Source organism: Colius striatus, chromosome 2, assembly GCF_028858725.1.
Source record: "Colius striatus isolate bColStr4 chromosome 2, bColStr4.1.hap1, whole genome shotgun sequence".
NCBI classification, from domain to species: domain Eukaryota; kingdom Metazoa; phylum Chordata; class Aves; order Coliiformes; family Coliidae; genus Colius; species Colius striatus.
In genome coordinates this window covers 119,669,362-119,813,540 of record NC_084760.1, presented here as the reverse complement: position 1 = coordinate 119,813,540, position 144,179 = coordinate 119,669,362, and the positions used below count along the sequence as shown (strand labels likewise).

At 40.0% G+C, this 144,179-nt stretch overlaps 2 protein-coding genes across 4 annotated transcripts; one reads left to right on the top strand and one right to left on the bottom strand.

The window, feature by feature from the left end:
• Positions 1–53,509: 53,509 nt before the first annotated feature.
• On the top strand, positions 53,510–97,997 carry VRK2 (VRK serine/threonine kinase 2). Of its 3 annotated transcripts, XR_009818146.1 has the most exons (15): positions 53,510–53,608; positions 53,878–54,018; positions 62,551–62,606; positions 63,070–63,139; positions 63,970–64,057; positions 64,196–64,304; positions 65,635–65,727; positions 75,578–75,710; positions 85,549–85,669; positions 88,170–88,228; positions 90,024–90,205; positions 94,064–94,237; positions 94,561–94,740; positions 95,378–95,509; positions 97,381–97,462. XR_009818146.1 is itself a non-coding variant. In XM_061989296.1 (14 exons), exons 2-14 carry the CDS (start codon positions 53,883–53,885, stop codon positions 97,621–97,623), a joined length of 1,644 nt encoding a protein of 547 aa, XP_061845280.1. In that variant the 5' UTR covers positions 53,510–53,608; positions 53,878–53,882; the 3' UTR covers positions 97,624–97,997. The 3 variants fall into 3 exon arrangements, 2 of the variants coding, with proteins under 2 accessions (XP_061845280.1, XP_061845282.1); XM_061989296.1 differs by lacking the exon at positions 95,378–95,509 and having other exon boundaries at positions 97,381–97,997; XM_061989298.1 differs by lacking the exons at positions 85,549–85,669; positions 88,170–88,228; positions 95,378–95,509 and having other exon boundaries at positions 97,381–97,997.
• Positions 97,064–124,411, bottom strand: FANCL (FA complementation group L). Its single transcript, XM_061989299.1, has 14 exons — positions 124,307–124,411; positions 121,642–121,700; positions 120,624–120,684; positions 119,647–119,703; positions 117,922–118,019; positions 112,883–112,979; positions 108,134–108,202; positions 101,223–101,373; positions 100,805–100,888; positions 100,169–100,214; positions 99,997–100,078; positions 99,074–99,190; positions 98,149–98,220; positions 97,064–97,716 (listed from the first exon to the last, which is right to left on the bottom strand). The coding sequence occupies exons 1-14, from the start codon at positions 124,397–124,399 to the stop codon at positions 97,681–97,683; spliced, it is 1,122 nt and encodes a 373-aa protein (XP_061845283.1). The 5' UTR covers positions 124,400–124,411; the 3' UTR covers positions 97,064–97,680.
• Positions 124,412–144,179: the final 19,768 nt, after the last annotated feature.

Sequence of the window (144,179 nt, the reverse complement as noted above, 5' to 3'; positions counted from 1 at the left end):
GCTATCTGCTACAGTTTGAGTATTAAAAGTAAATTGATATTGGGCCCTATTAATGTAAATTGTTTGGGCTTCATTTCATCCTGCAGCTCTGAGTTCCACAAGTTAAATGCATAGACCTGTGCTGTACTTTTTCACTCACTCTAATGAATCACTCTTTGGCCTGTTGTTGTTCTATTTTGAGTTCTCTCTTTTTCTTTTGTTACAGACAAATGTAATGAGAAGCAGCAGCCTGGCCTGATCTATGCCCTTCATTATTTTATATGCTTCTGCCACATTTCCCCCTGGTCTTCTTTCCAAACTAAATAATAATCCTGCCCTTTTTAATGTAGCTTTATATGAAAGGCTCTCAGATGGCTCTGCTCACTTTCTTTGCCCTTCTCTGGACCATTTCTATTTCTGTTATGTCTTTGAGATAAGGTGACCAAAAGTGAACATGATTTTCAAAGTAAGGACATGCCATTGATTTATACAGCAGCATTAAAATATTTTCTTCTTTATGATTTATCCTCTTTGACCACCCTCACGTTGTATTCTATTTCTTTCTGACCAGCAACTAGCACTGTCCTACAGAGCAGCCACCTTACTTGAGCTGACTTCACTGACTCTTACTTTAGCGCTAATTCGAAACCTAAAAGCATGCCTGAGAACCTGAATTTCCTTCTATAGCATTTCATTATATCAGCCAAGTACACAGTCTGATTAGCCCTGGAACTCCTCAAAATGTTAGAGAACACCGATTAGCCACAAGTACTTAGTAAGGTCAGCACATCACGTTGGCTCCTGCAGAAAGTAGAAAGCAGTGGGGTGTTGTAGGGGAGGAGAGGAAGGGAGAGGATGCAAGGAAGGTCAATCTGTTCCTGTGCCTGTTGTCCTCTTCTTTAACAGGTGTTAAAACTCAAATCATGGTCCACCCTGAAGTTAAAATTCTTATGAGGTTTTTCTGCAACGCCCTGTTGACTAAAGACTGAATATACCGAAAGACTAAATGTACTGAATCCACTAATACTCTTTCCTGCCCCACTTTGTTAGCCCTCACTGACTATTAGCATAAATAGGGGTTCCTTCTGATCCTGAAGGAACCATTACTCTCTCTGTCACTGAAACTGTGCTTACTTACACCTGTGACACGCATCCATGTGCCATGTTTCACACTTCTTCTCTGGTTGCAGTCAGGCTGAACTCATCTAGACATTTAAGCCCAACGTTTAGCTTTAAGTCGATGTTAACATGCAAATTTAAGACTTTCTCCTAGGTTTAAGGCTGTGATTTAGGGAAACACCTAAGTGTGCACATGTACTTAAAACACAAGTGGTAAGCATGACTTCACACACTTACCCACCTTACAGGGCTCCATGAAGAATGTTTCCAATGAAGACAATGGATTTACAGTGGGGTACAAAAGGGGAGGATTAAAATCCTGGTTTTAACGACAGTTTTCAAACCAGTCCTCAAGCATTAGCAGGGAGATCAGCAGTGCTTCATGTTCATATCATCAAAAATATCAAGACACCACTGTCTTGGTTTTTGTTCCTTGTTTTTCCTGGCAAGTGGAAACTGCAGGGGGAACTAACATAGAGGTTAACTTCTCTGTATTTTTTCCCTCTCTTTTAAAAATCTGTTGATAAATGCATCAGTGAAAGACACTGAATCAGAGCCCAGAAACTGTGAAATTTCAGGATATGTGAAGCATGCACAGAAAGAACATATGCTTCCCCAATGTCCTCAAATCTGCTTCAGTCCTAATCTTGGAAGGACCTTCTCTAAAGGTGAGAGAGTACACGAAACCTCAGTCCCTCTGTCAAACGCAGAAGCACAAGTGCCCACAGCCCACAGCAGCAGGGGTTTCACTCCTACAAAAACTGGAAACTGAACCAAGACCACCGTCACGTTTCACAAAAGCCACTGGAAAGCTATTGGTCTTTTTTTTGGTCTTTTACACCAAACAACTAAGGATAGTCAAATTCATCTGAGTGAAAGAAAAACTAAACCAAGGATTTATCCAAGACCTTATCAGATATAAACCAGACCTTTGTGAAGCTTTGGAATTGGTCATGGACTTTTCTTATAATTTTTCTGGTTTGTATATTCTTGAGCTTCCTGGCTTTGGATAAAAGCACCTGAAATGTCAAGATACCAACTGCTCTTGCAGTATTTTCAATCTGTTTTATAGATACAAAAGGCTCAGATATTTAAAGTGCAGTTAAGTTTGCCCAATGCATAAAAACAGTAACTGACTTGAGGAAAAAAAAAAAGAAGAAAGCTGTTAAAAAAAGTTGTCGTTTTTGCCCTTCCACTGTGGCAGTGCCAGAGGGACAGCCACAGCCAAAGCTCAATTAACATAGAATGAACAACTGAGGGGAAAATTTAGCATCTTCAACAGTAGCTGGTAAACCACACTGTAAGATAAGATAGTAAATAAGCATTTAACTTGGGGGCACGATGCTGATAGCAGTGACTAGAGATTTTTTTTTCATTTTTTCTTTTGAAATTAATGTTAACAAATAAGCATCACACTCCCTTGACCTGTCAAAAAGAATAAAGAGGAAGAAATAAGGGTTCTGAATTGTAGAAGGGAAAGAAGAAAGAAAACCAACCAGTGCTCCAACAAGTGAAAAGATCATTTGAATGAAACGGGTATCCACTTCAGATTTTACCAGAGTCCAGAGATCCTGACCAAGAGTGGATGTTTCATTCCAAGTGTCTTTATTAAGCAAAGATTGACATATATGCCCAGCATGAAGGAGCTTTGTGATTGGTAACAAATGTCTGCCAAGGCTATGATGACAACAAAGCAGTAGACATACACAGCTTTCAGTAAATGCAATTTGAACACAGGGCTTTAGAGATGAATGGCTAGCAAGCTGACTTGCTTGCCACGTTCACCTCACTCACCTAACTTACAACAATTCCTTGGGGGAAAATATGTAGCACAATGTCTATGGTGAAAGAATTCTATGTATAAAACTTCCATGTACTGTATGGGCACTGTCTTATTCCCAGGCACCAAATTAGTCTGTCAGGCATTACGGACCGAACTACTTACTGTTTATTTTATTTAGGCAAAATCTGTTGAAATAGCCAGCATAAAATGATTGCTACAGAGCCATCTGGGTGTACAGTAATCACATGCAAAAGATGAGATTCTTGCTTTCCATTTTGGTGGCTAAAGCCTTAGGTGAGAAGTTATATAATGCAGAAACATAAAACGCTGGGAATGCAAACATCAGGGAAGAGAACGTCTGGAAGAAATTATTTACACTGTGGGTTTTTTTAACTCACTTGCACAACCTTGGCTTATACTAAAGAGGAGACAGATGAACAGCACTGTCCTGACAACTCCTAGTGAAGTGTGCAACTAGTACCAGGCCCAAGAAAGCTAAGCAACAAAAGACTGAGTCTATACTATTTACCCTGATAGCACGTCATCCCGGTGCACTGCTGTCAAGTAGTAAACCAGGTTTACATGCTAGCAGGGAAATCCAAAGCTCTCACAGGTCCCCTTGCTGGAATGACCACAGGAGCTGGCCTCTGTATCTTGGGGAAGCGGGCATTGACCCATAGCTGACAGACACACAACACATCTTTCCGTTGTATTTCGTGTTTGGTAGATGCTTAAATGCCTCTTGAACGAGAAGCTGCCTGTAAGGTGTCTCAACAAGAATCACCCCAAATTAGTATTAGGAAAAAAAACCACAAACAAAAGCAAAAAGCCAACTCTGCAGCAATTATTGCAGCCTAACCCAATTAGCCATCTTGTTTCTTTGTGTAGCTGGTGATGGCTCCTCATCCAAAGGACGACCCATCCCTGTCACTGTTTTTCAAACGTTGCTTTGCAACGTGTCCAGCCCCCAAGATCACCACAGAACCAGTGTGACTTGATATCCTGCAGGTAAACTCTGGATTTTCTGCTGATTTATTAAAAAAAATAAATCTTATATTTTATTGCTCAAATGTACTCTAGAGCGTGGTCACATGAGCAGTATAATGACAATCTGTCTCTCTGCTAACATTTCTCTACTTTGGTTATTTGTTTGATAAAGTGAGGAGCTTCCCTTTTGTTGCCCTTCATCAGAGCTTAATGTCTTTACTTTGGGATCAATATACTTTATGAATAATTTTATTTCCTTCTATTTTTATGGTCTTTTCTCCTCATTATCATACTGAGTTTATTAGCTGGTGCTGTCAGTATCTTTACCCTGTCATATGTTCCTGAGGTACAGTAAATATCACTTGTGTTGTAATTAATATGCACACCCTCTGCAGTAATTAAAGCACAGACCCCTTCAACCAGCTGAGCTTCCTACACTAATTCCACCTTATCTTCATAATGAACTTATTGTAATCTGAAACTACCACTGAATATTGTTCAGTGAGGATAGAAGAATGAAATCTAACGAGATGCAATAATATTTGTGAACATGTTAATATGAAAAAAATGAATTTAATTAGCCTTAAATCTAATTAAATTTCCTGTACAATCAAAATCCCCCCATTTATCCCACAAAAACACTGATGGTGCAACAGTAGTGCCCCTTCGGAGATTTACACAAAGATGGAGGCTGGATACCTCATCCTCTACCCATGGAATTCTCACAGTCAGCTATCTGGAGGGTTCCCTGCCCATGGATAATTATAGAAAGGACTTAGATTCTCTGTTCAGGAATGTGATCTGGGAGTAAGACGGGAAGTTGAGGATGGAGAGATAATTCAAGCCCCCTGAAAAGGAACCCTGCAATGAAAAACTTTGGCAAACCTGTCCAACTAGGGAGATGAAAGGAATACAGAATATATGTGCAAGATATTATAATGCAGAACGATTAGGGGGAGATTGGATACAAGAAATTCAGTTCTTATTTTCTGAAAACATTTCCATATGGAAGACTAGCGCCTAAGGTGCAGACTCACACAATGGGAAGGAAACTGGCAGGCTACACAGACTGAAAATTGGCTGAAGGGCAAGAAACAAACAGTGGAAGTAAATGGGATTATTTCAAGGTGGAAAGAGGTTACCAGTAGGGTACAGCCCAGCTTTCTAATTATTCACAGTAATGACTTGGATGATAGTATGGAAAGGATCATTTCCAAGATTCTAGTAACTGGGAAGCACAGCAGTAATAAATACCGATGTAATCTAATAGCCATTTCATTAATAGTTAATTTGAGAACCAGAGAAGTCACATAGGAAAGTGTTTGTGTGTATCATGAAGCAGGATTGAGACATACAACGGCACAAAAATTGAATGACCTTCCCTCGTAAATGGTCATTCTAGAAGAGGCTTAAGCAATAGCCATTGAACAGCTCCTTGTGCTTTATTGATTGATGTCAATCTGTCCAGTTCCAGGGCGTTAACTTCACTTTAAAATGTGCCCTTTTCTGTCATTCTTTTCCTGTAACCCCCTAAACATGCCTCATTTCCTACACCAAAAAATTACGCGGTCAGATATTGATTTGTGACTCTCTGGCTGACATCTGAATAGCAAGAAAATGAATTGACTTAAAGATATATGTGGATAAATAAGGAAGCAAAAAAACCCCACGCACTTAAGTTTTTGTTAAGCCAAACTGACACCACTTAGTGAGCAGGAGAGCAGTATGTTTGTTCTATTCCATCAAACCACGCAGAATTGTCCTAAAATGAGAAAATTGTTCCCAAATGGCCCCAAAAAAGAGGAAGAGACATATTCCCTAAACCACTGTGGAAAAACCCTCGGTCCTGAAAACAAATGTCATCTTTATTGTTTTTCTGACTCATGAAAGAAGTCATACATAGATAATTTCACTCACCTTCCAGACTGCATAGGCATATACAGCCAATCAAAGGAGGAAAGAAAATCCAACCCTAGAGTGCTTCATCTGTTCAGAATTCACCAGGTAACATGAACAACTCAAACGCACCACTGCATCACAGAAAAAGTACCTTGTTTGCGGACACTGGGATCAGGAAAAAAGCAATCTATGCCCAAGGACAGAAATTTCACACGAGTCTCCCTGCCCTGTAAATTGAGGCTTACAAACAGGTCCTTAAAGCCCCCATCATTGCCTTCTTTCTGCACTTCACTTCTGAGAGAAGCAGCAAAGACTGACTCTGCATGTTTGCTGAAGTTGCCAGACCAAGAAGTAAGCAAATCTGAGCGTTTTTAATTTTCTCTCCAACTGTACTTGGGAACTGGTGACCTAACTTTAACCTTTCACTAATATGAAACATTTCAGCTATTACCACGCAAAGCTTTCAGAATTTTAAACTTGGCAGTTCAAAAGGGTGCCAAGATTTTAAGCTACAGTGTACCGCATCGTGCCAGGGAAGGAGCAAGAGAAGAGCAGGATATAGAAGAGGCAAGAAAAAAAGAATGTGTGAAAATAGGAATGATAAGAGAGGAGAAATAAAGATATAAGGGCAGAAAATAAGAGGAGCCTTTTCCTATATCCCTTTCATGAACCCTGCAGCCCTTATCTTACTTCTGCTTTCTACCTTTTTACATGCTTTCTTCTTTTTTTTCCTCTGGCTGCTTCATTATTTCTAGGCATGATCACAGTACCCTTCAGTTGAGAAGAGTAGACTCTTATCCTCTCAAACTGTGTACCTGAGGACACCTTCTAGGAGTCTGTGTCCGAAAGACTTAAATGGAGGCAGGTCTGTGCTTTCCAGTCTGCAGCTGAAGTGCTGATACATCCTGCTCTCCATGCTGCAGACGGGCCACTGCTCTGACTCAGTAAGGTATTCCTCAAGAACTTACCAGGAATTACACAGCTCTGTCCCTGCAGCAGGCTGAAGTGAGAGTGCAGTTACCACAGGTAAGGATTTCTAGAAACAAGGGATTTGAGTGTCAGGGAGCAATAAGAGACCGTTCCTTCTTAGAGGAGATGAGCCAGGTGCTGAGAGTGACAGCAAAGCAAGCAGGACAGTGACCTCACCATGAAAGGGCACAGTCTCACAGTACCCAAAAAAGGGTCCAGCATCAGCCTGGAGCTCAAACTTCCAGACAAGCTTATGGTGAAAAGGGTGGAGGAATTCAGAAGTCAAGTCAGCAGATCAGGGGTCCAGATCAGGATCAGCAAGGTACCCAGCCCACCACAAGCTCACCTGCAACGTAGCTCAAGCAAAGAGCCAGGCAAATGTCTGAGTTTAAAAGAAGCTCCTGAACAAAGTAGAGGAAGCCTCCAACACCACTATTCCCACAGCTCTTTTCACAGCAGTCTTGTCCAAGGTTACACAGCTGTGCCATAGCAGAGATAGTGCTGAGCACAGGCAGTTAAATTTTGACTAGGTTCCTGACACCAGGAGGGAAAATGTTAGCTTAATCAAAAGGATTGATACAGATCTCACTTTAATGTCATCCTTAAATAGTCTAATACAATTTTTTGTCTTCAAGTACCTTCTGTAATCCAGTCACAGACCAGTTCTGGCAGTGAAAAACAGCAAAACGTCCAGCCGTGTGGTCCTTCCGCCCTCCAATTCCTTCTCCTTCCTTCTCCAATTCAGAAAGTGCTATTTTTTGTGTAAGTTCTCTTTCAAATTGCAATCGGCTTTTTTGAGCAGACAATACTACGCTTATGTACATATATTTGATCATGGAAGTGCATAACTCTTACTAGCTTTCAAGCAATTCTTTATCATGAACTTCTGTTGAGTAAGCAACATTTGCAGACCGTATCTCAAAGCATCGGAGCGGATAAAAAAGCAAATTATGAGAAAAGATCTCTCTCAAAGTTCCTGTGATATTTTAAACAGCTAGGAAAGGAGGGAGCAGGGCTGGCCTCTTTTGTGACATGCAGCTTTTAGACAGTTCAAGAGAGGTATCTAGGCCAATGCTCCCTCCCTGGACTGGCAGAGAGGCTGGGCAGACATCAGCTAATGAGTATCTCCTGTCACAGCAGACAGTCCACTGGGAAAAGCCATCATTGTGAGCCACCCCAGATCCACTCCAGACATCTCCTTTCCTCAGTAATCTGGGTTGTGCAATGTGGGTCCAGGAGCTATCAGCCACACAGAGCTTCCACTGTTCAGCTTACAGAGTGGCATTGGTTGGCCACTCCCAGAAAAAAAGTCCCAGTTCAGTTGTAGGATTCAATAAAATCTCTGCAGACCTGCTAAGGGACCTAGATTTTAAAGGCTCTCTGTTTTCTTTGCAAAAACAGCTTTTCCCTGGTGATTAACTGCAGATACAATCACCTGTTTTGGCACAGCTGGTCACAGAGATCAGCGCTGAATGTCTTGAACTTAGACCAAAAACCTTAGCAGGACCACCTAATTACCTGCTAGGACAGATTCTCCAGTGTTTTAATTCAGAGCAACTCTAAAAATGTACTAAATTCTGCCAGTTGATTCTAATTCATCACTAATCAGTTATAGTCCTTTGAGTTAAAACAGTCAAATTCCGCTCCTATTAGCAAAAAAAACCCAAGTTCAAAAGGAAAACGGTCAGCATTTAACACTTGGCCCACTCGTCTGTTACACTAGTTCTTCTGCAGCCAGACAAGGGAAATACCATGGTATACCCTCTACCTCTCTGAGTCCAGATCTCCCTCCCCCTTCACTGGCAGACTGCTTCTACAACTGCTGCCTTACTCCTCCTTTAACCAAGAATCATCACCATCTTTCCTCATGTGCCTTGTCTCCCTCTTGCCAAGATAAGCCACTTTTTTCCTCCACTCACAGCCTGGCACTTCAGCTCCCTCACAGCCACACCAGCCCCACTCGAGGTTAAGTTTGCATCAAGCAGAACCCAAGTTATTAAACCTGGAGACCAACACCACCGAGAGCCATAACTACACCGCCCAAGACACTCCTAGTTCCAGCAACATAGCCCCACTACCAGCCTGGCTGGCCATGCCCATGCCCAGGGCCAGCAGAAGCCCAGCAGTGCATGCTGTGCCCCAACTCACACATGTTCTGTGCATACAATTCCCTACACGGGAGGAAGGACCTGAGACACTAGTTCATCTGAGGCTGGGCTAAAAGGCCAGACAGACTTTACTGAGAGCTAGAATGAATTGTTCAGAAGTCCAGAGGTGGATCAGGTAACAACAGGAGGTCTTTGTGGGGAACTGTCTGGTTTAGCTAATGAGCAGCAGAAAAGCCCACAAATCTACTCCAAAATCTGTCCTAGGGTTATTCCAGGTAAGACAAGTTTGTCTTTTCTAACACTAAAATTTTTCATTGTTTTGCACCTTGTTTAGGCATCAGAAACAGGAGAAAAAAATGTGGAAAATGCCAGGTTTTCCTTCACATTTCAACTTCTCCTTCGTGCAAGTGTGAATGACTACATAAGGCAGACAGGAGCGGATAAGCAAAATGCCAAAGTCCATAATGCAGCCTTTTGCAAACCAGAAGGTAGTCTCCTTAACATCCTATGTGTGGTCTTGCTCTATTTTGGGAAATCTGGCAGGGATCTCCATTATACTAAGGCTAAGGAAGTTGTTGTTACAGCTCCTTTGGCCAAACGCTGCATTCTGTCACTAAGCAAGTCTCTCGAAATCAGTGGGAGTTTGCTTCTTTAGAGGCCTGCAGAACTTGTTCCTAGGCAGATATTTAAAAGAAAATTAATGTAATTAAATACAGCTAACTAGCATAAGCCTTCTGAGCAAGAGATGGGGCAACCAGCCCTGTTCACAATAGGCAAATGCTCTTTCTGCTCCTTCTGCTCATCCTGTGGGTTTGGAGGCTTCCCACACAGTGGGTCCACAAAGTGAACCCACTGAGAAATGGGAATAAATGGAGATAGAAAACAAACTGAAGTCAGAAAAAAGTTGACTGTTGGCTCCCAAACTCAAATCTCAGATTACACAAAAGGACAGCTATGCCAATAGTCAGGAAAACACCATACTTTTGGTTTTAGTTCAGAGAATATATTGAACTGCAGATAACTGAATGCTCAAACAAAAGGGAAGGAAGTGCTTCTGCTTACACAACTGCTACCACATTTGCTATTTCATTAGAAGAGATGGTTTTTTCCCACTTACCTAAAGTAACTTTAGCTCATTAAGGTAGTACCATTTACATTCTACTTTATAAAGTCCCTAAAGGACCTGTTTACACAGTTACAGGTTACCAGGCTCTCGCTGTAGCTTAAGTCTGAGAGGGGTCACAGCCCAGAAGACAACACGTTGTAAAGGCATCCTGGCTACAATCTTTCCTCCTGCCACTAGTCTATGCTGTTGTATTAAGTTCAGAACAGGTCTGAGGAAGCTCAGTGCAAACGTTGGGATGATCACTTTTGTCTCACAGTCTTCTGAATTCAACTGCAGAACGGTATGCTCTATTGTTCTGTTCCATAAAGTATATTTAGCTAGCTTAATTAACCTATATTTCAGACAAGTCGTGCAGGCATTCACCTAACTCTGTATATGCCTCTGTGATGAAACTTTAATGAAAGGGAGTCTAAAGTAAATTCTTCTGTGCTACAGTTCTGAAATAGACCAAAAAACAGAAGAATCAAAACATAACACTGGTGTCAGACGAGTTATTATTATTATCATTACGAATTTTCTCTGCAAAAGGGAAAAGGATATGGATTGGAATGAACAGAGTGTTGAGAGAAAAAAGTCTTACAGATCATGCTTATTGAAAACTTCAGCTTCTGAAGACAGGTACAGAATTGTAAAACAGTTCAATGTGAAATCTGGATGGAGCAGCAGAGCACAAGAGCTTGTGCACAGTTGTCAGAAGAAAGTTTATATATCATTGTAATGTGCGGGGAAAAAAAACCCCATAATTCTTCATATTTGTATTTTCTCCTAAACAAATACACAGTAGTGCTATTCCTAAATAAAGGGGGAAAAAGAAAAAGAAAAAAGAAATCAATGCCAGGCAGACTAGCATTTATAAGCAGCCTTACAATAGCAAACCAGTATGTGTCCATGAAGGCAAAAAAAAAGGGATTAGATAAGAAAACAGATTTCACTTTCAAGCCTCTAGTGGATTCTTAAAAACAATGGAAGGAAAAAATGATTTTATCCACTGTTGGGAGAAAGATGCTTTGCCCAGTGTCCTTTAAACTTTCAATTACAGCAACTTGACAGTCACAAAAAATATATGCCTCTCTATTTGAAGTTAAAAGACATTTTACAAAGTTATTTATTACTAGATTGAGATGAAGGTTGGTCTGATGAAACACTGGCATTATGATGATTTTAGTATATATTAATGAACTTTTAAAATGCAAATCATTGACCCACTAGGTGGTCTCATGGTCTCATAAATGGCAATCTTTTGCTTTCCAGCATCCAAATACCTAGTTAGGAGCTTTACAGAATGCACATTATAGGTGATACAGACCATAACAAGTACTTTGGCAAGGGAAAAAAAGCCATTCCAGCCTATTGTGTCAATTAAAATGAAGGGATTTTTATGTTATGAACCATATGTTCAACGAACATTACATGTAAAATTACATACAGTCATTCTGACTGTGAAGAATGCAACAATCTTGCTGCATTAGTGTACGGCTTCTGGTGAAATCTGATACCGGCGTTTTCTCCATTTAGCTTGTGTCAAATAATAATTTGGATTGCAGCCATTCCTTTCTCTGTGCTGTGATCCCACCAAAAGTCAAGAGCAAGAACATTAGGGCAATTAGATGGGAAAGCAAAGCACCCGTGAGATCTTTCAGAAGAGATGGTGGTGACAGTGTCACCACTCCCTTTTAGCCCGTGAAAAAACAGTTACACTGGCGCTTCAGACGTGGTTTAATGGCAGGAAAGGACTCACACACCCTGTTGGTACATCCATCCCAATCTTCTTTTTCTCCCCTCCTAAATTTTGCAGCCTAAACAGAAGAATAACCAAGGCCTACAGGGCCTAGAGTAACTCGACTGATACCTTAGCACAGAATGCTTTGAAGCAGTGCTGCATTAACAGCATGTACCACCTTTCACATAACTTGAAAACAGAACCAAAACATAGACAGAATCAAATCCTGAGCAAGGGTTTGCATGGAGTGCAGTGGTGTACAAGCTAAAATACACAATGTCCCAGCTGTTGGTGACAAACACACCCTGGTGTTGCTGCTCCTCTGATGGCAAGGCTCCGTGACCTTGGGAGATGCCACCCCATCACTGACTTTGTAACTAAGTGAGGGTGCTCGGAGCTACACTGTGGTGTAGCTGCTACTGTTGAGGCAAGCCACAGTTGTAAGGAAACATTTGAACACAACAAATATTAAACTGCAGAAAATGTTTATCAGTTTGTAAAATTATTAATTCTCATTTTTACTGATCTGTCTATTCACCAAACTAAGCCAATACATCAAAACTAATGTCTTCCCTCTCTAATTATTATTAATAAAGACTGCTTGTTTCTCCCTAACAAGAATTCATTTTCTCTTTTCAGATTAATAACAGCCTGAAGTAACTCAGGCACCACAGGGCCTGATTCCAGGTTCTTTTTCAGTGAAGTTCCAGGGCTTTCACGTAGCAAAATTTACAACTGTGTATATAAGAGCAGGATTTATCCCTCCACCTGCAGGCTCCCTTCTGAATGTTTTTCTGGTCTAAACTCCAAATCAAACTCTCCCACAATACTGAGCAAACGAAACCCATCAGTAGCACCATCTTAGCTTATGCTTCTGAAACCAGTGGAACTACACACGCTGATTTTCACCATGGGAGTATCTGGTTTGGCCAAAATCACTTGAAAAACCATTCCACACACTTCAGCAGATAAAGAAACACACAGAAAAGGCAGGAAAAAAATGTTGGCAAAAACAAAACAAGGCCACCTTGGTCACCTAGCTCCAGTTCTTTACTTGTCAGGATGCTCGTCCCAGAGGCTTGTTTGTATGTCCTGGATCACCCTTCCCTTGCCATAGGGCTGGCCAGGAAATGCCACAGCCCCGGCTGGAGGCTTTCACAGCATCCCTTTCTCACACAGGAGACACCTCTGAGAGCACAGGAAGTAGAAGTCACAAACTTTAAGGAAAAGGAAGCTGTCATCTGCACCTCCTCCTGAAACCACAGGTGTTACAGGCAGAGAAGACCAAAGACTCCCTGGCTACGCTTTTCCTTTACTCCTACCAACAACAACTAGGGCACAGGATACTGTGTGAGTCTGGCACTATTCTAGTCTCCCACCAGTCTTTTTGCAACTTTTTGCCCCAGTTTCAAGCAGTTGCTTGGCTTCTATCCACGCATTTCAGTGGAGGAGAGCCTAGGATGAACTGCAAAGGCATACTTGTTTGTGGGTTTTTTCCTTTTCCAAAGCCCTGGCTGTTGTTTTATAAATGCCCTTCTGACATGTATTTGTGCTTGAGGAGGTTAAGGAACTTTTGTCTCTCAGAAATTATGTCCTCAGTTTATCCACAACCTCTGTATTGCAAAAGCAATTGCAATCAAATACCCTCACGTTACCCAGCATTTAGCACAGCCCTGACCTGATGGTACCATCCCCTCTGGGGAGGAGAGATAATTTAGGCTCCCTGATAGCTTTCTTCTGTCTGACTCTATAGCACTGGATGCTGCTTAATTATATGTGCGTTGTGTTTTGAGCCTTTTTCCAAATTAAACCTCCCTTTGTCATTTTTAGCATAGCTTTTGTGCTCCTGCTTTAGTTTCCTAAAGCTGCATCTGTGCAGCATCTTCACCCAAGCATCATAAAAAATGCTAAATGACTTATGTAGGTCTTCTCACTTAAGGTCATTTCAATTATGGCAACATCAACAGATGTATATGTTCATTAATAAAAGTGTGATATGTGTTTGTGTCCCTCTGAAAGTTCAGTCAGAAAATTATAGATTATACTGAGACACTGCAGGAATTGCTACTCTGTAAGTCAAATGCTCTATTATTAAAAATGTCATCCCATATGAATTTCATAAATAGCAAAAGCCAAGAACAGAGTAACCATTTTAAAAACTCTAGAGGGGATTCCATAACAACATTTAAATGCATTACTACTCAAACAATTTGATTGGATTATAAAATATTTAAAACTGCAGCTGTACTTGTGGTGTTTAATGTTGACTATTTTGATTTCTGGAACATCTTACCTAAGAAGTACAAGTTTACAAAACTAGTTCTATAATTAGTATACAAATATGTAAGAACATCTATAAGCCATGGAAATGTACAGTTTCTAAGGTACTGGCTTATTCTACATAGACAAACAAAAGAAAACTGAAAAATAACACTAAGCACTAGAGTTCATTTAAGAGTTGACTTTAGAATAAGGCAGGACCTTGTTTTGCCAAAGGTATCCTAATGGCTAAAAGTAATTGTCACCAGAGATGCAGGACAGTGTGTGCCTAATAGCTATTTCTGGCCAGATTCTCAGGTGGTGTAAACTGGCACTGTTCCACTGTAGTTAATGGTTACACTGACAAGTTTTGGCTTTATTTTCATTCTGTGTCCTCTAAATTTTTTGTCAGGATCTCTCTTACATACAAATGAGGTATGTTTGGGTTCATAATTGAATCTTCAGCGACTTTTTAAGCAGAAAGGACAATTTAAAAACCTATTTTTCAGAAGAATAGCTATGTATTAATCCAGAAATATATACTGATGCCCATATGTTACAGGTATCCTTTCATATGCTAACTGTACCTCTTCTGCCAAACTATCTGTCATATCTACTGCTCTACCTGGATAAGTGTCAAGACATAATTCAGCCAACAAGCTCATGTTGTTGGTCACTGCATTTCTATGAAAAGCAAAACCATTTCAGAAACACAGTGACTGTGTTTCTGTGATCAGAAAAATTGTAACAGCCCATATTTTGGCAGAGACTTCATGGATTAGACTGGGGATGAAAGTTCTACAGCTTTAATTATGGGATCTGTTCTGCAGGTGTTATAAGCATAACCACATCCTTTGTGCATGTGCAGAAAATGGTGTGGGTTACCTTATTTCTGCCACAACTGTCCCAGGCATGCTCTAAATTCAAAGTTGCCACTGGGACCTTGATGTTAGTGCCTGCTCGTCTCCTGCAGGCAGTCTGATCAGCTAACGAACTCAGGCAAGGAACGACTCTCTGTCCTTGCAGCAGGGAACAATGGACAAGGTCTTCTCTACTTGACATTGCTCCTGCAAAGGCAGACAGAATAGCCACAAGTGGAAGCACACCCACAATGAATTTAAGCCCGTGCTACAGGGGATTTCAAAGTTGTGGGTGCATCTGAAGGTTTAACCTAGAGGGCCATCCCAAAACGTGCTTCTACCAGTACACAGTTTAAATAGCAGCCTCTTTTTGGTCATGAGAGCACAGCTACATTTCGCTTCAAGAGACACAAAGACAACCTTTCTCCCTTTCCGTTCCTTTATATGACTCATATCTCAAGACATTTTGGTTTAGGCTATTTGATCTCCACATAAGCAAATTCAAAATGCCGTTCTAAAACTTCTCTAATTCTGCCCACTGTTTAGGCTTGGCATAAAAGCATCATTCACATGTCTCAGTGAGCCAAATGCCCTTGCAGACCTTGTTTTCCTGAGGGAGAGCCACCTGTATTTATTTCTATTAAACAGAAATTAACTTGGACCTCCATATGCAACCTCATCTGGCATAGTTAATTCCAGACTCCAGAGCTATCATTAAAACAAAAGGCGCATCTTCTACATTGAAATCAGTAGGAATTAGACTTCAGCGACGCAGACGAGGCTATAACAAAGATAATCAAACGACATAAGGATAACCCACTAATTGTTGAAATGAGGCGGAACATCTCCAGAGCTTGTCTCAACAGCTAGCCCTGGGCTGAGTCGTGTTTGGGGTTCAGAAAGTTTTTATCATTTTAAAGTATGTCAAGCCTGTGCACTTCAGGGCACCCCAGGAAGCAGAGGGATGATTTTGCCTGCCCTGAGGTAGGCAGTTCTAGTCAAGGAAACAAAGATCACCTAGTTCCAGTTGAGCATATGAATGCTCCTGGTTCCAGCTGAGGGCACATATATCCACCAGGCCTTCAAAACCAGGCCAGTGCCTACTAACTCGTACACATTCTTCTTCCTCAGATAGCCTTGGAAAAAACACCACGTCTTTAAAAGGAACACAAACCTGAAGTTTCTGTAATTTCCTGGGTTTCTATATGACAGAGAGGCCAAAGGCTGCTGAAGCAAATTAGGATCATGCTCTCAGTGTATCTTTAGAATTATTTTGTTCTCAGCCTGAAAGCAGAATTTGACATTCAGTAACCTTTGTAAGTCCAAAGAAATGCTATTGACTTCACTGCAACTACTATAAATTTATACTCAATATAAGCGAGAGTGGAGCTGTGCCACAATTTGATCGTTACTCTATGAATTCATATGATATAGAACAAGTCCAGCAATTATTTGTGGTGTTTTTATTTTAAATGCTTAGCTTCTTGGCACATGGTAATTTTCATGAGTGGTTGCTGCCCTTGATCATTTCAAATAGTGTTTGAAGCACTTGGATCTTGAAAATTTCACCGACTTCTAGGAATAGCACCTTTCCTATGACTGATTCTGGAGTTGGAGCTGTGCTGTACCATTTGAGAGAGAAGTCCAGAAAAAGGTGTACTGGAAATTTGTGCATGAAACCATGTACATGGTGGAGAGGTGAAAACATCACAAAATTAAAGCAAATGTAATGCCAATAGAGCTGTTAACTTTTGGCTGCCTTTATTACTGTCATTCTACCTATGTGTGGTCTCCTTGAAAAATAACTAGGTATGTGGAAAATACATGATCAAACATTTATTTTCAGGTGTAGCACGAAGGAGCCTGCAATTTCTTTCCCCCTTACTACAGCTTGTTAGAATGATCATGCTGGCAAGAAGTTTGCCAGCACATGGCTATAGGGCGAGCAGCCTGGACCTTAGACAAGTCATTGCCCTCCTGCATTCATATAGTACCATGGATATAATGGACATACATTCCATGTCATTATGTACTTAGAAGTGTACTATAGTTTTGGAGACGATCCTATAGGTCCAAATAGTCCCAAGACTACTCGAGAGGCAAAGTGCCTCTGCAAGGGACCAAATGTGGATAGATATCCAGCTTCATTCCTTGTCATTAAAGCGGTGTTTAGGATTTAAGTTTCATAGCAGAGGGTCCTATTTTACCTTAGTGGAGTTACTCATGATTTATACCAGATTAGAATTAGTCCTCACAACTGGAGAAATCTATTCAACCAGGATGGTGATGGAGGCATTGATCCTAAACAAATAAAATGACCTTCTCCTTCAATTACTTTGGGCTTCACTAATTAGAATAATTTTGCTAATGAAAGCTGCAGAAATATTCACACAGTTCTCACGCAGTCAGTCTGACCTTCTGCTGATGTTTCTGATGATGGCAAATACTTTACTCACCAGAAAATGTACAGGCTGTAGAGTCTCTTCTACAACGTAAGAAACCAGAGAACCTGAAAACAATAGTTCATTATATACCTCAGCCTCAGTGGCAGGCACGGGGTTCTGTGCATACATGCATGGTGACTTAAAGGTGCTAACACATCTTCTGATCTCACAGCTTCATTATTTCTTACTGACCTTCTGACCCAATCCACTGGTAGAATTTACAAATGACACCTGCAGATCCTCTGCAAATAGAGGTTATTTTTGTTGAAACAGCGTTCCTGGCAGTGAAAATTCAGGCAGAATTTCTTTTTAAATCAGAGTATTGAATCAAGACTATAAAGTTGGGCCAAAACATCTATTCAGAGATAAATTAATATAAGCATCTGTAAAGTATGGCTTAATGCCAGAAAAAAATGATGCCAGTCACATTCTTATTAGGCTGTACATTGGTAAAATGTAGGAGTTTTCACACGTTGTTAAGAGTTATGACTGTGAAGGTTTTTATCAGCACGAGCACAGATTACACTGATGTTCTAAATGAAAGGAAACTTATCGTTTGTGTGGACTTGGATGCACAGTTGCCCTGCTAGTCTGCAAGAGAAGCATACTGATCATTCCTATGTTCTCATATTGTTCAACCTAACAGCTATTTTCTACAGGTATTTCATTCCAAGTCCTAAAAAAAATATCCACCGAGGGCAAGTCCTCTGTTGTCCAGATCATCGTACTATCCGTGCCAAGCTGGACTTCCCGAGGGCCAGCCTTGGCCATAAAAACCGAAGCAAGGAAGGCATTGGGTAGTTCAGCCTTCAATATCCCAAAAAAGTCCCAGGATTTGTTAAAGAACACATACAATTTTTCCTTTTTATTTCACTAAAGTGAAGGAGAACAAACAACATTTCTGTGTGACTGGGCAGGCCACGGGACTGGCATACTTAGTATCTAGTAATCTGTTCCTGACAAAGGTAATTGCTGCAGGAAGACAAGCAGTCAAACACCTACCACAATGAGCAAGTGTAGTTGCACCCTAGCTCACTCACATTAGGTAATGTCTGGCATATGGTTTGAAGCAGGATAGTTTATTTCCCCACCAAAAATAAATTTCCTCCTGTCTTGAGATATTTGCCATTAGAAATCTGGATGGTCTTATTATATTTATATAAATGTCACTCTACTTAGACTTCAGTGATGTCTTCTGGCAATTAATTATTTATTCTCAGAGTGCACTGTATACTCATTTTTAATGTACAACCTTTCAGTTTCATTCCAAGTTCCTTTTGCTCATACTATAAACACTGCATGGCTGAAAGTCAGACGGGAGGAATCCCAGAAACCCAGATCCTAATAGATGCAATGTTAACTAGATATCCCTGAACAAGCATGCGGTTCCATACCGTGGTGTGTGTATTTTATCCTTATTTACTATTTGTACAGCTGCAGCTTGCAGAGAACCAGGCAATTGTCAATCAGGGCTACGTTACTCTAGGTACCCTGCAAACAGACTGTCACCTCCCTAAAGACCTTATGTATAGTAAAAGACAACCTGAAGTACAGAAGGTTTGCAGAGTGCCCACATCTACAGTCATTTACAGCTCCCAGCTTCAACGGCTTTATACTCCTATTGCTGTGTCAATTTATATTTTGAGTCTTACAGCTTTTGCTGCAGATGCTGAACTAGTTTGATCCAGAGATGCAACAGGGCAGCAGTAATTTGGCTAATTTCCCTGTAAACTGGTGTACAAGGAGTGGTGTACAAGGCAGCCTGAAGGCAGAGGAACGCGGGATGATGTACCAACAGAGCTCCTTTGGTCTTTCCTCTTCACCGAATGCAAAAAGGCTGAAATTGCCATGGCAAATTAGCTATAGTGTCTATTGCAGCACGGAGGGCTGCATCCCCCTTGTTCCATAGGCAAGGCTCTTCAACCACTCCCAGTCGAGTACTGAGGAGAAGGAATTGCATTGTGCTTGCAATATCTTTCCACATTTCATATAGCAAAACACATGAGTTGCCACCTACATTGAAACAGCTCTGCATAACTTTGCAGTTTACTGGCTTTCTGGCATTTACAAAGGATTGTGCAAGGCTACATCCTCCCTCAGCAAAGCCTTAATCTGTTTTCAGTCAGTTACTTTTTCTTCTGGCAGCAGATATAAGGCCACACAGCCAAATAATGAACTTGTCTTTCATTTGGATATAGTTTATTAATGACAAAAACGCTAATCCATTAATCAATTTAAAACAAGTTGGTAAATGAAAAAAATTCTCAGTCTCCTTTAGTAACAGGATCGCATGCATCTTAAAAGGGGGCCATTATCTCCATGGGTTTCTCAGCTGAAGTTAAAAATCTAAAAATGATTTTCATTCATTTCTCATTAATATGCAAAATTATTCAAATTAGATAGTAATTAACCATCTACTCAGTAGAAAACCTTTTCATGATAATTTATGATAAACTCAGTAGCAGCTTTGATTGAGATTGATTTTTGGTGTTGAGAAGCTATCATGAATACAAAAAAGCACCTGAAAAAATATTTTTAAACACCTAACTCACTGCTCAGCTAATTATATGGTAACCATGTTCACAGATTATTTCAAAGGCAGGCCTATAGGCAAGATACTAATGCTGAATGAAACAGGCAAAACATCCTTTTGAGTTTGTCCTACATTTCATCTTAAAGCTCAGCTTTCTTCACATCTCCCAGCCTAATTCATTTAGAATGTTAAATGTTTAGCGCTGTTTAATTCAGCAAAGGGATACATTGGAACTAGGGCTTTGCCTGATAAGGCTTACAGGATTGCTTTCAAGATAAAACTGTTTTGAAAAAATCAAAATACATTCAAGACAAACTGTTGTTTTACAACGCAGTGTTCCTGGGAATATCACCATGATTTGTAAACAGACTCCAGATCTATTTTTGCAGATGGCAACGAGAGCTCGGCAGGTTACAGGGTTAATATTGTGGGCACATTGCACTATGGAGAATAAGGTTTTGTTCTTAGTAGAAAAGATGAGCTTCAGGATGGGGGGGATGTCGTAGCTCTAAACACTGGGGATTGCTGTTCAAAAATGTTACTCTCTTGAGGTGGGAAAACCAGAGGGAAAGAAGCATTGACCTTGTGCTGCCGAAGTAGCATTAAGGGGAGAAAAAACCATATTCAATGCCTATTGCTACTAGTGGGAATTGCTGTGAGCACCCATGGCAAAGAGGCAGGACTATGGAGGAAAGAAAAAAACTGATATTCTTAAAGGCTTTTCCTCTGAACTTGATCACAGAACTAATGCAACCAACTGCTGACGACCTCTTAAAGTATATACTGCACATTCTGGGGATTTTGTGTTATTTAAATAACCTCCAACAGCAACAGGAGAAATAGGAACCTTGAAGCCAAACCTCTTGAACTATGTCATTATGGAGGAAGGAAGGGAAGAGAAGGGGAAGGGATAAGGTTTCATTTACAAGCTCTGTGACTATCCCTAAGGTTTAGGTCCAGCTGAGTTCCAGAGCTGAAAGGCCTGTTCTCCAGGGTGAAATCAAAGCTATACACATGCTGCACCTCACCACAGGTAAATCTTTTTCAGTCCTTAAACTAAGGCTCGGAATTGAGTAAATATGTGTTCAACTAAAACATTATAACAGCAAAAAGATGGAGTACGATAGCTTAGAACAAATCTCCATTCCTACAAGCACAACAGCATCACTGTTCACATACATCAGATCTTGGCTGAGTTTTATTTACTGCCCCACTGCAACCAACAAAATCCTTTTCCTCATCAGCGTGGTATATAAATGTCCTGGTCAGTAAATAATCCCCAGCTGTACTTCTTGGCCCTGTGTTATTTTTTACATTGAAATGTATTTGCCATCTATTGATCTAGTACCTACACAAGCCAAAGCCCAGTGAATCCAATCGCATAGTTCCTCATTATTTCCCCTGCCTCCAATTGCTTCCAGATGGTACCACATTACAATGGCTCTATTCATTCCTCCCTAGAAGACCCAGGGGGTGGCAATGGACAACCTTCCCCAAGAGCCCTCCTTTCTGCAGGCGTAGAAGGGTCCACATTCATCCTGACCACATTCGTCCACAGTCATGACATGAGAATGTTTTCAGAGAGTAAAAAAGGAAAACCTCTGTCAAGCAGTTACTGATGACACCCAAGTTAGCATTTCTTCTTCCAGAGACATGGTGAGAGTCATCTCAGATGTGGTACAATACCTGAAGGATACTGAAACAGAAATTCCTGCCCAGCTGCCATGTCATACATGGGCCTCAAAGGGAAAAGACCTTTTGGGGAAGAAATCGCCTCTCGGCTGACACATTTAATTATTGGATCAGAGAGGGAAGTCACACAGGTAAAGACGATAAAGAAGAATCTCAGAGGGCTTGATACAATTAACAGGTTTTTCCTGAGACAGCGGAGACAAAAAGGAACAAGAAATTTGTCTGAACTTCCACATTCATTGCTTTTCAGTGATCTATTTTTTTCTACTTTTTGAGACTCAAACAAATTGAAGGTAGCCATGTCTTTGACAAAAGCAGAAATAATAGCAATCCTCAAAGTACTTACGAGCCTTCTCTTTTATTACTTCCATTGGTATATCTCAGGGAGTTCATAAGTATGAACTTCTCAAGCAGTGAAGTACTAGTCTACTTATTTTACCTATGGGGAAATTGCAGCAAAGGACAGGTTTGGTTATGTGTCCAACAGGTCACATAGCAAGTTTTTCTCAGAAGTAGAAACAGCTACTTAATATTAACCTGGAGCCCTGAGCATTAGTCACTAAATTTTCTTTGTGGTTTGGGGAGAATAGATGTCAAAGAGAAGTTTGGCTGAGAGAGACTAGAACTACACAAGCTCTGATAAGCGTGTGCTGTTCAGGCAACTGATAGGTTATGGTGAACCGCAAGAGCAAATACCATCCCACTTTAATGTAGCACACTTTTAAATCTGACAGACAAAAGCTTAACAATATCCAATAGCTGGCAGTCAACTCCTGAAGAAGTCCAACTGGAAATCAAGTGGCATCTCTCTGACCACTTCGAACCACTTGAATGAGAACAAAGCAGCTGGAAAGCTACCTAAGCCAGCAAGTTAAAGCCATCATAGCCCTTTTGTTGCAAAAAGAATCCAGCTCAGAGGTTTTGCCTCCTCAGGAGTGCTGGAGCAACCCTTTTCAACAAAACGCTACATAGATTCTGGTGCTAAGTTTGCAGCTTCAAAGAGGACTCAATATGAGGTGGGATAACGTATAGCCCAGCTGCAAAATTGGACAGCAGGGAGACCACAGTAGCTACACTGGGCAAAGATTTCCCTGGCGTCAGCCTATTTACTCATCTTCAGGGGGGTGGAAACTGTAGCTTTGCCCTTGTGTTTTCTCAGTTTAATTTCTTTCTGCTGCCTGTGGAAATGTGAAACAGTTAACAACATTGTTTCAATACTGTATAATTCCGAGGGAGGAAAAATCAGGGACCTAAGGAACCTGGCTTTTTTTTCCCCTCCCTTATTATAAAGTCATTTTTCAAATCACCTTTCTGACACATTTGTCCATATTGATTAGCTGCTTTTAGAATGACATTGTCTGACCTGTCTAAATCCATCAATTGCTCTCCTGATGAAGCTTAATTCCCAGGCTCTTTTAGCTTCTAATGGTATGGTATGAATATTATTCATAAAGCCTTTTTGCCAAGAAGATCAATAATCACGTACATCTTAAGTTTGCATTCTGGGTGTTGTTCAAGTAGCCCTTTAACTGGCCACAGACTCTTCTATTTTCCTTTTATCACTGTAGACTGTAAATGTTTCATTAGTAGCATTTAGAGAGTACATACTTGATACTATATCCCCAGGAGTTTCAAGTGAGTTATTAGGAACTTGTTCAGCATTAGGATTAATGCATATTCCCAGTAGTTTTCATTGCATTTCCATTCTGTGTGCCACAAACTCTACTGTTAAATACGTTTTGTCCACTTAGAAACTGTTTGGTAGGGAAGGCATGCCTTAATTGTTCCCAAGACATTGGGTAATGCTCTACTGATGGGCCTAAGGTTGAACTAATAGGCAAGTAAGATGCAGTTTAGCTTCAGCAGGTTTTAAAGTACTAATGAGGCAAAATATACTGAAGTTAAGAACTTGTCAAGACAGGCAGTTCGTGTGAGAAGTTGGAAACAATAAGGTTTTAATTTTTCCTTAAAAAATGCAAACAGCATGAGAGGACGTATGCAAGTTACATATTTTCTGGATTAACAGACAGGTATTTGCCTTCAAACATGACCTGCATTTTACTACAAGTACATTATTAAAAGATTTTACAGCAAAGATTTTTCAAACCTAGATCCCTGAGTTGAGCAAAGGACAAAATGCAGCTGCCTGAGCACTAGTAGGTCAACATGCTCATAAAGGATAAGACTTTTCAGTTTGCAAATGGGTAAGAGTGGATATCCTGTATTCCAACCTGCTGTTTATGCCACTGCTTGTCTATATGTAGCAGCCTTTCCAGGCTGGGAAGGTTTAGAGCCTTAGAAGTACAAATACTGACTAGTCACCATTTTAACTTTACAATATTTTCCTAGAAGATTCTAGGTATTTTAGTGACTACAGGATTGATTAGAACCTCATTGGATTTTAACTACTGCATGCCAGGCTGTTGTCTCCAGTGACATCAAATATTTCATTTTCATTTTATGACATAAAACTCTAAGTGTCCTGCTGCTGAGATGTATCAATCAAATCAGAGTTTCAAATGAAGTAGTATCTTGATGCTGGTATGAGAGTGAAAAATCGTGCTTCAGTTCACAGTCAATCAGTACCGAATGTCTTCACAGTGAATAACAGACTTCTGCATATACAGAGCCATTCCTTCAGGGCTCATGAAGTGGAACACAGCACTTATGACAATGCTCAAGGATTATTTTTTAGAACATAAAGTGTTGCTCACATAGAAAAGGAAAAGTCACTCATTTTTAGAAGGATCTTTTTAAGGCAGGCATTTCAAACAATTAAAGCCTTAGTGTTTAGTGGGTAGTGATATTTCACAGGTGTCTGAACAATGGTTATAATCTGCCCAAATCCATTTTTTCGTGACCACCACTGGAGAGGTGCAACAGTGAGCACAGACACTGCAGGCTAGGCAATAGGATTTTATTTTTTTTATTAATGTGACCACCTCTGCAGCCATGGAGCACGTGATTATTGTGGGTAAGTGGAATTAAATCTTCTCTGCACTTGAAAAGCTCAAACTGTTTTAATGAAGGATGAACAGAAACATTCAATTAATAAGCATCTTGGCTTATATTACGCTTACATCTTAAGTGGGCTTTTGCTTACACAGCTAACTTAGCTCACCACACATGGTTAGCAGATGGACTTCTAGTTGCATGCTTTGCAAATTTAATGTAAGCCCGTAGCAAGTGGACAGTACATGCCCTAAGTGCCAGTTGTGGTGGTTCAGTGGAACTGTGGAGCACAGGTACCTTTCTTTCACAAGAGCTATTTAGCACCAAGTTGAATTTCCTCAGTCCAGCACTCTTTTGAAACATTCAAATGTAATATGATGCTGTAATTATAGAAAAACAGAAGTTTGGGTTTGGTTGTTTTTTCTGCCTTTCTCATAGTAAAAGAGTAAAAAGATGATTGAACTACAAACATGTTAGGAAAAGAAAGTGTGACCTAAGGTAGAAGTCCAATCTAGAGAACAAAAAAGAAAGAAAAAAAAGAGCCCAAAGACAGAGCTCTGAACCTCCAGGCATGCTGATTTCCAATGACTTGGCATGAGAATGAGCACATACCAAAAGACCTCAATCAGTCAACCAACCAAAATTTGACTTTTTGCACTTCTTGGTACTAGGATTGTTCAATTCTGTGCTGTAGCTCAAGTAAATGCTCAATTCAACAGGAATGCAGAACTTTGCAACTCTCCCAATACAAGAGAAAAGGACTCTGCCCCAATGGTCAGGGTTCCTGAATAAGAACAGTCAGCCTTACTCACTGTACCAGAGCACAATGGGGCACAGTAGCCTTTTGCACCTGGAAGCCACAGAAAATACTTCTGCACATGCTTTTAATGCTTCTCCTGGCATGCTGCCACACTTCTCCCCCCCTGCATACAGCTAGGCTATGTAAGAGTGGGTACATTTTCATGAACCAGATACCTGAGACTGCTCTGCATAAAGGCATCAGGGGATGACACCCAGTGAGTGAAAATCTGCAAGATTTGGGTGGTATGAATTGTTTTTTATTTTTCTTTAACATGTTTCCCTCCTCTAAGGCAGACTTGAAACCTGAAGAGGCACAAATGAACTTCCAGGACTAGACGCTGAATGTTACTCTTCAGATTTCACTCGGTCTCTTCAATCTACCAACAACACATCAAACATTTCCCTCCCACACACAGATATATCTTGTTACTTTGCTTTTGCTGACCCTTCACAAGATGACCTCCTTTGCAGCTTCTCATACCCGTAAGTCAGTTTGAAAGTGCTGCTGTACTGAGCTTAACCCTGACCCAAAGGACAAAAATCACTAGGCTGCAAGGAATACTGCAGCATTTGTGGTGGTTAACACTTACTCCTTACTGCTAACCTTGTGTTTTCAGCTCAGTCACATCATGGAGTTTTTCTGGACTCAATACAAAGTAGCAGGGAAAAAAGGGAGAAATCTAAAGAAAGAAATTATTCTGAAGGCTTGCTGCAATAATAATTTATGTTTCCTTAGCAAATTACTAAGTAAGGCTTCATCTAATATTATTATAGAGATTTTCACAGTAATATCCTTCTTCTTCTAAGCAAGGTATATAATATTGACAACGTTGCCAAGTAATTACACCAGCAAAGCAAATGTACAGCATTGTGTCCTTACAATTCCATCTTCTGGCTGCCCAGCATGCAGCTCAGCAAGCAAGGATACAGGCCACTGACAGTAGAAGAAATGGTTTTATTTATTAATTGCAAAGCTCCAGGTATCAGAAATGCCACTCAGACTTGCTATGCTTCCCATATAAATAATTGATCATTTTATAGCTCAGCGCAGTTACTACAAGAGTATGTAATGCACAAAAGATCAGGCATTTGTTGATAGTTAGTGCAGTATGTAGGTAAGCCAGAGGAAGCCAGACAAAAAAGTTGTCCACATGGTTCCTTCCTTCACTCACCATTGGACAAGACCATAGGCTGAATGTATTCACAGGAACTGCCAGTCAAACAAAAACCACCAATAGAGTATATCACCTCACCCTTAGCAGGATTATCTTGTGCTATCATTGCCAGTGAATTTCTTGCAAATCTCTGAACCTGGAAGTTTCTGAAAGTCAATGAGCACACCTTCAAATGTCAAGCACTTGTCTCACCATCCTGAGATTTAATCAACTACATTTATAAACCTTAGTCCTCCAACTTCTCTGCAATGTCACTAGGTCATTCCAACTCACAAATCTCCAACACAGTCTGTGCTTTTCATCTTCACGGAGGCATCTAGGAATCAGAGAACCTGGCAGAAGCACAACTAGAAAAGACACTGCAATAATCCTTCTCGCTATGGATGGCTCTGCTACCATGACCATGTCTGACATGGCCTTACCCTGATTCATTTTAGTGTGGGAATATTGTTCCTCCTTGAATACCTATGAAGTATGGATGCATGCACCCAGAGAAAACAAAAAAGAGTGACTACATGCTGACCTCCACATGCTAAAGAGAATTTCAGAGGCTACAAGCATCATCAGTGAACTAGCAGTCTTCCCTGACAACAGCAAATTTTACTGTAGCAGCTCCTGCAGTAGATTTCTCTCCTAATGTCTCTCATGTCCTATTGTATCATAATATATCCATTCCAACAGGTAAGACAAGTTCCCAAAGCCAGCACAAGGAGCTGACAAAAGCACTTAAGCCAAACTTACATTTTCTCCTAGACTGATATCTGTGATTTAGTGACACTAATAATAAAAACCAATTCTGGAAGTGAATAAATAAAAGCCATTTCCTGCATACGCTCACGCTTCAGGGAAAGGCTTGGAAACACCAACTTTCACAAAACCCTCACCAGTACAAGAGCATGAAAGACTTTAAGGCGTAAGAATTGACTCATTTTTTTCATCTGTGAATCTAAGCGCTCCCAATTTTCTAATATAAATTACATGGTTAAAAAAACATTAGGATTTTTTTTACCATTTACTCTGGTAAAAATAAAAATTAAGAGTTACCTGCCCAGTGGATCCTACATGTGAGAATTGCCAACTCGATAGCATGGAAATCTGCATCCCCTAAAAGACACATCTGTAAAGGAAACAGCAAGTTCTGTCTCCCCACTGCTGCACGGCAGTGTTTCAAGCCTCCTTTGGAAGGACAACTGAAAAGAATTAGATTATAAATCCTTTCTAATGTCCATTCCATCCTTGGTCTATCAGCTATCACTGCTAAGCAGACTGCCAATTAGTGTCAGTTGTAATGGTGGTTTCTGTACTACGAACATTCTTCAACTGGGAATTGGACTAAAAGACCATTGTCTCATTTCACATCAGAAACCAAAACAGTCATCATGCAGTAATAACTTTTGGTCACTGCTAACCCAGACCTCATCAAACCAGTGACCTTGAAATGAAGAGGTCTGCATCCCACTCCCTTTCCTTCCATTTCTCAAGCAGAACAACAATGCCAAGAACTCTTAGGATTGGAAGGAATCCAAACGTAATGGATGTATCATTGAACTCTGAGCCCTAAACTGGAAGCCAACGAGATCTATATCACTCTTTTAGGATGTGATTAAAAAACCCCAACCCTAACATCATCACCCACCCCCACCCCAAAAAAAAAAATCCCAGAGCAAATCACACAAAAAAAACACCCCAAAAAACCCAACAAACAGCCAAGGATTCTGTTTTCAGCAACAGGCTATAAGCTGTGCAAAAACTACACAACTCATAATCACTGACCGCAGGACATGTCTCACCACCAACTGATAACCATCCAACATTTTCTATTGCAAACACCTTTGCTGTAGTCCCATTTATATGCAGAACACTGCATGTTTTGGACTCAGTCCACTGTAACTGACCACTTAAATTATTGGATCCTTATTTATTTGAACTACCAGTTCAGATTAATTGAAGAGGGTTGTTACTGAGCCAATGCTGCTCTGTTACCCCTGTACAACTTGAGCCAAGTAGTAAGGTTGTTTGGAATAATGGAGATTAGGTTTTGGTTCACTGTCTTTTGTTTCTACTTTAAAAATATATAAATACTGCATTAACTGGACTATAATATACATGGTGATCTCTAATTTCTCTAACTGCTTTTATGGAGTAGTGGTTATTTTTTTGTATAACAGTTGCTGTCTTTCCACTTTCAGAGCAAGACCTAGAATTTAAAGTGAGATGTGTATAACTATAGATACACACATATGTATATATGTGCTATAAAAATTACAGCACAAATATCTACATATGCTGTCAGTTTTAAACACATTAATCTAAGACTGAATATATTCCATGTTAGCATTCTACTTTTAGGTGCATGATATTTACAATTACTAAGGCTGGTTTTTGCATTGCACATGAGACTTCTTTCTGTTAAAAAATAATAACTAAATCTGTTTTCTCCTGCCGAAGCAGTCCTTTATGAGACACATAAGGAAATGCAGAGTGGATTGGCATGAACAGAGCAATAATCATAAAATTAGAAACAAAAGAATCAGACAGAACAAAGATTTTTTTTTTTTTTTAAAGATTCTAAATCACACACAAAACATTTGTTCTGCTCCAGCTCTTTGTGAACTAATTGGCTCTCCTGGAGGGACAGGTAATTGTACTTGACTACACAAGCTGTCCTGAAGCTCCCTTGGAAAGCTCCAGTAAGCTTCCAGTGTTAGCAGCCATCAAGGATTTCACAGGTCAGGCATCGGATCGATACAGCTAAAAGCAGCAGGGACCATAATGTCGACAGCAGGTTTCAGAAAACGCTGCAAGTGCCAGTTTGTTCCCTTTCATGCAGAAGCTCAAGACAGCTTAATTAACCCTTGGAAAATACAATTTATCCAGAGGCTCTGTGGGTCTGTACTAGGCCTTATTGGTGAACTGATAGCAGAGATACTGTACCTGGCAGCTCTGAATTCCCATTTCCCCCTTTAATGCTGTTTCAGTTCGGATGCAAACAAAACATGATTTTCGGTGGATGTGTGCGCCTTGTCCTGAAGAGCATGCTACAGGAGGCCATGGAGGCAGCTGTTTTGTTAGAGCTCGCCTGTGATTTCAGCAGGAGCCTGGCCCAGCAGGTGCATTGATCACTCACGTCTTGGGTTGTATGTGTGTGTGTATGTGTGTGAGAGAGAAAAAGCGAGAGGGGGAAAGAGTCATCTCCCACAGGTCTAACTGCTTCTTTGCCCTCTTGTAAAGATGTTCCCTTGTTAGTTGTCTATTTTTACTGTCTTTTAATACCGCATGGCCATGAAAAGTACAGACAAGGTAATTTTCCACATCCCAAAACACCTACATCTTAGAAGACAAAGAACTTGCCAGGGGTGACAGAGCAGTAAGAAGTTAGCTCGTCTGATGTGATATTCAAATTTGTGTCTCCAATGTCAAACCAACAGGCTGAAGGGTTTTTCCTACCACAGCTCTTTTCAAGCTAAGGAAATCTTCTTAGAAGTCATTCATGGAAAAAAATACCCAAGTTACTGAGGCTTTATGTTAACACATAAATCTGACTGGGAATTCAGTTAAATCATTTAAAATATTAACAACTCACACTTCCATTATTTATGTTTTTAATTTTGTATCACTTCAATTAACTCATGTAAATGTATCTCACTCAGTTTGTAGCCAGTTCCTTTAGTGAAAACATGCCACTTTTGTTCTAGAGCTGTGAACTTTCACTGGGGTAAGCAAGGTAGATACCACTTTCTTTTGTTACTGTTTCTGACGAGAAATAACTATGTGAACGACTGGGATGAAGTAGATCAAAATCAAATAAAGATTTTTTTAACACATATATGTGTATCATCATCTACACTCATATACACACAAAAACTTGTGGCAGTAACTATGCGACTTTGAACCACACTTAGACCTTCAATAAGCATCAAAGGCATAGGAATTCATGATGAAATAGAAAAATGTTGAACAATAAGCAACCAAGATAGTTAAAAAAAGCAAACCAGGCCAGCCTAAGTTCATGATTCTTGTATCAACACACTCACCAGAACAGTGCACAAAAAGCACTTGACAGAATTATTTAATACATCTGTGTCACAGCCCCCCTTATCGAAGCAACTAGATATTAATTTTTCAGGATGCCTTGTAGAAGACAGTCTGCCAGAGGTAGTGAAAGATGCAGCTTGAAGGTCTGCAAGCAAAGGCTAATGATAGATAGTTGACACATTTCAACCTGGTATATTGCTACCTACTGAGGAGCCAGAAGGTTCTCAGGTAGGCCTGTATCCATTCAACATTTGTTTTAATGACAGGGAAGAAAAAATAAAACAGCACTTGAATGACAAATGCAGAAGTGAGAAAGGGCTGGACCGTGCCCAATACAGGGGTGCAAATACAGAAGAGACATTGCAGATGAAGAACTTGGACTTATTCACATAAAGGCTAGTTTCACCTGAGCTAAACTAACTTAAATACAAGTACTCTCCACGAGCAGAAAGTTTTGAAGATGAATTGGCAACAAAAAAAAGACATAAGTAGGTGACAGAAAAGAAGTTTTATGGCCACTTGTGTCAACTGTAAGTCTGTCTGAGAAAACATCCTACCGTTTTTAAGTCTTTACTTAACAGTTTGGACTACACCCAGAACATGCTTGAAAAGACTACAGAATCTAGCTGGTTATTTTTGAGATCAAGGAGGATAAAAGCAGCATTGCTAAACAGTATGAAGCTGGACTGAAGAATGCACGAGATATTAGATGGTACTAAGTAAAAGATTTAGATTATTGCTAAAATATCAGTTAAAGAAGTGAACATTTCTTACTCCAGAGCACTCAGCTGTGTCCATGGAAAGATGATGAGGTACACAGGTACAAAAAAAGAAGCTGAATGATTTATCTTTGGCACTGATTCTCTTGTATCTGTTACTCTTATTACTATATCTTCTATCTGCACTTTTAGTTTTGTTTTTATTGTTTCAGCATTTGGAGTTTTTCGCCCAATATTCATCACTGTAAGGATCTGATCTTTACTGCAACCACCTGGTGCTACCACAACACACAATCACAAAATTTGTAGTTAATGCCACAATATGCTATTGTGCTCAACAAATTCAGTATTGAAAGATACCATGTTCCAGAGCTGTTGAGAGGCATGCCATTGTCCATGCTGGTTAGACTCACTGCTTACATTGACTTTAGGGAAAAAAATCCAAACAAAATTAGAAAAAAAAACAACCCAAACCAAAAACCAAATAAACAAACAAAAAAGATAAAATATGCTGCTAGTATTTGCTTCACAAAATACAAGTGTTTTCTGAGGACATGCAATGAAATGCATTTTAGCATTTTATGACAGCTCCACAATAGAGCAAGTAAAGATCCTTAAGCAAAGCTCTTGCTCTGACATACTCTCAGCAGTGTTATTCATTAGAATCTGTAAGAGTGAAATCTACATCTGTCGCAGTTCAATTTTAATAATATCAACAAAGAGCTTTTACTCTTCCACAATACAGTTTAAAAACTAAATCTTCCTATTAATTATCAGTGAGTGCAGGCTCTCCAAGGTTGAGTACCTATTTCTGTTTAAAGGTCGACACTAAGTGCTCTAAAATCCACATACTTGCTCAAATTGCCTTGAAATTTGGTGTGCCTCACGGGGATCCAATGTAAGGTTAGTCTCATAAGCTTAGGGTCACATTTGCCTGTGCTTTTCAAGATATAGCTTGAAAAAAAAATCAGCTTTTCCTAAGCAATAAAAATCTGATTAATTGTATTTTCTATTCTTGCATCTCTTTAGTGGATCAAACCACAGCTTTCCACAATGCTCCAGATGTTCATAACATACAAAATTTGGCACCCCGAATAGCTAAGTGTTGAAATTCCTGTTCCAAAGAGACTATAGAACATAACAGGATTCTGAAGTCAATAAGAGCTCCTACCTTACTGACCAACTTTAAAACGAGATGGGTGGTACAAGAGGATGTATAATATTCATTTACTCTATACTTAGTGACAGTTTGCACTTGATCCTCTAAAGGAATTCTGAAAACCACTTGAGTAGCTACTATTAGTAATGCCAAAATCTTTGACAAAGACATATTTTAATATTTGGGGTAAATACAGTTGAAATGTTTATGAAAAATAAACTTACACATATGATTTCTAGCTTTGGGGAACAAGGGAACTAACAAACAGTGAGAACACGGAAGGAAGAGCATTTTAAGGACAATGAGGAGCCAGACAGGAAGGCAACAAGAGTCTGCAAAGAACTTGAGGAGATCAAGGAAGAATTGGGATGTGCAATCCTCAGCTTCTTTTTATCTTCTCTTATGTGTGTTTCAGAGGCTCTTCTGCATTTGTGTCAGGACCTTGTGAAATCCTCTTTGGACTGGTGTCCAAATGTGTGTCCTGTCCACATGCAAGAAACAGAATTTGAAATCTGTGAAAACCAGGCCATTCAAAATAAGCTACCTGCCACTTCACTGTAGGAGCTGGTTAACAGAATGGGTCAGCTCTCACAGATGACTTGGACAAAAGGCACAGGGAACAAAGTTACAGAGGTGGGCTAATAAGATACAATCAAAGTACAAAGAAAGAATCTTATGACTTCATTTCTAAAGGGATATTGGTTTAATGAGACAGGAGAAAGTGCTTGTAAATGATAACTTGGGAGGCTCTATGCTTCTAGGAAAATTACAGAAGACAGACTCACTAATGTTATACCATGGATTTAAAATTCATGTAGCCACCATTTAATTAAAAAAAAAAAGCACAAATGTTGGGCAATGTGTCATATTTGTGATTTCTCTGTTAGTAGGCAGGAATTTCTGATTACATAAAGCATCTGCTTCCTGATGATACTGTGAGGAAAATATGGCATGAGTTGATGACCATACGCTTCATTATTTCCCTGCAACAATTTTTTGAGGGGACTGTCTCAGCTCAGGGCATGTGGTGTCAGACTTATCAGGAGAGAGTAAAGTTGAGCTTTAATGATATTTAAGCTTAAAGTCTTAAACTCATGTGTGTCCTACATATGTAAAGATAAAGGCATCATTCATACTCTATGCAATCTGATTTGTTGGCTTTTACTGAGACCTTTCGGATCAACAGAGTCACATACAGCTCAGTACCACTGCTCCCCACCCTGTCCACTTTAGCCTGTCTATGAATTTTTGGGGGGCTAGTACTATCACAAATGTACAAAAGCAGTTTGTACAATCTTCTATGTGGAACAAGACTTCCATGTATGTGCTACTGTTGTGTATTAACCAGTGAAATATTCTGAGTAGCAATTCTTTCCATAATACATTTGGTTTAAAACATCCCAACACTGTTATTGTAGTCAAGCTCAATTATCTTAGAAGTTCCAGATAAAACAAGTACTTGAAAACACACCAATAGAAAATTACCAAGAGGAAATTTGGCTAGCACCAAAAATGGGTCATATGAGGTTGTGCTTGTACAAAATTCAGCCTAAGAAACTCTTGATAGTGGTATCATTTATTTTAAGTATGACTTTATCTGTCACTGTTTTAGAGAATAGATTTTGAAAATCAATATATAACCTTTTGGGTTTGAACTAATTAGATTTTTAATATTTCATTCATATATTTCCCATGATATATCACATAAAAATCATACCAAATACAAGCTTATCAAGCCATAAATTCATTCCTTTTTAAGTTTTGTCTTTAAGCTCAGTGACTTTTCTAACCTTTCATCACTGTCATCCACATAAAGCCAAATGACTTAGAAAAGCCAAAAGGCATGTAGATAAATCTTGTAACAACTGCTCCATGAAAGAAGGATAAAATTGCATCAACAAGAGGTAGGAAGAGCCTTTTGCAAGACTTCAGTACAGGAAACTTTTTGTAAGGAAGCCACGGCAGAACTGCTTGCCCATCTGTTGCTGAAACACATAGACCTCCTGGCATCATATCAAACAATGTCAGATTCACAAAGGTGCAGGATTAAGGTTTCCTGGAGGTGCTCAGCCAGGACATGGAACCTTTTCAGCCAAGATCTAAGCTTTGAGAAGTAAAAGAGTAAAGGCAGTTTCAGCATATCAAAGTTGCTTAAAAAACCCCAATCTATTGCTTCCCTTCAGAATGTGTCCAGTGTGTTACAAAACATGTGCTGTCCCCTCCTGATCACATTACAGGGAAGGTGAGCTGCTGTTTTTTTAAAGAAGCCTCACTTTAGCTTACATATGCCTGCTACAGCATTCAGGCATTTGAGTCTGCAGGTACTTCAAATTCATAATACACAAGAAAAATTCTTATAGAAGTCAGGGAAACAGCACTACAGAAGTTTTTCTTGCAAACATGAGTATAAATCATGCCCCTGTAACAGCAGACAGCTAGAACTGCAAATGTCCAGTGCATATTTCCGAGAGCGTGCTGCTCCAGGTCAGAATGGCAGTTCCAGGCTGGTGCAAAGGGATTGAGAAGTGCAAGCAGGTGGCACAAAGACAGTCAATACAAACCCAGGTAAGGGACAGAGCCCAGGTGAGAAGCATGCTGCCCATCCTAAAGAAAATCTTAGCTTCTCGTAATTATGTGCACTTAAGAGTTGAATTGACTAGGTGAACTAAGAGCTGTATTTCACCAAGCCCAAAGTGATCATGGCATAAATAGGTTAAGCAAGATGGCCCAACAACTTGGGGAAAAACTGGAATGTTAGGTGTCATCAGAAAAGATCACCACAGCCATCACTCTACTCCAGAATGGAGAGATATACAGGACTGGTACAGAATTAGGACAGAATGAGATCAGGAAAGTCATCCTACTGCTCTTGTTGCTGCCAGAAAGAGAAGAAAACCTTGCTACTTTTGAAAGGAAAAATTGCCTTTTGCAGCACTTGAAGACACGTGGCCTAAACACTCCAGCAGCACTAATTTTCTTTTCAGATCTAGCCATGATATATCAATGCCCTGCCAGATTCCCAAGAAGTGTAATAGTAATTTTACAGATAGTAAAGAAATTTCCCTATGAGAAATAATGTAATAGAGAGGGATGGACTCAGGGACTTCAAAAATACATACTATCTAAAAGCACAGGGTCAGTATGGTGAGACAGAAGATCTTTCCAATTATCCTAGCAACACTGTTCATTAAAGCAAGACCGAACTGGTGGGGATGCAGAGCATCACACAGGTGATACTCCACGCATTTCTGTCAACATTGATGTGATATATAAATTTTATTTAATTATTAAAACTACTGAAGACTATTTTATCACTTATTTTAAGAGAAAGAAGTTCTTAACACGCACCACTTCTGTGCAACTGGGGGTCTCAGGGAAGTCTGTCAGAAGGGCAAAGGAAGGAAGAGTAATGATAATGTGATAATCGATAGTCAACCCCTAACAAGACGGCTAGAGAAGTCATGGATACTGTATGCTTACTGTATGGACACAACAGCTCACAAAGCCAGAAGTCTTTGCTAACCACAGAAATCTGTTGCTCTAGGTAACTACCTACAGGTGAAGTAAGTCCCAGTTTTCTCATTAGAGGTTTTGTTGAACCTCCATTCTCTGAGATTTTTAAGGGCCATCGCTCTGAAAGCAATCCTGGGAAACAACCACATATAGAGAAGTATTCTGCCTTGCCAGAAAGAGGGTGAGAACTGTATGATTAGAAAGGGACAGGCTTCAGTTTCTTTGTCAGCGTGACGACCGTGTGCACTACAGTACAGAGTAAAGCTTCTGAAAACTGTGGGAGAAAATGGTTAGTGTAAGCTATTAACTCCATAATTTTTTACATGTGCTGGGCAAGTACCCTGTGAAATAGCAGGACTCTCTCTGCAGTTACAGGGACTATAGAGCAACCCTCAACAAATGTTTAGACAGGAATCTGTTTTAAATCCTGAAAGCCTGGAATCACTTTATTTAGTCAGCAGTGGGGCAAAAGATGATTTAGAAATAGCTTCCTGGTGTGTCTGGAAATACATCTGTATTTCATCATACAATAGAACCAATATGGCATAGTTCAAATGCAGGAATTAGTTATCTAGATGATGTGTTCATTATAGGTACAAATTAGGAAGCTCCTTTGGGAAGATCAGCCTTTTCTGAAGGTCACTGTCAGGTCAGATTTGTTCCAAAGCAGCTCCTTTTCATAGAACCTGGAACTTAAACACTTCTCTTACGTGCTCAGCATTTCTTCAGCGGAGTTTTTATTTGTGTTTTGCTTTTTAATTTAGGAGAAGTCTCAGACTTAGGCATACTCATTGCTGTCTTTACACAGCTTAAAATGTTCACACTACAGTGTCACACCTGGTGAGAGCTGACACTTGCCACTGCTGTCACTCCCTCTCTGCTGCTGATGAGAGGCTCCTAAGCCTTAGCTGCATGCACCGAGCCCTGTTTCCCCTGCAGCTCTACTCCAGCAACAGGAGACCACATTTTGCATTTCTGAGCAGAAAAGCAGCGTAGCCATCCCTTATCCTTTCCATCCCAGTTGGCTCTCACATCACAATAAAGCAGCATAACAACAGTACAGATAAACTAATGTTCAGCACGAGAAAGTGAGGAGAAGGAAAAGAAAATAGACTACTTAAGCTTGTAATACAGTTTGTGGTTACATGATACAAAAAGATTAAAAGGAACTGTGGTAAGTATCTAGTAAATATAAGACATTTCATTTCAAATCTTGAAAACCTCCTGCAAGTAGAAGGTGTGCAGAAACCAGCTACCTTCCTTCTATTTAATAAGTATGTATTCATATCACTAGACCAAATAGAACTTTATGTCACACAAACCTTGACCAAACAAAATTTTTCTAGATATTCTGCTCTACATTACAATTTATTTGGTGAATTTGTTCAGGATTATGGAAGAAATGACAAATCATTAATGATATACAATTGGCCAAGAAGGCCAATGGCATCCTGGGATGCATCAAAAAGAGTGTGGCCAGAAGGTCAAGGAAGGTTCTTCTCCCCCTCTCCTCTGCCCTGGTGAGGCCTCATCTGGAGTCCTGTGTCCAGTTCTGGGCTCCTCAGCTCAAGAGGGACAGGGAAGTGCTGGAGAGAGGCCAGTGCAGGGCCACCAAGATAATCAGGGGACCGGCTGAGGGAACCGGGGCTGTTTAGTCTGGAGAAGAGACTGAGGGGAGATCTTATTAACATTTACAAATATCTAAATGGTGGGTGTCAGGAGGTTGGGACATCCCTTTTTTTTTTTATAATTGCTAGCAACAGGACAAGGGGTGATGGGATGAAGCTGGAACACAAAAACTTCCACTTAAATATAAGGAAAAACTCTTTCCCTGTTCCAGGCACAGGCTGTCCAGAGGGGGTGTGGAGGCTCCTTCCTTGGAGGGCTTCAAGCCCTGCCTGGACATGTTCCTATGTGACCTGATCTAGGTGAAACTGCTTCTACAGGGGGGCTGGACTAGATGATCTATAAAGGTCCCTTCCAACCCCTACCATTCTATGACTCTATGATATTCCATCAATGACAATTTTAACAAGCAGTAAAATACAGAGGAGAAAGCAAAATACTTGAAAGAATTTTCACTTGATTAAAATATAAACCCCACATTGACACTGAACTGTATCCAAATGTGAAATACTATTTCTGTAGTGGGTTTGAATGTTACCTATCTGTCATGAGATACACCTCTATGAATTAAAATAGACAAATATAACAGACAAGTGTGTTTTGAAGACATTTGTTGTAATCTGGAAATCATCTGGTGCTACAGACAGCCCTATATGCTACTTCAACACTAAGCAAATGCACTTTAATATGGGCTTGCTGGTTTCTTGCTTTCCTTGGAAGTCAATGGTTTAATTAAAAGAAAAAACACACCAACCACCACAAAACAAACAGCAAAACTCCACACAGATACAGACGTTTAGGAGAAAAAAAAATAATCTAAATTGTTATGAATGTTTGTTATGCACCTTGGCCAGGAAATGTCGACACAGATGCAAATTCATTAAAATCTGAGAGTGAGCTTTTTGGTACCTCACACTTCTGCCAAACATCCATTCACTATGTCATCAAACTAATTATCTGTTGTACCTCTTGAAGCACAGACCTGAGATTTGTTTAGAATCCATTTAAACCCTAGGAACAACTTCAATACAGTGATCAAATCAGCAAAAGCATGTGCTTATGCTCTACTTTGAAGTGCTTCCCCTTTCAAAGCAGTAAAAGTTCTTTAACAGTTTATTTTTTCCCCCTTCCTTTTATCATGGCCCATAGTTTCAAGCTTGGTGCAGACAAAAGACTTGCACTTGTAAGGGAGTAGTTTGATATAGAAACTACAAAGGTTCTGCTTTCTTGCAAAACTGCAAAATCCTCAAATGATCTTGTATGTGAGTGTCTATGCCACTTGGGACAGTCCATCACATACCAGCTTGCTTGTAGCACATTATAGGATATGAATGGTTTGGGTTTAGTCTTTTTTTAAAGAAAAAACAGACCTTGCATCCCTTAGCAGTAACTACTAAGACAGAAGAACAACATGCTCAACTCGGACTTTTCAACACATTTGTTTCATCTGCTTCTGTTTCTTGACTCATTCAAATGCCAGCATGAGAAATCACACCAACGCAGCCTTCTATGCATTTATGGGTTTTAATGTGCATTTTGAACACGCTTCTTGATATTTTCATTATACAACCAATTAATGAAAAACCACTCTGAGCTATAAAGAGGAAATAATGTAAGGTCTGACAGATGTTTTGCATGTGTGCTGTATTTATTCACTGTGAAGATGGAAAGAGAAACTGCAAATAATATTTTGTTTATACTCTGCACCTTACAAACGTATCTTGGGGAACCTTCAGGAACATGAATGGAAAAAATCATTGCAGACATTGAAAACAAAGTTCCTCAAAGTTACAGATGTCTCCAACACTCCTGCCCAAGAACAGTAAATAAAACGCTAGGTTTTATTTATCTTTTTACAGTCTCTCTAAACCTGGAATGTAAAATACCTGTTACCCTTTCCCCATTTACTACACTTGGATGTCCTTTGCCTTCTGTTCTCTGGATTTCACTGCATGAATCAGAAGCTGAATGACTATCTCTAGAACCATGCTGCAGAGGCTGAGCCTATCTTTATCAGAGTGTTATTGTTTGCAATTATCTCATACAACCCTTTTGCCCCCAACTACAGAATTCAATAGGGAGATTTTTTTTTTATGCTTTCCCTGTTTAGAAATGACATCTTTGTCTAATCCATAAACCTCTTTCCTCCTTCAAATATTTTGTTAAAAGCTACATTATGCCAGTATTTCTTCTTTATCCATCAGGAAAAAAAATGTCTTCTTTTTACAATAACAAAAACTTTAAAAATCAAGTTACCCCTGAACTTAACCAAACGGCCTTGTACAAAACACCTCAGACTAGCTGATGAAAAGAGTATCATTCTCTTAACACTTAGACACTTCCTTAAGTTCTGCCTTTTTAAATTGAAAATTATGATGTCTTTTTCATCAGCCTTCCTCACATGGCTGCATTACAGCAACAGTGTCACCTAGGGCAGCGCAGCTCTGAGAAGGATAGAGCTCAACTGAAGAAGTTAATTCCTCCGAGGGCTGCAGTGTAGTCCCTTGTGAAGCTCATCAGGAATCACAAGCATAGCTGCATTAAGGCTCTCTGCACTAAGCAGTAGGTTGCTCATGACAGAAACAGCTCACTAGAGAAGATGAGCAAAAACATGGGAGCAGCAAGGTTTTCACAGGGCAAGGTAACTTTTCTGCCATGGACTGACACCAAGTTTATGCTCAGAGTTACTAAGGGCCTCCAGAGAGGCCATTCTCAAAATAGAAAAAAGGAGATCTAGGCAATTACCAAGCACACATACTTATTTAATCAGGAAGCCTGCATAAGAACACTGATGAAATTAAAGCCTTGCATTAGACAAACAAAAAAGCAACACAGTATGAGCAAATCATTGGGAAGGCATTGGGAATTACGTTGTTCTTCCTTTTGCTAAAAAAAAAAAAAAAGCCCATAATAGCACAGAAGAACTTGGGACAAGAAATATGTCCCAAGACCTAGAAATGAACGTCGCTCCCTTGTGCATTTAGCTATTAAAAAGAAGATTTAAAAGTCACAGTGAAATTCCACTTTAGAGTCAAGGAACAAGGCACATGAGAGCTAGAGAATGACAAGATCATTGATAGCTTTAGGGAAACTTTGAGAACTGAGAAACAGAGTGGAAATATTGTTAAAATTAAGCAATTCCAAATCACCTGCTTGTAGGAACAAGTACCTTCTGCATGGCAGTAAAACAGACTGAACTGATTTCTATTTGGATTACAAAGTTATGTTAAACTACTGAGTACAACTGCTATGACACCAGGAACAATGTATATATCCAATTAACAGTATGCTATGGCCGAAATGTTCAGGTCACTGAGTGACAGCATCTATTTTCAAGTTAGGAGCAACTATACAGAGACGGGGAACAAAGTTTCCTTTTACTGAAACAGGAGCAGCAACCAGGCTTGCAATTACCAGCGGTTACACCCTTGCACAGTGCAGTGCAGGCATCTGAAAGGTTTGAACTTCCAGAGATGTGAAGGCTGACAGCTACTGTGGTCATCTGTCCAAATAATCACTGGCTATCAAACTTCACCCTACAGTTTCCTCATCCAACCTAGTTAATGGGGCAAAATCAGTGGTTTGTCATAATGTGGTAGGATGGAAGAGCTGATAGAGATTTACTCTGAAAGATTGCTTTTAAAGCTTGTAAGCAAGAAATTAATCTCCAAACACCTGTAAATCCTTCCTCTGTTCCATACTTTATATTTTGCAAGGCAAATCATAATGGTTTCTAGATATTTTAAGTAACTCCATCAGAAAGATGAAGTATTGGATTTCCTTCCTCTCTCACAGTCGCGTGACTTGACCCTTAATGTCATCCCGTATCTGCTGGCTGGGAGCTTTTGGCTCTGTGTCATCCGGTCTCCTTAAAATTATCTGGCTATTTTTCATGGAGAAAAAAAGTCTAGTTTTCAGTATTCTTTGTAGCCATACCTCTGAGAACATCTATAGTTGGCAACTGGCCATCTTTCCCTCCTGAAAGAGGAAAGAGAGCCTGTGGCAAGGTATGCATTATATAGTTGATACAGTGTTAAGCCATTGCACACACAGTATGCTTTGAAGTCTGTGGTTCTCCAATTTGTGAAGAAAGCTTAGCAGCATTACAGAGGTTTTGAGGCCTGGATTGGTGTTCAGCAGAATAGAGAAGAGAGAGAAGCAAAGAGAAAGACGTCTCTGGAGATTGTCTAGGATTTCTTGAGTATGTAAACAAAGCTAGTACATACCTTCAATGGTTATGCTAAAGAGCTGTTTCAATATTTATGTGAAAAGTAGTAGCATACAAAGACGAGCACTCTTGGAAGGAATGTTTTTTTCTTTTCCTAAAGACATGCCTCTGGATTCCTGCAAGTGATAGTTATATCCTTAAGGGATTTCATCAAATACCTTCCCATGACCATCTGCTTTCCATAAGGCCTTGATCTGATGAACCACTCAACTATGGTAGGTCACTGCAGTGATATAATGACAATGTCAGGGACAGACACAAGGCAGTAAGGCAGCTTTATCTCAAGCAAGCAGAAAAACTGAAGCCATCTCAGCTGAATTCCTAGTTATTTCAGTTACAGTGCTTTATTTTGGAGTTGCTTTTGTCCCCTTGGTGTAATTTTCCAAGTGGGGCTTGACACAGTTTGCAAACACTATACCCAGCATGAGAAAGTCTGTGCATCATTGTTGGTGCTGCTGGAAAGTTCCCTGTGTAACTAAAGAATCCAAAGATGGTCTGGTAAAGAGATTAATGCAGTACATTACACCATAATGCACAAAGAGAAATCAGATGTTTCGTACAAAAGATTTCTAATAACCAAAGTCCTTTTACCATCATGTGCAACTTGCACTCTCCTGTCTGAAGATGGTGGTATAATAGTAATACTTGAGACTTGGTCCTGTTCTTGCTTCACCTTTTCTTCTTACTATGGATGCATCTCCACCAGGGGTTCAGTTCAAACCAACCTTATGCTTTCAAAGCAAAGCTCCTAATTGTCTCCCTTTGTCATGCCTTGGTTTGTGTTACAGAACAGTTATGGAGTTATGAGAACTGACACCTTTTGAAGTGACTGAAGCTATGTGAATGTGAATTTTGAGTGAATGTGAACATATCTAGAAAGATATTTCCTGGTGAGTTGTAGAATATGGATGCTGTTAAGCTGATTTGCCTTTTTCAGCTCTGCACATCAAGCATTACTAAAAACTTACTCTGTGATATACCTAAAAGAGTGAGTAAATACGATCCCTATATCGATGATGGGAAGAGAATCTGAATGTAATGGCCTAGCCAGATAACAACGCAGCATTGGCAGAGCAACTGATAGAAAGCCGGCAGTGTCCCAACTTCCCGCTCTCTTCCCTTCTTAAGCGATGAGATGGAATTGAAATATCAGTAAACGAGAACCATGGCAAGCTACCCCTCAGCAGGCCAAAAGTCCTTTTAATGTCCCAGTGTGGAAGGAACAGTTTATGGCTTTCATACAACCTTTGATGCCCTATTTGCAACTTAGAGAGATGACTGCTGTAATTTGTCCTAATGCCCATCCCCTGGTTTGCTCATGAATTCACAGTTTCACTGCTGTGTCTACATAATACCTTAAATATTGGCAATACAGTCTCTGTTCAGCAGTTAAAGCAAGTATGGAGTGTACTGTAGTAAAACAAACAGCTGTACCCTACACAGAATAGTTCAAACCTCCAAATGAAATACCAAAATGAATCTCTACAGTGCATCCAGCTTTATTGCACAGAGAGATGAGTCCATGAAGACTATATACACAGAAGCATTATTTTTTGATGGAAGTATAGTACTTAGCTTTTAGAAAAGCAGCACTGACTGGTTTTCCTGTGCTCCACTTGTAAGTATCATGTACCCAGCTGTCCCTTTTACACAGCTTTATGTATCGTTCTATGTATTATTTATACTTGGAAAAGGCAGAAACACACACAGGAGTCAGAACCCATTTACATATCAGTTATGTAGTAAGTCATTGATGCTATTGTGTCAAAAATACTTTTGCTTTTTTTTTCAGCAGTCTTATGATTCTTGGAAAATGAAAATAAACTAAAAAATGAAAAATGAAGTTTCAGTTAAGAGATAGTTGTGATATTTCCCCCCAAAACATATCATAGTTCTATATTGAATTAATGGTCTTTTACTTCTGAAGTGACCACTTTTAAAACAGCTGCACATAGTTGTCTTTACTATTTCCAAAGCACTGTCAAGTGTACAGGTATGGAATTAGTGTACTTACATTAAAGAAAATTAAGGCAGAATGCCCATCTGAATTTTATATCACTTTAATAGACAATCATCCTTCATATTTTTCCTCTCAAATGTAAGGAAGCTTGAAAGACTTAAACCAGGTTTAATTTAGTAAGAGAAAATAAGAAGACTGCAACACAGAAAATGACTAAATTATACTCAGTTTAGGGGTTCCACTTTTCTCTTTTGCCTCAGGCTTTTGGGACATTAAGGCCATGTTATAAATCCTGGTCAGTGCTTTTTTCTAAAGAGCAGAAACGAGAGTTTATTAGCATCACAGTGGTTGCCTCAATAATGACAAAACAGTTGCTCATTACTGCTCATTAGATTCATATTAGATTCATTTGCAATAGCAATACATCTTCTATTCATACTCGATTGCAAAACAACAGATATGATTTGACACCTGCTGTAGTACAGAATTCATTAGAAAGTAATAATACAAATAGGAATTCAATGGATGGACTAAGTCTTCTGTCTCTGATGGGTCGAAAATTTGTCATTTAATGTAGAATTTATATAGGATAAATGCCACAGCAGGCAATCAGCGTCTTCAAATCGTATGTGCTCCAATAAAATATCACACAGAAGCAGATATGCAAAGAGTAGACAGACATACAAACAAGGAAATTAGCATTATCATATACAGTGTATTATGTACACAGTAATACACATGAACTGTTTCTGCTTATATCTTTAATACATGAATGTAGTTACTAGTTTTTAAAATCACAGAAAAAAAGCAAAAAAGATACATTTTCACCAAAATAATAAATCAACAAGTAAACAGGTATCATTTTCCCTTGAATTTTTCTGGAACAAACTGAACCCAAGACGTTACTGAAATATTACTTAAATGCCATTGTCTTAACTTACTCAAATAGTGTGCAACCCTGTCTGTATCATTACACTTTAGAAGTGCCAAACTAATAATGGTATTTAAATGGGTTTAAATTTCTAATTTTCTGGAAAATCCCTTGGGAAAAAACCCAAAATTACTTCAAATAACACCAGTTCTTGCTTTATCGTGCAAGGGACGAAAGCAAACCAAATAGGTCTTCATGCCATGAAGTACAGAAGACAGATTGATTCAAAAATTTAGCCATGCATATACTAAAATAATTTACATTATATTACCCCAGGCTTCACTATTACCTCTCATTATAATTTTGATGGTATTTCTCAAAGTACAAAACAAATATCCCCTTTCTGTCCTCTGCTCATATCCTAATTCATCTATCTAATTCATCTAAGTTAGTTAATTCACTACTGTTTATGCAAAGGAGCTTCTATGGGTTTCTACCCCTCAACACACCTAACATTTGAAAAACTGTATCATTTTGTTTCCTCTACTCTGGGGAAGAAATTTCTTCACAACTTCTTTTCAAATCCATTTTTTACAAGAATTGCTTTCCAGTAGGAGAGGTCCTCTTTCAACTCAATTCTTAGTCATAACCTAGTTCTCTTCCCATAGCCAAAGTAAATATCATCACAGTCCTCTGCACGCACCATTTGAGTTAACATTCATGACTTAACACTGAAGAAATATTCAGGACAGTAAAGAGAAATTCTCAATGAAAGACTACCACGTATGTATTCTGAATGTCATAATAAAGGTACTTGATCTGATACAACCTAGAATGAGGCCTTTCTTCAGACTTCTTAAATCACATTGCCATGCCACGGTCACTCTCCAGTTCCCTCTTTTTCCTTCAAACCAGCGGTCTCAAAAAATGTAGCCTCAGGTTTTGTATTATGAAATTCTGTTTTGTTTCTGTTACACCAATAGTCCAGTGCCTCACAACTTGATATTTATCAACAGATTGTGTAAAGACATTTTTACCTTGTTGCTCATGAAATTATTAATACTGAATTAATATTGAATTTAATAGGATATTTAGGAAACTAGGAGCCCTTTTTATGCAATGGGTAATGGAGCACTATCAGGTAAGGACAGCAGTTTGCTTCTCTGGAAACACCACATATCACTATCACATTAGATATATTATACAAAGTATTTACCACTTCACCACTATTTCTAATTAAAACACAAACAAAGCAACCCTCAAAACCAAGAAAACAAAGCACAATGACAGATTGAAAGCAGCCTGTATATTCACTAAAATAAACAGCTTCCCGATTTCTACTAGGAAAGAGGGCACCAGCACTTTGCTCATTTCCTTCTGCATGGGATCTGAGAAATAACAATGCAAATATATTAATATTGCATGGTCAGAGCTCTTTTCTATTAATATGGCATTAATATACTGACCTTTGCACTCCATTTAAAGATCATGAAGATCAATATTTATTCCAAGGTCAGGAAAGAAAAAAAAAAAATCAATCTTGCAGTAAAATGAGTCATTTTTAATATATCCGAGTATCATAATTAAGTTTATACATAAAAAGTAGCATTGAAATGTGAATAATGAATGCTGTGACAAATGAGATTCCCTTCTCTAACAACTTTATGTAGATAATCTAAGAAATGGAAAGCCTTAAGTGACTATATGCACCTTCTTCCTGTATGCTTAGCCAAATTTCTCTTTGTTTCTCTAATGCTTTTTGCATACACTGCTGTATAGGAAAAAAAAAACCAGCTACTGCTTCCTGTAGACCAAGATCAACTGATGTGATACTGCTAAAATTCCTGTAAATTCTTCATCTCCATTGCAAGATATCCTTTCAAAAAGGCTTGGTGTCTAAATAATAACCAGCACAGGAGCTTAGCAACCTTTCTCCTGCTTTTTGGACCAGCGCATCTTTACTTTTATGCCTAGGAAAAAACATACAAGACAACCAGTGGAGGCAAACTACTTGCTTTCTTTGCAAGGCTCTATTAATTTTAACTTCATGCAAAATTTCTGTTTCAGATGTGTTTAAGTTTGATGGGGAGAAGCCTAAATTTTAAAAAAAAGCTTGAAACAATGACAGAAAGAAGAATAGACAAAAAGAGCTGCCTCTGTTGGAAACCACTTCTGACGCATCACTTGTCCCAAAAGGTAGGGCTAATGTTTAACGTCAGGTAATGGCCACAACAATTACTTATACACAGTAACTCTCACCTGAGAATCTCAGTGCCTTAAAAGAAGCCACCCAGGCTTGTTTTAAAATGGAGAAAATGAAACATATATTAAATGACCTCAACAGTCATTAAAATGATGCCAGAGTATGAAGAGTTTTGGTGGAAGGAATCCTGACCCTGACTGGACAGACAGATTCTGCAGCTCCTTTTTTCAGGCTTTTGGAGCTTTTGTTGTCAGAAGGTTTGACGCCATTGCATTAATCCAGTATCATGTAAAACTGATACTACACATTTCAGTGGTAGCAGTATCAAAGTGATGTTTTAAAGGAGACAGGGTAGACAAGTTATACAGGCTAAAGCAGCCCCTCTAGAAGTATGGAAGTCATTCATTCACCCAGGCTACCTGGCATTAAAGCAAATCTCACCTATTGCTATTGTAATCTCCTGTACTTTATTAGAGCTTTTCAAATAATTTGTTTGCAGTGTTACACTTAAGATGAAAGTTACAAGACCTCATTTTTTTTCCTATTTTCTTAAGAGGACTAATTTTCTTGCCTGCCTTTTAAAAGTCTCATCTGTTTTCTTCTGCTCTGTTTAATTGTAAAAGCATTTAATACTTTGAACTTATTGTGAGATACAAAATACAAGAACTGTCTACATGGAAGACCTTAGTCAGGAAGTAAATTATGTCTTCATGCCATCCATATTGAATGTCCATTACTCCTGGATATAGCACATTAACTGACTCATTAGCTATTTCAAACCATATGGACTTAGGTTTGGGTGGGTTGCTCTGATGATATCCTGAGGTGAGCTTCCTAATTATTGTAATTATGCGATCTCAATCATGGGGCCAGTCACACAAAATAGAGTCAAGAGTCTTTAAAATGGGTGTCAACACACCTAAGACAATGACTGAGTTGAGCAACATGCCCCCTGGATGTTGGAGATCCCTTGATAGTACAAAAAGTAATTACTCTAAAAGTTTTAAGACACTGGCAGCCAGCACAGTGACATCTGAACTAGCACAGCAAGCACATGGGACTCCACAGATGCAGGAACATGAATAGATTTCTCAGCAGAAACTGGAAAGCAGTGTGAAACTTGATGCCTTGTTGTCAGTGGTCTTAATACAGAGATGTTACATCTCTAGGGTAAATTTAGCCATGATATTTTAAGCAACAAGGAGATCTGGAGTGGAGGGAGAGAATTAAATGTGGAAATCCTAAAATGTCAGCATTAAATACCACAAAAGTATCGCAATGCAATGGTGAGAGAAGCTACAAGTTAATCATCTACTGTAACAAATGTAAAGGGCTTTGTTCATGTGCCACTGCAAGTTTTCATATAATTCACTAAAATCTTTCATACTCAAGCTTAGTTTTGAGCAAGAAGAAGCAAAAAGGATTTCAATAAATGGAGAACAGACCAAATGTTTAACATATCATGCTTTAGAACAAAAAGCAAAACAAAGTACAGCCTTAGGACAGAGATAAAAATACACAGCATAGGTTTTTGTCACCCTCTAGAACTTATGATAAAAAGATTAGGAATAAGGTAGTGCTTCTTAGCCACAAATCAAGATAAAACTTCCAAAGTTTGTACCTTACAAGATGACTTCCAACTTTTGAAGTGTCCCTTGGGCATATAGAGATCTAGAAAGCTAGATGTTAAGTAGCATCAGCCACCTGTATATGTAGCTAGATAGCACAACTATACATTCAAAAGTTACTTGGATATGTAACCTTCACCTACTGTGCAAAATGAGCTATGCTCATATCTTCAGCCTAGAAATAAACCATTGTATTCATCTAGCAGAAGAGCCAGCCCAGGGTGTTAGCAATGACCACAGGACAACCTAAAATGGAGAGCGTCACCATTTTCTTTTCCGATAATACAATAATGACCAACTTTGCAGAAAAGCCCAGGTTTCCTCATGTTTTATATGTCAGTAAGCACACACCAAGCCAAACAAATTAATCACACCATGAAGATATAAGGAGCACTAAAAAGCAAACACCCAAATAGAGTATCTTCCACCACTTCAATTCTGAGTAATGAAAAAGTACCTACCTGAGCTCCATGAGGGACAGATTCTTCATGGGAAGGACTTGAGGCCATCAGCTAATTGCAATCATGCACCACAAGTAAGCAAAATAACAGTAATTTGGTAGCACTTTCAGTTTTATGCTGACAGAACTTACATATTTTTACTCTTACTAGCGTACCCACCCTTTTCCTATAAGGATTCTTGGCAGTAATGGTGGCTATATCACCTTGAAGAGAAATTGCTTCCATCATAATTAGGCTTTCTTGAAAACAAACCACCAAACAAGAAACAAAACACTCACCTTCATATATATGTAACTCTTTTGGCCATTCATCCCCCTTACATCACATCCTCAAACTGCTAATTTGAAGCAAATGTGAAGAAGCAATGGAGGCTTTCACATGAATAAATAAAGGTCATGTTTCTTGGGAGAGTTACTAACTGGTGTTGATAAGGAGTTTCTCTCAAAAAAAACCTCCAATCAAAACAACCCAAATAAACCCACAGTTGTTTTCTGTTAGCTTGTAGGATATATATCATCAAACTTTCGATAGTACACGATGATTTTTAACGGCACAAGTTGTGAAAGAGCTGTGTGATATTAAAGATAGCTAAGATTTCAGATAATCTTGCATTTGTATGGAATGGAAGCTGTAAACTTGCAATTTCTTTTCTTTTAACAGTATAAGGAAACTTTAATTTAAAAACTGAAGACCTTAAAACTCAATACCTGGGCAGGTATCTGTTGTACAAGTCAAATGGGTGTTATGTAGCCTGACTTAAGTTTTCTAAAACCAGTAACAGTTTGCATGTATTATTTTATTCATTAACAATAAAATAAAGCCTTGTGTATCTATTTTCACTTTTAGCTTTGCTATTAGCCTATAATGGCAATTTTAAAACAGCCTTTTCTGATTATTTCATTATTTCTCAGAAATCAATGAGCTTGTTCTTGTTTTGTGATCTTATCCTTGCTCATGAATAAAAAGCACTAAATAAGCTCAAACCAACCTATATTTCTGAACTGTAAAGTTTGTTACACTGAACTCAAATCTTTCAATCAATGTATTCCACTGACTTACTGATGTTGGAGTATTCTTAATGGTTTTGTGGAAACCTAAGGGAAATTAATTCTGTTTTTTGTGGACTTAAAAATAGGAACATCTAATCTTTAGGATTATGTATCTTTATAGTCATCGATATTTAATCAGATTTTTTTCTTTCCAAACAATTTCTACAAATGTAAAGTCTTTTAGGGTATTAAGTTTTGTGCTCATCATACAAAAAAAAAAAATCCCCCTTAAACTGTATAACCATGTGCAGGAGGCTGCTAACAATCTAATGCTTCCACAGTTATCTGCTAAATATCTAGAAGACAAATGGAAACTTCATCTGATTTGTTTCACTTTCTTATCCTAATTTACTTTTGTGTGCAGGAAAAAATAGCTCAGAAGAAGTAAGCTTTCTAAGACATGCAGTTTACAGTTTAATCATGAGAATATTTCTGTGCAAAAGTTGAGCAAAGAAAGCTTTTTCCTTAAAGAGAAACTGGTTCTCTGATTTCCAGGCATCTTGAAGACAAATCTATCATTATTTGAAGACAATTTAAATTTGTTTAAATTCTTTTTCTTTAATACAAAGATCATTTTTTTGTTTAAAATAACTCCAGCACCTCCCTCCTAGTCTATTTTGACCAGCTGTTGCAAGGGGTGAAACACTTTGAAATGCTTCATGGCAATCTTTGTTTGTTTCATGGCTGGGCTTTGTACTCTCAGTTCTTTAGCTGCTCATTACAGTAATGGTAAAACCACAAAGCCTGCAAAACTGATGAAGCAAAACGAGTTGTCATGTTAAGGCCCTCTCTACTGATGGCCATATATACTTTGCAGTCATAATCTGTGTTACTGCTTCTAAGTTCACTTGCAAATTATGTGGTTGCTGAAGATGTTCTGGATTTTTATTACTCTTGAACCCTTTTTTGTTTTGAAGTGGAAGGACTTTAGTGATGGTGATGCCCAGCGACCTATACCTAGATGTAGTGTGCTGGCTGGATCCTGTTAATGACACAAAATTCACACAAAATGGTGGCTTGTGATCTGAAGTAAGCCCTGTGAACTAGATGAGTAAAAAACCCCTCTTTATGTCGTTTATTACCAGCTCACAAGCTGATGGTGGTGATGGGGCTGATCCACTTTCAGGTCAGTTGCATCTACATTCACCTGAAACAATGGCCGACTGGCCTGTGAGGTGGCCGTTGCCTCTTCTCCGTGCTCTGTGGAGCTGCTGATGGCTTCCAACGCTCCAGGCTGTGCAAATGTCTATCACTTCACCCGGGGTGACTGTAGGAGGTGTTACATGCTAGTTTTGGGTTAAGTATCTATGTTTCTGTGTGTAGAAATGATTCTTGACTGACACCAAAGTCCTGAGGTAAAAATTAAGTGGCTTGCCTGAGATGTGGCACCGTGACAGCTCTGTGATTTTATTACACCTCTTAAAGTCCTTCCTGCACCCCAAACCCGCGTTTTTTACCTCAGGCAAGCCACAGTCTGACCAGTTAATTCTATATGCACCAAAGCACTTCAAAAAAAAAAAAGAAAGAAAAAGAAAACTCCTCACTTGCAAAGTGCAGTCTGAAAGCGGGGACAGCCGAAGCGACGAGGGCTGAGGTGGGCTCTGGCGCTCCAGCTAAACTTCTCCGCTTCTCCCTGAGGGGAAATGCCGGCGCCTCAGGGGGAGCGCTGCGCGAGCAGCCGGCGGGCTGGCGGGAGGCGGGAAACGGCGCGCGACGCTTTCCCTCAGCCCCACCGCGGGCCGCGCCCCGCCTCACCCGGCTGACCCGAGCAGGCCGGCCGCAGGGGAGCCCCGCCTGGCCGAACGGAGAGGGGCAGCTGACGGGAATCCCATCTCGCTGAGGGCCGAAGACGACTGAGGGGAGCAGGTTGGTTGGAGGGGGCCCCATCTGTCTGAGAGGCGGGGAGCGGGTAGGCTTGAGGGGAACCTCGCCTGAGTTGATGAGAGCGGGCCGGCTTCAGGGGAGTTCCTCCTGGCTGAGGGGCGGGAACCGACTGAGGGGAACAGGTAGGCTTGAGGAGAGTCCAGCCTGGCTGAGAGGAGCGGGGCGGCTGAGGGGAAACCTTGTCTGGCTTCAGGAGAGTCTCACTTGGCTGAGGGGAGCGCGTAGGCTTGAGGGGAACTTCGCCTGGCTTGATGGGAGCGGGACGGCTTAAGGGGAGTTCCTCTTGGCTGAGGGAAGCCTCTCCTGGCTCAGGGGCGGGAATGACTCAGGGGAACAGGTAGGGCTGAGGGGAGTCCCACCTGGCTGAGGGAGTCCTGTCTGTCAGAGAGAGATCCAGTCAGGCTGAGGAGAGCAGGCCGGCTGATGGGAGTCCATCCTGGCTGAGGGGAGCAAGGCGGCTTGAGGAAAGTCCCTTCTGGTTAAGGGGGGCGGGGTTCGTCTGAGGGGAACCTCGGCTGGGTTGATGAGAGCGGGCCGGCTTCAGGGGAGTTCCTCCTGGCTGAGGGGCGGGAACCGACTGAGGGGAACAGGTAGGCTTGAGGAGAGTCCCACCTATCTGAGGGGCGTCCCACTTGGCTGAGGAGGGCGGCTGAGGGGAAACCTTGTCTGGCTTCAGGAGAGTCTCGCTTGGCTGAGGGGAGCGAGTAGACTTGAGAGAAACTTCGCCTGGCTTGATGGGAGCGGGACGGCTTAAGGGGAGTTCCTCTTGGCTGAGGGAAGCCTCTCCTGGCTGAGGGGCGGGAATGACTCAGGGGAACAGGTAGGGCTGAGGGGAGTCCCACCTGGATGAGGGAATCCTGTCTGTCAGACAGAGATCTCGTCAGGCTGAGGAGAGCAGGCCGGCTGATGGGAGTCCATCCTGGCAGAGGGGAGCAAGGCGGCTTGAGGAGAGTCCCTTCTGGTTAAGGGGGGCGGGGTTCGGCTGAGAGGAACCTCGCCTGGGTTGATGAGAGCGGGCCGGCTTCAAGGGAGGCCCGCCTGGCTGAGGGGAGTGGGGTGGCTTCAGCGGAGTTTCTCCTCGTTGAGGGGCAGCAACGAATGAGGGGAGCAGCTAGGCTTGAGGGGCGTCCCACCTATCTGACAGGCGTCCCCCCTGGCTGAGGGGAGCAGCTAGGCTTGAGGGGAACTCGCCCGGCTTGGTGAGAGAGGGGCGGCTTGAGGAGTGTCCCGCCTGGCTGAGGGAGCGGCGCGACTGAGGGAGTCTCATCTGTCTGAAAGACATCCCACCTGGCTGAGGGGAGCAGGTAGGCTTGTGGAGAGTCCTGCTTGGCTGAGGGGAGCGGGGCACCTGAGGGAGTCCCATCTGGCTTAGAGACGGGGGTCGGCTGGGGGGAGTGGATAGTCTTGAGAGGAACCTCGCCTGCCTTTGATGGGAGCGGGGCGGCTTGAGGGGACTCCCGCCTGGCTGAGGGGAGCGGGACAAGTGAGAGAGTCCCACTTGTCTGAGGGACATCTCGCCGGACTGAGAGGAGTGGCTGAGGGGAGCAGGGAGGCTTGAGGGGATGCCCGCCTGGCTCAAGGAAGCGGAGCGGCTGCGGGGAATCCCGCCTGTCTGAGGACGGGAGGGCCGGCGGCTGAGGAGTGTCCCGCCCCGCCGACGGCAAGACAGGGCGGGCAGATCCCGCGTCCCGGCCGGGGTTGGTACAGCCCTTCCCCATTCCCCGCCCCGGCATTTCCGCGGGAAGACGGCGACCCGCCTTCTGTTGCTGCGCACGGGAGCTCGCCGGCTGGACCCGGCCCGCGGGAAGTTCCCATCTGAGAAGTTTTTAGCCGGCGCCGGACAGAGGCCGCGGGGTCCCTACGGAGGTGCGTGTGAGAGGAGGGGGCGGTGAGGCCGAGCGCGGGCCGCTTATTACCCGCCTCCAGTTGGCTGTTTGGAGGGGCGGCCGCAGGGAGTGAGCCGTCCCGGCCTTCCGCTCAGCTGAGAGGCGCTTTCGCCCCCGCCCTTAGGGGGATTGCCGGCGGAGGCCGCGGAGAGCGGAGCCTCTGCTGGCTGCCTGTTGGGCAAAAGTCATCGAGAAATATTGTTACCTATGTCAAAAGTCAACTTTTTCTTTCGTTTTTCCCCTTTCAAGGTGCAATGCCGCCCAAGGATCGCGGCAGAGGCAAGCTGCCAATTCCTCTCCCAAGAGACATGATCCTGAAAGACACTGAAGGAAAAGTCTGGAGGCTAGGCAGTCAGATCGGCCAGGGAGGATTTGGCTTGATCTACTTAGGTAAAATACTGGTGGTGGCTAGAAATGTCTTTGTAACTTTATGATATAAGACACAGTGTTAAAAAAAAGTTACTGTTGTTTGTGTGCTGGTGGTTATCTGTGTTGGCAGTGGGGGTTTGTGATGGTTACAGGGCCTTGTGTGTCCTGTTCCAAAGTGTTGCTGATGATGCAGTTTCTTCTCTATGGGCTGTTCAGCTCCATTTGCTGGTTCCTTGTTCTTTATTTGATCACTTATTTGATAGCATATTATGACCTTCTTTGAAACATCAGTGTTTGAAACATTTGAGAGATGCTGTGCACAGATCATACAGGAGATGTTACCATAAAAGACTAGATCTTAGCATGAGCTAAGAAGTATAGTGAAAATATTGCCGTTCAAGGATAAAGGCAGAAACTTGAAGAAGCACTTGAAAGAGTTTAAGAGAGAAGGAACTTGAGGGAACCGGTGATGTGGTGCAGAAAGCAACCTTTACACATGTAAGACAAAAAAGTGTTGTGCTCCTGGATCACTTGGAATATAGCTGTCATTTGTTGTTGCAGTGGATGTACAGCATGTGGCAGTTTCATGCAGATTTGATTAGTTCTGTGCCTGTTCACATGGACCACTGGGGTGATTTCATATATTGTGATGTTTGCAGTTTGGCTCCTGCTGAACTGAGGTGGAAAGCAGTCAGTGGGTTAGTTGAGGAGGAGGAGGAGGATATAGTCTGGGACCCTTGGTATTACTAGCTGGTCTTTTTTTGTAAGTGACAGCATGGCTGAAGAAATACAGTTGCCACTCTTACGGAGTTTGTGTTTGTTTAATCCCTTTTTTCAGAAAGGATACCAAATGTTACAGGTAGCACCGAACTGAAGGCTTAGTTCCCCTTGTAGCTCATTCTACAATTAAAAGAGGAAATGGGCAAGATCTGTCCATGAGTAGTGATGCTGACTGAAGCAGCTTTCTTGTTTTGTTGACCTTTCTGTCTCTATACGTGGTTTATATTACGTGAAGTATACCATTCAGTAGCTTTTTTTGGAACTTGATCCTACAAAAGAGCTCAGCTTTGAGAGTCAAGGGAAGTTAACTAAAAAAACTTTTGAGAGTAAGATATGGATGTTTAGTGCTGAGAGACACTTTCCTTCTCTGTGCTTTATCTGACTAGTTTTTAGTGCGTGTACAGCAGGATGTGACGAGACCACTAAACTTTCAGTGCAAAGCTAACCTAGAAAGAGCTGGTGGGCAAGACAGGAGAGTGGAGACAGATTCGACTGCCTGCCAGATATGAACAGGCCTTTTATAAAAGTAAAGGTTAACTTTGCTGGCAATATATTTTAATAAGTATTTTTACAGTAACGGTGTAAAGATTTTGATGTGCGTTGTTATAGCTTAATTTCCCATTAAAGGTACTCCATACTCCATTAATCTATAACAATGTTCTTGAGAAATTTTACAGTATCACTGCAAAATGTATTTACAAGGGGTGCTTTCTGTGGAAGGTTCTGTTCACTAAATCAAAGCTGCTGAAAGCAATTCACTGACCCTGAGCCCTAGGGTGCAAATAGTATCTTCAGGTGCAGGGCTTTTAAACTTGTCCCTATCTATGTGTTCTGAATGGCCCCACAAATGTTTTCTGTGGCTTTTTGATCACTCCTCTTTCCTGTCTGTGCTATCTCATCTGTTTATTTGTTGACTTATTCCTTCCCTTGGATTCCCTTTCTTTTTTTATCTCAACCAGAGCCGAACCCAGCAGCAGAAGGCTTAGAAATGCTGATTCCTTTGCATGCTCCTGAGGAGGAGAGCTTCCTCTGTTCTCCCAGAAGCAATAGAAGCCATCTAGAGATGTTATCCCAAGCATTGTTTTTATCATAGCAAGAGCAATATGGCTCGGCTCCTAAGCGTCCAAGTAACTATGCTGTGGTAGTTTTGTTTTTCTTACTGGTGCTGATTTACTGTTAGTCACTTCAGCCAAAACAGTAATCCCTTTGTTAAGGAGGAGCAGAATGGACAGCAAACAAGGGAAAATGTGACATATTGGTGGTCTCTTGACTGGCTTGTAGCCCTGTGGAGAACAGTGGCAGTACATTGGAAAATTAAGAGTAGAGGAGGGTGCTACTGAGAGTCTTACATTCTCTCATTTATCTTCCTGATCACAGTCAGTAATTAACACTAGTCTTTATATAAATCATTCTCTAGTCCTGCTGCAAGCACTCTATTAATGCACAATTTGGACTGAAAATTTAAATGCAGAAAGGTCACACAATGTTTTGTTAAGATTCCGCTGTCGCAGTGAAATGTGCTGTGCCCAGCATTATCTACTTGCAGTCTTCTTTCACATGGAAACTGATGGTTCTGGAAAAAAGTCTTTTTAAATATTTATAGACATGCATATTTGTTAGATGGTGTCTTTTTCAATAGAATTTAGTACATGGTAAATGTGCTTTAATTATATTATGTATGTATATTGTAGTGGAACTTTGTAAATGATAGGTGAAAACCAAGTTTTGCATCCATTTTTCATAGCTGGCTTTGCAGCAGATGTTTATATATCTTGCTGTTTGACTCCTGTTTTGCGTGTGTTGTTCTTATATAGGAAGCTTGGGAAAGTATGTATTGATAAGGTCATACTTTAGTTCTGCCCCACTTGGAGATCTGTTACCAATACAGCCAGTATACTGTCCTTTTCTGCCTGTCTCCCATTTTCCAAGAAGAGGCTTGAGAAATAAAGAGTTATTAAATGAGTGTCTATTGTTTTTTTAATATTAGCAGCACAGGGAGTTCTGCTGCCGGTGGAGTTAGGAGAGAGGTATGATTTTGGCCTTTTTTGCATATAAACTTAGACCATAGTACGCTCTGCCGTTGAAATTCTGAGGCCTAGTGTTCTGAGGCTGAGGTGTGGGAGAAAGAGTAATTTCCATGAATAATTTGTATAGCAATGAGCTGGGGTGCACATGTGTCAAGGAAGAAGCAGCCTTCATGGAGCACATTCTATCATTCTCATACTGTTCATTCTTTGGTTTGCATTAGGAAGCTGTCTTAAACAACTGGTTCTAGAGAAACAAAGTACTTCAGCAGCTGCTTAAATTAGCTTCACTGAAAATATTTACCTATAGTGTGGGAAATGAATTAAAAATGCAGTACAAGTGATACCAAAAGATAGACATTCAGCATGATTTTTATAAACCAAACGGAAAGAGGAATTTTAATAACAAACTCCTGTAATTAAAAGCACTAGCAGGTAACTGGTTAGGAATGGATTTTTTCTTAACTTTCAGATGTTAAAATGCATTTCAGCATAGATCTCATTGTACCTGCAGGTGTGAATATTAATGTGAAAATACATTCACTGTCAGATAAACACCACTTCAGGAAAGACTCTTTTTATCTAGTCACTAATATTAGGCTGTATAAATATAGGAAGCAGATTACATGATTTTTCACTCTGTCTGTGGGCAAACTAAACCATAAATTTAGCCTCATTTAACTACTTGGTGGTTACTTACAAGGATCAGCCTGCACCATCTGTTCAAGCGGAAATACTCCTTACTTAAACTAATTCTTGCTAGTGACTGCTTCCTCCTGAGTTTCCCCTCTATCTTATTTTTTTTGACCTACTCTAGACTAGAAGTCTTAACTTCGAAAACATAAGTGATTTTTTTGCACGGTAGTCTAAAGCCTGTTACAAACTCTGCAGAGATAATTACTATTATACTTTAATGTTCTGCCACATAATGTATTGGCCTTTTGGTTTATTTCTATATGTATGGACCTGTGATCTGGGAGCTGTTGCCATGCTCTTTCTTAGTCCACCTTGCAGGAGTTCTGGTTAGAAACTGAGACCCTGGTGTGCTAAGCAGAACTAGAAAGTCAAGAGAGTGGGTTTGAATTTTTTTCAGTAGGGGATGTATTTTTGAGCAGCCTCGTATGGTAAAAGGAAGAGCTTTGAACGAAAGATAAGTCACCTGTTGCCTTACAGAGGGCACTCCCTTCAGCATCTTTGGCACCTGTACCCTACTGAAACTGGCATGGTATCTCCTGAGTGGGCATCATGTCAGACTAGCAGATGGGCTGGCACAGAATCTTGCCAGAAAACAGTTTGTGCATCAAGTTTTAAATATTAGAGGCCTGGACTCCCATCTGAGAGTGCTGTAAGTGTAGACCACGCATAGCTTTTCTGCCTGGGGTTAAAGGATGTCATACCTATTCCAGCTTAGAGTAATTAACTTTGAAAGTCTTCAGAATTTCAAAATGAAACAGTGACTTCTGTTGCTGTGTAAATGTGAAACTTTAGTGAATCAAGATTAAGGTTTCATAGAAAGATGAGTAAGAAATGCCAGTAAATTTCCTAGCGGTACTGAACATTCTTGGAGGCGTTTGCAATTATCTGCAAAACAGTTTAGCATCTGAGCACAGTTTTTTCTTGAAAACGGTTTAGTTAGGCCTTGTGGAAGGTGGTTTCAAAAGCAAGGTAATATGTGTATGTAATTTATGTAATAAAACTGCCTTCTTAAAGCTATTTAGAGGAAGAATCCAGAAAAAAACCTATTCATTAACACTGCTCAGAGAAGAGGCAGTCTGGGAGTTGATGATGATGCATCTTTCAAGTAACAGTATGAGCAGAGAAGCAGGTCTTCCCTAGGCTACTTTAAAAATGGAGACTGACAACACCCTTCAAGCACTAAATGTTTCAGTTCCTGGGAAATGTTGGGTATTGTGAAGGTGGTGGGCAAAAGCAAGGTGCTTTGTTCACCTTTAAGTATTTACCTTAGTACCCTCCATATCTAGGAAGTATTTGAAGTTGTGTGTTAAGTTAGCAGATGCTACTTTCGATTTGTTTACACTTTGTTTATAGTAACTGTATACAACTGCAGCTTGGATCATTTTTTACTGTTAGATACTCTGAGCAATACTCCCCCCGCTTTTGTTAGCCATTGAATTTAACAGCTCTTGGCTTGACTTACACAGGACCAGAATTTTTCCAGCTTTTTAAGTAGCCCATAACTTTGAAGTGTGATATTTTTGAGATTAGTTTTTATTTCTGAAAAAAACTAAACTGACAATATTCTCTTCAGGATTAATTAACCAATGAAGCAAAGCAAAAAAACCAAAAAACAAAACCCAAGAACTACTGGAAATAATTTTAATTCATATTTCCCAAACAAATACATCCTCAAAATAACCAGCAGTGACAGAGACACCAGCTGTGGACAGGAGCAGGAATGTTTTTTCAAACTGCCAAATCTATGCTGTTTTCTTTTCCACTGTGTAAACTTTGTCAACAAAACTGGTTCTGAGCATGCCATTGAAAATATTTCACCATATTCTGAATGTGACTGCCACAAATTAACTGCTAAAACTACAACAAGCACGTTTGAACTGGCAAACAGAATTGGCACATTTCTTTGTCAGACTGCATGCAATTGTGCTATGTAGTTGTAGGAAATAGCAGTTCATCCAGAAAAACACTTTTGTTACCATGTCTTATTAACATTTAGAAAGCTACATTAATTAAGGTTGTGGCACTCAGCAACAAAACAGATGAAATTCACGATTAAAGTGGATGATAAGACCGTAACTGCTGTGCCTGGGTGAAACTAGGGAATTCTGGACATGGGTTAATTTGAGGTAAGTTATTTGCTGTGTTGTGCAGGCACAACAGTTGGAAATTATGGCATAGAATGTGAATCTTACTGCACTGCATTATTTCAGAGTGCATTTTAAATCTGTGTACTTTTCACTGGCATGGTATCTGTAGTTGTGGGATGAAGGGGAAGAGTGAAGAATAGAGCTGTGCCCTTTGCCCTTTGCAAGTATTTTGTGAGGTTCATCTTGGCTTGGGATAGAAACAGCCACAATCCACTACATAGCTTCATCTGTCACCAGTATTCTCAGTTAAAAATGATACAGATAAATGATGTTGATTGTGTGCATACATCAACATTCCTCCCTCAAATGTAAGGACATTGTGTGTCTCTGGTTGATAAAAGCCACATAAGCTGTAAACTGGGAACTCTCACGCTTGTTGTGCTATCTTAAGATATCTTTTGCAAACATGATCTAGCCATATAGTGCTCCTGGTACTCTTATGTGTGTAGTTATATGCCATCAGAGACCTCCTGCCTATCAGCATTGCTCTCCTGCAGGGTCTCTGCTTACTGTCCTGCAGTCTAGCATTTAACTGATTGTAATATTATAAATAGCCATGTGCTACCACACAGAACGAGGCTAGCACATGGCTAATTACAAGTATACAGTAATTAACTATGAGCTAAACTCGCAGGAGAGTATGTGGTGGTGGTCTATGAGGTATGTAATCAGACTGTTTGTTAAACCTTGGGAGCCTTTCCAGTCTGTTAAGTAACTATACATAGTAATGAGACAATTTTTTAAAAAACCACACATTTCTGTTTATTTATGGACAAAAAATAGTCTGTCATTTCTGAGCTGTGCATAGGTTGTCGCCTGATATATGAATGTTTAACTCAAATGATGTACCAAAAAGTACATGTGCAACTTCTGCATATCAGTATGTATGAGATTATCTAAGCATTATATGTGTTAGAAATGTAGAGTGTTAATGTTGTGCCTTGTTTCATGGATGTGCGGTAAAGATATCGATTCTCCTTTTGTAGATTTGAATGTCACGTTATTTTACTCATTTTGTGGAGCATCTGTTCCTGTATCTTGTTGAGCTTTCTCTAACTTTTCTCCCTTTTAGTATCGTAACGATTGCCAGTTAGTTCGGGGTTTATTTTTCTTCAGGATGTTCTTTCAGTGTGACTCCAAAAGGCATCCACACCAGCCTAGTCTAAGAACCATGGGGGTTAAGTCCTTTTTACTGGGCTACCTCCCGTTAATTGCTCTTCTTCATTACCCTGACAGCTGTTATTGTCTGTTCCAGATTACCATGAATGAGGCCTCTCTTTGTAAAATGTCAAGATGTCTACAGGGAAGTTAGATCAGACTCTTTCAAATACGTTTAAATTTGATACTCCTCTATACCTATCAAGCCTTTGTGAAGTAACTTAAAATACATTTTCTTATGCACAGGTTCTTTCTGATCTGTGTCAGTAAAGGAACACATCTAATGCTGTTTGGGAAATGTGATGTTGTCGAATACAATGAAAACACATGGGATGTGTTCCTTTTAACCGAGGTCTCCAGCTATTAACATGTAGTCTACGTGTAGCAAAGACTTAAGTGCCAGTCCCTTAGTTCCCAATTCAGAATAATAGCGTGGTAAGGACAAGGTTTACCAACATTTTCTTCCTGGTTGTATGATACAATTTAAAACTATTCTGAAAGTGATGGCTGCTCATTTGAGTCTATGGATAGTTCACACCTTCCAGAGCTACTGTTTTATGTTACTTTTGTCTTAATGTGTTATTAGTGCAGAAGCATTCACTTGGGGAAGTGTCAAGCAGAAGGCAGTGGGGACCCTGCGGGTGTTTGGGGGTTGTATGCTGCAAATTCAACCCAGATGCTGACAAAAATTGAAGAAAGATGGCAGCTAAAGGAGTCTGTTCATTGTAAAAATATTTTTAATGCCTCGACCATCAAAAAATGTAAGCTTGGATCATTTGATCAGATCCAAGTTTACTTGATTTTTATTATGCGGATAAAAGTAGTCTATTTTTGTGTGTGCTGGTAGTTGAAGTGTTTCACACCTGGACTGTTGTTGGTATTTGATCATTATAAGAAGTCTGAAAGGGGCACTTATTTCCTAGGAACTGTATTCTTTTTAGTTTTTTTCAGTGATGATTCTAAAAGATGATTTAGTCTCATTAAATTTTAATCCCAGTGTAGCTCCATGCAGCTTCAGTAGTATCAGAGAGAACTGATAGTTCTCTCAGGGTCAGAAGAAAATAGGATTGCATTGTCTGTGCACAGAGGTTCTGTCTCTCGGGCTGTAATTGGCACATGTGGTCAATTATTGTTTTGAAATCTCTACTTGCAGTAAGAGGCACAATCCCTCATCTCCCCTTTAGGCAGGTAGTGGCTGTGCTATCCCTAACTTAGGCCAGTGTCTAAATAATGTCAGAATAGAAATCAAGGTGCTAGGACCAAATTAATTTGTAAAAAGGGAGAGCAGACAATCTCATCTAGAGGCGTAATGTAGGTCATAACTTTAAAGTGGTGGCTTTGTCACAACAGTGGATTGACAGCAACCAAATGCAGAGGTTATCCAATTGACTGGAATGGTTTAAATAGAGTCTGTTAGAATGGAATACCTAGAATAAATGAATAATGGAACTGTGGTGCAAACATGCAATGGGGACATCCTGCTTACTCCTTAATTAGCATCCAGGGAGAGAGTTCTGAAAATGTTAGTTAAAATTGCTTCCATACTTGATTAAAACTTGTGTGTGTGTGTTTTGGTTTTGCTTTTCTTTGAGCCTAGCAAAACTCTGACCCTTAAAAGCAAGAATTCAGAAAAAATGTTGGCTATCTTTATCACGTATTTTTTTGTCACCATATGCAATGTTAGAATAGTCTTTGCAATTATATTTTGTTGCATACAATTTAACCCTCATCTCTTTCATATTTTACAGCTTCTCCTCAAACTCATGTTCCGGTAGAAGATGATGCAGGGCATGTAATTAAAGTGGTAATGTATAGATCTTGTTTCTAAATCATTAACTTGTATGCAGTTCTTTCTCTTAATTATCCATCCTTGTTTTTAGCATTGAATCTTTATTTCCTGCTTGTGGCTTTTGGTTTTTTCCTTGCTTTTTTGCTTTCTCTGCTTGGGGATTTATTTGGCATTTCCATGACATACGGTATTTCCTTAACTTGATTCTTTCCTTGCTTATTGCCCTCAACAGTTAAGTAAGGGAAGTCAGATTATGAATTTAAACACACTTGATCTACAATATTTCTGAAAATAGTCTTAATCAATTCCTGAAAGAATTTGTTGCCAAAAACTTTTCTTTTTAGCTACTTATTAAAATCACATTTCAGATGGCATAATGTATGGGAGGTGGGCAAAAAAGGGGAGTTATATTTCTCATATGCTTTTTTTTTTTAGAAGCTGTTGTCTTTCATGACAATAACTTTATTTGTTTCTCTAGGAATATCTTGAAAATGGCCCCTTATTTTCGGAACTGAAATTTTACCAGAGGGCGGCAAAGCAAGAGCATAGTAAGTCATGTATCAGTCCTGATTCAGGGAGATTTACGGACAAATTTGGGTTGAACCACTTCTGATAAGAACTTACTTTAAAGCTTGATATCCAACACATTTCATACACACTGTACTAATCCTGATTGGTGCTATAGCAATTAGAGATTGCTGTAGGTTTCTTTACTTGGATGTTATCCTTGTCCTTTCTGATCAGAAGGCAGAAGAGAAGCATGCAAAATTTATTATGTGCAGACTTCAGAGTGCACAACAATGAATGGACTCCAGAGAGAGGCCAGCTCAGAACAGAGATATTACGTGAACTAATTGGTGACCGTATTCCTGCTAGTAACTGTTTCCATGTGCAGAGCTAAGAGTGTGTATAATCATCACAGGATTTAGTAGTAATCAAGACACATGATTCTGCAAACACTTAAGCATGGATGTGATTTATTTATGGGAACTGTCCTAAAGACTTTAAATGACTTAGATTACTGATAGACATAAGCACTTTTGATAGCCTGAAGCATTCTGTATTGAATAAAGTAGAGGGTCTAAAGGAATTACTTCTTCAGCTATTGATAATTGCTTATCTGCCTTCTAAGGAAATGAAGTACCACATTGCTAGAACAAAAAAATGCTTCTTGTATTGCAGAATGTAGAGAACTTTAAGGTTATGGTCTGAATCGTTTGCTACACAAACTGCCCAATAAGTCTTTTTTTTCTTTCATTGTTTCATTCAAAGTCTCGTGTTGATCCCTAAAACAGAAACAACTGGGAAAAAAAACCAACCAAACCCAAATTGTCTGGCTACCTTTAACTAAATTATACCTTTTTTTTAATTATTACAGTAAGAAAATGGATGGCTCTGAAAAAAATAAGATGTTTAGGAATTCCAGCGTTTTGGGGATCGGGCTTGGCTGAGTACAAGGGAAAAAGGTAATAAGATGAATTGTAATTAAGCCTCAAGTTGACTGAAGATCCATTTTCAACAAAATGGATCTAAAAGTTTTTAATCTGACACCAACTTGCAGCCTTGTCTTAAAGGATTCCTGCCTTTTGTATATTTACTGGTAGCTATAGATTCATGGTCATGGAGAGACTCGGGGAAGACCTTCAAAGAATCTTTGAAGATTGTGGAAGGAGATTTAAGAAGGACACGGTTCTGCAACTTGGAGCACGAATGGTATGTGTGGAGAGAGAGGAAATTGCCGTCTCTCGAATGTGATGTATTCAACTAGAAAAGTATCTTTCTAATACAGCTCCTTTAGGTAGTTTTGAGCTTAGAATTAAACATGTCTAAATGCTATGTGTTTTCTCATTTTTCGTCTTTTATTTTTTAAATAAAATGAGTATTGTTTAGAAAATCAAGATCCCCTGCAGGCTGGATAAATAATAACTTAATAACTAATAACTTAAAACTTAGACCATACCCTTCAAAATGCGTATCTAGGCTGGGATGTGAAGCCTGTTCTCATGTGCTGTAACGTGTATTGATTTCTCTTTTTTCCCGCTGTCTGAAGGGTATTGTATTAGACATCCATATTTGTCAAAGTTCACAATGGCATGCTTGAATGCAGATTTGTCATTGTGTTTGCTGAACACACTGCTTGTACACACCAGGGTTAAGTTAGTCTGCAAATACCAGTTTTGTTTTCAAATGTGTGTAGACTGGCACGTGCTAACACGCTCCTTCGTAATACCATTTGTGTTGGGATGGATGGCTCTTACTGAGCAGAGGTGCACAGCACGTGGGGTAGAAGCAATGTTCAAAAGTTGCAGGAAGAGGAACACTGAGTATAAAAGAAGCTTTTGCAGAAACACTGGAATGTGCTTCCCAGAGGCTGTGAAATGTCCAGTCTTGGGGACTTGTAAAAGTTGACTATTCAATCTCATGTACAGCCTGATCTGAGTTACATTAGTCCTGCCTGAAGCAGGAGGTTTAGACTGGACACCTCCAAAGTTTCCTTTCAACCTAAATAATAATTTTTTTTTAAAGAGAAGGGCCTTTGTAGTCACATAATTGAGAAATTTCTAAGACTTGTATTCTCCAAAAGCCAGGACTAGATTGTTCTTTATATGAATTGCCAAGTGCAAAGGTGTTTTATAGTAATAATTAAAGCTATTGTACCTCAGTAAGGAGCTGAAGGAGGATGATACAGGGGGATGGCAGCAATGCAGGACATGTAATAACTGGCAGGATCAAATATATTATAAACCTTCAGGGCTGATTGAATGTGTTCTTTCTAAGAGCTTGGTATTCTCAACCTTTTCTCCATTGTTTATCCTGCACTAGTTTCATTGTTGCTTTGTGACCTTAGAAGATGATACTTGTAAGTAGTTGGAGATACCTTGTGGCAAAGTAGGGCTTGTTTATTATTTGCCATCAGCTGTGTGCCTAGTGGGAACAGACCTTGTGGACAGAGTGGGTAGTCCTTCTGTTCTAACTCAAAACACAAACGTCAGCTCAGTTGATGATAATGATGTTCTCTTTTCTGTTTTAAATTCTTTCTTAGTTGGATACTTTGGAATATATACATGAAAATGAATATGTGCATGGTGACATTAAAGCATCAAATCTACTTTTGGGCTACACCAATCCATGTGAGGTGAGCATGTTTCTCCACGCTGCGCTGTTAATGTGTTTATAACTGTTTAACAGTTTTAACTTATGGATGTTCTGTATTAACGATTCACATAGTAAAAGGAATTTAGGCGTGAAGTTCAAGCTTTCTAATGTTGTCATGGATTGTGTTTCCATGCTGCTAATTCTTATGTCCTGCTCATTGTATTGGATATAACAGGTAAGCAGGATTAAGGTTACTGCTCTCTAACACTATAAAGCCTAAAACTAGCCTTGAAAATGAAGTGTTTTGGTGAAGTGTTTTAAAACAACCCTTTTGATCCTGTCTTATTCCACATGCTCTTATGATGTCTTTTTTCTTCAGTTAATACAATCTAAGTATCCTTTTTTTCCTTGTGAAAAAATATTATTTAGGAAAAAGGGACAACTCTGCCTTCACTTAAATATAATTAGCTGTATGCCATACTACTCTTTTTTTTTTTTTTCAGTGTTTGTTTTTCTGCCGCAGTGATGAAGAAACAGATCTTGCAAAACAGCTCACTGCCTTTGGAGGCTGATCCATTGAACTATATCTGCTTTTTTTTACGAGTTTCAAGTGAAATTGTTGAGTCAAATTTAACTTCTCAGCTTTCTAAAACATATAGTTTGAAAACTATTGTGGCTGTTTAAAACAACCGTGTTTTGAGACAGTGGTAGCAGCTAGTACATAATCTCAGTTTATGGTGTTTACCAGCTTGCTGAATCCAAACGATGAGGCTATTTAGAGGCAAAACGATCAGCTACCCAAGCACATTAACATAACTCTAATGATTTTTTTTTGTCTTGGCTATTGTGTGTTTTTATGACAGCAAGATATGCTGCTGACTTTCACACTGAAATAATTTTGGAAGTGTCCATTTACAGTAATCATAAAATTTTAAGACATGTAACTGACTTCAATCAGCTGCTTTTGAATTAGCCAAATTGTGGGGTGATTCTCTTATTTGTTTTTCCTGTTGACTGCATGAAGACTGTGCTACATTATTTCATTTTCTTGGGTAGTAAATTAATGAACAGATTAAAAACAAAGTAATTATGAGTTACTGGAGAGAGTTTTAGGTGGAAATGTAACTTACTATATTTATCAAAGAAAAGAAATCGATAGATATTCCAGTTTAGGCATTTCCTAGCCTCAACACATACAGAGTGGATGTTACTGCAGACAAAACTGACACTAGAGGCAATGTAGGTCCACTGTTGAATGAGGCAGGTGCCCTGGTGACAGAGGATACAGAGAAGGTAGAGTTAACTGAATGTCTTCTTTTCCTCTGTCTATACTGCTGGAGACGGTCCTCAGGAGTCCCAGACTCCAGAGGAAGTCTCATTAAAGGAGGAGTTTTGTTTAGCTGATGAGGACTGGGTTAAGGATTGGTTGAGTAATCTGGATGCACCTCAATCCATGGGCCCTGAAGGGTGCTGAGGTAGTTGGCAGAAGTGCTTGCTAAACCACTCTCCATCATCTTCAGTAAGTTGTGGAGAACAGGTGAGGTGCCTGAGGACTGGAGGAGAGCAAATGTCACTCCTGTTTTCAAAAAGGGTGAGAAGGAGGACCTGGGTAACTACAGACTGGTCAGTCTCAGCTCCATCCCTGGAAAGGGGATGGAACACCTCACAGCAAAACTGTCCAATGATAGGACAAGGGGCAATGGGTACAAGCTGGAACATAAGAGGTTCTGAAGAAACGTAAGGATAAACTTCTTCACTATGAGGATGATGAAGCACTGGAAGGGGCTGTCCAGAGGAGTTGCTGAGTCTCCTTCTCTGGAGACATTCAACGCCCACCTGGATGACTTCCTTTGTGACCTGCTCTAGGTGGTCCTGCTGTGGCAGGGGGTTGCACTGGATGATTTTTTGAGGTCCCTTCCAACTGTTAAAATTCTGTGACTCTGTGATACTGCTGAGAGATTTTTTTGTAGGATTTTGTTTCAGTAAAATTTCTTTTCCACTGAAATGATTCTGTGAGAGATCTTAGAAGTTCATATTGTAATTCAGAATTGTTAACAGGAGAGAACTTTTAGTATTTACTTGCATTTGTAAGATATGAATTAAACCTTCCTTTCTGTATGTTTAAGAAAACTTAGATCTAATAGATCTAGATATTACTCAGATGAAGTTCCCAGCCATGGGACCCAGAAATTCAAGAAGAGTATGGGCAGCAGGTCAAAGGAGGTTCTTATCCTCCTCTACTCTGCCCTGGTGAGGCCTCATCTGGAGTCCTGTGTCCAGTTATAGGCTCCTCAGCTCAAGAGGGACAAGGAACTGCTGGAGAGAGGCCAGTGCAGGGACACCAAGATGATCAGGGGACTAGAACATCTTTCATAGGAGGAAAGGCTGCGGGAACCAGGGCTGTTTAGTCTGGAGGAGACTGAGGGGAGATTTTATTAGCATTTATCAATATCTAAAGGGTGGGTATTGGGAGGTTGGGATATCCCTTTTTTCTATAGTAGCCAGCAACAGGACAAGGGGTGATGGGATGAAGCTGGAACACAAAAATTTCCACTTAAACGTAAGAAAAAGCTCTTTCCCTGTTTCAGTGAGGGAGCCCTGGCACAGGCTGCCCAGAGGGGGTATGGAGGCTCCTTCCTTGGAGGGCTTCAAGCCCCACCTGGACACGTTCCTGTGTGACCTGATCTAGGTGACCCTGCTTCTGCTGGGGGGTTGGACTGGGTCATCTCTAAAGGTCCCTCCCAACCCCTACTACCGTTCTATGATTCTATGAAATTTTGCAAGTGGCCACAGCTCTGCGGATTTCACCAAAACCATAGCCCTACCATACCAGTCTACAGTCATGTAGACAGATCATTATTTCTAGGTGTATTGTAAAGTTAAAGTGTACTATATTTTGCTCATACATCAGGGCAGATGGCTGAATAGGACTGTTTCTGGTCAAATAAAAAATGATTTTCCAGACACAGTTTGCACAATGTCTCGAAACACATCTGCTCTGTGGCTTGTGGGGCATGAAAAGAAGAAACAAGAATGAAGGAATACGCTCACCAACACCGCAGCTAAAACTTGAAAACTGGCAGATCTACATATGCTACTAATTGAACATCCTTCACCCAGAGTTCTTGACTCTGATGTGCCATCTGATGCCATTCCTCAATAAATGTTCTTTACCTGCGTTAGGAGCGGTACTAGGCAATATTGTCACAGATTCAGGTATTCAGAACTGTACATGTGTACTTGCACAGATGATTTCACATTTGTCATGTCCTGACTATTTTCTTGTGCCATTAATTTGCATGTAGTTTTGCCATGAAAGTTGCTTCTTCCTGTTCCAGACATGACCAGTTCCAATTTAAGACTTCATGATGTTATGACAGCCTTTTCTACAAATCAAGCTGTCTTTATAACAGGCTGGTGAGCTGAATGTATTATGTGTTTACCAGAAGAGTATTTTGGGAAGCTCTGTGGAGCATTACCACTGACTAAATATGACAACAATATGGAATATCCTGTCCTGTATCCTCTAAACTGTTGTCAGAGATGCTATATTTTTATTTGGCAAGCTTGGACTAGCCTTAGACACTTCAGATAAAACCTCAGACATTGTTACTGCGACCAAATGCCTTGTGCAGTGTTTTATGTAACCTTCTCTCTGCTGGAACAGTGAAGAACTGGATTGCCTTGGTTTGGTTTGGTTTTTTGTGGTTTTTTAAACAATGGGACTAGTAGGCAAAGTGATCAACCTCATCTAAATAGAGAGTGAGGGCTCTAGCCAGTGGCTAACTGAAACTCAGGAACTAGCTGAGAGAGACCTGTAGCTCCTGTGAGAGCTGGTATAATAAAGCTGTCTGACCTAACAACTTCTGCAGGCAGTTTTTGTCTCAAATTTTATTGTAGTGGGTTCTTGCTCTTTAGGGTCCAGGATTTTAAGAGAAAATAAACGGGAAGTGTGGTTTAATTCTAGAAGTTTGTTTTTAAAAGAAATCCATAACGAATTTCTTAAAAATAAAGCGTGCATATATTCAAAATGTGTTTCCATATTCTGTTTTGGTGAAGAGATATAAATCTGTTCAAAAACCCACGTGTACCTTTATACTCAACTTCACATCTTCTTGTCATTTAGTGGCTGTTGATGTGCACTCTCCTGTGCCAATTTATCACTGACTTCCTGCTGTTCTAAAAAAGATCATTTTTCTCTAAGTTAGACTTTCTGCTGCCACTCTCTCTTTTGTAAATTAACCTGGTAAATTTACACCACAGCCAATAAATATCATAGTCTCCTTTTTGAAAGAACATATGAAATCCGTATTGCTATCCCATACCTTCTGTGGGAAAGCAGAGATACAAATAAAGCAAAGGTCCTGCCACTCTGTGACCTCCAAATGATGTTTAGAAATGGTTAGAAGATCAGAATCAACTGACCTCAAAGAGCAGCTTGCTGCAGATCTGTTCAATAGAAAGGAGCGAAGCCATTCAGTGAGTTACAGGTCAAAAGATCAATTCTCTAGTCAATATGTTTCTGAACATGGACCCAGCACAGTGACTGACAGCATAGGAGTGATGTACTGAGGGAAGTACACAGCTCATGAATCTCTGAGAGGCCTGAAAGAAAACTTGAAGTGATCAGACCTATAAATTACAGAGCAAGTGAAGCAGTGTCTCAGTATTGTGGTGAGTTAAAGGTAATTCGGTGCATACTAGTAACCGTTTGTATGATGAAGCAGAATAAACATTATTGGTATAGCCTCTATAAGAGAAAGTCAAATCCATGAAGCTCATTTAAATTGTGATACTGTTAAAAAGCAGAAGCAGTCACCAAACAAGAGCTTAAAATCAGAGGTTTTAATAAATAAACAAGGTTTGGAAAAGTGTCTTCTCAATTCCCTTGTAGTATTTTTCTTCCCCCATGGAATATATGGGCAGGTGTGCTGTGGTGCTGCAGGCTCAGGTCTGCACAAGAGTTAACCTATTTGAATTTCTAAGCTGTAAGTTTCAATTTTATTTGTATCTTAGTGCTGATTTTGATTTTAAGCATTTCTTCAACAAGATAGTTACAGAATAAAACTTTCAGACCTGTTTATTATAAGCAGTCCTAAACTACAGGGGAAAAAGAATACAAAACCCTTCCAAGATGTTAACTTTTCGAGCAGCTTTCAGTGAAGCAGCACTGAGGATACAGAGGTCCCATAGTATTCATAAGGGGAAAACATGCAGGAAAACAATTCCATCTTAAAGGTGTTTTTCACTGTGAGAGGAATCAGTGTGATTCCTGCTCTTCAGTCCAGTATGTGAGATGTGCTCAAGAATGAATTTTCTCAGATGAATTGAGAAAAATGAGTCTTTTGTGTTCTCCTTGTGTTTTCTGGAATGATGCAGGATGCAGAGATACCATACAGAAGCAGTTAAGTTTTGACTCATGGATGCTGTCTGTGCCCTGTTCTGAGATGTAGCTTCACAGTCAGATAGACTTAATTTTCTTTCATCAATCCTGCTGCCACATGTGGATAGAACTGTTTACACTGGTTTAATTTCTTTTCGTAGTAATGGCCCAAATTGCAGTTGGACTCGATGATCTTAAAGGTCTTTTCCAACTGTAATGATTCTATGAAATGTCTTGGAGTTCAATTGATTCCAGCATTGGGACTTGCCACTGACAAGCCACAGAGGATTTTTTCCCCTCTTTCTTTTGTTTTTTTGCTTTCTTTTTTCATGGGCTTCTGTTTTGTGGAAGATGTTATTTCTGTCCCAAACTATGTACATCAGACTTCTTGTCCTGGGGTGGACTTGTCTGCCTTTAGGATTTTTTGAAGCGTAGATTCCAACTGAAGTTGACAGCACTATGTCCATCAGCAACCAATCTGCCTCTTATTAGGGGATATCTACTTAATTATTTACAGTGCATTACATAAGCCTACTAATGGAATTATTGGAAAGCAAATGTACAAAGAAAATCACTGTATTGTTATCCTTTCAGCAATAAATCTGCTAAGTATACCTCGAGATAAAGAGAATACCATGAGAATCCGAAGTGCCAGGCTTATGACTTTCCAGATCAATGTAATAATATATCATAATGTATACAGATTGTAAGAATTTTGTATGTTTAGCAGATATTTAGCACTTCAGATATAAAGTACTGTGAGGAGGCACACACAGAAAGGACAAGAGGACAGCCAAATGTATGGCTGGCTGCTTGTGCACAGAAATAACTCTTTGTGCCTGCATGGCTGTTTGCTTGAATGAGATGGGTGTGTTCATGTTTGCATGAAATTAAGTGCAAAGACTTGAGAAATCTGGCTTCTAATCTATAACAAAATCTATTAATAACAGACCATGCTAAGCATTGCTGAGTCTAGTGCAGACTGGGATGCAGACTTGACCAAAACCAAGGGTTAAGATAAGCAAGTGTGTGGGAAGGAGTGTACAATGTAACGTAGCTAAACCCAACTGTTAGGGGGTTTATGTCACTGTTGCACCTCTACCATCCCTGTTCCCATTTCTTGTTTGAAGTATCTTGTTTATCTCACTCTGCAGATGTTTTGTTCTTATTTGTTTTGTTATTCCTAAAAAAAAAGCAGGCAGATAAAAAATATTCTTTGCATCAAAAGACATACTAACGTTAACTTAATAGTTCTCAGTATCCTTTAATATTTCTCTTCCTTTCCTCTTCCCTTAAAAAACTCGCAACAATGTACACATTTGTTAACTACTCTTACCTACCACATTCTGAGCAAATTTGGAAGGGCACACTGTTATATTATCCAAGAGTGACAACTAGCTATAAAGAACTATATATCTTTTTAATGATGAAAGGGTTATAATGAGAATTGATGAAATGAAATTAATGGTAATTTAAAATAATGCAGTCATTCTGATAATGGTTGTGGCAAGGTTTTGTACAAGCTGAAGGGGATTGATTCTTGTTGGTGGCCAAGAGGCTTTGCCTTGAGAAGGTACATGTTGGTGGAAGCAGTCCGATGTGAAAGTTACGGAAGTGATAAATGTCTCAGCTGGAAGTAAGCTTAACAACAGCACTCACGGCCAACTTCTGGAGTAAGCTGTGATGCAATCATAGATGTGGTTGCAATTGCATGTGGGTGGCTTTAAGAAGTGATTGCTTCTTGGTTTCCAGGTCTTACCACTATCAGTCAAGGCAGGATTCCCTAAATAAAGTTATCGCTTTTAGAAGGGGTTTTCAATATAAATTTACAACTACTCTGCTGATACTATTACTGAAGGTATTTTTAAGTAAATTCATTGCATAAAAATGGGATCAGTGTACATAGCTACTGTGATTTATCTGTAAGATAATTGGTAACTTTTTTACGTAGTTCAAGTTTGACTAGCAAATATTTGTGGCTACTTTCTAGATGCCTTGTTGTTAAGATAGTTTGAAAGACCACCAAGGCTGGCCTGCCATATGGGAGTGTCTGTCACATAAGCTAGTGTTCCCAGCTCAGACAGAACCGCAGAGCTGGCAGAGATGCTTTGCCTGTGCTGTTTTTTTTCTAACAGTTAAAGTCACATTTTAATACAAGGCATATCTTGATTTTTTAGAGATTGAAATCTTCTCTATATTTCATCATATTGTACCTATACATGCCAGAAATCTGTAATCAAACAAAATCCAAAATGTACCACTTAGCCTGGGAGGAATACACCTTCCAGCCTACTGTCTCCTTTCCAGCCCACAAAGATGCAGAAGGCTCAGAAAACTTGATATGAGGTTATTAAAATTTGTTCTCGTGGGGCTTGTGGTGTCAATTAGGACAGGTATTGGAGCATCAGGAACAGGCTGGAGAATGGATGCAGGAGAAAAAGCAAATCAGTCGACCCGACAAAGTTCGTGCCTTGTCCCAGATTTTCTAAATGTGCCTACGGTCTTTAATCTTGTATCGCAGTCTGGATGGTCTGTCAGGTGAAAAACATCATTGGTAGTCTTAAAAGCCATCACCCTGCAGGAAGTGAGTGCCGCATCCCAGCTTACACGCTCCAAATAAGCACAGGTCCTGCAGCAGAAAACAGTAAAACCAGGAGACCAGCCATCCCAGGATTTGAAGCTGCCTGGAGCACAAACAGGAAGCATTAGTTCAACAGAACGTGCTACAAAATAATGTGTTAAGTTTTCCTGAGGGTTTTTGTTTGTTTTCCTCTACCAGGAGTGACGTAATTAAATTAAAAGTGGGTGCTAGAAGAGTTTACTTCAGGCTTTTATAGGATAAACTATTTTTTCAGCTACAGAGGAGATACAACTAAGGTTCAAATAAGTAAAAGGTTTTTTTTCTTTATCCTGTAATATGAATTAGTAGAAATGATCTCTATATGCCTTTAGATGACTTAGCTTTTGCCCCAGAAATCAAATCAGTTCCTTTGGCAACACAATATCAGTCTGTAGCATTTCTTTACTATTTACATGAATGTACCATACTTGGATATTTATTAAAAAAAGCAATTATCTAATGTGAGAACTGGTCAGTGCAAGGGGCAAAGGCCAAGGGGGAGTGTGAAAATGGCAGAGCAAGAAAATAATCTATGAGATATTTGTGAAGTGGACAGACTGTGATTAAATTCCAGCTGCTTTCAACAAGTTATTGCTTGTCAGCTGCGCTATGGTAACTGACCATGTGCATGTATTAAGCTCACTCCTGTTGAAGGGTAGAACATGTTAATCTGAGCTTCGTAGAGTGGACTTGTGCTCTTAATCTGAATTATGACAGTGGCAGAATTGCCATGGATGCAGTACTGTGTGCTCTGTGCCCATACAGAAACACAGACATAGGAGCCAGATGGCATGTTCAGGTTTGTCTTGAAAGTCAGCAGAAGAAATGAAAGTAAAATTCAGCACTCCTGAGCTTTTCTGTTCTCAGTTTAAAATACGCTAAAAATGAGCAAGACTAAGTTTAAACTCAATACTTTCACAGTTAAGGCCTGAGAATATGCAAGTGCATCTCCCAGATAGGTCATTCAGAACTGTGGGGCTGCCTTCCTCTTGAGCTCAGCTGGAGTAAAGCATCTTGGAAAAAAACCATCACCTCTGCTAGGATAGAAATGTAAATGGGGCAGGATGCGTGAGCCTGGCACAACACACACAGTGAGGGCCACATTTGTTTCTCTTATGCTGATTTAGCTCCATGGGTTTGCTTCAGAGTAACTTAGAATGAAGTCTGGCTCCGTGCCTTTAAAAAAGGTATTATAAATTCAGGAGCGATTTACTGAGATTGCTTTCAGGGTTGGGGCAGGGGTGTGGGTCTAGCTTAGTTTGCCTTGTTTTATCTTACACATTAAATAGTTGTTGCCAATACAAAGTTACCAAGAGTGACATTCAAAAAGGTGAGGGTAATGCAACCACATGGTTAGGCTAATGGCCAGCAGCCCGGCGGCCACAGGCCCGCTGAGCATTGGAGCCCTGTGCCCAGTCTGGCTGGGGGAACCTGCTGCCTCTCACTTCCTCTGGCTTTTAAGTTGCATTACTCTTACAAAACTGTACAGTGTCAGCTGATGGAAAATTGGAACGGGGTGTGTATGTGCCTGTTTAAGTAAGGAGGGGAAGGGGTCCCATAAGCAATGTAAGGATACATTAAAGACATACTGCAGTTTATGATGTCTAGATGCCCACCTGGAGAGGAGCAAGCTTAGGAACAAAATAAAAAGACTGAAATTCAGCTCGACTCTGAAATAAGATAAGAGCATAGTAGTGGAAGGATTTAAATGGGGAGGGCAGCTGTTATAGCCCCCAGTTGTACATATTTTATCCTGAGGCACCATTTGGTTTAATAAAATTTAGATCTAAGGCTGTCCTTAACCTATCAGTTTCTTAAGACTTAATTATAAAGGTTATACTTTCAAAGGACAAAAGCATTATTCATTTGTCTGTTCATGTCTTCCAGGTTTATCTTGCAGATTATGGACTTTCCTACAGATATTGTCCCAATGGGAACCACAAACAGTATCAGGAAAATCCTAGGAAGGGCCATAATGGGACAATAGAGTTTACCAGCATAGATGCCCACAAGGGAGTAGGTAGGTTTCTCTTTTTTTTTATTTCAGAGGAGTGATTACAGAATAAGTAATCAGGCTGTGTGAGCTGATGTATACCATACAAGTAGTCTTGGGGATTGCTCAGAGTTGATCAGGCCCTTGTGTAGTGACCTCTTCTTGTACCTGGGAACGCTTCTCCAGGGCTGGTGGGGAAGGGGGGCAGCACGATTAAAACCGAAAGGCTGCTGCACGTATGGAACTGGAAGGTGGACCGAGACGCCCTAAGAAGAGCTTGCCATTAAACTTAATTGGTTCGTGTTGGGAGCACTGGTTTGCATTTGCTGTGCTCTGTAGAGGCAGAGGCAATATTTGCTAATGTCGCATCGTCAAGGAAAAATGTTTCAAGTCTGCACCGTCCTTTAGGGAGAGCTGTGTCTGAGTGTCACCATCTGTGTTATGAGAGGATATTTCAAGATGACATTCCTTCTGCAAGGAGAAAAACCCTTTTTGAAGCCATAAAGTGTTAACTTTTTGAAATCTTTTTCCAGTAGCCTTTCATATATCTTACTTATTTAAACTCACTTTGATGGTATTGGAAACACATTTGCAGGTAAATTACATACATAGTCCTTTTATTGGATATTGATTGTACTGCCTTGCATTCCAAGGCAGACTTAATTCAACAATTCCCTAATTAGTTAAAGTCATAACCTATGTCTTGTATTCATTTACCATTAATTAAACCTTAGCTGTTTATTACACTGCAGTCCAAATCCAATAGCAGACCCATAGAGGCATGGAAAAGGGAATGGGAGGTCAATATCGAAAATATATGGTGCAAAATCCCACTGATGGCTGCATTGTTCACAATCAATATGGTCAATGCAACACAACTTTCTTAGTTGCTATGTCAGCAAGACAAAAAGTCAATTCTAATGTTATGCTAGTGAAAAAAATGGTGATTATTGAAAAACTTTGACTCCTGCTACGAAACAGTGTTTTTGTTAACTTTTCTTTCCCCTGCTCCCGCTGCTCCCCCCACCATCCCCAAGATCTTCTAAAACAAAAGGAATGGCTTGCTGCTGCCAGCTCTGCTAGGATCATAGTGTCACAAGTGATAACTGTAGGAATTTGTGCTTGTTAATAGCTGCTGAACTGTTACCTTAAACTAATACTTTCTAACGAGTTTTAGTTGGCACAAACAACTGTATATTATTGCTTTTTCTATTAAAAGGACCATTGACCATGTAATGTAGAGGGTCTTGATAATTTGCCGGCGCTGTTAAAACCTGCAGTCGTTTAACTCTGGTCATTAGGAAAAATGAAATAAGACTGTCAAGTATTTGCTGCTAAGACAATTGCACCATTTCACCTGCTAAAAATATTTTGTGGCCAAGAGCATGTGTTTCAGACTCTTCTAGCCCTCTCAAGCGTACAGGGCATTTTCTGAAGATCTGACTCTGGCTGCTTTTCCTGGTAGTGTGAGCGATGTGTCTGTGTGCTAGTATTGGATGTGGATGCTGTTTGAAGAATAGGTGGAAGCTGGAGTACTTGGGATTTGGCAGTTGGATAGCTACAGCAGCTAGTTTGTCTTGACAAGGTATGTGATTACAGGACAGATAATTCCTTTTATCTGAAAGAGTAGGGAAATTTTCCAAGCTTGGGTGGCAAAAGGTATGTACATGCAAGTGTGATTTCAGTTGTTGTCTTTTGCAATCTGTGGGTTAGATTTTCTCCTCAAGTAGCTAAAGCCATGTTCAAATTAGTAAAAAGCAGAGGACTCCAGAAAACAACATATTCAGAAAGATAGCTTGAGGAAGCTTACCCTCATCTTACATTTGAGTATTTTTTGCTTGTTAATAACTGCAAACAGAAAATCCACAGATTTTTCTGATGCTTCTGCCAGAAAAGCCTGCAGAACGTAATATGCTGTCTGTGTTATGCTGCAGAGAATCCAAACTGTTCACATCTAATGCCTCAGCTCTGACCTTGTAACAGCCTGAGTCCATTAAGGTCAAATTACCAGAGTTTCACATTTGCAGCAGGCCTCTCGGCATCCCAGGGAATATATGTATCTGCAGCGACTTCTGCCAGAGATTGGACAGGTCCAGATGGCAGAACGTGGTGACTGGTTTCTCTCATCTCATCTCTTGTTGTGAGGTTTAGAGTTGTGGAGATGTTTCAGGATACTAAAAGACTTCCAACACGTGGGGCAAAAGGCTTCTTTGCTCAACAGTCTCCTGTACTCCCGGCTCATGTTGAGTCTGAGCGCAGTCTCGTGTACCAAGTGAGATTGGGTGCTCTTCTGTACAGTGTTTAAAGGCCACCTCTGTTGGCAAATCCGTGCTGCATAGGCAGCCTTCATTCTGGTGCTTGCCAGTTTTTCAGAATCGAGTATTTTTTATTTTAATGCTCTTGGACTATAGTTCTAACTTTTAAATGTTATTTCATATAAATGAGATCCTATCCAGAAGGCATTTCCTGAATGTACTTAGCAACATAAATATCTCAGACCTCAAAAACCCTGAATAGTACCAGTCGTTGTATTGAGCTAGACAAATGAGAACATTTTCATTTGCTCATAGAGTACCTACCTGAATATATACAGCAATTTGAGGTACATGTTGAAATTTAAAACTAAATTATGAATTTGTTACTTTCAAAAGTGCCTCTTGGCAATGCTTGAAGCTGATAACCTACTTCCATAAAGACTATCAAATGCAGCCACTTCCCGCTAATTTAAATCAACACTGCTGCTTCCCTAGTACAATTGAGAGTTTAACCCAGATGCCTGCCTATTTATTTCCCAAGTTCTCTGTGGAGTTCATCAAGTGTGGAGGTTATGGAGTCCACCGAGATGCAGTCACTAGATGGTAACACTTTGGGTGGAAAAATGAGTTCACATTCTTCTGACAGCACCCTAATCCTGGCTGCACCCTATTACCGGCTGAGCTGGATGTGCTGTTCCTGTGGCAGCTGATGGGGAATCGCCACCTTCAAACAAGTTACTTCAGCGTGTGCTGGTGTACAATGATGGTGCTGGTGACTTGGATTTTGTGCTGGCACTGAAGAGGCATTCCCTCTGAGCTGGGAAGGGCTGGGAGCAGCAGCAGCTGCCTTATGTCTTGGCTCTTCATGCTGGCTTTATCCTTGGTTTTGCAGGGTTCGTCTGTGCTCCAGCCACTGTGCGTGGGCCCCATGGTCTGGCTGTTCTGTGCTGCAGTGCTGCTTGAGGGCTTCAGACTTCTTGTGTGTCTGCAAATATTTATCACAGCTTTGGTTACATCCCCTGTTTAAGGCTAGAACTCACTTTGAACCAAGTCATGGCCGGAGATGGGCTATGCCGTGGGATCTGATCTACACCATTCCTGTCTTTGGTGGCTGGGTCTCAGTGCAACCAGCATGTGGGGGTTTTAAATTTAAAACCTTTTTATTTTGATGCAAATCTCATGTGGCACAGCTGCATTGTTATTTTTAGTGTAGTATTTGAGTGTATTCATTGTATTCGTTTTTAAAGACCATACTGTATAAACACTATTACATTTTTGTTTGTTGATTGATAATTAAAGAGAATTATATCTACACTCAGTGTACATTTAAAAAGTTGTTACATAGTTAGTGTTAAAAAGTAATATTTGGATCAATGCCTCCTATGGATTTTTGTAGATTTTCTACTCACAGAGGCATGCAGTCAATACCTAATTTCTCTGGAGATGTACTGTGCTTAACATATCGAGGTGTTTTTAAATACTCCAGTCCTGTGCATTGAGTGCATAAGACCAGCTTTAATTTGCTATCATTGATGAACATAAGAGTATGAACTGTCCATTTTGAATTCCCCCCAGCATATACTTGTGTTTGCCATAGATTTCAAGATGAGTCTCCCCTTCATTTTAACAACGTTTCACAGTAGCCATTAGCAGTTTTGCTTCTCTCACATTGGGTAGAAGGCATACTGAAATCCTTCCAGAACTTATAGCTACATCTGGAATAATAAAAGCTGCTTAAGACAGTAGTGATGACTTTGGCAAGCTTAAGGATAGGTAGATGATGTTTGCCACAATTAGGCCCACTTACCACTTTTTTGTAGCTGGTGGATACATTTTTATTTGACTTGGTTTCATCAGGCAAAAGTGTGTTTGTTCATCCCCTGTGTTTGGGAAGGCAGTTGCAGCTATGTTTGATGCCATAATTTAGCCAGTTCTTTGTGCCCTTCACGTTGGATGATTGCAACACACGCTCCTTGAGGTCCATCCAGATGCCTGTATGCTGTGCTTGTACAGGGCAATGCAGGCAGCAGGCTGATGGTAGGGAAAACTCTGCAGCTGTCGTTCTTGTTTTCCCCACTGGTCTGACAGAACTATTGCTGCCTAATATTAAAAGCACAGCTCAGTGCTTGTCCATCTTTCCTTTTCTCGTACATGCAGGGGTTCACTACAATATATGCAGGATTCATTTTGTGAGGATGTGCAAGAATATAAACACATATTCTTTCTGAACCTGCATGTCTTCCAGAGAACAGAGGTCTAAATGGCTCTGGATCAAGAGTTTTACTTGGCATCTGACCATGTTTAGTTGGGATTCAGAGGGAGCCTGCTGGATTTTTTTGCCGGTCAAATGAATTATTGATTTGCTGCAGTTGGGTATATGCTTCCCAAGGACTGCGGGACAAACTGTAAATCCTAACAATAAAAGCAAAATATAACTGATACGGTGAAAAATGGATGGAACTTCGCAGTGTGAAATAAGTAAAAAGATGTTTTAGTTTCTGAGTGTTGGATTAGAAAAGTGTGCCCAGCAGAAGAGGGAGCAGGAGATGTTGTAGGCGAAAGAAGTTGGACTTTAGCAAGGAGAATATTGAGTAGGTTCCTATAACCACCTCTGTGAGCTTATTCTGTCCTGCCAAGAGTGTCCAGAGTAGCAAAGATAAGAAGATGAGCATCACCACTTCCTACCACAACTGATGAGTGTGGCTGGGAATTGATTTAGTTTTGGCTCTTGGTCTCTGCACCAGAATTCAAAAAGTTAGTGAATCTCACAGCTGCTTGACAACCTCTACTTGTCACCCACCTGTTACCTTTGTGAGTTTGGCTTTTTCTGCCACACAGATGTGAAAGAAGAGTAAACTTCCCGTCCCCACTCTCCTGCCACATGTTCTCCTTACTGCAGGCTTGGAACCTTTTACTTCCAATCAGGTACCTTCACCTCTTGCCATCACAGAACGATCTCCCACTCAGATATTGTGGTGAAGTTCCTTTGCATCTTCCAGTCCTCCCACTACATAAACTTCTCCCCACCATATAAAGATCCCAACCCTCTACCTTTCAGCACATGCCATTCCACTAGTCCTGATGATCATTCACTGTGTTCAGAAGAGAGTGCTGCTGTTGGCAGTTCTATTATGGATGCAGCACAGCAAATGTGGAAATGAGGAATCTCTGCAGTTAGATCCTGCTGGTCGGTGGATCTGTCTAACTGCTCTGGAGGCTGCACCGCATTTATTCACACATTAGGCTGCTGTGATTGTCCAGGACAGTGCTGCTATTTTAAAGAGGTTGGAAGATCACAGTTTGAGAACTTCTGGCCTGCAGGACCTACTGTCTCTCAGAGTGCTCAAGAGCTTGGCCACAGCAGGGCAGCAGCAGTAGGGTTGTTGCATTTATTTGTCTTAAAGTGAGTTTTGCAGCTATGGGGCTGGGACTGCATCCAATAGCTGACAGGACAGTGCTGATGTGTGGGCTGGCCACTGGCTCTGCCCTGTGTTCTGTGCCCATCGGCCATGTGACCGGTTGAATGTATAGCTGTAGGATACGAGGTTAGGAGAGACCATAGCTGGCATGGGAAACATCACTCACTGCCGTGTGCCAGGCTGAGTTCTTTGGAACGGTTTTAGTCCAGTCATGGTGACACTGTGTTTGCATTGGATTTTTCTTGCCAGCATTCCATAGTGGTGGTTATTGTCAGTGAATACTTCAGCAATGCATCAAGCTAACAGTGCAGAACTGTATGTGAGGGGCGGAGAGATTGCTCCTGGCCTCTGCTGGCAATTGCCCTGAGTCTGCATCAGTCTGTATAGAATGGCCTCCAAGCAGTAAAATTTATCATAAATTTAACTCTATTTATCTAGCTTTTTCCATGTAGCCACCCACTGTTCAGTTAGTCACTGTCCTGCTGCAGTGAACTTCTCAGATTGACCAGTACCTTGAGGAAGCAATACTTCATTATTAGCTTTTTATGGTCTTTTCCCTTCTTCTGCCTCTAATATAGGCACTGATTTTTGACAAGTCTTGTACTTGTCTGGTTCTTTAATCGTTTCAACCTTGAGTTAAGAAGTTACGTCACTTTTAGTTCATTTATTAAAACATTGTTATGATACGTTTTTAGCATAATTCTATTTCTCCATGCTCATGTTAACACCCTTTTTACTTTATGGGCTTTTGGATTAATGTCTATGCTCTGAGTTATATTTGTTTGTGAATTAACATGAATTTGTATGCCGTAATGCCAGCAAGAATTGGAGGTTCCACTGCCTGTAGATGCAATATGAGCAACTAAAATGATCCTTTTTATGGAAAGCTTCAAATCTAAAGAAACAGCAATGGTGAAATTATAATGTAACTGTGCTAATTAACTCGTTAGCCTCCTAGATCTTTACAAAAAGCTTGAGAAAGCTTAATAACAGCCATAGAGGAAAACTCCCAATTTTAGATGGGTTTCAGATGAGTCCTTGTGAGGAGTGTAGTTTTGAGAGCATATCGTGGCTGGTGTGATATCATTTATGATCTATTTTGAAATAGTAATCTGAATATAAATTAGGGCTCAGATAGCTGCCAAATCCTTTATACAGAGATACATCATATATTTTCTTCTCAGAGTGAATTGCTTCAGTTATGTTATTCTGAGTTATCGTTGAACCCTGCGCCTGCATGTTGAATATATGTTTGTGGTGTATATAAAACTTGTTATGGCCTAACTCTGACTCCATTGACGTGGCTTTTAATTCATAAACTTCAGTGGAGTTGTTCCTGATTTATCTTGGCGGGAGTGAGGACAGAATCAGGCCTTAAATCTTCAAATTAAAAAGCTAAACTATAAAAATATTGTGAAATAAAGTATCGGAAATAAAGTATCGCCAACGTGTTCCCACTAAACAGTATTTCAGATGAGAGCAGCACAGTAAGAATAAAAAATCCTGGTTAATAGGAAAGCAGAAATGAAATAGCTATTAAAAATAAAGAAAAAAAACAGCAAGTTTTTAGTCTCCTGACAAGTAAGAGAATTTGATGTAAGTCCTATTTTTGAATGTATACTTTCATAACAGCGACAAGTTACCAAGCAGAATTGTTTATTTTTGCATGGCTATCACATTTAAAATGCAGAAAGACTGACTTCTCTCAGTTGATGTTTATTAAGAATTCTTGTTATCTCTGATTTTATTAGCAGATTTATTTTTACAGGAAAACATACAGTCAATATGTATTTATTAGTGCTTTATTTAGCATGAAAATCTGATTATTCTGTTGATCATAGGCAATATTAATTCATTAAAGGTTACCTGGTTGTGAATACACTTTTTTACAAGTGTATTTAAGTTATAAGTTATATTAGATATTATAAGTCCAAATGATTTTAAAGGTTTAAAGCTAGTGTCTCTAATACTGAACTGACAAAGGAGCAAAGGGAAGAAATAAGCTGGTACAGTCAAATAATCAGATGTTGACATGTCCCTGTGGTTCTACGAAAACCACGTGTAGATGTCTTTATGTAGTAACATTTGCAGTGACCTGGGAGATAAAATGATGTGGGACTTGACCATCTCTCTGTAACACGTTTCTCTTTTCTTTTTTAGTGATGGACAGCTTAGTTGCATGCACCTTTTTTTTTCCCCCTCAACTGACTACTCCAGCTTTAGGCAGGTACTAGGAAAGTCTTGCTTGCTCACATCTCCCTATTTGTGCTGACTTTGTCCTGGTGTTAGATGTGCACGTGAGTGAGAGGGTGATTACTCATGGCCAAACTGCTAACTGTGAAGTAAACTTTATGCTCTAGGGACTTGTTTTGTCAGAAAAAGAGTTATCTTAGGTTAGCTTCTGAAATCCAATTGACTTAGCATTATTTACAGATTCGTGTCAATTAGTCCCTCAGCGACAAAAACTGGTCCATTGTAATTTTGACAATTTTTCTCAAAAGGCCACTTTCCGTCGCCCCTCTTACACAGGCAGGAGCCAGAAAAGCCTTGCGTGAAAATTAGAGGCTCTGCGATCAAAAATGCTGGCTTACATGGTTATAATCTGGAATTGCCATAATGGAGAAAGGAGTTGTGAATACATGTGTATGAATGGAATTGTTCCACAGTTAACAGGAGATTTACGGCTGAAGAAATCGCTACAGAACAGCAAGTGGTAGAGATTGCGTTTTTATTTTAATACGAGAGCCAAGTCTTGCATTAGGACGTTGCCGAATCTAGTGCAGAAAACAAACGACACCCGAGGGATAGTGGAGCATTCTGTTAGATTGAAGGGCCTTTAATAATCCCATAGTCTAATAGTGGTTAAGATAGAGAATGTGTAAGAACTAATCTTCTGCTTTTACAATAATGTGTGTACGGTAACGAGTAACAGTTCTGATGTGTTGGCACCGTAGCTTTTAGCAGATGACTTTTGAAATTAAAAGATAAGTTTGCTGAGTGACTTTGTGGAAATTGTTTAATGAAGGCCCATAAAATATGATATCTGTTTATGGCTGGATTAACAGCACTATACTCAACTACTAGTCTTTAAGCTAGACAAAAAGTACCAAAAAGTTCCCTCTAAAGTACAAATCCATTTCAGAAAAGCATAAATTGAAACTTCTGCATCTGTCTTTCTTTAATCAAGATGAACAGTTTCTGGTTTTGCAGACTCCACGTGGGCTTCACTTGCGATCTATATAGGCTGCAAGTCAAATGTGTACGAAGCAATGTTGCAGCAATCCAGCTTCATCAGTTTTTTCAAGTTTGGTTTCCTCTGAATGGCAGCAAGCAATAGCAATTCTATTAGTATTGCACTTCTTTTTTTCTACTCTTTCTCTTGGAAAAGTCAATATATAGATTAACTCCAGTTAGCTGTCTTTCTGTGTAGATGTGTTGGGGATGGGGTTAATTATTGATAGAATTATACCTACTGTACTTGTATCCTGTAGTTGAGTGTATCTGTTTGGGGCGTGCAGGAGAGGAGGAAGTTATTCCTGAAATAACTTCCTTTTTGGAAGTAGTAATGGTAAGTGTACACAGGACTTGCTAAACAGCAAGGGTAGTTGAGCCTGTGCTAGGACAAGCAGCTCACGGTAGCTGTAAGCAGACGGCTTTGGTGGGTAAATGTACACTAGATGGCAGTTTTGTCATAGCTTCCAAGTTCAAGAAGCCCTGTAGGAGAACAGGAAAGGCCATCAAGTGTTTAGTCTGCACTCACAGGGTCCCTGCATGACCAATGTGGACCCCATGGACTTCCTGGAACATGTGTTAGCAATTTAGCAGCAGACATTTATTTCTTTGTTTTACTGCTTGGCTCTTTGAGAAAGTGTTGGTACTCAGTTATGGGCTGTCTGGATCATGTCAGAGGCCATGGGGATCAAGTCCATGTGACAGGCCAGACTGAGGAAGGATGAAGTTTGGAGGAGGTGAGGAAACTGACCCTTACTTCAACAGTAACAAGTCACTGCCTGTCTGTGGACTGTGGCCAAACGCCGGGGCGGTTTAGGTCTAATACAGCTGAATAAACAAAACACTTTGCCCGTTTGGCTTTTTCATATTTCATCAACACCAGTTCAATCAAAGTCTTTTCTATTTCCTAAGAAGTTCTTCAACTTTTTTTTCTTTTTTTTTTCCCTCCCCACATTTTAGCCCCATCCAGACGAGGTGACCTTGAAATCCTCGGGTACTGCATGCTGCAGTGGTCGTGTGGGAAGCTGCCCTGGGAACACAACCTGAAGGACCCTGTAGCCGTCCAGACTGCGAAAACAAAGTAAAAATAAAATACCACACGTGTACATATGTGCACACACACTCCACCCTGGAACCCTGCAACATCCTCAGCACTTGATAAAACGGGCCAGGAATAGACAGCTTTACATGCTGTAGAATGGCACCTTACAAGAAAGTTAAAACAGTTTTCCTTAATTAAAAGAGATGTTAGAAGCAGTTAAAAATGTCAACGCTATGCTCATGGATACCCTGTCCCACATGTTGCTGTCTGTGCTGCTGTAGTGAGACGGTAGATTCTAAGGCACAGAACACAGTCGTTCTGTCTGCTGTGTATCGTTTTTTAATACTCTTTTTTTAAAGACCGTATTTGTGAATTAGTGCAGGCCTTACTGCACATGCAGAAGGTTGTTGTGTGCTTCCATTCAACCTCATGGATGCTTTGTGGAGACTACAGTGCAAACATCTCTTGGAAGTTTTCCCACATGTGCGTTCAATTGATTTAAGTTTCTGTACGGTACAATTTTTCAGATGTCTTTGTGTAGGGTTTTTTTTTATGTTATATAAGCCTACTGCCATTACAAACAATTAAATACCAAAATACTAAGGAACTTGATTAAAATCTTTCCTTTTTCCCAGCATGACTCATTTAGAGCTTACTAAAGCAACGCAGTGTATTAGTGTTTTCTTTCTCTGCTTTCACAGTTGGGACTTGAGAGAGTTAATTGCATGCGGTACAGCGTAGCCTGTAGAAGGCTGTACAGAGGAGTAGTTACCCATCAATGCAACATCACAATTGCAGAAGGCAGCAAACTTTTAAGTAGGGCAAGTCACAACAGAGGTACACAATAGGGATAGCTGATCCACAGAAATCAATCTGCAAATTCAGTGTGGCATCGGCTCTCAACAGAGAAAAAGGTTAGCCTGCAGACTGCGGATAATACAGATTGCATCTGTAAATGTTGACATCCTATGTTATGTTTAATATTCCTCCTTTAGAAGTTCTGATCGTTACACAACCCCCTGCAATGTAACACTTACACAATTCAATGTTAAATCAATTTAATCAATCATGCTGCTTCACTAATTCTTCCCTTGCGGTTAACCCTTAGATTGCAAGCAGCTTCGGGATGCCAGGCAAACAGATGCTTCGAGGAAACACACTGAAAAATTATACAGATTCTGTTTATCAGAAATATCCTATTAGTCTAATGAATTACATTCTCGCCATTAGGTAACTTGCCCAGGTCTTCCCCTTGTATTTCTCTTAATTGTCAGTGCCTATACTGTTTTCACAGGCCAGAAATAGACATCTAGATATATGTGCATATCCAATTGCTTGTAAGTAAATAAGTACATTCAGCAGCACAGCCTGGAAGGTGGGGAGGCAACTGAAAGGCAGGAGCTAACTGTGTTGTTCACCGGTTGTCTCACCCTCTCATCCCTTCACTACGAGTTCTTGGTCTTTTCTCTCAGTAGCACTGGGGCAATGAGGCAACTGAGCCAAAACTTTGAGCACTTGTTAGGGGATGTTTAAGGACTACTGGTATATTTGAGATTACAAAAGTTTGTGCCACGCCATAACTGGATAAGAGGCTCCATTTGTATTAGAATGAAACCCCAAAATTGAAACCCCAAAATTGAAACCCTTGTTTCTGCTACTAAACAACAGTTTACTGAATGGGAGCCTATTGGCCTATGTAACCCAGCTTTATGCATTTGAACACATGTCCTGTTACTTCTTGGCAGGATTTTATGACTTCTTTAAGCAAAAAAAACCCCAATTAAAAGAAGGAGAATCCTTTACCAGTATCAGCAGCTATACTGAACCAGTATATGTCACTTAGTGCAGGCACAGGGACTTGTGCAGCTGCAGGTTCCTCCTGCATGTTCTGGGAGATGATCCTGGTTCATGCCTGTATAAAGATGAGTTATTTCATCCATATATAGGGAAGGATTGGTCCTGAGCTCCAGAGTCCTTTGCTATTTCTGTTTCTGGGCAAATAGAAAGTACATCTGTGTCCCTGCCCTGCAGTTCATGAAGTGCATAGGACTTAGGTTGTTTAACCTCCCTCTCCCCTTTTGTCCCTGCACTGCCTGCTTGTAATTTTGACAGCCATTGTCCAGCTGCCCGTGAGCTACACGGCAGAAGGAACCTGATGCTAAATGACTACTTGGCACACCAGACTGCTGCTTAAATTCCAGTACAAATACCAATCGTTAAGCTGAGGTCAGAACAAGCCATTTCAGCTCAAAGGATTTTTCTTTCCAGAAAACTTAAAACATCTACAAAGAAAAGCTTAACACTAAAGTGCAGTCTTAGCTGTAAGCTCAGTCTTGGTGAAAACAGCAGTCTCCAAAGAGTTAAAACAATAGGTGTTAGGAGGAGGTTTTGTTCTAAAAGCAGTACTGCGAGTCATTGGCTATTCCGGAGGTCCACTCCCTTTGGAATTGAGACTTGCTGTCTTTCTAAATCCCAAATGAAGAATCACCTGTTCCAAAACCACATGAAACCACATTGCTGCACTCTCCTGTTGTTTCAGACTTATGGATGAGCTCCCAGATTCAGTGATGAAATGGGATTCTTCTGGAAGCAGCTGCAGTAAGTGTACCTGCACCATGTACCATATAGCTCTTTAGCCTGTTACAAAGAATATTGAAATGTCTTACTGTATTTGGGAGAAGCAGAAGATAAGTAAAAGTAACACAGATTTAACAAAGTCTTCAATTTAGTCTTCACTCTTAAATGTGAGTTCTAGGTTTTGTGCCTTAAGGCAAGTGCCTTCACCAGATCCGAGCCCATGTGGTATTACCAGGCTCTGGTCTTAAGGGTGAGCTACGGTGTGCAAGCAGGAGCCACCCTTGAGACAACCCCTTGAAATCAAGCCCGTGTGAACCACTCTGTCACCTACCTATCCAGAGAAGAATTCAGCCTCCCATATCTCCCTTTAGCTGATGACATAGGAGTGATGTAATATTCATTGTTAGATTGTGTCACGCTCATTAATTCAGGGATTTAATGGAACTAATATTCCTGACTCCAGTGAGGCTGGATCAGGCCCTTCACATAGAAGCTTATTATATTTTAAGCAATTTTAGCTCAAAGGCTTATTAACTACAAGGGGAGAGGGCCAATTTATGGATGCTGTCAAACACTGGTCACTCTCCAAGAAGTGATTCTTGATGCTTACTGATACTGGATACTCGGGAATGCTTAATGCTTTTATTGCAGCGACTGCTCTGCTGCTGCTTTCCTGCATTATCCCATAAGCAAGCACTCAGGAGATGAAGACCTCAAAGGCTCAATTTTCAGCCTCTGTGTGTGGTAGTATAAAAATCTTCCTCGGTCTCATCTGTGATGTATGCCATTGAGTGACATAAGGCATCTCTGCCATATGTAAGCCAAGGTGTTAGGAAGCAGTGATTATCTCAGAGACAGAAGTAGCTGTTGGTATGGAAATAGTAGCAACTGTCTACAAAAGGTTTATTGCTTAGTATTCAGAGTTTGAAAAAGCAAATGGATGGGAAGTTTGTCATGTCATATGTTTCTTCCTTCACTCAAATAGAAAAGTAACCCAGGGAAAACACCAAACTTCTTCCAAAGGCCAGTATCTATTTTTGATTTCTTTACCTCTTTTCATAGCATTTCTCTTGTTGGAATTAGTGCAATGCATCACGGATTTCATAAAATATATTCATGAGGTGTGTACATGTTTAATAAATCTTTACTCCTGGGGTTTTACCAGATGCTAATATCTAGTGTAGTACACCACTTTTAGGATACACTTGGGTGTTCAGCTGAAAGAAAGTTTGATCCTCCCTGTATGTTTTTCCTAATAGCATTATTTCTGCCCATTCAGTGGTTTTCCCCCTTCTAGAACCACTGGATAACGAGAGCAGAGTCCTGCTGCTGTGTTAGTCTGTTTTAGGATGTGAACTCAAATCCCATATTTGTCCAAGTAATAGAAGGAAAAATAAAAAGTTGCTTTTCCCCAAAGCAGTCCAAATCTATATAGACTAAAATAGCCTTGCTGAGAGCAGTTAATATTTAAAGGGGTGCTATGATCTGTCGCATATAAAACACATTTTACACGAAACTATCAATACTGGCTGATACAGTATTCGGATTAATTTTTATACTTAGCTTTTGGTACTGTACTAATTAGTGCAAGTGCATAACGAGACACAGCACTTCAGGGTTAGCTTGTTTATCCAAATGTAGCTCTTCCTTTCCTCATCTCAAAAAGACATGATGTTGTCAGTTCTGTTTCAAGTGTCTTCATCTGAAATTGTGACTCGTGTCAGCAATGGAGGATCGGCACCCACTTTGGAAATCGATTCTTCCTGAAGTTCCAGGTCCACACCAACTGAAATTCACATTAACATTTGTTCCACAGGTGAAATATCCAAGTTTTTGGAACGTGTTTATGGATTAGCTTATGATGAGAAGCCAAAGTATGAAGTGCTCAAGAAAATCCTGCTGGCTGGACTAGAGTCAAGCGGAACTCGCTACGATGGCCCTCTGGAATTTTCCGCTGCAGCGTGCGCGCAGAATCACCTTGCTGCTAAAGCGTCAAAAGTAAGACAGTTCTGGGATTGTTTCTGACATCTCCTGCTTGATTGTTGTCTTTTCTTTTGTAGAAGAGGAAATAGTTTAAGATCTCAAAATGAGACTGACACAGCAGTTCTTATGCCTTAAATACACCGTGTTTGTTAATTCCTGTTTCCCCTGGCTTTGCTAAAAAGTGGGATGTCAACCCTTAAGGAGGAAGAACTGTCATGAGTCCTTTTGACCCGCAGGCTCTGGCTTCAAAGCAGAAGGTCTGTGGAGAATGATTTACTTTCAGGATAATGGGGAAGTCAAGGACTTTGTTCACTAACATCTTGAAGACAAGCCTGAATGCCAGGTTTTTCCTTCGTACCAGATTAAAAGCAAAGTTACCTTTATTAGTGAAAGCATTTAATTCATTTTCTTGCTTTCAAGCTGTTCTTTGTCATTTGCCTTTCTACTCCTGCAAGCCACTAATGTGGAGGAGGTATTATTCTGGGATTCAGCTGTGTTGTTGGTATGCAGTGCTACGTGATGCACTAACAGAGAATTTAAAACCCAACAGCTATCGAGTTCTATTTTCCTTTTGTACTTTTTAAGTCTGAAACTATCCAGTTAATGAAACGGTGTTTTAATAAGTGGAGATGGAGGTAATTAGCAATGCTACTGGACCTGCTGTAAAATGTCAGTGCCGTGCGTCCCTATCCCCACATGCCAGAGCCCCGTTTCTGTCTCTGGTGCATGTGCAATAAGGCAGGGTCAGGGTACCGTTCAGTTTTAATATTTCTGGTGAACTTTGGACCATCACAAGCATACGTGAGCCAAGAATGCAGGATGCAAAGTAATGTGACTGATAGGCTGCTAGATGAATGGTGATTCAAGTATCAGTGCACAGATGGTTCTGATTTGCTGAGTTTTGTAGCTGCTGCAACTGAAGACATAAAATATCCTTCTAGTCATAAATTAGCTCTTTGGAAGCAAAACCTTGGCACCAGAGCTTTACAACCTTCAATTAGTAGGGAAAGAAGTATTTGAATGACTGTGGTATTGACATCTGTAGGCCTGCATAGTAATCATTCCTAATAGAAGAGAATATCTGTTTGAGGGGGTTTTGCATGGCTAATTAACCACCAGTGAGAATATGTAATTTTTTCATGATCTTCTGATTGTCACCTTTCTCTCATGATACAATTACATTTTATTGTAGCGAGTGCCTCACAAACCAATTGTCAGCACTATTTACGTATTATGGAAGGCAGAACAAAAGTTCATGTTTAATAAAAAGGCACTGGGTTTTGATCTTGGTAATTACAGATACTTATTTTAGCAATTTTATTGACTTTTCTGGTTTTATCACTTTTTCTTTCTTTAACAAAACCGAAGGCTGTTTCAATGACAGTATTTCTCGTGCTATGATGGTGACCACTTTGTCCTCCCTAACGTGAGAGTTTCTGTTATTTTTTGAAACGGAATTGAAATATCAGGTAGCTGTTAACTGCTCTCTGGCTGATCCTGTTGGATCTCTGCTTCACAAGCCTTCGATTTCTTAGAGTCGGATACCAAATAGCAAATCTATTTACTTCTTATTGCCTGGCCTAAGACTTGACAGTATACTAGCATAAAATATGATCCCGACCTTCCCGGCTGTGAGAGCTGCTGTAGCACTTGCTGTTTGCAAGTGTGCAACCCCACTGCTGAATCCACGAGTGAGGACTTCAGTTACCACCGCTCTGGTGCTGTAGGACTAAGCAGAATTGGTTTTGATGGCCAAGAAAGAAAAGATCAGAGAGCGTGTGTCTGCGTATTACTGACTCTGGGCACCCGTCAGCACATTTTCAGAGAGTTTCAGCGTTGAGTGCTTTGCCTGCAGGAACAGTCAGAATGCTGCACTGCTCCACTGATCACCTGCCCTGTACTTGAGGACGTTTCTTCAGCCAGTTCTGCTGCTGCTTTACATGCACGAGTTTCCTGTAACATTCACTGCAAAACGGCCTCAGAAAGGAAATTTCAAAGAGTTGATGGAGTACTTAGACACAAGTACAGAGAGCAGATAACCAAACTTTCTTGTATATTTATTGCCATTTTCCAAACATCTGATTTTCCACTCGGTGGTTATAGGCTGAGGAGGATATTTGAGGCCTGGTGCACTTTGGTGCTACAGTCCTGACAAAGTGTCGATGACAGGCAGACACTTCCCCCTGCATCTCTTCGCAGCACTGTCTGTAGTTATCCTAGGGCTGACTCTTTTCATCTCGGCCCTCTGCATTCCCTTTCCACCTCTCCTTTTATTCACCAAACAGTTCTCCCATTAAAGAGGCAACCTAAGAATAGTGGGAGCCACTACAAACAATCTACTGTCTCCTCACTTCTTGCTTATGAGCAGAATCTGACTCCAGATGACCTGCCTGATTCCACCTGTATCAGTTTGGTACACAGGGGAGAGGTGATTTTGGGTTAATTCCTTTCTGAAGACCAGTAAACATCTGTAAGTACCAATAAGGTGATCCTGTAACACTGCCTTCTTGAAAAGGATGTGAAGGGGAATTGTTATAGAACATGAATTTTAAGATGCAGCTCCCTGCGTAGTGCGTGAATCTAACCTTGAGGTCACATAAAAAGCCTAACAGTGGCTACGTCCTGGTGCTTTGTTTTCAGTTACACACCAAACACTGGTGATAATGGTGTTCATTCTCAAATTTGTTTAGCACAGGTTTTGTCCCTGGATAAGTATTTCCTCTTTTCCACCTCCAGTGGAAGTGCTAGCATCAGGGCCAAACAAAGGATGGTAAGGTCACCTGGCTGCTTGCCAGATCTTGTAGATGCCATTCAGAAAAACAATTACATCAATACCAGGAATTTTTATTACTGTGGAATATGCTACTTTTTAGGCAAAAAGGTGTTTTCACTGGTGCTGTAAGTCCTGTAGGCATTTGAGGTATGTGTGTGTTACAAAGACACCAGAGTTCGGTGTCAACAGGGTCAGTAGTTCTGGCAGGGTGCAGGATGGTACAGAGCAGGGCTTGGGCCCCTGCAGCTGGGTAACTGTCAGGCTGGCACTGAGCCTCACCTAGTTCTTGGGGCTGTTTTACAGTGTTATGTCCTGAGGTTTGAGACTAGCTTGAGTCGTTCAGAACAGACACACCTTTGCACATCTAAACATTGATAATTTTCACAGAGCAGAACTATGGATTACATTCTTAAAAGGTATCTGAGATTAAACAACACATGAAGTGCCTAGTGGCACTTTAAACAATATTTAAGCTATGCAGCCTGAATCTCCTGTATGTATTTAATTTGCAGTACAAAAAAGCAGCCTGTTAGTTCTTTTTTAGCTGCTGTATTCCAATACAGCTGCTGCAGTCAGGACCATATGCAACCAGAACAGTTACCAAGCCACTAGTGTGCCAGAAGTACCAAAGGCACGTGACATACAGCCTGGTTGGGCTCCACTTGTTTTTTAAAGACTGTAAAAGAATATAAATCTCAACTCTTTAACTAGATTATCTGAGTCACAAGACTTGGTGATCATCTTACCTGAGAGAGTTTTGCATTTGACTCAACTCAGTGATCTGAAGTGTGTTCAGCTCTACATCTTAATGAAACAAAGGGGGACTTCCTGGCATCCTTCCCAAGAAGGGTTATCAGTGAATGTTTTGAAATGCATACCTGAAGTTTATTTTGTAGCATACTTCACAAACACAGCATAGCTCTAACTTTGTACTGTTTGAAGAAGACATTTATTGATCATTAAAATGCTGAAAGCAATTCTTTTGAGCAAGATAAAAGCTTGTTCTCATTCTGTGTTCTCGGCCCTGAAGATGGAACATTTTTCCTTTTGAAATACTGACTTTGTTTCACTCTACAAAACTGTTCACTGTACATCTGCAGGTTCGTTTACCAAAGACTCTGCCAAAGCCAGTTCAGGAGAAGCAAAAAAAGATAGAGGGTGAAGCAGGCATCTGTCAAAGCAAAGGCTGCACTGGGGGAGCAGGCAAACAACTGCAAGATGAAGAAAAGCCAAGTAGATTCAAGAGGACGCCTCAGCACACAGAGCCACAGCAGGTAAGGGTCTGGGCACTGCAGTAATGCACGGTGGCCCCTGGGACTTCCTCTGCTCAGTTAGTTCTGTGTCTACCTCTTGGACACGGGCAAGGAAGAAAAGTGCCTGAAAAAAGCCAGGAATGATGTCTCAAACTCCAGAAGTTGGCATGTGATTACTGTATTCCAAACACAAAACTCACGTAAGCCCAGGGAATAAGTGCAAAGAGGGCACTACCCTTGCCCGTCTCAAACCTGGAAGGTCTCAGTCTCAGAATGGCACCTGAGATCATTTTGAACATTACTCAACTCCTTTCAGCTCACAGTTACTGTCTGTACATCTGCAGGGCCACTTGCTGAAGCCTTCACTGAAACCAGTGCAACAGAAGCAAAGCAAGGTGGAAGAGGAAGAGCCTTCGTGCCCAAGCGGGCCGCACGCTCGTGTAACACGCTCGCAGGTCCGGCAGAAGGAAGAGAAGCCCATTACATTTTACACTATGACTCAGCAGCCTGAGCAGCCACAAAAGGTGAGGTTTGTGTCGTTACCTTAGGACAGTCATGGCACTCTGTGACAGAAAGAGCAGCTTTTCTGAAAATAAACCCCACACCCCTGCAAATCCTAAACTGCATTTGTGCAAACTAGATGTGTGCCACAAACACAAAAAGGTTGTGTAGAGCTGCTTACTAGTAAAGCACTGCACTTACAGTATGGCACCAGTGTGCAGGTAGAAAAGAGCCTCCCTTTGTGAACCCTCTTCTCTTCTTGGTGAAAACTTACTTCAGTAGTTCCCCTTTCTATGTAGTAGAAATCTCTTAGCACTCTTAATTAAGTTCTTACATTCTGGCTTTTTAATTCTGAGGATTGTAGTAGTAAAGTAACTCACCTCCTATTACTGCTAATTACTGCATACAAGGGTTGAGTGAGTGTATTCAGTCTTGGTCTGGGACTGTGCATGAAAAAATAATGCAGAATAAAATCCATTTCATCATGCTGTGCTCCTTTTCTGTGGAGTTTAAGTAAGTACATTTAAACAGAAATATGTCAACTTGTTTTCCTTTTGTATGGAAAAATAACTTGCTAAATGAGAACAATTTCTAATATGCACAGAACCGCAAGTTTAAAGACAGTTTCATTATTAATCCCAAATTCTTTGCTTCAAGCAGGCTGCTGATCACTGCCTGGAGACTCCAGCACAAGCTAGGAGACTGAAGCAGAAAAAGCACAGCTGTACCTGAAAACATCAGGCAGGAATGTGGTTAGCAGAAGTTTTTGGAGATGTTTTGGCTGACAGCAAGGTAGACAGACTCTAAAAATAAGTCTACAATGTCCTGACACAACAGTGACTCAATGTAACAACATGATTTTTTAATAGGAAGACATTCCATCACTACTTCCTAGTCCTCAAATGTAAAATTTAGAAGACAATAGCAAAAAAAGGCAGCAAATCTCTCCCCCACCTCTCCTCCATCCTTTTATTTTGTGCAAATGCTACTGTAGTCCAAAGCAAGCAGCAACAGGATAGAAGGGAAAAAAATGGAGCTGCAATAACTCACTCTCTTCATTTGAGCAGGAAACATGAGTGTGTATAGGGAACCTTCACACTGGAGAGAAACTTGGGAGTCTGTGTTTCGTTCTTTTGGGGGAGAAAGGGAAAGCCCATGGTTATAGAAATGGGAGCAATCACTGCTCTAGTATTTAGCTTATGTTTGTGTTTTGATTTAGTCTTCCTAAAGGAAAAGTCACTCTTCCAGTATTATTCTACAGTGGTACAGCATTATTAGTTCTGTGCTACCCATTGAGTATTATACATAATAGGGGAGAGTTAAAATGGATGTGGATCACATAGAAGATATTCAAATGAGAAACTGGAAGAAGGAAGACAGGATTATGTTAGTTTCATTTTACAGACTTCCTCTCACTTCCTTTCACATAGAGATTGGTAAAGGGAAGCTGTACAGGAAATTTTGAAGTACTGAGGTTATGAAATTCAGGGAGATTCTTCAGGCACGAAAGGAGGGAACAAACAATGGTTGGTGCAGGAGCTAGAGCCGAGAGAGGCCATCACGTTCTCCAGAGAGTGACTCCCAGAGAAGTGAACTGCAGGCACTGCACTCCCAAGTTAGACATGGAGAGTGGGTGGTCACCCTGCTGCCTTAAGCAGAGGATGCTGTTAAAGGTCTGAATTCAGAACTTGGAGGGAAACTTGTCTTTCTCCCAGGTTTAGCTTTTGGGAAGTACACTCAGAAAACCACCAGACAGCTGGGACAATGAAACTACAAGGGGATCTTAGTAAGGTGCTGCTGGAAAGCAGTTACAGTTTCTAGAAGAATTGAAACAGACATGTCTGTCAGTAATCCAAGAGGAATAAAACAGGAAGACAGAACATTTCTATCAAAGAAATATGGTTTAGGTTATGAAATTTCACTAAGAAAACCATGTGGCTACTGTTGAACTATATCCCCCCTTAAAGGGATGTATAGCTAAGAAATAACATCTAGTGAATGGGATCACAGAAAGAAAGCCCAAGCTGAAACTTGTCTGAGGGACAGTGGAATAATAGAGTCAAGTCTTGAGTCAAGTGAGAAACAGAACCCTAGTGTTTGGGGATATCTTTCAAGGATGGGATTAAAAAGGTAAGCTAATCTATGGGTGACATTGCTTCTGGAGACCTAACGCCTTCCCCTGCCCCCCCAAACACCACCCTGGTAGCATAGTTATGCTTTCTAGGAGAAATCAAGAGAACTTCAACTTCACTAGGACACACAAAAACTTACACCAATTAAAACAACAAATCAATCTTCAGAATAACATCTGGTATTTCCAAGGTAAAACTTTATTAGCAGGAACACTGTAAAGACTTCAATATATTAACAGTTTTTGAAAACAAACATACAGAAGAATTGAATCTGTTGGCTTCAGGAACACAGTATTTCTCTGCAGAAGACATTAAGGCACCTTGTATATGACACCTGATGTGATCTACTTAATTTACAATATCCTTTTACCTGCAAATTCCAGAGTTCAGTCTTGGTAAGAATGGAATTGCCTTCTCTGAGATAACTTAAAGACACTGCAATGTCACCTGTGGCATCTTAGCAGTGAATAAGTGTGAATCAGAAAAACTGAGCTCATCGTTACTATATGCATTTATTTTTTCCTCCTGCAGGAAGTCTCTGCAAGAGAATTACCCCCATTCAACACCCAAGCAAGATTCTCAGCATTCAATACAAGCCACCATCAACTCTTAGCTACAGATCATCCAGTATCATTGCAAGAAGCTAGTTACAGCAGCACGTGGCCACCCTTGTCTGTGCTCTTCAGGCTGGCGTTCACTGACCAAACGTACCCCTACAGCACAGCTATACTTGTACTTCTGCTACTCATCTTCCTTTCCGTGTATTTTCTCTGATGCCACTGTTTCAGTGTCAGCAGTGTGAGTTCAGCAGTGTTTCCCTTTGTGCAACTTTCAGTGTTTCTTCATTGAAGATTTCAGTGTTAGTGACTTGAAGAAGTGAAAAACAATATAATACTGTCAATACAATTCAACAGGCAAGTTCCCAAACTTCCCCAGTCTGCACTGACATTTGCACTATACTGTTTGGATAAGGCTGGTTTCTGTTACATTTGCTGGGATTGACTTTTTTTAAACTGGATACCTTAAAAAGGTATCACAAAATATATGGGGAGGGGGTACTTAATGACCTGACACCCTGATGTTGGTAACAGCGTGTAGCCATCTTCACCTTGTTTCAGAAAACTTTTAAATACGGATGCATTAAATGCTTGGGAATTACAATTTTTCCTGTCTTCATTCCTGCTGGTAAAGGCAAGATAGTAGCCACAGCTTCTGCTTTGCAACTGACTTGGTTACCCTTTACAAAAGCTACCACACACTGCTTTAGTTCAGTCACTCCTTTCCATTAGGTTTCCTTACCTTATTACAATATGGACATTCACCGAAGATGACATTAAAACTCTGTCTGCTAGAAGGGAGACCTTGTAGCCACTGCAACACAAGTAAGTGGATTAAAGTTCACATGGCTTTCATAAACTTAAGAACAATCTCTTCTGTGTGTCTCTCTGCTCTGCCCTGCTGAGGCCTCATCTGGAGTCCTGTGTCCAGTTCTGGGCTCCTCAGCTCAAGAGGGACAGGGAAGTGCTGGAGAGAGGCCAGTGCAGGGCCACGAAGATAATCAGGGGACTGGAACATCTTTCATATGAGGAAAGGCTGCGGGACCTGGGGCTGTTTAGCCTGGAGAAGAAGAGACTGAGGGGAGATCTTACTAACATTTATCAATATCTAAAGGGTGTGTGTCAGGAGGTTGGGACATCCCTCTTTTCTATAGTAGATAGTATCAGGACAAGGCGTGATGGGATGAAGCTGGAACACAAAAAGTTCCACTTAAATGTAAGAAAAAGCTCTTTCCCTGTTTCAGTGAGGGAGCCCTGGCACAGGCTGCCCAGAGGGGGTGTGGAGGCTCCTTCCTTGGAGGGCTGCAAGCCCCGCCTGGACACGTTCCTGTGTGACCTGATCTAGGTGACCCTGCTTCTGCAGGGGGGTTGGACTAGATGATGTCTCAAGGTCCCTTCCAACCCCACCATTCTATGGTTCTATGATTTTTCTGACCAGAGTCCATCTGATCAGCATCTGACAGGACACGTGTCAAGGACAAAGTGAGGGCAAGTTCCTTTCCATGGGGAGCCTGTACACCAGTTGTGGCTTACAAGACAAGAGGAGGCACAGGGACTGTTGTAGCACTCCTTAAAGGATTTTGCTTCATCTGAAACGTAAGTGGGAGATGCTTATTGTCTTGAATCTACGAGTTAAAGAGCAAAGTTTATCCCATTAGTCACTTTACCTCATAGAGGCAAGCCTGGTGGAAAGGCTGGCCGCAGCGCGGATCATCACACACTTGATCTGGAGTCGTGCCATTGAGGCGATAGGCATAGCAGATCCCACAGTCCTTAGCAAAATCCTTAGAACACACACATTTTAGCTCACAGTACAACCAAAAGGCAGAAGTAGGGTTGGTAACACAGAAAACATGTTCATCTACTTGTCTCTGCTTTTGCATTCTTTGTTACTTCGAATTCCTGAACATTGTTGCCTTCAACAGCTCTGTTTACACCGTTACCACATAAAGAGCCAGATTAGCTGCCAGATATATCAGACTTCACTAGGTTTTATTTTCTCCTCACACTGCATTTTGCCCACTTTGACAAGCATTTCCATACTCGTGGGCCCCATTGTTTCTTTTTTATTAAACACAATGATTTGTCATTACACTTGGACATTAGAGGCGAGACCTCAGTCAGATATTAATTTAGAGCTCTCACAGGTGGAAGTGAAGCTGGTAAAGCAGTGTTACAGCATTGGCACAAATTAATTCCAAGTTTGTTTGAAGCACGCCAGTATTTGGATGGCCTCTTGTCCCCTCTAAGCAGCTCTACCTAATTAGAACTTAAGTCATCAACATCCATAACAGAATGTTTGGATTTTCCACATCTCATTAGCTACTCTGGAACTTCCTCTTTCCCTTTTCATAGTGAAGCCTGTTATTAATCACCTTACTGCTATGAAGGCCACAGGAGAGTCTGCACCTCTAATCAAAGGTTAACAAGCTCTGACAATTGTTGCTTGAAGTTCAGAAGTCCTTATGACAATATATTAATCCAATTACCTCTCTTGTAAGTCCCTTCTTTTGGCTGGCAGTTAGGAAGTGACCATTTACATTTCAGTTATGCAGAAGTAACGACTGATCATTAACAAAAAGCAACTTACACTTTTTTCCAACACAGCACAAGAGGGAAAATCAATTTCTAAGAGGTCTTTCAAGTTTTGTAATAAGCTGAGTTCTGGATCCCTGCAGGTGGGAGAGGGGGAGAAAAGAAGTCAACACAAGGAATGGCAAGTGCCATTGCAGTCTTAAACCTGTATGATTAAAGCTGCTTACCATAAGTGCATATTGTTGTTCAGCTTAATTCTCAAAGGGTTAACCACTGCAAGAAAAGCACATGAAGAATGACATCTTTAGGAGCCCCTTTGCTCCCCCCCAGCCAATGTAACCTCCCATACTTCAGCACTGAAGGGGAGGGCACGGAGTAGCTCTTTTTCATTATTTAAGGTACCTAAATGAATTATGTTAGTGTTTTGTTTTGGGCACTCACTACAATTTACAATACCACTGTTGGAGGTAGAATCGTAGTTACCTTAAAAAGTTGGTTAAAAGCAGTGAGGCACAGGAGTAACAGACTTCAACAGTTCCAAAGACTATTAGGACACAGCAAGTTTGATTTTTTTAAGAGGAAAATTCTATTAAAATATAAACCCAACTTGAGTAATCACGTAGGATCCAGGGCTCCCTCTAACCCGTGCTGGCCAAAAGTGTCCTTCACAGAGAAAAACAGCTTTTTTGGCTGTTAAAAACTCAGTGTCTACTGTGGGAAACTCTCCTACACACATGTTCTGCCTAATCCCTGGCTCTGCCTAGCTAAAGCTTACCCCTGGAGTTTGAGGTAGCTGACACTAGCATCTGCTCACCAGAGATCAGACCAGAAGAGAAACAATCGGTGCTTGTCTGCTGCCTTACCGTGCTCTGCACCAAGAAAATAACACTCTGGGAGCATGTTTGGATGCCGAGGATCTACCTCTATGTTCACCGAGACATTGTTCCCTGCAAGGAAGAAGCAAACAAAAGGGGAAGCTTTTCTTTACAATCAAGTGTTTGGAAACAGATACATTGCTGGTTATTGAAAAGCAGTTTGAATTCTCCTGCAGCAACTTCAAGTAACATCATAAAGCTGTAGATAATTTCCTAACCAGGTTCAGTGTTCTGTGGCAAGAAGGTTGTTTTAATACACAAAATAAGAGGGTCGTGCCTTGCTGGTTTTAAGTGCTCCCTCTCACTTCTCTAACTCTCACAAGCACTGTATGATTAGATAAGCAAACCAAAAAGCAGCCCAAGTCCTGCTTCTCAAATCTGTGTACTCCTTCAAGTGTTTTCATACCTATCGCAATCCTTCTGCTGGTAGCACCCCGTGTGGGATTTTCTGGCTCAAGCACCCACGTCTTGCCATCAATTTCATCCATGGCATCCCAGAACTCTTTCAGTGATTCTAATGCTGTCAGGAACTGATGGTAAATGTCTGTTAAGGAGTTCTAAGAAGAGAAGAAATTGAAACAAATTTCATATAGTTTCCACCTACAGCCATACAAAACAGTGCAAAAAACCCCAAAGCAAACCACAGGTAATTTAAGACCTGTTAAAATGGAGTTATGTACCCAGTTGTGTCATGGTAGCAACACAAGGAACAGCTGTGGCCTGTGTACAATGCTGAGCTCTCCCATGCTGGTCAATCTAACATGTTATGATCTACATCCATCCTACCAGGATTTGATGGTGTCTTACACTCCTTTTCAGAGAGCTTCTTAGAAAGCTGGTAATAGCTTTTAACTTGCATTGCAACTTGTAACAAGCTAATGGAAAATTCAAGTGAAATTCATCACTATCTGCTATTAAACTTCCAACATTCTGAGATTTTTGTCTCTGCTTCAGCTGAGGGACAGAGGAGTGGCACCAAATAGAAATACAGAGAAACACCCACATAGCTCAAATAGCTTATTTATTTCTTAAAGACCGTAAGAAAGGGAGCCTAACAATGTCATAATTACCTAAACATTAAGCAGTGTGAAAACAGGTACTTCACATGAGATTTCAAGCCATGTTAAGTGTGGTAAGAGGAGAAACTATCTAATAATCAGTGGATTACACTCAAGGGATTTCATTATTTGAGAACGGATTAGACGGAATCAGAACACTCTCTCATCACACAGTACAAGACAGAGAACAGCAAAGCAATAGAGAACAAGAAGCCATCAGATTGGCTTCCTGGGAAGAGGAGAAGGTGCAATGGGGAAAAAGTGAAGGTGTCAAGAAACTAGACAAAGGTGGCATCCAAGGGGCAGCTAGGGTGGGCGGGGGGGAAGAAGCATTAGAGACAAACTGCCTGTGTAACTTGTTCTCTCAACTTGTTTGGTAGTGGCAAAGTCAAGAGCAGAGAAAGAGGAATCCCTTGCACAGAAGTGAACAATGAAACACATGTGTAAAACACAGGAAGGATGGGAGAGAACTGACGAGACTTACTCAGTTCAGAGGAACAGATGGTAAAGTACCTTTGAAAAAACAAAAAAGATGTACCAAAGGCCAGATTTCACATGGCTTTTAACCTAAGAACAAATTCTTGGGGTCAAAAAGACAAAGCAAATGAAGTGTTCTGTTGTTGAAGAGGTATTTTTCTACAAATAACACAAAATACACATGGAACTGTTTCCTGTAATTATGCTCTTCCTTTCTTGCCTGGACGAAAAACAGCAAATTAAATGAACATTCTCAGATGCAGAACAGGGTTTGTATTGATAATCAGTTTTCCTATTTTCTGCATACATATTTTAGAAAGGAAAGGGGTAGCTTGGAAAGAAAATGCTCCATTTTTTTCCTGCTGTTATTAAATTATATTAAAGTAGGAAAGCACTTAAGCAGAAAAGTGTGAATACTGCCAATCTCCAAATGTAACGCTTATTATCTTTAAAAGCATTTTGTTACTTTTATAATACCTGAAGTGATATAATAGTGTCAGTCACTTAACCACATCTTAGAGTAGAATATCTTCATCTTAAGTACTATTATTTCCAGTATTTTAATAATTTTCACACAGTCCTGAAATGTGATCTTTTGTGCTCTGATGACACTTAAATTAATAGCATAATTTTCTGGTACTTGCAACAGTTGCTTTCCATTTTGATTTTTTACATTTTGCTATATCACACACAGATAAATCCTCTAATAATCATTTTTATCTTTATCTTCCGGGAATTCAAAGGGTTCCACTAGAAAAAAAGAAACATCAAGGGATTATAACCCACAGATAAGTTTTAAAATCCAATTAATTTTAATACTAATTGTAATTTTTCAATGATGTTCCTTAAAAAGGTAGTTAAATCTTTTTTTTACGCACTGTTCATTTGATCTTATTTGCATGCTTCATTGATGTTGCCAGCTGTCTCCTGCTATAGACTTAAACGCATCTATAGCTATTGAAATACATCACATGCTTGTCAGGCAAACCCTGAAAACTGGAACATTCCTTTTGATTTGATTAACTGACTAATTTTAGGTCACTGCCCAGCACTTTAGAAGAGACTGCTATCATGCTTTTCTTCTTTTGGCCTACACTACACCAAGATAGCATTCAAAAGACACAAACTCTTTGTTTCTCAGTCACCTTTGTACAAAAGCATTAGGATTTCTAGGAAGCACATCAAATATTCTTTGGAAAATGAGACATTCATAGTTCCAGATATCATCACCAGCTGCTCCAACTCTGAAAACCACCAACAAAACCGAACTGGCTACTCCAGCCACTGTATCTGTTGAGTTTCCGTGCTCATCAGGTAAAACATCCATCGTAAAAACAAAAGACGTTGTGACAGTTTCATCTTTCACAACTTGAACCAAAATTAAAAGACTTTTAATGTACAATATAAACCTTCCACTTTATTTCTAACTGCTGAGGATACTGACATGAGGAGTAACAAGAGAGCAGAGGTGAGGAACGGCTACCACTGGAATAGTCACACAACCTCAATGGAGTTTTGTGCAGTGGCTGTTAAGTCTCCTGTAACTTAATCACACACTGCTTCCCCCTCCCCACCACTTCTGAATTCAAGTAACAGGATTTAGTGGTCCCATTCCCTTCAGCACTCTAGAATGACCACCACAGCAACTGGGCAGCCTAAAAACATTGACTTGATTAAAAAACACATCTTCAGCTTCTGAGTTTTCATATGGAAAAATAAGAGACCAGGGAAATGTTACTTTGGAATACTCAGCTTAACATCTCTCCACCTGGCAATAAGAGGACTGTTCTTACTGAAGCATCACCTCCTGTGACCATAGTCATAGCTTTCAACACTCACCACTTCCCCAGATTTTTCAGATTTCAAGTTGTGAGTATAGAAAACAAAGAGTACGATTTGTGAGGACTCGTGAAAGGGCTCTGGAATTGACTCACAGCACAGTTTTCTCTCTCAGCAAAGCACGCATTCCAAGTCCTAGTTATTCAAGCCTCTAGGAGGGGAAAATCTACGTGGACACAAGCTATACCAGCACAGTCCTTTGCACTGAACAGTCAGATAACGTTACCCAAACATTACCTTTGCTCTATTGGACTGTACATATCTCTCAATTCCAACAGCAACTAGGAGCTGAAACACCCCAGTGAGTGAAAACCAGAGATTTGAGACCTATCTGTTTCTGAGGGGAACACACCTTCTTCCAGGGGGCTCCTACAGTTTTGCAGAATGTTTGCGTTTCTATCCCCCACGCTCTCATCTCCATTTCAGCAGCTCCTCACGCCAGTTCTTGCCTCCTTTTTGCACTTCACTCTAATCCACTTCCCCAAGTTCACCCCTGTTGCCCATACTCTGTTTCCTTCAATTAAAGCAATAAGAAGGAAAAGTCACTCTACTCTTGGTTCCTGTCTAGAAACAGAGATCTTGAGCCTGCGCCTGCCATCAAATCCACAAAGCCTTCCAGTAACTTTAAACAACTGCCAAGTTTCCAATACCTCCTCCAAATCCTGCACGAGCCAAGTATTAATCAAACAGTGGTAAGAAGGTTCTAATTGCAATGAATGCAGCACACTTTGTTAAAAGTTATTTTTTAGAATGACAAAAATGTGATCTTTGCCCTGAGATTTTTTAGGTTCAAATTCTTCCCATCACAAACTTTGCTTATCCAAAATTAAAACGACCGCAAAGCCTCCTGATGGGGAAAGTTAAGTAGCCTAAAGGATAGGTGCTGTTACCTGCATGCTCCAAGGAATTCAGAGATAAAGTACAGTTTAAAACAGTGAACAGTTTTTGGATGGAGAAGGGATCACCTGCATCACTTCAAGGAGTGATGGTTCTTTAGAGTGTCTTTAGGAACTGTTTATTCCTCACAAGCGGTAGTTTAATGGTTTTCTCCCTCCTTAGCACATATCAAACTGAGGCACAACACTCTGAAATCTCTATCAAGTGTCTTGTCAACCACCTCATTTTTTCTTATTGATGGATGCACATAAAGCTGGAGTCTGTGAAGCTCCTTTGCTAAGAAAAACCACAATTAGGATGCATTTTACTGCTTTCATCAAAATAACCGAAGAATAATCTCATTTGTACCACTGTACCCTCTGCCTCTTGTGTTACTGATTCACTGTTGGCTGGCTGCATGACCTCATTAGTCATCGATTTCCACTCTCGTGACCTTCATGTAGCCAACCAGGTGGGCAGTGGTCAGTATAGAAACAATACCCTGATGTGAGGGCAGCAGAAGATGCACAGACACGGCAGCAGGGCGCATGCAGGGTGAGCTCAAACGTGGAGACAGCACATTTATCTGCTTATTTAGAAAAAGAATATAGCTGAAATAAGTAGATGCTCTTGCACTTGTCATTGAGAAGCACTCTGCATTTATTTGGCACTTAGAACAGCAGCAGCAGCAGCAGCATTGCCCTTGGTGCTGATTTCTTACTACTCTAAAATGTCTCCTCTGTGCCAGAATACACTGGCTGTTGCTGATCATGCTGTGAGACACCTGCACTGGCTACTAGGCTTGTCATGACGCACAAAACCCTACCATCTTCAGCTTGACATTGTGCAAGTTATAATTATTCATCCAAATGAATATGTCAGAGCAGCAGCAGCAGACCTCTCATCAGAGCAAAAGAAAAATACATCAAAACATTATCAACCCAGCAGGAAGACAGGGACCATAAGGAAAATTACCCATTTTTAATATGGATGCCATAAAGCCACGTCTATTATTATACAGAGGGAAAAAAAAAGGAGAGAAAAAACCCCCACAACTACCCAACAACCCCTCAAGTTTAAAGTCCATGAGCACTGAAAAGAACCTGAAATAAGCAACAGCACACACAGGGGGTAAAGATTAAATTACCTGAAATGCATTACTAGTTTCTTTCATAGGAGTTTATATTCCAGGAGTGAAACTGCACAATTGTAGTTAAGCCTTGCCAGTTTCTACATTAAAACTGACCAACAAATATTACATTTTAAGGCCTATCAGTATCAAACCTTTATGTTTACTGTAAGATAGGCATAGCATGTTCTTTTTCCCCTTTCAGAAATCAACACCAACCACTAAAGGACCTCAATTCTGATACCAGTGGTGTTTCAGCATTATCCAAGGTTAACCCTCTCACCATGGCACAAAGTCTGCCCATTGCAATGATTGCCAGGCCTTTTGAGAATAAGCACAATTCCAACCATTACTGCACACACTTTTTTCCCCAGAAATGTTGGGTTCATGTCCCCCACACAGATCGGCTCAATGTTCAAAAGAAGACTGTCCAGCTACAGCATTCCCAGCAGCAGAAGGCAGAGGCTGCTGGGATTTAGTGCAGGGTTACCAGCAGGCTACCTGCAGCTGGAATGACTATCTCTGGATTTCAAAACAGGGTCTTCAGTTACATACCTACATTTGTTGTTCATGTTTTCAGTCCACAGGTAATTCTAACCCTAAGAAGCTTTTAAGGTCTCGAGCATTAGAATGTTGTGTTTTTAACATGAGGTTTTGCTCTCTTATAGTGTCAATGTTAATATACTCACTCCCACCTTTGACTTCTCAAAGACACTGCTTTGTGGTGTGTTTGTCAAGAACATTTTATTACAACCTAAGTCCAGCTAGTAGCTTTAAAAATTGCTAACAGCAAACACACAGAAGCAGTGACTGTCAAGGATATCTGAAATGTTGTTAATTTGAGGCAATAGATATTGCAAGGCTGTAAAATTAATAACATACTACTAAAAGTATGTATGAAGTCCAAGGGTAGAAACACTACTTGAAATCCTGCCTGTACTATATGGAATCCTCTCTAACTTCAGGGAAGAATCTGTTTAAATTGTTCCAAACCTTACCAGAGAACCAAAACTTGGAATTACACATGACACTTTGTTTACAGTGGTTCATTTTGTTCATTTGTTTACAGTGCTGTTATCTCCTCAAGTTTCATATTAGAGGATCTGAGATGACACACAGAGCCTTGAGCTTTGCAGTCAAAATTAGAAGCCCATCTTAAAATGATTCTGAATGAACCTTTCAGCCATGTTCCCTCTGTAAATTTAGTACCACAAAGGAGGCCCACAAGTTAGAATTATGAAATGCAATCATTTCTGTAAAGTCTATTTTCCTGAATTCAATGAAATTAAACATCAACTCTTTCCCAGAAATAATTCAGATTAACTTACATTTAAGTGGTGACATTTAAATCCATTTAATCAAGTACACATGCTCTATTGTGGAAAAAAGATACATGAAATAAAGCAAGAGACTAAAAAAAAAGACAATGGCTCGTGGTTCTTTATATTAATAATATCAGTTAATAGAATTCTCATTTCAGAGTTTCAGTTCTTTCAGTTACAACCAGAAGAACAACAGGGAAGTTAAGTTATGAAAGCTATATATGAAAACAAGCTGGGAGACTGCCTCTTTTTTCATGTGAACTTTAGAGGGTGCTTCTTTTCTTTAAGATAAATCATCTCCCATGCATATATTCCCCCAAAATCATTCCTAAAGATATTTGAGCCCTATCAACAGTTGAAGAGAAAAACAATCAGTGAGTGCAAAGCACAAAACATGCAGGATGCATCTCTAGGGCAAGGAAAACAGTAAGACATTATCATAAGGAATCTGGAGTTCAGCATTATTACATTTACCTAAGTATGTATAAAACTACAATGCACACAGGGAAAAAAAAAGATGGAGTTAAGAAATAAAGTCCAACCCCTCACTACCTCAAGTGTATTGCAAACACATCTCAGCTACTAAAAAAAATAGATGCAGAGTAGAGCAGGTTACCTGTGGCATCCAAGAGATGGCAAACTCAACAGGAAAATCCACGAGGCAATCCGGTGGGTCTTTTGGATACTGAGGGAAGGAAAGAAAACAGTTTTACTTCTCTCCTTTTTTCCTTTCTTTTTTAACTGATTTAAAAGAGTGATACCCAGCTGCCAAATTTGATAACAAAACATGAGCACTTCAAGCATCTTGAGAACTTGGCTCTTGGAGGAAACATTATGTGAACCATTTTCAGAAATAGTTAATTATCAATGTTAATTATCATTTAAAGAGGAAATCTACACATAAACAGGCTTGATAGATCAGTGTCTAGTAAAGGCAGGAGAATCAGTTTGTGTTCACAAGCACACATTAAACAACAACTTAGGACACAACCCATCAAATATTTTTAAAACAATTTATCTTCTGTTACTTGCACTGGGCAGAAAAGTCAAAACCAAACCCCAGCAACACTCTCATGAGGCAAGAACTCATTTTCATTTACACTGCAATACTTGCTCTGATTGGCAACATTTTTCATTTAAATGGAAAGTAATCTGATTAAGCACATAACTACTTAGAAAAAGATGAATGAACATACAGCTAAAATTAAAGTGACTCCCTACCTCAAGTTAAAAGGCATCAGTGAGGAAAAGAAAAAAACAGATGTATTAAAGAAAACTGAAACTATAAAAGCTCTGATAACTCCAAAACTAACCCTTGACTATTCATTACACTAATAGTTCTACTGCTGTTCAGCATCCAACATGAAATCTGTGGAAAAAGAACTGGGCTTTCTTGGAAAAATTAGGTAGCAGAGAAGCATCTCAGCACAAATAAAATGGGTCCTTCCCAAGAGTACCAATCCCAAATTTTCTTCAGCTGAAAAGTCGTCTCCTTTAGTCCTACACAACCTTTACAATCCTACCTGTGAGGTACACAGCACTTGTACTGAAATTATATTAGTGTTGCATCAACTGACAACAGAAGAAAACACTATGGAGTATATGAAATAAACAGTCCCAGCTTCCTCACGGAATTAGAGTCTGGGCCAAGAGGAGCAGCTTACCTAAGCACCTTCCCATCACTGCTCTCCATCCAAAGTAAACCTCTAGACACAGGCACAGTGTTGAACCAAATGCCAGATGTCTGGTCATCAGTTTGTGAAATGTGTCTTTATTTTCTGCAAGACTCCATTCTACAGTGATTTCTCAAATTGTGCTCTACGGCAAAGAGTAAAAGAGACATGGCTTCCCTAGGGCATCCATCCTTCAGTGCTTTCATTTTAATGGGCATCTAGTGGATTTAGTGATTTGGCAGAAATTCGTTTAAACTTGCTGTGTAATTTCCTTTCACTTGTGGTTTCTGTTGAGTATCCACCTCCTGAAGACAATTCTACAACTTGAGCATCTTCCACTTCACCATGCTGGCAGACAAGTAACAGTGACAGTGCAAGAGAAGAGGGAAAACATGACTTTGGACAGGAGGTGGTCACAACTCAGAGATGTAAGTCCACAAAAGCTCTTCCTGTTTCTTTTATTGTAGTATTACTGTTCTTGTATGTTGGGCTCTGTAATGGGAGTGGTTTTGTACTGTCAGTGTTATTTTCAATGCTTGCATAGAAAGAGTTGTTTCCAGTTGTTCCATAGGACTGCTTTTAGGACTACTTCATTTCCATCCCAGCAGCACTAGCCAATGATGGAATGACTATCTTACTAAGTAAATTCATGTTACCTAGTCTTTTGCAGGGTGCTTTTGGGTAAGTGCTTGCAAACAGATTCTGCTAACTTAATATTACTGAATAAGAACTCAAACTATAGCACTTGTTCCCTGCTTATTTAGTGAAGTTTCCTTTAAGAGCACACGATCGTACTGTGCACCAGATAACTGTCAAGAACAATGCAACAATGATGCTGTACCTGGGTACGTCATGGGTTTAGATTTTAGGTAGGGAAATCCTGAATGAAATGAGTGATTCCTAAGGAATTATCAAACACTATACCTGAGCATATCAATGCCATAGTACTTCATTACAGTTGCATTCAAATGTGCATGTCAGAAACCAGCCTGTTATTCTTCAGAACAATTTAATCAATTCTTCAACAAAATGCTCCATTGTGTTTCTGAGCATACAGCTAACTCCATCCAGACCAAGTATTTTCATATTGCTTGCCAAATCATTCAGATAATTACCAAAGCATCTTGATTACTACATGGCATGCAAATTCTTGCAATGGCCTATTTGAATCCCCGGGATCTGCGATGGCAAACACCCAGCCCACTTCTCATGCAAGACTAAAGGAAACAGATAAATAAACCCCAACATATTTGGGCTTGTACTTGCAAAGATGCATGCTTTGCTTTCAAAAAACTTCTCTAGTTATTCCTTTCAATTGTGAATGGAGGAAGATTTTCAGAGCAGGCATTTTCAACCAAATTAATTAGGAAACTGCCTCTCAAAATATAATCTGAGCATTAAAAATATGTCCCCTTCTGAGGTCTAAGCCTAATCAGGTACCCAAGTCAAAACTGTGCAGCACACGATGTAATTAACATACTTAACTACAATATCACCATTCTTAGTTTCTCCAGGTGGAAATCCATCACCCAAAGTTTCCCAGACACTTTACAACTGCAGTTTATAGAGAGCAAGTGCTCTGAAAGGACTGTTCCTAGCACCAAGCACATTAAGACAAGGAGAACGGGTGGAATTGTTTGACAACATATTAAGGAGAAGTCCTCAAAACACATCCAGACCTTTTAAGAATGACAGCACAGGAATATTTAGGGGCTTATCTCAGAACACATTGTAACCTGAGGAAACAGAATTTCCCCAATCACTTACTGGGGGGTTGCTTCCTGAAAACATTGTCAGCAGGCATTTAAACTCATTTCAGTGAGGACCAGGCTGAACAAACCCATCTGCCAGAACATAGACAAGAGGCAGCAATAAATGCTGGGAGGAGAGGTTTAGCTCACATTCACTTTCACCAAAGCAGCAGCCTAACAAAAATAAGTGTACTTTTATTAAAGCACATTATCAAAAGAAATCCCTTCAAAAAACACTTCAGCAAAGTCTTGTTAAACTTGTTAGATACGTACATGAAGGAAAATCAAATCCACATGTCACCCAAACCGCATTCCACATACAAATTTTCTCTTGTGGCAAGTTTAAAATGCCAGAGATGGTTTAAAAAAGGACAAGCAATTGATCCTTCATCAGAACAATCACTTGGAACAAAAAGAAAGAAAAAAGATGGGTGATTACTTGTTACAACAGACAAGTTGGTTAATCCAGTCTCTTGATTACACTCTATCCTTAGTTGTCAGACTGTGCTTTCTTCTGCTATCAGGAATCTCAACTTGCGATATTTTACTACTAGACAGAAGTTCACAAGTTTTCACAAGAAGAGACAACAGTAACCTTGATTCCCTTTACAGTCCAGTGCTCATTTCAGGCCAAATGGAAGCAGATACTGTGGTAAGTTGAAAAGTCTTTTACCATGGCAGCTGCTTGGTCAAAGTGGGTACTGCAGTGTACATTTCTTTCTATACTTCCAAAATAGTTCAAATATTTTACTAGTCACCATAAGATCAGAAAAAACATCCTTGGGGCAACAAGCTGCACTTTATTTCTAGTGATGTACAAAGTATGGGATAGCAGCTCCCTTCTGAACCACGACAATGGTCTGGTCACTGTCCTCACACGTTTAGTAGACCACAATTGTACTTCCTGATATATTTTTCCCATCAATGTATGTAATAATGGACTCGGTAGCAAATACCATGTTCATTACTCTGTGCATGTAGGATACTTTCACTCTTCTCTAAAAATCCACTTCAGCAACCTCAGTTCCCAAACAGTACTTCTGCCACAGGCTCCTCTTTTCCCCTCTAAGGTAACAGTAGCTTGTCTTACATAAAACTAAACCACTCCTGGTATTTAAGGGAATATAGGATGCCTGTGAAGGTGAAATTGAACCTTACAATACTATGCCTGCTCCTCATCCCTTCAAGATCATTACTCCAGGGGATGGATTGAGGATAGTCACACACAACAATGTTGAAGCACTTTTGGATCCACTTTTTCCCCCATAGACTGATATTACAACAGATATTACAATTGTCACCATTCAGCCTGAATATTGATAATTTCTGATAAGACATTTACACCTGGGAATGAGAAACTCTATGAAGAAACTACTGCAATCTCAGTTCATTTCTACAGGCACAAATACATATTTTCTGCTTCTGTACTCATCCTGGATTTGCTTTGCAAGCACTGTCAGAACCAGCCAGTTATTTAGACTAAAAAGAACTTAAAAATAAGGAACTACCTTCTATAGTCAGTGTCTCACAGGTCTTGTATCTACAGCTTTAACAGTTACACTTGCTAAAGAAGCATCCTCTAATTCTTGTTACATGCATAGAGTCTGGATGGAGTGATAATGAATGCAAGTCCCCTAGATGGCTTTGTCTGTAATCCAGTAAAATAACTGTAATATCATGAAGTGTGTTCATGTGATTCACAGTTTCATATGAAAAGGTAACTGCGGATAACCATAATGCAACCTTACTTTTGATTGTAGTTAAAAGTCTGAGAACTTGCTTCATAAAAAACCCCCAAAACAGCCCAAAAAAACCCAAACCCATTCTCTTGCAGAGCAGAGACATTGATAAACAAATCAGTCTCCAAAGTCTTTACAAATCAAGAAAAAACCATTTATTTCAAGGAAGCCTTATAATATTTCTTTCCCCACAAGAATTCACCTTTGCATTTAACTTGAGAGTGATGAGATGCTGTCGGCCACAAGAGTCCTCAGCTTTTAGCTTGATTGTGGCAAGCCCAGTATCCACATATGCGACTCTGAAAGAGAAAGAGAACTCTAACAGCATTGCAGGAAGTACAGATTGAAATGTCTGCTGTACTCTTATTAGTCTGTTACAAATATTAATCAGAGGAAGCCCTGTATGCCAACCATTTCTGCTGTTCTAGATTTACTGCTGTTAATACACCAGTCTACTGCTTAATGCAGTCATATATCTTTGGGTTATTTACAACGTGTGTCAAGGCTCATGCTGTGGTCAGTGAGCACTGTGTTTCAGTTTTCCATCACTGGAACCTTTGACACACACAGCATGTTGCTGTCAGCCTCTACTTATGTACACATTAAACTTCCTGTCAAATCTTTGATCCATTTCTGCAGTTTCTTACTGTATGAGACTTTTATGCTCTTGATTTGCTTTTCTCCTCAATCAAATTCTCTTTTATTATCAATACTATTATTGCAGATAATTCAGTGGATATTGGTTCATATCCCAAAATTGATTTTCTGCAGAAAATAGCACCCAAACAGGTACAAAATGAGTTATTTATGATGATTTGCCTTCACTTCATGACACTTTTACACAGTATACATGCACCCAAGCAAGTAGCAAGTACATACTAAACGTAAATAAGTTCTAAAACTTCTGACACAATCACTGACTCTTTGCTTAAGATGTCACTGATTTGTGCTTCCCACAACGATGCAGTTGAATACAACTGTAAAATACATTGTTCTCTAGATGGATGTGCTGCAGAGCACCTTCAACAAGTGCCAGCAGGGTTCAAACCTCACCACATGCTTACCAGTGACCTGGGCAGGGGGATATTTTGGCATTTTTACCATAACATTCTCGTGTGAAGATAAAAAGCAGTCCCAGGTGATTGTACAGTTTATCACCTATGGAAAGGCCTATCAGAGTTCTAAGAAAGCATTTACTTGCTGACATAAGTAACATTTTCTTTTCCTTTTAAGCCAGTGCACACTAGCCCAGTCATTTGAGCCAGGAGACTGGGAAAAATAGTTCTCTGGAAAGGGAAACAGGCAATGGGGTTGGGGAATCCTGTAGAAGAAAAAGTAGATACACTCCAAAGGGAGTGTGCTTTCCTAGGCAGGATGTGAGAAGGAAAAGGAATGTACATAAATGACAGTCTCAATAGGAGGGAACTGAAAAATACAGATGGAAAAAGCAGTTGTGGCAGTAAGTAGGAAAGGAGATGTGTTATTTCATGTTTAATGATGATGAACTTTAATGCAAAATAAACAGTCCTATAGATTCCTGGGAGCATTTTGACACCTTTTCTCTACAACAGTTGAAAAAATACAAGTCTTGATAAAAGTGTAATTCAACTGTAGTCAATTCAACTTGAGTTACGTAGAAAGAATTAGAGCATTCTTCCTCTAACTGAAGAAATATTGTCCCACTTTCTTCCAAATTTACTTCAAAATTATATCAGAGGGTTTTGTAACAATAAGAAACTACCTACATCTCATACCTTCATGTACTCTTCCTTGGGTAGGGAAACCCTAGACCACCAGCTAAGGCACAAAATGGTTACCTCAATACATAGTGTCCAAAGCAAAGCACAACTGGTGCCTGCATCAATGCACTGGGAGGTTAGACAGCAAAAAAGAAGGAAAAAATTAAAGGGATGTTGTCAAGGGGGTAAGATTTCCAAGTTATCTGTTCTGACAGTCTTCTTGTTAGGAGCACTTCACCCTTCCAGTGCCACAAAGGTATGGGTTACTCTAGCTTAAACATTGCAGTTCCTCAAGGACTTTACATTCAGTGGGAGGGAATGAGACTCAAACATTATTTTAACTTAGCAATGGACACATCTTCACATTTATTTCTGAAATCCTTAAGGGTTCAGCACTTTTAGGACCCAACAGCTTCTCAAATCAACATCTATACATGTGTGCCTATTAATGTACTTAAAATACCAACATATGCACAGCATTATATTCCAACTCTAGTAATAAAAATGATCACGTTCAATCATATTTGTAAAAAACCTTCAGTTTTACTGACAGTGAAAATTGGACACTTTAGAAAAAATAGATAAGCATTTGGAAAAGGGTTCAAGAGTATCAATAAAGGCTACCAGTTGACTGTAGCACAGAGAAATACATCACAACATGGGTTTTCAAGTTCTGTCATTCAGGTTTTAACATTTTTAGTCTCTGAATCAATATTTAAAGTATCTTTTAAAGCCATTTAAGTGATTTTGCATAGAATGGTAGGGGTTGGAAGGGACCTTTAGAGATGATCCATTCCAACCCCCCTGCAGAAACAGGGTCACCTAGATCAGGTCACATAGGAACGTGTCCAGGTGGGGCTTGAAGAAACTTTTCACTGAGCTTTGAGATAACAGAAGTAAAACCTGCACAAGAAGTCCAAGTGTGTTTCATTGCTATGAGGCACCACTGTGATACAGAGCACCCTGGAAATCCTCATGACTTTCTTTAATTTTCATTTCAACAACTAGATGCTAGAAGAAAATTATTCAACTTTTAAGTATTATTCATAAGCTATGTACTTTTCAGTAAGATGTTCTCTTCCCTTTCAAACTTTTTCACAAACAGGAAGACTAAAGAATAAAACAACTCCCCAGACAAGGAACATACAAGGTTGAAGACTACCCAGAATGAAAGTTCATAGCTAGCCCTCCTTCTCAGCACAAGGTAAAACCAAAGAACTGCCTCTGGGGAATGAGAGGGGACTCATTTTCCCATTTAGGATAGGAAAAAGGAACTTGCTGCTTTTCTGGCTACTGTTCTGTAACATCCCCCTACTAATCTTTGGATAAGAAAAGATGAAAGAATCTCATCTGCAGGACTAGAGAAAGTTGCTTAGCATTGTAAAAGTCATATGAACTTCACATGGCTGCATAATCAATTAAGGAACTATTTACATAGATACTATTTGCATTATATATATTCCTATGTAGGCTCAGTCATTTCATCAGGTAGAAAAAAAGTGGAATGGTCATAAAGATGGAAAGCCTCAGTGAAATACCTGAAGCACTGGAACTCAGAGTCTACAAGACTACGATCTTTGCCTGGAAACCAGGTCAAATTCTGCTCCTGATAAAACACTGCTGTGTTTTTTAATAACAAACTACTGGATGTGCAAGTCAAAAGAAATATCAGTTCAGAAATAAGCGAGCAAATTGTATTTTCAAAGGGTATTTTTAGTATATCTAGCTATACACCATATTTATATATCCAATTATATAGTACCTTTCATATATTGATATCTTTAAAGTGTATTTATTGTATATCAGTGTCTGTTTTGCTGCCATATGCTTTCTGAAGTTTGTTTTTTTCATTTCTGGAGAGCAGGCATGATTCAAAATTTATTTCCCCTGTGTTTAGGCAATTTTTACTAATACTCTTAAACCTGAGACATTTGAATAGAGCATGCCATCAGCTGGCACTACACACTTAGTAATGGAAATCACTGATAAAGCCTTCAGCTGATTTAACAAGGATGTTGTAAATCTTTAAATAAAAGTGGGCCTCCAAAGCTAATTCCTACTTAATGTTAATCACACATTATTTATTTATATACAAATCAGGTGAAGAATCTCAAAACTATTCTGAAACCCAAGGCTTCTTTATTTCATTTAGCAAAAGGAACAGTTACAGTTGCCTCACCATCCAAGACCAGGGCAGAAGTACATTTGTCTTGTTGAAAACTAAAAATGTAGCCTTTTAAAAACTCATTGTACTGAAATGAAAAAGTAGCTTCTCATTCAAAACCCAACAGCCTGCACAATCTTTTGTCTTAACCCCTTGAAGGCACTGGGAGAGTCATTGCATATTATTAAAGACAGCCTTCAAATATTGTTCCTTAATGCCTCCCTACGCAGAAACAACTACCTTTGTCAACCCACTGAGGTCTCCTGCAGTTTCTAGGGGAAAGCCTAGAAATGAGTTCCATGAGCTCATCTGAGAGTATACAGAAGTGTGAATAATACCATCTGATTGTACCCATTCAGGACCCTAATGAGAAGGCACCTAACAGGCCACTATGTGCACACTTCATTCCCCAACCAAGTCAAATCTCCTTTGCTAATTTGACATTCATTCCAATGGTATTAAACCAACCATTGCAGCTGTAGTGAGAAGATCTCATTTCTAGTTTTCCTTCCCCCAGAAAAGCACCTAGCAGTCACTTCTTGTTCCATAACATTCCACTTCTAGTACAGCATACACAGGAAACCATGGGCACACTGAGCCTCCATCCTCAGATGACAGTTTATACTCTCCTTATGCAGTAACCAAGATGTTTCCCACTTGGAAATGCCCTCCTGCTCCCCAAAACATGGTCTGCTTGCAATTTTTGGAGTTTAAGCAATCCTTTTCAGTAGCCCTGATCTCTGAGCCCATCTGGGTAGCAAGAAATACATATGTTTGTCTGCAAAGAGCTGGCTGGTTTGAGTTCCTAGATTCATAGATTTCCCAATTCACCTCTCTATTCACGTATTATCTTTGTAGATTTACCTTTTAGTGAATTAACCATGTTATTCCTTTGCCTAAGGAGATCCTTGTGCTATGGAGAGCAAGGTAAAAGTAATTATTTCTAAGATATGTATGAACTGTTTTTCTGAAAGCACAAAGGTCTGTGGATGATCAAGCACAGCATAGGGGAACAGTCAAAAAACATGTACAAAATAGAGAAAAGGAAGGAAAAGGAGAAGTGTAGAAGTGGTATTAAATATCTTCACTATGCCAGTAGTTTATTGGTCAAAGAATTGATTTTGTAGCAGCAGCATCTCAGCATTCAGATTGGTTATTTGAGACTGAAAATAAACCATCACTTGATACAAGAGTCTTGCTTTTCTTAATTAAAAACAAAGCAGCAGAGTTTTTAATGCAAAACCACTTTCTGAACAGGATAAATTAACAGAACAAGTCCATTTGAAAGCAGAAAAGATATTCTAAAGATAGTATCTGTTAAGAAATAAAACAACATACTTATCCCACCCCAGTATCTCCAGATCTCTGACAAGACAGGAGTAGTATTCTGGCGGCCGTGGTACGTGCAGGTCTGGTGTATTCTTTAGAGCAATTTCCTGTTTCAAAGAACATTAAAAACATCATTAAGATAGATTTCAATATTTTTGCATCTATTTAGTCATGTGATATTTGCAATTCATTCAAAAATATTAAGCTTATGTAAAATTAACTGTACACTGCATTTGTTTTGTTATAGCCTCCAGCTAGAGCAGACAAAGAAGCTGTCTGGTAAATTACTTCAGATACTGGTAATGAAAACATCTGCAATTTAAAAACAACCCCACAGATGTTGACAACGTTGTCTTCAGATGCAAAAATCAAATGTGCCTCTTCCAGATAATAAATTTCAAGTCAAACATCTTGACTGAAAGAACATTTCAAAAGAAGGTTGTGTTGAGCCCACAGCTGTCTCCTGGGCTCCTCAGCCACAAAGTTGATACCAATGTGAAACCCTCCATATTATTTTTAAATAGCTATAAAAAAGTTGATACAGGAATCAAAATAGTTAAAATCTCTTTAATATTCCATTTATGACTTTTAACACCATGGGATCCCAGAGCAAGTTCTGGTACAGCCACCCATCAAGTATAATCAGAATGCTTCAAGAAGGTAATGTCACATTTCCAAGAAAAAACAGACCAAACTTCATGTTCCAGAATTGTGTTGTACTACTTGTTCCTTAAAAGTGTGCTTAAAAATGCTTACAAGACAAATAAATATAATACACTATACATATTATTAATACATTACTAATTTTAAATGACCACAATTCTAATAGAGGTAATGAAGTCAACATAACAGCAATTTCTGCCCAATTCTTCCACAATGTCTTTGGTTGTTTTTACCATCACACCGAGGATCATTATTTTACCATTTTGGATAAATTACACTTGCATTGCATTCTCATTTTCTGAGTGGTTGTGCATCCAGGCAAATACATTGAAGGAACTATTGGGAAATACTTCAAAATAGCCACATGTAGACATTCTTATTCAGTCCCATCCCATGTGCCTTTGCCTGGTTTAGTATAATCCACATGGCAGGGATTGAACTGATACTGAGGAAAGGCATTCCTGGCACTGAGCAGCAGTGTAATACCAGGAGGGTATTATTGTTGTTTTGAAGAATTCTTCCTGTGTTTTAATTCTAAGTTAAGTAGATTCTATGCAAATACTCTTTGCCAAGAGTGTTCGCAGAATAATGATTTAGTGACAGACAAGAAATTGCCAGTTTCATGTTAACTAGAGACTTTGCTTAAATCTCAGAAATACTTTAAAGAATAAACAGTAGTTTCTGAACTATAAAAAAAACTTTCTGTATTAGACTGGGCAAGTTGTCACACAGGTGGAAGCACCTTCAGCAATCCACTGATAGCATCACCTTTTGCATGATTACAGCCTTCTTTACCATCTGAACAATAGCAGGAACTCCAAGAAAAACACAGAGAGGACTGATCTCTACTGAGATCCCTTGCCAGGATTTTCATTTCTGTAATACTGCAATTTCCAAAGGGTACAGTCACTGCAGAACCTGAAGGCTATTTGTTCAAACATCACATGAACATCATACATACAAAAATTACCTCCTCTTAAAAGAAATAAATCAAACCATGAACTGTCAAACTGAGTGCAAACCAAAGCTGTAAGAATATCACATCTCCCACATAAATATTGTGTCACTTACCAAAATAGTTTTCAGTTCCACCATAAAACTGAGGAGATCTGGACAGCTGTGCAACCTCTGGAGGGAACACAGTATCAGTTTGTTTTCTTCAACTCACTACTTTTAGTAGGAAACAATTTTGGTTGAACTATTTTTCTAGTATTGTCAAACCAGCTATTATAAAAAGTCCAAAACATATACCATATGCTGAAGTATTTCAGTTGCAGAACAGATCTCCCAGGCATTACAAATTTATACAGGTTAAGACTTTTCACATATTTATGGAGACATTTCTGAAGACTTTAGTCTTCACCAATGAGAAGAGAAACTTTAGAATCACTCAAAAATGTTTCTTAGTTTCTTCAGGAACTCTCCAAACCTATCTGATTTCCAACGCTGTGTGCAAGGACTCTATCTTCAGATGCATAACGCTCTGTTAGGTTTCTCCCAACTCACAACCCTAGTTCTGCAAAGGGGTGCACAGTCCATGAACTACAGTGTCTCAACTAACAAGAGGCAAAAATGCTTTATTAGAAACAAAAGTCTTTGTGATTACAGGGCTCTTAAATCCTTGCTACAAAGTTTCTTCTGGATAGGGAGTTTTGATGTGGATACCTTGAGCCCATGCAACACAAAATGAGCTAAATATACCAATAATGAATGTCAATTTTCTTCTTCATAGTAAAAAATAAATATATTAAAAATAAACATGTTTCTAATTTAGAGACTGAAGGAAAATATGCAGTGAAGTGTCAGCAGCCATTTACTTTAAATTGTTCTCTCTTCAACAAAACAGAGCTTGAATGAACAGAAATATTTACTAAACTCTATCCATCTCTCCTTAGGTTGACCTGCAAATCTTTCAGCATTTCAAAATACATCTTGGCTATACAATGAAAGGAGAGGTTTTTCAATGCTTTTAGAAGATGTATTAATATAAGCTTCTCAAAACTGCTGTAAGTATACATTTAACAGAAATGCTTTGGAAAGAGCCATACCTGCTTTAAAATATGCCCATAGCCATGCAGTATCTTCTTTAGGTGCCAGCTACACTCTATACTAGACAAACAGTATTTGTTATCAACTTTAAATTCACAGTAGATGACTTTCAGAAGAGATCAGAAAGTCTGCTACACAGCAGCATTTAAGTTTATAGTCAAAAAACTAAGCAAGCAAACAATACTTCAAAATTTCTTTGAGTTTCATTTTCAAAGTTATTTAAAACTTCGAAATGTCACTTTCCCAAAGGCCATTAAAAATTAAGCATTTACCTACAAAAGCCTGTTCTTTGCAGAAAACAGAAGCATAATTCTTGCAAGTTAATATGACTTCATAAAACATACCAATATTTAAAAATGGTATCCTGAAAATGTCAAAGTTATCTGTAATGCAGCTTTAAGTATCTAACCTAGAATGTAATAAAGCTACCAAACACCACATCTGTTCAAAGAGCAGAGCAGGCTGGCCTAGGCAGGTGTGGGCAACACAACTGCAAGGCTAACCAACATGTGCATGCACACACATAACACATCCTCATATACTCCTAGGATAAGTGCTCACTGTAATGACAGCAGAGCTTTTAAAGTAAACGTGGGTAACAAATTAATCCACATTAAGTTTAAGATTAAGTTTAGAAAGCTCTGGTAACTATCAAGTACACAATAGCTTCCATTTACAACTTCACACTGAATTCTGTGTCCCAAATAGTGACATGCAAATAATCCCATTTAAATAAACTTTTCCCCCAGAAGTGAATTGATTTATACACAAATGCAACAATTACAACAGGTTTCAAAGTTAATTGACAACAAAATATTTTGATGTAGCAATGTTTCGTGCCAGCATTTGTTAACACTGATGCTGTACAATTTCTTTGCAAGGTTAAGTTGAAACCAGTAAGAACTACTGGTGCTGACATTGGAATAAACCCATTGATATGCATATCCTTCACAGCTTCTTATCAAAACTAACTTTTGTTACATGCACTTAGAAACTGCTTTCATAATAGTATCTTACCTTGCATTTTTCAGTTGAAAATCCACTGGTAGCAGTATCCTGATGTGGAAATCTCTACCCTTGAAAGTAAGCATTTGTTAACAGGAAGGTTAGGAAAGGAAAACGTTTGACGCTTGTGGGAAGTATTCCCCATAAGATCAGTTGCTAAGACAGTTTGTCTTCACTGGCTTTCAGGAATATTATTGAGAATTTCTTTAGTTAGGAAAGAAAGTAGCATGAGTGACAAACTATGCTGATTTCAAGTCACAAGTTGAAATATTCTTCACCTATAATTCACAGTATTCAGTAAATATTCTTCAGTGCATCACATCCCACAAAGCAAAAATAACATCTTTCAGAGGAAAAATAAACATTATCCAAACCTGGACCAAACCAAGCAATACAATTTGATACAAGGCCTGCTGAAGTGCATGAAAGTCTGTCCTCAACACAAGTTAAGGCAGACTCTTACCATTAAAGTACTACACTAAAAAGGACTTGGGCACTGATCCACAATACCTTCCAGCAAGGTTCTGGAAACTGTAAAGCAAACCAGTCCCAGGGGTTTTGTGGTTGGGTTTTTTTTCCTGTTGATGCAATCCACATAGGGCAGGTCCTAAATGCCACCTACTTGCATCTTCAGTAACTGTCCCTTTTTGGATCCTCCTGCTGCTTTCTTATGGGATTATCAAAACAGAACTGAAATAAATAAGGTTTGTGGGGAGGTTTAACTCCTCCCTGAAGCATAAAGGCCAGTTGACTCATCTCAAAACTTTTCTTTCACAGTCCACTCCAGCTGAGGAAACCTTGAATTATGTCCATAGAGGCTGAGGTTTCTTCTGCAGGAAGTTAAGAACAAAACTACATTTCCTCCTGGGATTAGATGACTGATGCAGTGGATGCTTCATTTCAATCTGAGAAAGGCTTTTAATAGTTTTCCACAACATCCTTATAGACAAATTGAAGAAGGATGAACTAGATAAGCTGACAATGAGGTGGACTGGAAACTTGCAGAACTGCTGGGCTCAGAGCATTGTAATGAAGACAAAGTGCAGCAGGAAACCCCCAGCTACTGGTGAACATGGAAGGGTTCATCCCGGGGCTGACACTATTTGACCTTCATTAGTGGCCTGGATGAGGGGACAGGATGCACCCTCACATAGCCAGTTATCAGAGGATACAAAACTGGGAGGAGTGCTTCATAAACTGTCTGTGCTACCATTCAGAGAGACCTCAACAGGCTGAGGAAATGGATTGACAGGACTCTCATCAACTTAAGAAAGGAAAGCACAGTCTTTCACCTGGAGAGCATTCACTCCATTCACTAGCACAGGCTGGTGGATGATCACCTAGAGAACAACTCTGCAGAAAAGGACTTGTTGATCCTTATGGATATGCAATTGACTTATAGCCAGCAATACACCCTTGCAGCAAAGACTGCCAACAGCCCCAGTGAAGAACTATAGAACTGTTAAGAGCTTAAAGTATGTCTCATCCAATGAGTGACTGAGGGAGCTAGGACTGGTTATGATGGAAAAAAGGCTATTCAACACCTGACTGGACCTGTCTTGAGCAGCCTGCTCCATCTGACCCTGCTAGAGGGCCTCCAGAGGTTCCTTTTGACCTCAGTGTTTCTGTGTTGCTCACAAGCAAAACCAGGATATATGTTTCAGAACTGAATACAGCTCATTGGCACATCAGTTGCTTCCAAACTCCTCCAAAGCTTAAGGTTTACTGCACACTTAAGTTGAGCATATAACCTCAAATATGACTACATTGACACTTTAGCTCTAACAATTAAAAAAAGCCAAATCACATGTGAGAACAGATGCTCACACTCACATCTGAACCTTCCCATTAACTCCAGGAGCCTTCTAACACACACAGCATTTCCAAAACTGCAGCTGTTTTAAATAATGCAATTAAAACCCATGCTTATGAACAGCACGTGGAACTTGAGTCAGAGAGTCACCCAAAATCCTCCTGAATTTGGCCTGCAAAGCTACATTTTTGTAAAGGAAAGTATCTTTTGACTTCTACTTATTTTTTATGGGAATAAAACTCCCCGCTTTCTAAGTGAAAATGTACCTCCTAAGCGCTGTTTATGTGGTGTGGGCACAGGCATTTGTGATATTTTAGCAAGCTGTGGCTCTCGGGTCACTGCATTGTCTCTGAGTACAAAGTTGCCCTAAAAGCATCCGCTATGAACTTGTTTTACGTGCTGTTCTCCTTCCTGCACTGCAGTTTACCAGAAACCAATCATCTCCCTCAGAAAGATGATACAGCTGCTGAAACTTCACACGCACAAGAAAAAGGAAACACTGACAATTAGTCATTTGCTTCAACCCTTTTCCCTAGGCCCATAGTGCAGGCGCATTGAACCCGCCCCAGAGAAACATCAGCCGGCACAGCAAACGCAGCCACGGGCCGGCAGCCGCCCGAAGGAGAGCGCCCAGCGTGCGCAAACAGCGCGGGGCCGGCCGCCTCGCCACAGCGCCCCGCGGCAGGCTGCGGGGAACGAGCCGCGGGAAGGCAGCGCGAGTGCAGGGGCTGTGCCACGCTCCCGGGGCGCTTCACGCACCCTGCGGCTCGGCCGGGAAGCCGCCGGTCCCGGAGAGGCGGTAAGAGCTCCCCGCCTCACACACAGATTAGCGGCCTCCGACCAAGCGGAGCGCGGCGCGGCTACCTGAGCAGTGACGAAGCCCTCGTAGGCCGTTCCGTCGCGGTTCTGCGGCAGCAGCAGCGGGCAGTGGCGCAGCAACGCCCCGCAGCCCGCCATGGCGCCGCGCTCCTTCCCGCGCCGCGCTCCCGCCGTTCAAACCCGACGCGCCGCCGGCCCGCGCATGCGCCGCACACCCAGGGCGGGGCGCGTGCCGGCCGTTACCGGAGGCGGGAAAACCTAAGACGCGGCTCGCGGCGAGGAGCTTTAGCGGGTGCGGCTGCGCCCGGAGCGCGGCCCGATTGGATTTAAGCCCCGGCCTTGCCGCAGGGTTTAGGATATCTAGAGAGAAAGTGTTGAGTAAGGTTCTTCGCGTGTAGCTGCTTCTGCTAAACAGGCTGCAGAATCGCCAAAAGCAAAGTAAGGCGAGGTGTTATTTCTGTCTCAGTTCCTGTGGTGTTGTTTGAGGCGTTATTAAGTGGGCTGAGTTCTTTTCCAGTCTGTATAGAGCCACGAAAGCTTGTCTGGTTCTTACAGTGGTGTGTAAGAAAACTTGTCTCACTCTTTAGAATGGGCTGTGACTGTGATAGTTATTGTGCTTGGGAAAGCCTAAAGATAAGGGCTTGATTCGAGGCTTTGTATATTACCCGGGCAGAGCATTATGCAAGACACCGAGTTACTTTCTGCCTAAATAAATGTGCTTAGGAAAGAAAAAGTAGTTTTCCAAGGGGCTAATTTGTCAGTTACCTAAGAGGTGTGGTACAGAACTAGCTACTGAATCTTGAGAGTCTCTGAGGCAGCTTCCAATGTGTTTTTATGTTATCCTCTATGTATTTCTGATGTTGGTAGAATGTAATTTATATATGTATATATGCTAGTTGATAAGGCCTGTACTGTTGGATACAGTAGGAGCAACTAAAGTGGCTGAATCTTGTCTACTTCTTCAGTTATTAACCTCTAGTAGTAGAAGAGGTTACATCTCACAACACATGTTGAGTCTTTCATAGCTTTAAACTAGTGCTTCTCAGTATGGAAATGAATACAGGAATCTCAGCAAAATGGCAGAAGTATTATTAGCAGGAGCTCAGTTGTTCCAGGGAAGGCAACTGGGAAGTGGCTGCAAGTGTTCTCTGCAAGGTTTTGTGGCGGACAACCACTGCCTGTGCTGGCAGCAGATCAGCACCAGAGTGACAAGAGGAGAGTTGAAATGAAAGCAAAGAAAACAATAGAAGTGTTTATACCTAGAGCTGCAACTCATTCCCTTGACTTAGGAGTCAATAGAGTCAAAAGGGATCAAGTGGTTGCAGGTTTATGTTGTTGTCAGGGCTATTAGAAATACAACTATTATGTGATGAAAATAACATGAAGCCCTCTTTGCTCATTTGAGAAAGATGCTGAAGTTTCTTTTGTTCTGTGTTGGTTTTGTATGCTGCCACAATTCCTCATCCCTGTACTCAAATTCTTCTGATCATTTGCCCAAGCATCAGGTGTACTGCATCAGGGGTACACTAAGAATAATCAATAGAGAGGCAAAAGAGTCCTAAGATATGCCATTTCAATTCATCATAGTAAGATTTTTAGGAATATGTGATAAAAAAATATATCCTCAGTGCTGGTTAACACGGTTTTTTAGACTTTTTAAGTGTCTCTGATTTCTATATTTCCAGTAAATGATTGGTGTACCTGATAAAGATCTTTTCTAGGAGTTTGTTGTTTGCAGGAATGATGCTTTAGTCACCCTGTTTTGTTATAGAGAACTTTGGACAATGTGAGTCTTGGTTACCAATTAAAGAAGCATTTTCTAAATATATGCACAAACAGGTTTTAAATTCCATTATGTTTAACCTGTATGTTCATAGTTGGTTTCTCTAAAGCTGTGCATTCCAATAGCCAGCATGGCTTACCACAAACCGTTAATCCAATTCGTAGAAAATCATGTCTATTAATTTCATTTTGATCACAAAGTCTCTTCTATGCAGCTGTTTTCTCTCAATATGCATTACACCAGGAATTACCTTATTTAATTCAGAAGTGTCTCTGTACTTTAGCAGGTACAGGGATTGCTTCCTAATTACATCAAATGCAAAACTAAGACAGCTTTTCTTCATCTTCTTTTGGACCTACTCTCTGACATTAAAAGAAATGTCAAGTCACTTAGCTGAGTGCACTTGTGGACTAATATATCTAAATAAAAATACTGTAATATCAAAAGCATAACATATTTTAGTACTGGGGCTCAGAGACCATTACTCCTTTTCTTACACTGTATGTAATACACAACTTAAAACTTTATATAAAAATGCAGTTACTTGAACCATCATGTTGCTTAAATCTGACACACAGAGCAGCATTTTTAACGTAGGGAAGTAAAGTCAAAGCAAGCAAGAGGTTTGAGAGGTGCACTTCTTAAAGCAAAGGAGTCTTGATCTGATCTTTCAGCCAGGTTTGAGAGGTGCACTTCTTAAAGCAAAGGAGTCCTGATCTGATCTTTCAGCCACAGATCACCTGTACTAATTTGATTACAATCACCATTTGTCAGAGGAATCATAACAGAGTTTGTTAATGATTTTTTCATTCAATTATCACATTCAGGCAGTCAAGTAATCAAAAAAATCATGACTTGAGTGACAAAACAGTTATGCTGCCCAAACACTTGAAATTGAGGGGTTTTTTTGGTAAAATTATCCCATGAACAGTCAGACAGCAAATACACTAAGAGACAGAATTCCCATGAAACTGCTTGTTAACCTAAAGAAGAATTCATTGAAATAATGTAGATTTCTAAACAGCCTGGGTTTTTTTATTTATTTAAGGACATTATGAAAGGCAAGAAAATAACAGTGCATTATTCTCCAACATAAGTGTCTCCAACATAGAACAATCAATTTAAAAACATGCCAAATTGCTAATACTGTTATTGCTGTCCTTCATAACTCAGTGTCATTTTTTTCATCTCGCCCCTAAGAAATGACCTTTTCTGTGCGTATCCCCACCTTTTTCCGCAAATCCCCTGAGTGACAGAATCTCATCTTCATCCCATTTCCATTTAGATATTAGAGAAGCATTGTAGACCTTAGAGGGAATAAGTAATCATAATGGGAAGATAATAATATGTTTATGAAATCTGGATTTTATAATAGCAAATTGAAAAATTACAATAGTGTTTCCAGCCACTGAAGGTCAGCGGCACTGAGAGTGCAAAGCCATCGATCAAGCCTTCTTAAACTTTCAGAGCTTGGACTATTTTTTAATACAGAGCATCTCTTTTTCAGAGAGCATATCTCTTCTGAGGTGATTCCTCATCTACCTAATGATCACAAAATCTGGTGTTAAAAGCAGTAGCTGTTGGTAAAGAAAAAACACACTGGAAAAAATAATTTGCATGTTTTGAAGCAGACCTGAAACCACAGAAGTAGTTCACAGGCCTCTGTAAAATGTGCCTTAGACCACAGTTTAAACATTCCAGCCCTAATGAATTCTTCAAGGTAAAAGCATATGAAAGGACTTACAATACAGTTATCCTTTTTTTTACTAAAGATCATTTTGCCTGCTTATCTCTAAAAGCTGCACCAGAGATATACATACTGAAAACCAGCAAAACTTAACTGAGGTCCTAGACAAAAAAAAACCTTAAACTTTGTCTTCAGCTAATTAAGGACCAAAAATTAATTGTTTTTTTAATGAATTAGTTTTAGATTGGCCTGGGTTGCTGAAGCTGTGACACAAGTACTTAGAGCTGACATGATGACTGCTTCCAGAGGGCATATCCACAAGCCAAACCATCCTTCCAGAAATGATGAGACATCAGATGCTGGAAGAGAACACATGAGAACTGCCAGGCCATGGCCTGTTACTGATACAGTTTCCATGTATTCTTCCTTTGTTTTACTTGAGACATTTTCGATACAAAATATTTCTAGTGATTTGCACGGTGTTATCTGACACTGCCTTTTTATTTCTGGCTATTTTAAAACCATTTTACATCATTAACAGTTCACAAACTCAGATGGAGACTCGGCATATCTATTATCATACCTCAGTACAAAGCAGCACAGCTTTTAACAAAAGTGTCTGAAGCAGAAAATGAGTCTCTTCTGCTGATTTTGAATGCAATTGTTCTCAATTTAAGAACTTTAATAATAGGAAACATGTGCTGGTACCAAACCAAGAGCGCTGATTGATCTAGTAACAGTACAAAATGATTAAGTAAGCGTTGGATATTTTAAAGTATCTCAGGTCTAGAGGGCTCTCAAAGCTCATGTTTGTCTTTGTACATATAGGCAAAATCTTGGCACTCTTTTTGGCAGATGCTCCAGTGAAATGACTGATGTATGAACATTAATGCATTCACATAAATTAACTTCTGCACATAAAGAACACAGAGGCTTTAAGCCCAATTACATCTTCCTGAACTGTACAAATACTCCCTTTGCAGTCAGTGGCGACTCGGGAAGATGAGGCCAATCCATATGTTATATTGATTCTAAAGGCACAAGAGTATGCAGTTAATCCCTTTCAAATCTTGCAGAGCACAAACTCTTGGAGATCTTCCAAGGAGCCAGATTAAAGTTGCCTTTCAGAACCTAGGAATGTATGTTGTTAGAGATTCCAAAAGGTGCCGAGCCAATGTCTGGCCTTGCTTTTACCAGTGCAAAGTGAGACTCTTTCAGTGGAGATGTCTGTATGTATGCCGATATAAAACTGATCATCATCTTGCAAGATAGTGTAATGCTAACATCCTCTTTCCTGTTAATTCTGAAGAAAATCAAAATGAAGCTAAGAAACAATTGAAAATATCGTCTTGTTCCTACTAGAAATTTTATAACCCCCAAAGCATTTGTCAGATATTCATGATAGCTTTGAGGATCCATGTTTTACCTGGACATACTTCAGATATCAGAGTGGTGATTGACAGCATAAGTCATTCCAGGAAGGTAGAAAACTGTTTAGGAGTTGCAAATGCACCCATGGTTTGGTGAATGGGATCTCCTGTCCATGCATGACCTGTAGCATTCATAGCAGTCATTATAGGTACAAAACTTGAGATGCATTTTTCTGTAAAGCTAAAGGCTGAATTCATCCTGAATTTTTGTCTATCGGCCAGCCAGTGAGTCTGAGTATTTTGTTTGAAGCTGTGGTATTTCACTTGGGTGTTGGCCCTGCCTTTTTGTGGTATTTTCTAAATACTGCAGGAGTACAAAATCATCAGTGGAGCATAGCTCAGAATCCACAGTCTGACTCCCTGTCGTGGTTTAGGCCCATCAGGGAACAAAGGCCACGATTAGCCTCGAGTACCGAAGAGGCTGAGGATTGCTCGAGGGCAGGGAGGGCTTAATTGCCGCTTAAGGTTCAGGACAAAACAGACCAGGCTACTCGGTTTTGGGGAAGAAAACAGAAAATAATTTAATGCAAAATCAACCAAAACATAACCAAAATGAAACAACCCAGAGTAATACATCAATGGAGAGTCCAACCAGCCTTTTTAAGAACACCTTCTTGCCACCCCTCCCCTCTTCCCGGGTTCAGAGCCCTGATCCCGGTGTTTTTACCTTGCCCCCCCCCTGAACGGTTCGGGGGGGCAGGCAGTGGGGGGTTCAGTCAGTCGGTTTCCGAGAGCTTCTGCCGTTTGTCCCTCCTCAGGACGGGTGAACTCCACACCAGTCCTCCCTGCAAGTCCGTGGGGTAACTCACAAGCATGGCAGCCCTGCACGGGCTGCTCCGATGCCCACTTATTCCAAAGGCTGCAGCTCCTCTCTGCCTCTCGTGTGGGGCTGCTCTGCGGCGCGCAGGCTCTCCAGCACGGCCTGGGCCATGGCCATCTCCCCGCACAGTCCCCCGCCCGTCCGGGCTCACCCACACGGAGCTGTTGGTGGCTCTCAGTCTTGCCACGAGTCTCCATAGGTTTCAGGGGCACAGCTTGTATTCTCGCCACGGCTTGCAGAGGGGTCTCCGGTCTACTGCTTCTCGTTCCTTCCTCCTTCTCTGGCTGAAGGGTCCGCGTGGTGGCCTCCATCTTGTATCACTCTCCACCTCCCCACTCGCATTTCAAATTCCCGTCCCCTAAATAGTGATCGCAGAGGCGCCAGATTGGCCCAGCCGGGCCGGAGGTGGGTCTGAACCTAGGAGCCAGGGGAGGGTCTTCACTGCAACCCGCTCCCCCTGTTACCAAGCCAAAAGCTGCTCCTGGCTAAACCAGGACATTCCCAGGATCCAGTTCAGCAGAATCCTCAGATTTCACAATGTAGCTGGTTATAGAAGTAACACTGAGAATGGAATGATCTATTTTACTTAGTAAATGTTACATTTTAAGACATGAAAGTATGTTGTTATGGCTGGCTAATTTCCAACTTCAGTGCTCATTGTAAGTCAAGGTTGTTTAGTAAAATAAGACAATACGTCTGTATTATCCCAACTGAGGGAAGGCATTAGGGCAGAGCCCTATCCCTGAGCATCATTTTCTCTAATTTGTTAAGATTTCCTCGCTACAGTTTAGAAAACCTATGTAATAAAAACAAATTTTGAAGCAAAACTAAGTATGCTTTTATAAATGTAGTGGTGATGGAAGCACATAAACCAAAACCCATCTCAGTTGGTGAGCGTTTTTACGTGATGATATGAATCCCTATTCCCAGACTGTTGGGAAGTCAAAATTGTGCTCACCACAAACACTGATTTTAAAAACACTATGGTCAGAAAGATAAGTCAGTACATTAAGGATCACTTTAATTACTTTTTAACTCTTAAAGTGTTTAAAAGAGTTGCATCAGAACTCACAGAAAAAACAGCCATTATTCATGGGTAGCAGTTGATAAATTGGGGCAAATCCTGTCTTTGTCTTCAAAACAAAGAAGATGAAAACTTACTTTCTGCCTAAACTTGAAGTTGTGTGTGAGTAGTGGCTCAAAAATTGTTTCTGCATTTGCACCTTATGAAGAAAGCCAGTGTTGGTCTAGATTAGCTTTCAAGCCAGTAGATGCAACGCGAGTGATTTTATGCGAAGCAAAAAGTTTACATTATGGCACTTTATTACACTTAACTTTATAATAGTTTAAGTAAATGCATCAGAAGAGCACAGACTATAAAAGCAGAGAATACTGTGCAGGCATTAGAAAGAAAGAAGAAAAATACATAATGTACAGTGTAAAAAGAAATAGATAACAAAAATTAAAAGGGTTTTACCAGAGAAAAACAATTTCATTTTATTGTAAAGCTCTAAATGAATAAAATAAAGTCTTTGAATGTGAAGATGATTAAAAAGACAAAATCATTAGCTAAAGATATTTACAAGTTTAGACTTCCATTTTGATTGTAATTTTAATTAGCTGGACACTGGGGGGGATGAAAATGAAAGCCTACATCATCTACTTACTCTTTAAATTGCATTCCACCTTAATTTTCTGCTCTTCAGTTCTTAATTTTCTCTATTTTTGTTCTAAGTAATCCGGTTATCAGAATAAAGTGATTTTCTCTCAGCCAGGTTTAACATCCAGTATTTTAGTCTGTGAACCAAAAGTTCACCCCACTGCTTCAATTTTTATTCTTTCAATAGCAGAAACTCTCCAGGAAACTTTTGCAGTCTTTTGTCTGTGCAGCAGGGTGCTTTATGTACACATGACAGTTATGTAGCTAATAACAAAGGATTCTATTTTTAAAATAATTATGTTCCATTTACACAGTTTCCCATGGAATTTACTCATAAAATGCAGGATGCACCAAAAGATTAAATGCCATTTTCCTGTTCATTAAAGCCATTTTTCTAAATGTTACTGAGTTATTTGCCTTTTTGTCTTGAAGGAACCACATGCCCAAGAAGTGTTTAGAGTTAGTTTATTCTTAAACAAAAGAGCTAATTACAGTTAGGCTCTGTCTGCAGTGTAGACTTGACTTGCAGATTTGTAGCACAGTGTTAGGCCACGGACAGAAACTCTGTTCAGAAATAGCTGTACTGGTTGGAGATGCTGAAGTCTCCCTGTTCCTTCAGTGCCAAAAAGTGTTGCTTCTGCTCATTACTCCGAGTACGGGAACACTGTGGATCCTCCTGCTTTTAGCAAAGCTCTCCAGGTTAATTAAAATGTTTGAGGAAAGCTTTGGAGTAAATTATGCTGCTTTTTCCAGACAAGCTCTGGAAGTAGAAATCCAGAGCTGAGATGGCCGCTGCAGGTGTAGAAGCAAGGCACTCTAGTCACAGTGTGAACATCCTTGCTATCAGACCTTATCTGTACCAAGGGTGCCTCAGTTTCTGCCATTCCCTGAACATGACCTGTTGTCAAGTAACAAGAGATTCTTCTGCAAATTGGCTTGTAAGACACTATGTTGGTCCTTGAGGGTGATCTGTGGAAAGGGCGTGAAGGGACTTAGCAAGGCATCAAAGCTTTCATCTGCACTGAAAATAGACGTTCTATAAAAAAGGAGCAAGCCTATATTTCATCCCTTAACCTAGCCAGGTTAGCTAGTTTGGGCTTTAAGTATCTACACTGCAATTGATGTTTTCTCTTAAAGGTCAATAGAAATGTTAATGTTATCTCAGTAAGCCTTTGTTCCTTTCCAAATGGTTTCTTTTAGGAACAATTCAGTCCTAAGAGACATCTTACATACTGGTCTCATGTTATATGATTAGTTTTAGGTAGCTAAAAAACCAGCAAGCATAGTTTGATCTTGACAGGATCATTTCAACTCATTTAAAAAGCAAATCCTTTTCAGGCCTTCTTGCCCTGTCTTCCCATTTCAGGAAGGATTCACTCACGGCCTTTTTGTAAGACAGTTTCCACTGAGCATATAAACAGTCTCTGGCAAAGCTTACAAATACCTTTCTGTACCTGAGAGTTCTCTTGTTAAGTGTCATTTTAGTTCAGATCAGCATTGCACTTTTGAAGTGAATCTCTGATTGTGTCTGTTCTGTGCTTTGATTCACATCATGATGTAGTATTGAAGCAGATGAACCGAATTTCTTTTGGATTGAACTGAAATGGCAACTGCTGGAATGCATTTAATGCACTGTGTCTGCAAGTGGGCGTTCAGTCCATTAGACCCAACTACAGCCTTCTTTAAGAAAAAAAAATCATGGTGTGGACATCACATTCTCATCACCACCTATTTGACTTAGAGTTAGCGCTCCTCCTGGCTTAAAGCATTGCTAATGCAGAGGCAGGTTAAATGATAATCTACTTCAAATTGAGCATCTCCCTATTCCTACTTTTACTTATCTCTCTTGTGTAGAATTAGATGTTCATCACGTAATTGCTCTCTCCCAGCTAATTCTAATCAGTTCAGAACTCTGTCAAGATACAGTTGTCTGTTCCCTGGGCAGAACAGCCAATTGCAAATATTGTATTTAAAACTAAAGGTCCAATTACAGGCCAATTTATGATCTCAGTTGAGCCAATATAAATCTGATCAAGTTCATTGACTTTAACCTGACTGCAGGAGTTTTATTCCAGTTTTGCTCATGTGTAATGGAATTGAGTTCAGACAATGGCTTTGAGTATTACTTTTTAAGGAATTAAGTAGGAATGTAAGTTGCAATGCAGAGTCCTTCCACCTTTGAATGAAGACTTCATAGTTATTGCTTGTAGATCAAAAGTGTATATTCAGTCCAATGGCACTTTAAAGGACCGAAGTCCTTGAAAGAAAGTGAGAGCTAGGCATATTGAGACATGAAGGTCATCAACACTGCCTGGAAATAAGGACTGATCACCTGGAAAATGTAGGTAAATACCAAAACCTATTTTCTTTATCCATAGTAACTGGGAAGGTTAACATTCTGTGTGCCTGCTGTAGAAGCATTCAGAATTGTTATAGGTTTCAGTTTACAAGGTTTGGTGGAATTCTCCAAAGGGGAGGTACAATGCAGAACCTGCAAAGGCCACGCTTTTGCAAACCGAGTAGTTTCAGTATCCAGAATAAGAATAGCCATACTGCCCTAGAGTTTCAGTGCTTCCATCCTCTTCTTTAAAAGCTATGTACATATGCTGACTACAGCACTTAAGCAACATCTGTATAGCAATAAGCTAACCCTCCCAAAAGCAAGTCAAAGCACTGAAAATTAGGCTTTTGATCTGTATGACTCCCCAGAGAAGCCGATGTGTCTGCAACGACTAACACAGTTTAGTGAGGCAAATCTCTGCAGGCAGAATTTAGGTTTTTAAGATTTTTTCTGCACGTTCCCTTATTCCTATGGCAACATACTAGTTTTTCTGTGTGTGTCATTAAGTATGGAGTAGAAATTTATATCTCAGTTCTTATTTTGTTAAACACACAGGAAGAAAATAGCCTTATTTTTGTGCACTCTGCACAGTGTATCTTAAAAACCCAGTAGGCAGGTATGACTTCCATCGTGCGCACAACTACTGAGGAAGCAAGCATCAGTCACTTTTCAGAGCAGAACTTCAAGTGTGTTTTCAAGTTTTTAGTGAAGATCAGATACTCAACATCTACATCTTCTTTCCTCTGTTTTTATTTATCAAGTTATTCATCTTTCTGGAATTTCTGTAACAATGACAATTTTGGTTGGTTGTGGGTTTTTATTTTGAATTTTGGGGGCTTTTAATTGTTTATTTTTTAACTTTTAAGCAGTTCAGTTATGTTAGATCTTGCCAATAATTCAAGGACAGTTCTGTTTTTTCTCATTTTTTCTCCTTTTTGGCATTTTCCAGAGTCCAGGGAGTAGTTTGAATTTCTCTGTTTCCAAGTACTTTAAAAACTAGCAGAAATCTGTCAAAGGAAAAATATGGCAGAACTCTCTTTTGGGCTTCCACAGTCAGCCTAGCCCTCTGGTTTCTGTGAGAACTATTTGTGAATTGCTAGAGAAGAAAGAAACATATTCTCATAGGTAACTTGCTTATGTTAAATAGCCCAGTTGAAATAAGTATGACCAGTCACTCCCTGTGTTCAAGAAAGAATCATTCAGAGAAAATATTTAAGTAAATGTTCAACATAAATATCTATTTCAGAGCTCTCCAGGTATGGTTTTAAGTAGATGGTATCCTCAGGGAAGCTTTGATCCAAAACTCCCTGAAATTCATACATACCTACTTTATGGAGAGGGGGTTTTTTTGTCAAATTAATAAGAAAGAATTTAAGTGAATAAATGCTCTACCCAGTTGTCTGCTGCACAAATAGGTGAAAATATTGGATGCATCAAGAACTGTGTCCAGTTCTGGGCTCCTCAGCTCAAGAGGGACAGGGAAGTGCTGGAGAGAGGCCAGTGCAGGGCCACCAAGGTGATCAGGGGACTGGAACATCTTTCATAGGAGGAAAGGCTGCGGGACCTGGGGCTGTTTAGTCTGGAGAAGAGGAGACTGAGGGGAGATCTTATTAACATTTATCAATATCTAAAGGGTGGATGTCAGGAGGTTGGGACATCCCTTTTTGCTGTAGTAGCCAGCAACAGGACAAGGGGTGATGGGATGAAGCTGCAACAAAAAAAGTTACACTTAAACAGAAGAAAAAGCTCTTTCCCTGTTCAGGTGAGGGAGCCCTGGCACAGGCTGCCCAGAGGGGATGTGGAGGCTCCTTCCTTGGAGGGCTTCAAGCCCGACCTGGTCATGTTCCTGTGTGACCTGATCTAGGTGACCCTGCTTCTGCAGGGGGGTTGGACTGGATGATCTCTAATTCCAACCCCTACCATTCTGTGATTCTGTGAAATACTTGGTTTTCCGAGTTACTAAGTTACATTGGAGTACTAAATGTAGACAGTGAATGCTAGAACCAGTAAAGCACAAATTAAGTCTGAACCCAGGGTTGAAACAAAATTCAGGTGCCTAAACTCAAACTGCATGGCATAGCATGCGTTAGATATAGAGAAACACGTCTCAAAGGTAAAAGTGAAAATCTCACACTGATGAAATTTTCTTACTTGAGAATCAGAATCTTGCATAAGACAATCTAGCACAGCTCTATCAACTTCTCAGTTTATGCTGGCCCAAAAGTAAAAGTCTGTATGTTTGAATGCTTGGAATTAGTTTCAGGTGCAGTAATCATGGAAAGAAAACATGTGCAGAGACATAACTCTTTAAAGAAATAACAAAACTGAAACAGGTTTAGAGAATTATCCATCAAATTACATTTTTAAGAGTGGCTATTAAAATGTTGATGAAAGACTGTAAGATGATGAGTCAGGGATACTAAAAGTCCAAATACATGTGTTCTACAAGATATTACACTAAGTAGTAAGAATTTCACTTTATAACCCAATGTGATTAAATAGCATACTGCTGAAAATGCAGATGTTATACTACTATAGTAAAAAAAAAAGCCTTTTAAAGATGTTTCTAATTAAATCATGAAAGATCACAAAACCAGGAAGGGCTTTGCTAAGAGTGCAGTTATATTAGAAGGACTAGGATTTGAGGCAGATCTTTGAAGTCTCTTCTTCAAACTACATGGCCTTGAAGCCATTGAAAGATTTTCTTGCTGGAACTGAGTAACTTTATGGTTAGGTTTTACTACTCAGTGATGCGTGTGAACTGTTTGTGAGGAAGGATTATTTTTAAGGAAAATCTGTTTTGAGATTGACCTTGGAGTCTCATTTCAAAGGCTGCTGAAGAGAAGGCAACGTTCATAGTGAAGAATCCTCTCAGCTACATAACTTCCAAATCCCAAATGAGCATACTTTAAAATGACAATGATAGTGGTACAGCAAAATATAAGGTAATTCACCTATTTCTCAAAGCAGAGGTGTTAGTATAAAATAAGACTTTGGCAACAGCAGCAGCATCTGTTAAAACAATCATTGATATATGGGGGGTTTTTTACTCTTTAAGTAATCTTGATTTCTTAAGCTTTAAACAAGACACTGTTTCTGAACTAAAAGAGCTACGAGCGTTCCGTTATGCTTCATGGAATTGGAAGCACACGCCAGTAAATATTAAAATGGGCTGTAACACAGCTGAGATTGTGGACCTTGCTGAAGCTCAGAACACTCCAGTACTTGTGGAATAACGTCTTATTTATTCCAAAGGCTTTTCTTCTACCATTCATCTTACTGTCATCAATTGCTCTTTGATGAAAGTAGTTACTAACAAGTTGAGGATTATGGTGTTCAAGTATAAGAACAAGCCTGTGAATGTATGTCAGACCTCCTTGTTCTGAGACATTCCACTCATATACTTAAATCCATTTTTACAGGGCCAAGTTTGGCTCATTGTCACCTTTTTTTTTCTACATCACCAAGTTCTTGCAGGCTGAACAAGAAGTGTGTTTCTGTTCAGTTTTATGTCCTTTTTCATTTATAGAAATTAAACATTCTGATTTGGGAGCTAATCTTCACTTCCCAGCAGGTCAGTAGTAATTACTTGATTCCATACTGTCCACACCCTTCAAAATCTGCAGCAAGATACTCCTAAAAATCAGATGCTTGATGGGATTGAAAAAAATGTATTCATTCTGGCAAACCTGTTCTGAAAAGAGTTGAAAAAAATTCTTAATAGAGTTAGACTCACCAGGTTCCTTGGCTAACATCCCAAACTACAAACTCTCTTGCATTTTGAGGTCTAGATGTGTCCTCTTCACCTGCTCTTCTGGGGAACTGCTTTAGGTTGATTGCTTTATTCATGTCTTTCTTATCTCTAACGTTCTCAAAACTTTGTAGTTGTTTTAGCATGGTGACCATACTGTTAACCCAGTCAGCAGTGCTTGAATTGACTCCAAATGAGTGAGCCATCTGTTGAAGTTCAGTTTGTATTCTGTCTCTGAGAGTTAATTGGGTTTTATGTTGCACATCTACTTAAAGCACATTGAGGCCTATAGCAATGGGGTGTATTTTATACATAATGCAACACAATCCATTAAAAACTTCATCAGATTCATTAACTGTAGTTTGTACATCTATTTCAGCAGAGAAATATGTTTGATCATACCTATTTGCAACTGGCTGTTACATCTGAGCGTGTTTCCTCTTCCACTGCTTGTAACAGTGACAGCGTGTTCTGTAGAAAGAACAGTCCGGCTTCATCTCCTTAACATTTTAATTGCTTGTTAATGAATCATATTTAGTACTTCACTATTGGAGCATTGGGTAGCTGTTAGTTTTCCTGCATATATTTACCATTATAACATTTCACACAACTTGCCTAACTAATGCATGTTTCCTTTATTTCTACTGTAAGGAACTATTACTGAAAAGGACTGGTTTTGAATGTTTGAATAGAAACAGAATAATTAACTCATCTTCTTTAGGACCGTCTAAACTTTGCTCTCTGAATGTTTGCCCAGGCATGTCATTTGGTTTGGGGAGAAATCAATTTTTGCTGGAGATGAAACAGTTGTGCACAATGCTGTCCTGCTATGCTGAGTGTCCAGCTAAAGCTGCTGATGTGTTAGATCATAGAGTCATAGAATGGTGGGGTTGGAAGGGACCTTTAGAGATCATCCAGTCCAACCCCCCTGCAGAAGCAGGGTCACCTAGATCAGGTCACACAGGAATGTGTCCAGGCGGGTCTTGAAGCCCTCCAAGGAAGGAGCCTCCACACCCCTCTGGGCAGCCTGTGCCAGGGCTCCCTCACCTGAACAGGGAAAGAGCTTTTTCTTGTGTTTAAGTGGAACTTTTTGTGTTCCAGCTTCATCCCATCACCCCTTGTCCTGTTGCTGGCTACTATAGCAAAAAGGGATGTACCAACAGATATGACTCTGGATGCCATAACTATTTTTAAAAGGTCTAGCTGCTGAGAGCAGCTTAAGTGGATGACGTTCAGTTGTCAGCAGAGCCTTGGAAGTACAAATGCTGTGTTCTCTACACTAACAGTAAACCAGAAGTATTTTTTTCTTTAAGGCTATGACATTAATGATACACTTATGATTCATCAGAGGCTATTTCTTAATTATGGTCATTTAGAGATTGCAAGTATTATGCATTCTTTCCTCATATCTCTTCACCCTGGTGTGATTATTGCTTTGGACTTCATTAAAAAATTGTTTACCCTTGAACTATGTCTTTATGGAGAGAAAGTGATTTTTTTTACTCAGACACATTTCAGTTCTTTTTCCAAAACTGACTGTTTCATTTGGAAGTATTTTTGTTATGACTCGGAATATTCACTGGTTTTGTAACATCTAATTACTTGATACTTGTAAAATGATACAGGAAAAGAAACAAACCTGAAAACAACATAATCTCCCTCACAATATGTATAAGCTTCAATTAAAAAATAAACAAACCTGAATTAAATTCAATCCAGTCTTTTCAGTGCTCCATGAGCAGGCATTTCACATCTAAACCATTCTGCTACTAGATTGAAAAGGAAATGTGTCTCTACCAATAACTGGTTTTGGAAGATCAGTGCTTCTTTGTTTTGTTTTTTTCTGAATTGTTCACCAATTTCCAGCTGTTTCTGGTTGCAAAGAAATATACAATAGGGTTTGAAACCCTCTGGGCCTAAGACATCCAGCTCTCTCTTCTGTCTTATGTTTTTTTACGTTTCTTTTTCCAGGGAAATTTGGGAATCCTTCAACTGCTCCTGGGGTTGCAACATTCCTTCCAGCATGAGCAACAGTGGTAAGTTCATTTACTCTACTTTTGTCAAGATTCCATTTCTTTTCAACTCTATGTAATTAGAACATGGGATGGTTTAAAATTCTCCCCCAAAAAAGTTTCCTGCTCTCATTCAAAAGTCTAGATCAAGGTCATGACAGGGTATGCTCCTCTCACATCTCAGCATGCACTGACCCTAATAGATACTCCACAAAATTCTGGAGTTGACACACCTAAAGGTGCCTTTTCTTCCATGATGTTGTGAGGTTTCCTCTTTTTAAAGGCAAACTAAAATAGGAATCTCAGCCATTTAAACAGAAATGCAGTGGAAAAAATTCACTGTGTTCAACATATAGCATCCTAAAGCACCTGATGTTTTAAATCTATGGTAAATGTCAGGAACATTTTTACTGTCTTCCCTACATTACCTCACTTGCATCATTTGTCTTTCAAAGGACTAGTAAACCTTAGTTTCTTTTAGTGGTTTTAAATGGACTTTTATTGTTTCTTACCACAGCTTCTCAACTCTAGTAATTTGAAAACTAAATATGAACTGCAAAACTCAATCAATCCTGTACTGTTCTTCTAATATCATCTTTTCTGTAATTAGCCCCCAAACTGTGTTCTATTACTGACAGTTATGCTCATACACTTCAGAGGGACAACGCTAATTTCACACTTAGCAGCGTTTTAAAGGAAAGGTGATCCAGACATTAAAGAAAAACGTTCCCCTCTCAAGAGCTAGTGAGCATTGTTGCAGACTTGGAGAGAAGTGAGATCCCACTGTGGTACAAGGTGAGGAGTCAGATTTTACAAAAACACAGGTGTATATGTGATTGTTTGGCAGGTAGGTTGTGTTGTATTCTCACAGTGCTGACTAGGCCAATTATATGCTTGTCTGTGTTCTTTTTAAACCAATACAATTAGAGAAAAATCCACAGAAATTGATGGTCTGTATTAAGACTAATAATTAAAGTGGTATAACCAGCATCTCTTACGTCCAGATTGCTTGAAGTTGTTTTACAGATATTAGAAGTATCACTCTTAGAACTGGTACAAGAACTGGTCCTTCAGTTCATAAAATCCTGTGTTTTCCCATCTTGGGCTCATTCTGTTTCCCTGTCCCATTAGAACAGGGGTGGAAAGGACTGGTGATGTCCTTATGGTCCTGTGGTGCCGATACACAGCTTTTGTTCCACTGAGGTCATTAGAACCATCAGTCATGCTGTAGGGACGTTATTTTTGTTACATCTAGTTTGTTGCTGTACTCTCTGATGGATCTTGTGACAACTAGAAATTGTACTTATTTATGTGCATATTTTGCAAAGGTTGTCAGTGAAGCCCAGAGCATTGACTGGGTGCTCTTATTATAGAGTAGTAAAAATCCAAATAAAGAAATAAATCAAATGACACCTTCCTCAAATGAAAGTTACAAAATGGAGCTAACAGATATTGATAAGTAGCAGTGTTCAGAAGATCTCCTAAATTACCTAGTATGTGCTGTGAAGTTTAAGCAGGGGAGACGAGGAAACAGAAGAGGTACTGTCAAAACAGCATGCAGACACTTAACAACAAAAATAACAACCTTTTGTTGGCAAATGACAGCCAATCTTCTGGCTAGTGCATATCTCAGCAAAATGGAGGAAAGTTATGCAATAAATAAAATTGTGTGTAGCATCTTCCCAAACACACTGACTGGCTGAGGAATACAGACCAGTTCACTAAACTCTTGCAAAGGATAGATGCAAAGTCATTTTGGTTTAAATGCAAATTTCTGGTAGAGTCCTACAAAGAGCATGAAGTATAGTGATTTTGTTGTTAAGATTTCCTTCTTGCTATCTAGTAGGCTCTAATTTCAAGTGAAATGCTGTCTTTAACCTCTGTAGTCATGAGTTTAAGGTGAATCAAAGCCAGCCCACAGGATGTGATAAGCAGTAACGAGTTTTCACAGGATCTTTATTGGGTTAGGAGATATTTTCTCCAGAAAGCTGAGCTACATCCTCCTTCCCTTGTAGGGGAAAAAAAAGTAAAAACTTTGTAACACTCTGAGTCAACTACAGATCATGGCAGTGACCACCTGGGTAAAGTGAGTGACAAGAGGACAATGTAATAATAGAGGGAAGCGCCAACTCGTGTTCAGGCAGCAGTACTGGAAAAGAGAAGACCTAGGTTGGGAAAAATAGGTGACCAAAATGCAATGGAGCCCATTGAGGACGTGAATAAATGATCCTAAGTAGGATCTGTCTTTGGGAAAAGAAGGGGATCTGTGCATGTAGAAACACCCTCTTTGAAAGGTATTGTAATATCTAGACTGAGCTAAAGCCAATTGAAGCCAGGACTCGTTTTTTTTTCTGCTAACTTGGGAGACTTTGTACAGAAGCAGCAACAGAAGCTTTTGCAGACTAAGGAAAGGTATCATTTCTACAGTATTCCCCCCTTTGTGTAGGTACTGTACTGAAAGGAATCTCAATGCCATTAGTATTGCTTCATAATCCCCAACTTTGCAGCAGGAGTTATCCTCTCTGAAGCGAATAATGTCTGTGAGAATTAGGAGCAAAATTATTTAACAAGTGTTATAAACACTGTAAGGGCTCTGACAGGAGCTTTTATAGTTTATCAGGTAAGCAGTGTGTGTTTTAACGTCAGGTTGCTGTAGTCTAATTGCAGTGGGTTTCAGCATTGTAGATGCAAACTGTTATGTGACTATTGTCAAAAATAAATCAGCTAAACATTTTCTGTATTTACACTAGAGATCTTGAAGGATATTGTGTACTGGGTCACATAGTCTCAACAAACATTTTAAAGCTGAAAAACTGCAATAGCAAAAGATAAAATTCAGGGAATATCAAAGGTCTGGTTAAAACAGGGCACATAGTCACGATTGAAGTTGTATTGTGGGTTCAGCTGCTTTTGTTTACCTTTTGCAATGTTCTTGGTATACATTAAAATATGTAGTGCAATACTTAGGCATAAAATAGCAAGTTAATAATGGAGCTTCAGTCTTAACTGTGAATTCCCTTGCATTCGTTGGTATATTGAGATATGGATAGGGTTTTGTGGCTTAATATGTAGCAGCACGTAGAGTGTCAGCTGGAAATCCATTTTGTAGTTGTGGAACAATATACAGATTACAATAAACCCATTCTCACCTTCCCATTCCTTTCTTACAGTAGGAAGCCAACATTTAGAAACCCATAGCAAACAAACACCTGCTAAGCATAAATCACAGGCACGAACACGGCACTGGACAAGTTCAGAGAGATACGACGGGAGAAAAATCCATGAAAAACCTTAATAGTCATTAGGAAAACCCAGCATTTATTTCACCAACTGACAGGTGGCCAGTGAATCGACTTGAGAACAACCATAAAGAGAGAACTGGTTATTATGCTAGTAAAACTTAAACAGCAGAGATTTTAATAAGCCACACTCTGTTAGGAGTACACAGAGGGAGCCCAAGCAGGAAAAAGCAATAATCACATCTAGCAATAGCAAGAGAATCAACTAATATCCATCATAATTTCTCCCTGTTTTGCTTCTCCCTATTAGTATGACATATAGTAGAAGTAGAAGCAGCCTAACAAGATACTGAGCAAAACAGGTGCAGAAACAAACACATCTTCCATTTAGACAGTCAGCGCTTCTCGTTGAAAGAAACTCTTTGTACTACGCAGGTTGGAGCCCAGGTCACCCATTGTTTATACCCATTGTGTGATGTGTGCACTATTTTATCTCTTCCTGCAGAGTTTGGTTGTGACATCCATAACACATGTGCCCATAAAGTTACCCAGAAATGCACTGGAAAGGTTCAATATCTGTCATGGCAGGCGTATTTCGTTGTTAATTCCATAAAGACAGTCTGGAGAAGCCAAGTCTCCTACAATTTTTGTGTCCGCAGTGGGGAGAAAACAGCACATTGCATGCTATCATTATCTCAGAATTATAGTGCACTATGTAATACTTTTACTCTTGCCAGGGAATGATAGTGGAAATGGCATTGCCCCATACTAATGCTTAATGTATGACCAATCAGAAGCTGAAAATCATATGACCAGTGGCAGCTTATGCCATCCCATCAGTTAGTAAATTGGATGCAGTTTGTCAGATGGACACAATATCCCTCCACTGTAGGTGGTCTCTGTTTCATTAGCTTTCAGATTGATGGTAGTGAACAATAATCCAAAAGTGTGCAATAGGTACATCAACCTCATTTTTCATTAACAGCGCTTCCCCAACGTATTGGAAGCAGGTACAAAACATAGATTTTGTTTGGCTTACTTTGATCCATGCCGAGACTATTGGGTATCTGACTTCACTGCTGGAGGCTTATGGTTTCAGTTAGCAGAACCTGGTACAGCAACCAGATGAGATGTTTTTATATAAGCTAGTCATTTAGGCATGATGCAGAAATAGTGGGTGTCAAAGCTGGTAATT

Bases quoted from the DNA above. Each gene is read 5' to 3' on its own strand.
- FANCL (XM_061989299.1), bottom strand. From the start codon at position 124,399: ATGGCGGGCTGCGGGGCGTTGCTGCGCCACTGCCCGCTGCTGCTGCCG. The intron at 118,020-119,646 runs GTAAGTGACACA...TCTTTGAAACAG, and splicing joins TGGAACTGAAAACTATTTTG to GAAATTGCTCTAAAGAATAC. The intron at 100,079-100,168 runs GTAAGCAGCTTT...TCCCACCTGCAG, and splicing joins AACAACAATATGCACTTATG to GGATCCAGAACTCAGCTTAT.
- VRK2 (XM_061989296.1), top strand. From the start codon at position 53,883: ATGCCGCCCAAGGATCGCGGCAGAGGCAAGCTGCCAATTCCTCTCCCA. The intron at 63,140-63,969 runs GTAAGTCATGTA...TAATTATTACAG, and splicing joins GGCGGCAAAGCAAGAGCATA to TAAGAAAATGGATGGCTCTG. The intron at 64,058-64,195 runs GTAATAAGATGA...ATTTACTGGTAG, and splicing joins GCTGAGTACAAGGGAAAAAG to CTATAGATTCATGGTCATGG.